This window comes from Rana temporaria, chromosome 2 (genome assembly GCF_905171775.1).
Source record: "Rana temporaria chromosome 2, aRanTem1.1, whole genome shotgun sequence".
NCBI classification, from domain to species: domain Eukaryota; kingdom Metazoa; phylum Chordata; class Amphibia; order Anura; family Ranidae; genus Rana; species Rana temporaria.
In genome coordinates this window covers 199537990-199682168 of record NC_053490.1, presented here as the reverse complement: position 1 = coordinate 199682168, position 144179 = coordinate 199537990, and positions in this window count along the sequence as shown.

Sequence of the window (144179 nt, the reverse complement as noted above, 5' to 3'; positions counted from 1 at the left end):
AAGAGGGCCTAGAAGCTTCAACAGGAGGCAATTTGTAAGTGGCACGCACCATCTCTGCATAATATTCCACCTGCATCTTTAGCGACTGAGAAGTCGCAGGGATCCTCTCATCTTCTGAGTCCTCAGACTGCACATGATCCTTATCTCCAGAGAGGTATTTTTCACCCTCAGAAGGCTCATGTGAAAAGAGAGCCAAACAGATGAAGACATACGTCATACAGTAAGAGATGGTTTCCCATCCCCAGAAACCTTGGGAGTAGTACGTGGCTGGGAGGAGGCAGTTCCAGATACTGTAATCCTCACTGACCCCAAGAAGTCTGCTTCTCAAGCAAACCCAATTAGAATTGAGTTCCTCCCTTATATAACCCCTCCCAAATGGAGAGTATCTCAGTTTTTTCACCAGTGTGGTTGGTCACGTTTAACATGTGCTAAGAAGAAAAATTATCTTTTGATGGTCTGGCTGTGGAGACCTAGGAGCTATAACCTGTTCCATTCCTCAGGCTGATATCAAAGGCCTAAGATGGTTGGTACCTGGGCCTTGTGTAAAGAAGAAACAAGGTTTGCCTGTCATTGGTTCTTAAAACTGCCAGAATCCTCCTCCTCCTTCTATATCTCCTCTTGTGTGTTCTGTGGCATAGGAACAATGAAATGCATAAAGTGGTCCTTGAGAGGAAAGGAAGTCCTTGAGTGCCCTGTCAATAATGCCATGCAGTGTCTGCTCCAGCAGGAACACAACAGGGATTGTGACACTGATGCATGCATTGTCACGGATCAGCATCCTTGTAGCCTCCTCAAATGATGACAGTACAGTGCATGCATCATTTATGAGCAGCTATTGGCATGGGGAAAAAACCTGAGCCTGTTGTTGTGCCATACTCACACAGGTACTCGTTGACGGCCCCTTTAAGGATAGGATTAAAAGGAGCTGGCAGGAACCAATTAGAAGCTGGGGAATTTTCTGGAAATTTGTTAGGAGGCTATATAAGGGCAGCTGGAAAGAGGATTGCCCTTTTTTCCGAGTGGAATCACAGAAGGAAGAAGAAAGCTCTTCCTACCATTGCAGCATGAAATCTCTTGTCAGGCAGCTCTTTGAAAAGGCTGACAGTAAGGGAGGGGAAGCATGGCTGTGCTGCTGCCTGGCAATAGCAGGAGAAGGAGAGAAATAGCTGGAAAGTAGCGGGGGAACTGCTATGGTGGTGAAAGGTGCATGGGCACAGCGGGGAAGTGCCGAACTGTGGGAGGAGGAGCCCACACAGAGAGAGCATCTGAGAAGAAGCATTTCTTTTGGAGAGGCACTGACGAGTCACGGAAGAAGCCAAAGAAGTTCGTGCACTGCCAGGAAGAGCAGAGGAAGATGGCGGCAGTATGGCAACTCATGGCCGCCGGGTCAGCAAGAAGAGGCACACTTATTCGTCGTCACCAGCTGGCAGAGGAGGTCCCTGGGGCCAAGTTTAGCAGGCCTCTAGGATGGAAGCAAGAGGGCGGCTGCCCCCCGCACAACAGGCTCACAGGCTCCAAGAAACAGTGCTTACTCAGCAAGGCACTGGGTATGCGGAGGTGCCTCAGGTGTTCCGGTTGGGCAGGTACCACAAGTCCCAGACCTCAAGCAGCTGGTGCGTTGATGCAACTGAGTATCTTGTCTGGTCTTGTGGGCTCACTGGCCCCTCTGGTTAAGTCATTATCTAATGTGTCACATCCTGCTATCACTGTTTTTCCAGCTCCTGTTTCTTCAGCTACCCCTTTTATTGATTCTGTTAATCTTCACGCTGTTAATTTGGTTACTGGTCTAAATAATGCAGGGAATCAAATGCATGTTTTAGGTCCTGAGCCACTACTCACTGCTGCTCCTGTCAGGTCCAATGCTCCGGAATCATGCATGAAGGATGTCATACCCTGTAAGATGTCTTCCCTAGGGTACTATTTAAACTTATCAGTAAAGGAAAAGATATGGAAAGGGTAGTTTATAGATTTGCTTTCCCTTCTGCCATTTCTTAAAGATTTTATGGTTAGAGCGGAGAGGAGAGGGGAGCAGAGGAGCAATGATGATAGGTGCAGACCGATCCCCAGGTCATTTAATAATTGGTTCCAGGCTTATTGCATTTATTTGGGAATAATGGCAGAGAAGCATCCCAAATTGTGCTTTTGTGCCATTTTTCAGCACTTAATCCGTGTACACACGACCATTTTTAATGTCCTAGAAAAAACAACGTTTTTTTCGACGTAATTCTTGCCTGCCTTGCATACACATGATCGTGAAAAAAAAATGCTTGAGCAAAGCGGGGTGACGTACAACTTGTACGACGGCACTATAAAGGGGAAGTTTCATTCAGATTGCGCCACCCTTTGGGCTGCTTTTGCTGATTTCGTGTTAGTAAAAGTTTGGTGAGAGACGCTTCGTGCTTTTCAGTCTGTTACAGCGTGACGAATGTGCTATCTCCATTACAAACGCTAGTTTTACCAGAACGAGTGCTCCCGTCTCATAACTTGCTTCTGAGCATGTGCGTTTTTTTCACGTCGTTAAAGCCTACACACGACCGTTTTTCACAACGTGAAAAACGTCAATGTGAAAAACAACGTGAAAATTTAGAGCATGTTCTAAATTTTAAATACCCATTTTTCACGTCGAGAAAAATGCTGTGGAGCCTACTCTCGATTGTTTTTAATGACCATTTGAAAAAATTGCATTTTGACGTCATGAAAACCGGTTGTGTGTACGCGGCATTAGGCAACATTCTGGAAGCCTACAATATTTTTGGAGGGCTGGGATGGTTTTACTATGATGAGTCATTCAGACAAAAAATTGCCATTTACCCGTCACTCAAATGGGGTATGAAGGTCTGTGGCTAAATTTGATCCTGCCACAGAAACAAGTCACGCCTAATCAAGTTGCATTTAACAAAAGTCAATGCTACTGAACTGCCTCTTGCAAATACAGGCACCAATGTAACTATTGCTCTGGAGCACGCCCGGTGTTGAAGGGCTTTAAGAGGAATGCAAATGTGGGGGCTAGCCAAACACAGAGGGATATTTTTCCCAAAAGCCTGCACTCCAGGGAGGCTGGAAAAAATGCACCCATGGCTGGACAGTTACCCAAACAAGGAGAAAGCATATGACACAAGTGGGAAGGACAAAGGGATTTTAACATTGCTTACAAATAATAATGAGAACCAAAGATTTACAAAAAATAAAATTAAAAACGTAGCAGCAACAATTTGCTCACTGATATACAGCAGTTCATCAGAAAAATGGTTCCCAATGGGATGTTCATTGTCGTGTTCATATTTTGAGGCGTTCCACTTTCCTTCATTGGGTACTTTATTTTCATTCAGGTGCAGATAGTGTCTAGATGATTTTTTTTATCTGTCTGCCAGAATCTACTTTTTGTTTGGGTTTTTTGCAAAACATTTTGTGACATGGCCAGGTATTTTGGTATTCCACTAGCTGAAGGAAAGACCTGTTTACCTACCATGGTGCTAGAATTCCTAGGCATTCAAATAGACACTGGCAGAATGGATTTTAGTTTGGCTGAGGCAAAGCTAAAGAAATTAAAGTCTTTGCTGGCACAATTGTTAGGAAAGAAGAAGATTCAGCAAAAACAAATGCAGTCTCTTTTGCTTGTAGGATTATGCTGGTTGGTCGGATTTTTTCATGGCAACTTTATCTTTCTATTTCTGGTCTGAAATCGCCTTTTGCCCACATTAGGCTGACCAGCTCCCTTAAGGAGGATATGTTTGTTTGGACCAATTTTATTGCTGTTTAGTATGGGCGGTCGTTTTTTCAGGCAGATTTAATTTTTGCCCCAGATTTCTGCTTGTTTACTTATGCGGCGGGTTCAAAAGATTTTGGTGCTATCTAGAAAATGCACTGCAGCTTGGCCAGAATCTTGGGATCACAGTCAAGCCACAAATAATGTGGTTCTTTTGGAATTGTTCCCAGTTTTAGTGACTTTAGGACTTTGGGGAACAGAATTTGCAGACAGGCGCATTATGGTGGAAACAGATAACAGAGGAGTGTTGTATGCAGTAAATTGCCTTTCTAGTTCTTTGTTGGTGATTAAGGTGATTAAGGTGTTAGGACAGGTGGCTTTTTTATGTTTAAAGTTTACTATTTGGCTTAAGGCTAAACATACTTCCGGGATTCTGAATAATTTTGCCAACTTTTGGCAATTGCTCCCAGAGGCAGACGAGGAAGGCATCCCATGTCTGGAACATCTGTGGGGAGTGATTTGATGCTGTCAGAAGCAATTATGGGCTTGGTAGCACCCAAGACTTGGTCTAGTTATGCAGCTGCTTGGAGGAATTGGATGCAATTTACAGGCAATGGGGGATTTTGTTTCAGTAACCCATCTGAGGAAGCCATTTTGGCTTTCTTATCTTTTTGATGCAGCAGCATCTGTTGAGTAGTTATGTAATGAAAAAGCTGGCTGCATTCTATTTTTTCTTAAGGTTAAGGGGACTCCCGCCTTGTATGTCTTTTTTTCAGTTAGGCAGGTGCTAAAGGGTAACAAGAGGATGACCTTTGTTTCAGATAATAGAGGCCAATATCTCTTGACTAGGGATGAGCTTTATGTTCAGGTCGAACATGAGTTTGACTCGAACATTGGCTGTTCGCCCGTTCATCGAATAGCGAACAATCTGGGATGTTTGCGGCAAATTCGAAAGCCGTGGAACACCCTTTAACCACTTAACCCCCGGACCATATTGCTGGTCAAAGATCAGAGCACTTTTTGCATTTCGGCACTGTGTCGCTTTAACTGACAATTGTGCGGTCATGCCACGTGGCTCCCAAACAAAATTAGCGTCCTTTTTTTCCCCCACAAATAGAGCTTTCTTTTGGTGGTATTTGATCACCTCTGCGGTTTTTAGTTTTTGCGCTATAAACAAAAATAGAGCGACAATTTTGAAAAAAATTATATTTTTAACTTTTTGCTATAATAAATATACCCCAAAAATATATAAAAAAATAGATACATTTCCTCAGTTTAGGCCGATACGTATTCTTCTACATATTTTTTGTAAAAAAAAAACGCATTAAGCGTTTATTGATTGGTTTGTGCAAAGGTTATAGTGTTTACAAAATAGGGGGTAGTTTTACAGCATTTTTATTAATATTTTTTTTTACTAGTAATGGTGGCGATCAGCGATTTTTTTCGGTACTGTGACATTATGGCGGACGCTATGGACACTTTTGACACATTTTTGGGACCATTGGCATTTTTATAGCGATCAGTGCTATAAAAATGCATTGGGTTACTATAAAAATGCCACTGGCAGGGAAGGGGTTAACACTAGGGGGCGGGGAAGGAGTTAAGTATGTTCCCTGGGTGTGTTCTAACTGTAGGGGGGGTGGACTCACTAGGGGAAATGACTGATCACTGTTCATACATTGTATGAACAGACGGTCAGGCATTTCTCCCCTGACAGGACCGGGAGCTGTGTGTTTACACACACAGCTCCCGGTCCCCGCTCTGTAACGAGTGATCGCGGGTGCCTGGCGGTGATCACCCCCGCTGGGCACGTGCACGGGAGTCGGGGGCCAGCGGGGGGTGCGCGTGCGTGCCTCCAGCAGCGCGCATGTGCCCCTATTGGCTGCTGGGCAAGGTGACGTATAGCTACGTGCTCTTGTCCAGCAGAGCCGTCCTGCCGCCGTATAACTGTGGCGGCTGGTCGGCAAGCAGTTAAAAGTCTATGGGAGAAATCCAAAGTGCTAATTTTAAAGGTTAATATGCTTTTATTGTCATAAAAAAGTGTTTGGGGTCCCAGGTCCTGCCCCAGGGGACATGTATCAATACAAAGAAGAGTTTTAAAAACACCTGTTTTTTCGAGAGCAGTGATTTTAATAATGCTTAAAGTGAAACAATAAAAGTGAAATATTCCTTTAAATTTCATACCTGGGGGTGTCTATAGTATGCCTATAAAGTTGCGCATGTTTAGAACAGTCTCTGCACAAAATGACATTTCTAAAGGAAAAAAATAATTTAAAACTACTCACGGCTATAATAAATTGTTGGAGGCTATATAAGGGCAGCTGAAAAGGGGCTTGCCCTATTTTCCCGGCAGAATCACAGAAGGAAGCTCCCGCCCTTCGGCCCCAGTTGCGCACACTATTATGTGGTAGGGTACCCTGGATTTATAGGTGGACAGATATTTGTATGTAAATGTGTGGTATTGCTGCTTGAGTTCGGAAAACTCAGCAAGAAAATCTGCTGTTTCTTTGAATTTATGCTGTTATGTGTTAATAACAAAAGAGTTATAAAGGATGTTGTTATTTAACCACTTAAGGACCAGCCCATGTACATATACGTCCACAATATGGCACGTACAGGCACATGGGCGTATGGGTACGTCCTCGCCTATTAGCGGGTGGGGGGTCCGATCGGGACCCCCCCCCGCTACATGCGGAGGTCGGGTCCGCTCGGGGAGCGATCCGGGACCACGGCGCGGCTATTTGTTTATAGCCGCTCCGTCGCGATCGCTCCCCGGAGCTGAAGAACGAGGAGAGCCGTGTGTAAACACGGCTTCCCCGTCCTTCACTATGGCGGCGCATCGATCGCGTCATTCCCTTTATAGGGAAGACACGATCGATGACGTCATTCCTACAGCCACACCCCCAAACAGTTGTAAACACATACTAGGTGCACCCTAACTCCTACAGCGCCACCTGTGGTTAACTCCCAAACTGCAACTGTCATTTTCACAATAAAGAATGCAATTTAAATGCATTTTTTGCTGTGAAAATGACAATGGTCCCAAAAATGTGTCAAAATTGTCCGAAGTGTCCGCCATAATGTCGCAGTCACGAAAAAAATTGCTGATCGCCGCCATTAGTAGTAAAAAAAAAATAAAAAATAAAAATGCAATAAAACTATCCCCTATTTTGTAAACACTATAAATTTTGCGCAAACCAATCGATAAACGCTTATTGCGATTTTTTTTACTAAAAATAGGTAGAAGAATACGTATCGGCCTAAACTGAGGAAAAAAAATGTTTTTATATATGTTTTTGGGGGATATTTATTACAGCAAAAAGTAAAAAATATTGCTTTTTTTTCAAAATTGTCGCTCTATTTTTGTTTATAGCGCAAAAACTAAAAACCGCAGATGTGATCAAATACCACCAAAAGAAAGCTCTATTTGTGGGGAAAAAAGGACGCCAATTTTGTTTGGGAGCCACGTCGCACGACCGCGCAATTGTCTGTTAAAGCGACGCAGTCCCGAACTGTAAAAACACCTTGGGTCTTTAGGCTGCATATTGGTCCGGGGCTTAAGTGGTTAAACTAATAAAAGTTCTGCGGCCAATCTTTAGCCAAGCTATTGGTTGATGTTTTATTGAATTTACTTATATCCGGGAAGGTTTTCTTGGTAGGGTGGGTGTGGCCTGCAATCTCATATTTCTTTCACCATGCTTTTGGTAAACTGGAGGCGTACCTAAAACATTATATTGTAGATCACTTATGATCAATGATTCTTGGTATATGATCTAATTCCCTATGGCCACCCTTACATCACTATACATGTTTTGCTTATTGATAAAATAACTGTGTATTTGTTTGATATAGTAAAGTCGAGCAACCATGAACACAATAATAATAAACTTGATGGATTTTTGTGAAGGGTGTATAATTATTAAAACAACTCTTGGCATGCACTTTAAATTAGTATTTAATGCTGTAGCTAAAAAATACTACAGCAGAGATACAATTAAATGCACAGTTGAAACTCCTTCTAGTGTCCACCAGTAGACAAAAGACTGACTATTGTTTTCCATAAAAGAACACTGTTAATAACATATGAAAGAAAGCAAAATATAATGACAGTTCTAGCTGTTATATGAAGCATGCCAATATTTTGTTGCAATAGACAATGATAAACAGTGCAGATTGCTTAATATATTAATGATTAAATACTGGCTTGCTTCGCCTTTACTGATCCAGAAATAAATATTCATAAAGACAAATCACTGGATGAAGAATATGGACCTTAGCCAATCAAGATTGCTTCCCTTGCAACAGTCTGTGCTAGCCAAATAAAAATGAAACTGGAATTTTGAATATTGAACCAAAAGACTGGATGATTTTATACAGTTCAGCATTTATCATAACAAACAGTGCATATTTGTAATTACTTTTCTTTAAAAAAATCAATAAAAAAAAATCTGTTTATCTATCTGTCTAAATATCTACAGAAACAACATGATGTAATGATTTCATTTTTAAAATTGTACATCTGTTTAGGGTCTCCTGTCAATCAGTAATACAAATTAACCAGTGATGGTATTATATAGTCAGTTCACATTTTAAAATGTTGTCAATTTTAATGCTTTGTATAGTACATTATGTTTGTATGCTTCAAGACGATGCAGGCATGCTTCAAGGTTTTTAACAGGCCAGTCAGAAAAAAGAGACCTTGTACAGGTCTATAAATTTGAAGCAAAGCTTATTAATTAGATATTGCTCAACTACATTCAGTATTGTTCAATGCATTCAGTAAAATAAAAAATAAAAAGTTTTTGATAGGAAAAAAAAAGCTATACAAGGAACTTTTAAACATGCTAGACAAATCCTTTAACCAGCCTATACTGAAGTTCCACTAAACTCAAATATCATTAAATACCAGTACTATAAGTTAATTTTAGCAGCCACTCACTAGATGAGTCTATTACTACCAGTTTCTTTAGCCAGATAAATTGTTATCGAGCATGTTGCGGTTTATTTCCCCTTCAGGTAAGCATACAGACGAGTGGTTTTCTCATCAGGAAACACTCTGCCGGGAACCCCAACGGGAAAATAGAGAGCAGGTTCTCTATTTTTTTCCCCGGCAGTTTTCCACACGGCTGGGATTCCCGGCCAAAAGCTCTCCTGGCAGTTTTCCTGCTGGGAAAACTGGTCGTGTGTACGAGGCTTTAGTATTAAACCCCTACCCTGCCAGTGACATTTACACAGTAATCAGTGGCTATTTTTAGTTCTGATTGCTGTATCACTGGTCCCAAAAGAGTGTCAAAAGTGTCCGATCTGTCACAGTTACAATAAAAATCGCAGATCACCGCCATTACTAGTAAAAAATGTATAACAATCAAAATGTCATAAAAATGCCATACATATATTACCTATAATTTTTACGCAAACCAATCAATATACGCTTATTGCAATTTTTTTTTACCAAACTGGTCATGCTGAATGATGTTACTGGCAGCATAAAGTTCTCTGCGGCTTCTCCAGACCCTTTCACATCTGTCACATAAGCTCAGGGTGAACCTGCTCTCATCTGTAAAAAGCATGGGGTACCAGTGGCAGACCTGCCAATTCTGATGTTCAATGGGAAAAATGGCAATTGAGCTCCACAGTGTCCGGCAGTGAGCTCAAAGCACACTAGAGGAAGCCGGGCCCTCAGGCCACCTCAATGAATTCTGTTTCTGATTGTTTGGTCAGAGACATTCACACCAGTGGTCTACTGGAGGTCATTTTGTAGGGCTCTGGCAGTGCAGTGGTGCAATCTGACTCCTCATGTGTTGCCGTCATAGATGCTTTAAAAATTGGGCTGTAATCAGCTCATGTTATCACTATTAATTCATGCTAATATATATACTAGTCACGGATTTCATTACAGCTGTGAATGCAGAAAAAACCCTATTATAATGTATTACTAACTCTTAGTAATACATTATAATAGGGTTTTTTCTGCATTCACAGCTGTAATGAAATCCGTGACTAGTATATATATTATATATATTAGTATATATGATAACATGAGCTGATCACAGCATTATTTTTACTTTCAAAGATTTTTATTGTTTGTTTTAGATAAACAAAATTACAAACAAAGGAAGTGAAAATCACATCAGCATTTTACACATATTCGAAATAGCCAATGGAAACAAAGGTCATTATTAACACATATTCAGATCTCAGGAACTGAAGCTATATACCACTAAAAAGAATATGCCAAATTATATAAAAAAATAAAAACATAGAAATATATGGAGAAAAATCCATATCCGAAAAACAGAACACAGAGATAATCTAAGGATGGAATCTCGACCAAAAGCCCTAGCACCCCTAATGGGTACTAACTGTGCCAGGGCAAACCGTACAAGACCTCCAATAATGACAACACATCAAAAATTATTCCAATAGCAGATCAACTTGTGCGAACGCAATCAAACTAAATATCTGACTTATTTAGGAAAAAATACTTCTAGTGGAAGAGCTTCCCTAAACCGATAATTTTGTGGTAAAGGCTACTTCAAAAAGTATATATCCTATCATAAATCCTCTGTTAAAAGAGAATGACCATAACCTTAAAATAAAAGGAGTAAATCAGAAAATAGAAAAGAGCAAGTAAGAAAGAATATAGAAAGAGAGAGAGAGCAAGAAGAGAGGAGCCAGCCCGCGGAGATCCGACCTAGTAAGCAACCAATGAAGGTAAGTGAAATTAAAATATAGACATGTATTGTGAATTTTAAGCCGGAATGCCCGGACGCATAGAAATGCCTACATGGTGGGCCCAGGGTTCCCAAATACAGTCAAACCGATCCTTATGCCGCGTACACACCATCGTTTTCTGCGATGGAAAAATGCGACGCTTTATGTGCTTTAAAAAAACGTCATTTTTCAAACTTCAATTTGAACAACGACGTAGCATACACACCATCGCTTTTTCACAACGCTCTAGCACAGCGCAGTTCCGTCAATCACGCACGACGTCACTATAAAGGGTCGTTTCCATGCGGAAGACGGCCTCTTTTGCTGATATCGTGTTGCTGCGTGTTAGTAAAAGTTTGGTGAGATACGATTCGTGATTTTCAGTGACTGTGCTTTAAATTTCGTTTTCTGTCGTACAGTTTGTCTATTTGTTGTCGGATCTGTGATACAGTGCTTGTACTAAGGACGTATTTGTTTAGGCATTACGCTTGGTGTGCACGGTGCTGTTTAGCAGGTCGTTCTTCAAAGGCCATTCTTTACTTCAGGGCGTAATTTTTAGTCTGATCTGATTTGACGACCGTTTTCTAGCCATGTTGCGGGTACGAACTCGTCGCCGAGATCGTGCTGTGCTTGTTGTTAGGATGTGTGCTGCATCCCAGCGACGGTCCATGAACAGGGTGAGGAGGAGGTTGTGGACCAAGAACTGGTTGCTACGCAGGGACCAGTTCTCTCATATGCCTCTGCTGCGGGAGATCCGAGAAAATAACCCTGATGATTTCAGGAATTTTCTTAGGATGTCTGACCCCGTATTTCAGCAGCTTTTGGCTTTGGTGTCGCCATATATCACCAGGCAGGACACCGTTATGCGGGAAGCCATCACTGCTGAGCAGAGGCTAGTTGCTACGTTGCGCTACCTTGCAACAGGGAGAAGTCTGCAGGACTTGAAGTTCTCGACGGGCATCTCCCCCCAGGCTCTGGGCCTCATAATCCCTGAGACCTGTTCGGCCATCATTCAGGTTCTTCAGGAGGACTATGTTAAGGTAAGTGGTGTTCTTTCAATGGTCAAACTAATTCCCAAAAAAAAAAAAAAAAAAATACTTTTCTAATATGCTCAGAATGCTCACTTTGTCTCTATGTATGCTGTTCTACACAATTAGTAAAGCCCTACATGTTTATTTAATTTAGCCAACCTGTCCATCATTCTATGTTGTGGGCAAACCCACCTAGCATAGTCCCTATATTCCCGTTTATTTGTGGCCTCCATTGTAGTGCTGCATTTTGTGTGTCCCTATATCCCCGTTTATTTGTGGCCTCCATTGTCCAAACCCCCCCCCCCTAGATTTTTGAAATACATACTAATAATTATTTTTCTTATGTAGATATTTTTTGGGGGGTTGTTTCTCATCTCATCTTGAGCCCCACTCCCCCTAAATATATTTTTTCAACATCAGAGGGGGGTGATTAATATGCTTAATTGTTCACATGTTATTTTTTAATACTAACCTTTTTTGTTGAATTGTTGGTGGGATCCCTTGTAATTTTAGCTATATTCTGTTTAAAATCTTTGTTCTAATGTTTTTTATTTTTTCTTTCTATCCAGTTCCCCACCACGCCACAGGAATGGCAGACTGTGGCAGCGGACTTCTCCCAGCGTTGGAACTTTCCGAACTGTGGAGGAGCCATTGATGGCAAGCACATCCGCATTGTGCCCCCACCCCATAGTGGATCCCATTTCTTCAATTACAAGGGGTTCCACAGCGTTGTTTTGATGGCGGTGGTCTCTGCAAATTACGAGTTTTTGTACGTGGATGTTGGGAAAAATGGCCGGATGTCGGACGGCGGTGTCTTTGCGGAGACGGAGTTCGCACAACGGCTTCGGTTGGAGGACCTAGGATTGCCACCTGCGGAGGAGAACGAAGAGGGTCTGCCCTTCGTGTTTGTAGCAGATGAGGCTTTTGGTTTGGGTCCCCACCTCATGAGGCCATTTCCCGTACGCACCCTCACCCATGAGAGGAGGGTTTTTAATTATCGGCTGGCCAGAGCAAGACGTGTGGTAGAGAATGCCTTTGGAATCATGGCCAGCCGATTCAGATTGTTTTTAACAGCAATAAACATGGCGGAATACAAGTGGAATTATATCATACTATCTTGTTGCATTTTGCACAATTTTTTGAAAAGAAATTCTCAAACGTACCTGACGGTATTGCCTGATGAGGCTGATCTTGTGGCTCCGGAGCCGGGACATCAGGCTAGCCATAGAGGCTTGGCCCCCCAAACCGCACGTGCAGTGCGTCAATCCTATGTGGACTATTTTATGGGGAGGGGGGCCATTGCAATGCCTGATCTTGTTTAAAAAAATAAATTTACTTTTTGTTTGATGAAACAGTGTTTATTTGTTTGATTTTAGTTATTTGTAAGTTTTGGGGGGTAATGTTTCTTTTTCGTAGGTTCTCATCCAGCCATGTGTTTGGGATGTAATAAATTCCCATGAGTGTTAAATCTTAATAACTCTACAAATATGCCTGAGTAATTGAATGAGTCTGCATTGATACCAATAACTACACACAAATTGTTTGGAGTCCAAAATGTTATTTATTTGTTACTTTTTTAGTTTTGATTAGTACAACAAATCAATATTTTTATTTTTTTGGTCTTTTTTGATTATTACAAAATATAATTTTTTTTTTTTTTTTTGGTCTTTTTTGATTATTACAAAATATAATATTTTTTTTATGTTTTTTTGGTCTTTTTTGATTATTAGAAAATATAATATATTTTTTTTCTTTTTTTGGTCTTTTTTGATTATTACAAAATATAATTTTTTTTTTTTTTTTTTTTTTTTTTAAATTCAAGGAAAAAAGAAAATACACCAAAAATTAAACCCTCCCCAAAACATTAATAAAATTTTTAAGCTGCCGTTCCAGCGTCTTTGCTTTGTGACGTATTTCACGGCAGGCCAGACGTATGTCCTCAACTTGGGCCCTGCAGGTGAGAACCTCGCCGATGAGGAGCTGGGCACTATACGTGTCCAGTCCCTGACCAGCCCGATTTCCTCCTGAAATGTGGAACCAAAACATGTGTTAAAAGATTGTATGCCTATATCTATATTCACAGAAAATGTGGTAGATGTTACTTTACCGGATGTTGAGGCAGGTTCCTCTTCCTCTACATCCCTCGGGGGTGTGGCTTGATTGGCTTGTGCCTCCTGCCTTTGTGCTTCATTGTGCCCTACAAGATTGAAGAAAGGGAAAACATGAGGTTCAACCATTACGAGCGGCCTGAAATGACACCCAAAAAATAAGAAATGCTAAACAAAAGGTCACTATTGTTGATTTTTAAACAATTATCAATAAAATAGACCAATATTTAATCCATTCACAAAGTAATGTCAAATCAGTTAACACAATTTTTAAGTTTAGATATGTAAGCTAAACAAGTCTCCCCTGGATCTGCTCACCCCTGTGTGTGACCCAACATAGGTTGTGATTGTGACAAACAATTGTGCTACTGAGTACACATGTTCAATAAAAAAAGGAGTAGCAAACGCTCCTTTTTGTGAATCTCAAGGTATTTACGTTTCTTCTAAAATAAGCTGAAACACATTTCCATCTATTCCAGAATTGAATACACCTTTTTTTTAAGCCCCAAAAATGTCACAACTTTCATATTTGTGTCGACTAATTGGTCATAGGAGTCGTCGTTCATTCGCCCACAATTCCTCAATTTACGATTTTTGTTCAGATACAGTGCTTCAACTCCCCTTTGCACATGCCAACTAGGCATGATGCCATTTCTCGTTAATATGGTATTGGATTATTGAAAGTCACCGAATGAACGACGACTACGACGACTGCATCATGCGTCCACATTCATAATATTCATTTTATGGTCAACCTGGCACAAAAAAAAAAATGGCACAAAGAACACACCAAAATAATTAAATACACATGGAAAAAACTTACTTCTTCTTCGAATCACCTTATTAATTCGGAAAAGTTGGTGGGGTTCCCTTTTTTTCAAATCCGACCACCTTTTGCGCAGGTGCTCTCTGCTCCTGGTTTTCCCAAACTTCCGCTGGAGCCTACGGATGACCTTCTCCATAATTTGTGCTTTTACTTTATTGGGATGCATGTAGGGGCCATGCTTGGCATCATAGTCCTCCCTCCTCAATATGGTGACCATCTCCACCATTTCATTAAAGCTCATGTTGGAGGCTCTGCAGCGGAATCTGCGGCGTGTTTGGGCCTGGCCTGCCTCCTGGCTAGAGCTAGAATACACCTCCATGTTGTCCATCTTTTCTCACTCACCAAACAACAGAGAAGGGGCGTGGAAAGGACGATACCGAACGTCAGGGGCGGGGTGTCGTGCGGAGCGTCACGCGTGCGTAGTGTAAAAGGGATGGGACGTGTTTGGAAACGGCCTGCATAGTCTGTGGAAGAAGTCGTAATTCCCGATCTTTCCTAACGACGAGACGTAAGTTTTTAATTCCGACTTTATTATAGTGAATAGGGAATGAGTTTGTGGGCTAGTTAGGGGAAGTAAGCTAGTGCCTTTAATTACATTATGTTTTGGCTTCTGTTTCATGTGCAGAAAGAATGGATGCCTTCAAGGATGCGGACTTCCTCACAGACTTCATCCAAAAATGGAAGGAACATCCAGTTCTGTGGCAAACCAAAAGCACACTAAATAAAAACAAAGATGCCAGGGAGAAAGCTAGACAGAGCATGCTTGTTTTTGTGAAAACAAGGGTCCCCAACGCCACAACAGCCACTGTGAAAAATAAAATCAATTCCATCAGGGGCACCTACAGGGCCCAACGGGTCCAAGTCCTGGCCTCAATGAGGTCTGGGGCTGCAGCTGACTCCATATACAAACCAACCCTGTGGTACTATAGTCAGCTGCAGTTCCTGGACGACCACATTGAGACCAGGACATCCATGTCTACCCTTCCCCCAAGAGGTAGCTCCCAGCTTCCCAGCAGCCAATCCTCCAGTGTTCCCTGCAGACAAGAGCAGACAAGCTCGGAGGAAGAGGAAGAGTTCCTGGAGGACCCCAATTGTGAGCCGTGGAGAATGGTATGTGTTTTTTGTTTGAATTTAGTTAGTATATGACAAGTATAGTAATAATGGTAAATGTATGTTACTATTGTTCTAAATTCTATGTGAATCTCGTAAGTTTAGGGATAGGATCAATAGTCAGTAGTGGGAAAACATGATGGGGTCAAAATGGGCAAATTAATAATGTTGATGAAGGAGTGGGTGGCATTTTCAGATAGGCCAGTAGGGGGGGGAGTAACGCAATACACCTGCAAGGGGTCCCAGATGGAAGACACCCTTTTTGAGTACTATCTAGTTGACACTAAATTGATTAAATTAATTTTTGGGGAAAAGGCCACTTATTTACTAAATTAGGCATGCAACAACCCACATAATTCCAGGGGGACCATGTCTGAAGGTGTTTAAGGGGCCACATAATTAAGGATGGCGACCCTGTGTGTAATATATATTGACATTCAATTTGCATCACTCATGATTGTAAAAATGTGTGTGATTAATGACAAACACAAATAACATATGTTCCTTTTTTTCATACACAGGCAGACCCAAGCCAGGAACAGCCAGGGCCCACAGGGAGCCAGGAAGAGACAGGGCCCACAGGGAGCCAGGAGGAGCCAGGGCCAACTGCAAGGCAGGAGGTGGCAGAGCCCACTGGGAGCCAGGAGGTGGCAGGCCCCAGTGGGACCCAGGAGGCACGCCGGCGGGATACCATCTCCCGGATCCCTCCATTCCGCAATCCCAATAAACGGCTCAGGAGTATGCGACAGATGGAGGAGGAGACCCAGGGCCTGCTTCGCCAAGCTACTGCAGCCATCCGAGAGCCACCCAGTGAAGTTGAGGGGTTCGCAGCGCTCATTGCAGCCAAGATGTACAATCTGGAGCAGAGCCAGCGTGTGCGCTGCGAACTCCTCATGTTCGAAGCCATAACCATGGCATCCCTGGGGCAGCTCGATGACGACACCCACATTGTGCGGATTGCTCCTCCTGTCCTTGCTGCTCCTCCTGCTCCTGCTCCTGCTCCTGCTCCTGCTCCTGCTCCTGCACCTGCTCCTGCTCCTCCACCTGCTCCTGCTTCTCCACCTCATGAGGCTGCTATGGCTCCTGCCACCTCATCTCCTCCAGGAACCCAGCCCCCAAGGACTCGGGCTACCGGGAAGGCTGCAGGGAAGACTGCAGGGAAGGCTGCTGGGAAGAAAAGGGCGAAGAAATAATACGGTGCCCCTGATGGAATTTTTATGTGGACTCACAGGCTGTATTTGTGGCTTCGGGGACCCTTGTTTTCAGAAAATAACAAGCATGCTCTAAAGTGCTGCCTACCCTGGCATCTTTGTTTTTATTATGTTGTGTTTTTGGGTTGCCACTTTTTTTTTTTCAAAATTTTTATGAAGACTAAAATAAAAATTAATTTTTCAGCCAAATTTCAACATGTTTCTTTATTGTAGATTTGAGAGATCAGTATTGAGTGGGCAGACCCATTACAAAATAAATAATGCAAACATTAACAAGGTAAAAAAACATGCTTGTGGGTGAGTAAACTAAAAAATTAGGTTGTTGCAGACACTTCACACACTCCTAAATAAAAACAAAATAGAGATTACTAATCAAATTGGTGACAAAAATTTTAAAAAAAAAATAAAAGGTGGACCAATATATATATTTAAAATGTTTAAGATGGAAGATACAACTAAATAACAGAACACAAACATAAACATTATCAAACAAGAAAGAAACTAATTAAAAGCTTGTCATAACTATGCAACAAGATCAGCCGCAACAAACGTCCATTTCTGGGTAGCAGTTAAAAGCAGGGGTTAAAGAAGCGCTTTCTTTTCTTGTCTATAAGCTGAAAAACACCTTAACGAATGTGCTGATTCCATTCTGAACAGTCGTTTTACATGAATGAGCGCTGCCGTCTCCTAACTTGCTTCTGAGCATGCGCGGGCTTAAATCGACGTTTTTACGTACACACGGTCAATGTTTAGAACACAGAAAACGACGTCGGCCAAAAACGACACATAAAATTGAAGCATGCTTCAATTTTTTTCTGTCGTTTTTTAGAAGACATAAAACGGCGTTTTTGCCCACACACGGTCAATTAAATTGACGTTTTTGAAAATGACGTTTTTTTCCATCGCAGAAAACGATGGTGTGTACGCGGCATTAGAGTCAAGCAAGATGCTAGATAGCTTTTCTTGGGTCATTTACGTTTAGCGACCAGGAAAGAAACCTTGGGTTGTTTCCAGGCTTTAGCTAGCGTGGATTTGGCTCCTAATAGGATAAAGTGAATTAAGATTCGAGTGAGTTTTGGAATTTTGGGAATGTAGGCGTTAAGAAGAGCCACTTCTGGGGACCTAGGAACTTGTAAGCCTGTAACCTTATAGATTAAATGAAACACTTTTTTTTCCAGAACAGCCTAATTCTGGGGCATTCTCACCAAATGTGGGCCATAGAACCAACCAATTCACATCCTCTAAAGCAGGTTGGGTTTGTAGAAGGATACATGAGTGATAATTTGGCAGGGTGAGATACCATCTCGTTATCACTTTGAGATTGGCTTCTATTAGGGAGATATTCTGGATTCCTTTGTAAGCTCGCCAGGAGGCAGAGGACCAGGATTCTAGATCCCAATCGAACTTGAAATCATTTTCCCAGGCCGACATAAAGGAGGCCTTGTAATCTTGGTGAGCTAGGCATTGATATATGATAGAGATTCCACCCCTCTGCTCCTCCACCCTTCCGCACCACAACTCATAAGCCGTGAAGCGCGGAGGCAAAGGCTTCTCCTTCCAAACCTTATGGAGAAAATGTTGAATCTGACCAAACCTGAAGAGTTCTGAATTCGGGAGCTTAAGTTGTCGCTTACAATGATTGAGAGTCAAAGGTCCTGAGGCAACAAAAAAGTGTCCAATCCGGTACAGCCCCTTGTCCAACCACCACATAAAAGAATTGAAATCCCGACCCGGGATGACGTCTGGATTGTTGAATATGTGGGCAAGGGGCCTACAACCTGAGGTCAGCATAGAACTAGATTTTAACCTATCCCAGAGCGAGAGAGATTGCGATAAGATAGGGGAGAGAATGGAGGGTCTATCTTTAGAGGGAATCCAAAGTAAAAAATCCAAAGTGTATGACGGGACCGCTTGTCTTTCTATCTGAATCCAGTCTGGTTTCTCAAATTTGGAATATACCGCTGATAGCTGGGCCAACCGCGGGGAAGCCTATGCCCTGACCCATCCCAAACTAACTGGATAATTTTCTTCTGTAGGGACTGGAGGTGATCCTTCCTGATATTAATTGGAATGGCTCTAAATAGATACAATAGACGGGGAAGGAGAGTCATCTTAATAGAATGAATTCTACCTAGCCAGGATAAACCACCTTTTGCCCAATTTTTCAGATCAAGTTCAAGTTTTTTGTAAGTGGGGGGAAAGTTCACTATGTATAATTGCTCTATTTTAGAAGGGAGATTAATCTCAAGGTATTCCAAGTAATTGTCTTTCCATTTAAAATCAAAGGAGGCCTTTAGAGATTCCACCGTGTTTGGATGTAAAGATACATTGAGGGCGAAAGATTTCTTATAATTTACCTGGAGGCCAGAAGCTTTAGAAAAATCTTTGAGTGTTTTACATAAATTAGGAAGGGAGGTGACGGGGGAGGTAATAAATAGCAGCATATCGTCTGCAAACAGACCACATTTATGGGTCTGGGTTCCGCACGAGACACCTGAAACGTTGGGATTAGAGCGGATAGCAATTGCCAGTGTTTCAATGGCTATAGCAAAAACTAAGGGCGATAGGGGACAACCCTGTCTGGTCCCCCTCGAAATTTTAAAAGACGACGAATAATGTCCCAGGAGGCGGATCATTGCTCTTGGTGTGCAGTAAAGGGAGTTAAGTGCTCCTAGGAATTCATGACCAAACCCCCAACGTTTCATATGAAAAAATAAGTAGGGCCATTCAATAGAATCGAATGCTTTATGCAAATCGAGAGATAGCAGCATTCCTCTTTGTTTGGGGCCTCCGTCCCAATTTGATTGTAAAATAGAGACCACGTCAACAGCCCTTCTTATTTGATCAGGTCCCTGACGGCCTGGAATGAACCCCACCTGGTCTTTATGAATGTATTTACTTATAAAGGAGGAAAGACGAGTGGCTAAAATTTTTGTTAAGATCTTTAAATCGTTATTTATGAGTGATATAGGCCTATAGTTCTCCACCTCCTCCAAGTTTTTATTAGGTTTGGGGATTACTGTAATATAGGCGGTGTTGAGATGGGGGTCTAGAGGAGTCCCTTTGGTTTTTGTGTTAAAAAATTTAGCCATATAAGGTGTTAAAGTATCTGAAAAAGCTTTATAATATGGTGCTGAAAGACCATCTGGACCAGGAGCTGACCCAGTCTTTAGGTTTTTAATGACCTCTGTTATCTCCTCAACCGAGAAGTCAGCCTCCAAGACATCTTTATGACTGGAAGTGAGTACTGGAATGGCTAGGTCACGAAGAAAATTAGATATCCCTAGGTCTCCATCCACCTGTGACGAGCTATAGAGTTTGGAATAGAACCCTTGGAAGGCCTTGAGAATTTTATTGGGGTTAGCTGAGAGAGTTTGGTCCTCAACCCTAATTTTAGGGAAGGCAAAAGATCGAATTAGAGGGGATAACTTGGATGCCAACATGGAACCTATTTTGTTCCTTCTTTTTTTTTTCTCTTTTTTTTTTCACATCAGTCTCAAACCAGGGAGCGGGACATCGAGACATGTTCACGGTAACTCGGCCCTTCACGTCTCCTCTATGGTCTCACATCACGTGTGGTTTATCCATTTTATTTATCTCTTTTTTCTTTTATATTTTCTTTTTATTTGTTGTTTTTTGTTTTGTATATATATTTTTTTTCCTTCAACTATTTATCAAGAAAATCTCTTTTAAATAAACATTATCAATTCTAACCCACGATACATAGAAAGAATCCTGTCCCTGAGTTACTACTCTTCTTTCATCTTTTGTCCCCCCCCCTAAAGCCCAACCCCCCCTCCCCTCTCCCCTCGGTTCTGTCTGTCGCTATTTAGATTTGAATTCTCTATTTCTATCTGAGTCTCACCTATCTATTTCTATCATTGCCTGTGTGAATTTTTCTGATGTTTTAAAAGCTTTCCATTTCTCCCAGAGTGGTCTGCTTCTAGTCTCACCTCCCGTTTCTCCACGTCCCAGATATTCCATTTCTGATATATAATCAACTCGGTGTATCCATTCTTTTATGGAAGGCCTCTGTGGGTGTAGCCAGTTTTTTGGGATTAAACCCTTTGCTGCATTCAGCAACACCGGAACCAAAGTCGATCCGTACTGTTTTTTTGACCTTTCCGTTCCATGGAACAAACAGGTCAAAGGATTTTGTGGGATCTTTTCACCTGTAATTTCTTCTATATATTCTAGGATTTCTTTCCAGTACTCTTGTATTCTCGGGCAGTCCCACCAAACGTATACAGTGGTTCCTACTTGATTACATTCCCTCCAATACAGCGCAGAGTTATTTGGGTGAATTTTATTCATTCTCTCCGGGGTCAGATGCCAGCGAAACATACGTTTATAATTTATCTCGATTGTGGTTATGTCAGTAGCATAGTTGAACACTGCACCTATCATTTGTGAGTCCTCTAGGTTTTTCCCTATGTCTTGTCCCCACTTTTCTACACATGTCAATGTTCCCTTCATCTCTAAATCTGTTAATATCCCATATAGTACCGCAATTCCGTGTTTTAATGGTTTTCTGATGGAACATGATTTTTCTATTGGGTTTAATGTTGTATCATCTCTTATCGGCTGTGGTAAGGTGTTCACAAAGTGTTTTAATTGAAAGTATTCCCAATCACTAAAATGTTGAACCCCTTCCTGTGTTTGAAGATCATTTCTTGACCTTATTTTTCCTTCTGTAACCACTTCCCCTAATTTTTTAGTGCCCAAGTGCTTTCCCATTCGTGTCTTGTTACCTGGTGGAAAAAAAAATTGTGCCTGCTAATGGGATTAATGGGGAGTTATATTCCCACTTTTCCCGCCTATATAGTGTATCCCATACTTTAAATACATTCTTCGTTATGCTGTGTGTGTCCGTGTCTATTTTTAGAAATTCAGGTGGAATCCAAACATTCTTATTTAATTGTGTTAAACTCTTTGTGTCTTCTATCTGTGCCCACTTCTTTTCAGTGTATATATTTGTCCATTCAGCCAACCTAGCCAACACCACGGCCTGATAATATCTTTTTATATCTGGGAGCGCCAACCCCCCAGTTTTTTTTTACGACTTAGAATACTATAGTTTACTCTGGTCTTTTTACCCTGCCAAATATATTTCAAGATTATAGTTTTTATTATCTTGAAAAAGCTTTGTGGAATTCTTATGGGGAGCATTTGGAACTTGTAAATTATTTTAGGTAAAATCATCATTTTAAATGCATTGATCCTGCCTACCCAGGAAATCGGTCTCTTTGCTAGATTTTTCAGATCCTGTTTTATTTCATTGACTAATGGCCACATATAGTTTTTCTACTCTAGGTGTAATCTTTATTTCTAAGTATGTTAATGTTTTTTTTCCCAGATAAATGGAAATTCTTGCTGCAGGTCTTTTTCTTCTTTTACGTCTATTCCCAAATTCAGGATTACCGTTTTTATAGGGTTGATTTTAAAATTCGAAAGTTCCCCATATTTTTTTTATTTCTGTCATTACGTTGGGGAGAGAGAGTCTAGGCTTGGTCACATATAGGAATATGTCGTCTGCGTACGGCGCAACCTTGTGCTCCTCCTCTCCCACTCCCACCCCCCCTATACCCTGATTGCTCCGTATCCTGGCCAGTAATGGTTCCAACGATATCACATACAGGAGGGGCGAGAGCGGGCAGCCCTGTCTGGTTCTGTTCATCATTTCAAACTCAGACGACACACTCCCGTTGACCTTCACCCTTGCCGTCGGGTGATTATATAGGTTTTCCACCCATTTCATGTATCTAGGTCCCAATCCTATAGTTCGCAGGGTTTCCATCATAAACCCCCAGTCGACTCTGTCAAAAGCTTTTTCAGCATCTATTGACATGAGTACGACTGGGGGCCTCTTCTTTCCATCCTCCTGTAAAAGCAGTAGAGTTCTTAGACTATTATCCCTACCTTCTCTCCCTGTTACGAATCCCGTCTGATCTGCATTTATTAATTCCGGCATTAATGCCTTTATCCTCGTTGCCAATATTTTAGCATAAACCTTAATGTCAGCATTTAATAATGCTATTGGACGATAATTAGAACAAAGAGTACCATCTTTCCCCATTTTAGGAATAATTGAAATATTGGCAAGGAGCGATTCTTTCCTTATTTCTTCCTTTTCTCCCAGTCTATTGAGATAATTGCATAGCTCTGGGACCAAGAGTTCTTTAAATTTTTTGTAGTACTTAATCGGTAACCCATCCGGGCCTGGACTCTTACCTCCAGATGTTTCTTGAATGGCTTTATAAATTTCCTCCTGCGTTATTGGGTTATCTAGGAATTCTGTGTTGTCTTGCGATAGCTTTGGTAAGTTAGCTTCCTCTAAGTATTCCTTAATTTTTATTTTCCTTGTTTCTTTCTGCTCCTGAGTTTCTCCCTTTCTAATGGAATATAGTGCGCTATAAAAGGTCTGAAAGGCCTCTGCAATTTCAGAGGTCTTATATTTAATCTGCCCTGCTTGATTTTTTATTTTTTCAATATAGTTTGTGTTTTTTTTTTTCCCTTAGATAATCTGGCAAGGTATTTCCCCGGTTTATTTCTCCATTTGTATCTTTCTTTTACGTTCTTAAATATGTTTCTGGTTTCGAGTTCCATGAAGTCTCTAAGTTGGGCCTTTTTTATAACTATTTTCTGATATGTTTCACTTTCTCCTTGGTTTTTATGTTTTTGTTCAAGGTCTTGTAACTCCCTTATTATATTTTTTCTATTTACTTCTCTTGCCTTTTTTTCCCATGCCCCTATAGAGATTAACTTACCCCTAATGCATGCCTTATGGGCTTCCCATATTGTTGCAGAACTGACGTCCGGTGTATTGTTTGTCAAAAAATATTGCTCAATCTCTTTTTTCACTATGTCGCTTACTTCTATATCATCTATCAGATCTTCATTTAAATTCCACATCCCTTTTCTTTGTTCCATATCATTAAAACGTATTCCAACTATTACCGGGGCGTGGTCAGAGATTGAGATTATACCTATTGAAGTTTTATTTACATATTCCAATACACCGTGGTCGACCATTAAATAATCGAATCTTGAGTACGTGTCGTGCACTGATGAATGATGTGTATAGTCCCTTTTATTGGGGTATGCAATTCTCCACGGGTCTATTAATTGATGGTTGAACAATTTTTTGCAGTTGCTTAGAGTCTTGCATCTGTGCACCAGATGTACTATCAAGTTGATGTTCCAATGTAAAATTAAAGTCGCCTGCTAGGATTACATAACCTTGTGTTCCAATGTAAAATTAAAGTCGCCTGCTAGGATTACATAACCTTGTTTAAAGTCCATTAGTGCATTTAGAATCCCCCTAAGATATTTTTGGGGATGTTTATTTGGGCAATATATGTTTGCTAACGTATATTTTTTCCCTTGTAGGGCCCCTCTTAGAAACAGATAACCACCCTTTGGGTCAACTCTTCTTTCTTCCACCTTAAAACTAATATTTTTCCCTATCCCTATGGCGACCCCCCTAGATCGTTTCTGTGGGGAGTCTCCATAGTACCATGTTGGGACTGCCTGAGAATAGAGTTTGAGAATCTACTGTTATGTGTGTTTCTTGTAAAAAGACTATTTCTGCAGAATATCTTTCAATTTCTTTTAGGACCATGTGTCTTTTTTTCTGGGGAACAGAGGCCTCTTAAATTATATGTAATAAAATTTACATTAGACATGTTTTTTTTTTTCCTTTCTCTCCTTCCTCCCTCTTTCAGACAGGTTACCGAACCTAAACTCCTACCCCCCCTCTTCTCACCCCCTTCACCCATTCCCCCACCCTTACATCCCCCCCAGTTCCTCCCGCCCTCCCCTCCCCCCCTTCCCATGGTGGAACCTAGACCCTATGGTCTTGTTATGGAGCTTCTCCTCTTGCTCCCCCTTTGGCGCTCTTATGCTCCTCTCTGTAGGTGGAGAACTATTTGCCGCGGTCTCCTATCCCCTATTTCTAAGGGATTGGCACCGGGGCATTTTCCGGGATTCCCGGTCCCCAGGTCTCTTTCTTTATCTTAACTATCCCCACTGTGCTCCCCCCACCCCGCCCCCACCCCATCTCCTCTCACTCCCCACGCCCCCCCATCCCCCAACTGTGTTTTCATTTCGTTAACTGGTGGGTATTGGAATGTCTAATTTTTGACAAAATTCCGGTATTTCTTCAATGAATCTTAGTCTTGCCGTAACCCCGTTTTTCCTGCCGATCAGGCATGCTGGGAATCCCCAATTATACTGTATTCCTAACTCTTGCAGGACCCTTAGTAATGGTCTTAAATGTCTTCTTCTTCTAAGCGTCTCCTGTGATAGATCCTGATATATTTGAATATTATGTTCATCAAATTTTATTGGGGACTTTCCTCTCAGATTTCTCCAGAGTTGGTTTTTCTCTTCCCAGCTTTCAAATCTTATGATGATATCTCTAGGGCTCTCCTGTGGTATTTCTTTTGTCCTTCTGATAAAAGAATTTAGCTCCGCTCCAGCGTATGTCCTTTTCCGCCTTTGCAGTCAGCAAAAGATTGAGCTCCAACCTTGTGGCATCTATTTGATTTGCCAATTCCTTGGAGGGGGACTTTTTATGTTGAGATTTCAAAGCCACAAATTGCTTTTCTAGTTTTTTAATATCTATTAGCCTCTCCTTTTTAAGACGCAAAGCTAGGCTGATTATCTTACCCCTGATTGCCACTTTATGGGCTGCCCAGAGAACTTCTGGAGAAATATCGTCCACATTGTTAAGAAGGAAATATTCCTTTAGGGAGTTCTCTATGTCCTTAGAAACAGAGGGGTCACTTAAGAGGGATTCATTGAGACGCCAATGAGCCCCTGAAGGCTTAGTAAGAGAGTTCATCATTGATAGGCAGACGATAGAGTGGTCAGACCAAGTGGTGTCAGCTATAGTTGCTTTGGTAGCAGAGGGAATAAGATTTGGAGGAACCAGAATATGATCAATCCTGGCGTAAAATTGGTGAGGGGTGGAGTAATGGGTATAATCCTTTTTTGTTGAATTTAGCTCTCTCCAGATGTCGACCAATCCCTGCTTGTGGAGAGTACAGGCTATATTTAAACTGGCTCTAGTAGGACGTGTTAATTGTGATTTAAGAGGTCTAGATCTGTCTAGGCCCTGATCAAAGGCGACATTTGAGTCACCTCCAAATACAGCCCTGCCCTCAATAAGAGGAAGCAGGGTCTTAAGGAGAGTTTGGAAGAAAGCAGGTGGGCCCTTGTTGCGAGCATAGTATAAAACAAAGGAGTATAAGTTGCCCTCTATTAAGCCCTTGACAAGAATATATATTGCCTCTGGGTCTCTGTGCGTGGCGGTGTGATGAAATTCGCAATTTTTGGAGATAAAAACAGCCACCCCCTTTGTCTTATTTTCCGCATTTGCTAAAAAGAAGGTTGGATAGTATGAATGGAGAAATTTGGGACTGTACCGGGCTGGAAAATGAGTCTCCTGGAGCATGACTACATCAAATTTGGAAGAGCGGTAATGATCAAACGCTATTCTCCTTTTCCTGGGGGAGTTTAGTCCCTGCGTATTATGGGTGGCAATCCTAAGCTCCCCACTCAAATGGTTTGGTTCAGACATTAAAGCAGGGGGGTGAAGATCTACTATAACATATAACACTTACCCTTCGGTGTCTTCTCCTTACAGAAACCAGAGGCAAGGGTTGGGAAATTGTAGACCAGGCTCGGCTTCTTAGGTTGAGGATGAACCGCAGGCTGGCTCGAGAAAAAGAAAAGGGTGAGAAAAGGATAAAAGGAGAGAGAAAAATCAACAACAAAATAAATCAGAACAGTAAGTATATTCTTCTGGGAAGAATCAAAGTTTCTGGTGAGGAAAATTCCAGCCAGGAACCTGAAGAACAACAGTCGTAGTCATCTAAAAGAGGACCGACTACCCATCCCCCAGAAGCGGATACCCGCCTGTGTGGGATGGGTGGAGGTGCATGGGTGTCACCCCATCCCCAAAAAAGAAAAAAAATGAGAAAAAGGGCACGCAAAAAAGCATCCTGTGAAGAAAAACTAGGTAAAGTGTAATAGAACACAATAATTCAGTGAGGTTACAATGTGAATTAGAACAAAGGTGTGACCTGGTAAAGCATACAATCAAAGTTTCTAAAAAAAAAAAAAAAAATTTAAGGGAAGAAAGGGACAATAAGAAGTTGCTTGTCAGGATCGACATTAATGCCCTAAAATGACAGATGTAGTTCCTAGAGGGCAATAGGAGGTCTGTTGTAAGCGCCTTTAAATGACATCTCTGAAACCGTTCCAACATGGAGCAGGCTTAAACAGATATCAGCATAAAAAAAAAGAAAAAGAAAAAGGAAAACAAACAAACAAAATAAAAAATAAAAAAAGACTACTTATGTCCCTTTACGTGAAAAACCAGGAGAGCCTCTGGGATAAGCGAACACTGTATTCCAGGCCAACCAGTCTACGAAGTACCACCCTCTTTGGATTTCTTGGATTTTCCGACATTCCACATTGGAGATATTGGGCTTGTGGGGGAAGGGCGTTTGGAAGAATTTGTTGAAGTAGCTGAAACATCCATGGGAGCTTCCTGGGATATTAATTTGAGACAAAGCAACAGTCTCTCACCTTCCGATAGGCTGGAGAAGGCATAAGCTTTGCCCTGGAATGAAAATTTAACTGCAAAGGGAAAGTTCCAACGATACTTGATTTCCCGTTTGGAGAGAATACTGAGAAGTGGTTTAAGAGCTCGCCTCTTTTGGATTGTAGTAGGAGACAGGTCCGCAAAAATTTGAATCTGATGACCACGGCAGGAGAGCTGTTGTTGAAGTCTGGATTGTTTCATGACTTAAGTCTGGATTGTTTCATGACTTCCTCTTTGGTGGCATAAAAGTGCGGCTTAACAACGACATCCCTCGGGAGACCATCTTTCCTGGGTGGGCCCAGAGTTCTGTGAGCTCTGTCCATTTCCAAACGATGGGGCTGTATAGATGGGATAAGCTCTTTAACAAGGTCCTGCACTGCCTCTGTAACGTCAGTGATGGTCTCTGGGAGGCCCCTGACCCTAAAATTATACCTCCTTGACCTATTCTCGAGTTCATCGATTCTAGAAAGAGCAATTTCTAGCCGATCCTGGAGGGTTTGCATATGAGCTGCGTTTTGGTTGGTGCAAGACACTGTAATGTCCAATTTGTTCTCTATTGCTTCCATTCTAGAGCCTAGATTAGCAAAGTCAGATTTCATATCTCTTGTAATCTGAGCAGCTGTGTTGGCTAGGCCTCTTTCAAGTAGGGCAGAAAGCTTAATGAAAAGATCTCCCTGTGGAGAGTACTGATCTTTATCATGCAGGCATGGTGAGGGTGTTGCTAGCTGGGGAGGGAAATCAAGCCCTGCTGGAGATAGGGCGAACTGCTCCATGGTGTGGCCTATAAGCGATTCCATGGAAGCTGGAGAGGGGGCTTGGGGGAGATGTTGAATGCCCTGGGTCGCTTGGGAATATGTGAGGATGGCCGGGGCTATCACTTGCCTGTGTTCCGGCTTCCTCTCTCCCGCTGACGCGTGTGAATGAGTGGAGGCTGGAGTCGCGGCCATCTTGGAACTCCCGTCCCCGCTAGATTTGTTAAATTCAGGCCCGAGATCATGTCGGGCGGCCGGATTAGACATCCACAGAGGTGCCCCGTAGGTTCCCATTCCGGGTGACTGTGAAGCTGGGTCCCTAGCTACAGCACTGTGCCCGCTTGTTCGATCGAGGGGCTGGGGTAATGCGGAGCTCCCAGCTTAGGCTGCCATCACGGAGCTCCCGCGCATGCGCTCTCACAGCATTATTTTTAAAGCATCTATGACGGCGGCACATGAGTAGTTAGATTGCACCATAAATACGGGCTGCGGATGTAATTTTTACCAAATATTTAATTCTTAATGAATATGATCTTGCGGGCACAGATTGCAGTGTCCACCCACTGGGATTAAAAGTGTCACTTTCACCAAGCACGCATCTATAAATATCCAGCACGAGGGAAATTCTTTTCAGATTTGGTCTTTTTCATAGCCGTTTGATATTTGTTCATATGCACTTCAATATGTTTGCACCAGCTCTTTTGTATTGATTGCAGCAGATTATTATTAGTATTCCTGATTTGCACAGGTTTATTGAACTTATTGATTGCACAGTTTAATCAGCACAGGTGCACTAATTTTATACTCATTGCACACCTTGTTATATTGCACACTTGTATCAGTTGCACCTAGCACGCATGCACTTTTGGACTATTTATATTTTTCATTTTATATTTATTTAGTATGATGTTTTTACGTATTTTTTAACTATTTGTGACATCACATAGAACAGCGCCACATCTACTATCTCTTCTTTTCCAATCATTTTACTTCACCTATGGTAATAGTAACAACTAGAGGTTGCAGTTCTATTTAATTTAAAATTCATTTCACACTTTTATAAATTTTCACAACCTCTGCCAGTTTTTAAAAACCTTAGCGCAGATTCACACACACCTACACATACCCAGATGGTTTCACTCCGTGTTTTTATAGGGCATTTAAGGAATTGTTGATCCCTATTATTAATAAGACATTAAATTTGGTTTCTGACGATCGACCATTTGCCCCACAAGGGATGGAAGCTCATACCTTCAGCTATGATAAGTGACACCTGGAGCAAATGATGGTGTCTTGACAAATTTCATTGCCCCCTATATTAAGGGGTAGATTTAACAATAACAGCAGAGGAATAAGCTGTTTAGAGATCTCCACAATGTTGAAAGTGTTCTTTTAAATAGATATACTGGGGCAGATCCACAAAGATCTGCCCCGGCGCAGCGTATTAGAGATACGCTACGCCGCCGTAACTTACTTGTGTTATCTTTGAATCCTTAAAGATTTTGCGCCGTAAGTTATGGCGGCGTAGTCTATCTCTGGCGGCGGAATTCAAATTGGCGATTATTATTATTATTATTAAATGAAGCGCGTCCCCGAGACGAATGAACTGCGCATGCGCCGTCCCTAAATTTCCCGCCGTGCATTGCGCTAAATGACGTCGCTAGCATGTTTTTTTAACATAGACGTGAATTATGTCCATCCCGATTCACGGCCGACTTACGCAAAAAAAAAAAAAAATCAAATTAAACGCGGGAACAACGACCATACTTAACATGGCAAGTCTAACTATAGGCCACAAAACACCAGCTTTAACTATACGCCGGAAAAAGCTGACAAGAGACGACGTAAAAGAATGCGACGGCCGCGCGTACGTTCGTGGATCATCGGAAATAGCTAATTTGCATACCCGACGCGGAAAACGACGCAAACTCCACCCAGCGGACGCCAAAGTATTGCATCTAAGATCCAAAGGCGTACGAAGCCGTACGCCCTTCGGATCTAACCCAGATGCCGTCGTATCTTGGTTTGAGGATTCAAACTAAAGATACGATGCGGGAAATTTGAAAGTACGCCGGCATATCAGTAGATACGCCTGCGTACTCTCTCTGTGGATCTGCCCCACTGTGTGTGTGTATATATATATATATATATATATATATATATAAATATATATATATATTTACTGCATGCATTCTATACATACCCAACTCAGCATACCAGGCATGTTAATACCAGCCTACATGCATTTCAGCATTGGAGGGGTGCTTTGAGAATGGTTCAAAAGAATAAAAAAAATATATATATAACCTTCCCAATGCCCCAGTGCCTGATGCTCACTCATTGAAAACCTAACTATTTCACTGTGTAAGTATGAAGTATGTAAATATAAAAAAATATGAAATAATGTGCTTGCAATCACTGCTTTCACAGAGAACTCTGTGGAGACACCTCCCTAGATTTCTCTGCACATTTAAAATCATCCTGTGCCAGGATTCCACTTACTTCTCAACCAGTGTTTAAGACGTGAGCTGGAAGAAAGCTGTGCTTTTTTTATTCAGGTTCTGGTGCTGAGAATACCTAACAGGCATAGCTTTAGACAATGCTGAAACTTATAAAAAAAATGGGAAATAACAATAAAACCTTTTTACATTTTTCTCTGCATGTTTAATTATTTTTAAACACTCAAAGGACCCCGAAAGCCAGCCAGTTGAATAGTGGTGAAACCTTAACATCTACTTGTTCCCCAATACAGGGGGCACATAGGTTTCCCTCTTCCAGTGAACCCATTGTCTATCAGAATTATTACTAATTACCCTTTTTGGGGGAACCCCTCTTAAAGCACCCTCGTATGCAGGCTGTTATGCTTGCTTCCCCCTTAGCACTGAGAAAAAATGACGAAGAAAAAATTACGAAGAAAAAAAAAACTCCAGAAGATTTGTCCCTTTTCATGACCAGGGCATTTTTTGCTATTCAGCACTGTGTCTCTTTAGTTGGCAAATGCTCGGTCATGCAACACTGTACCCAACTAACATGTATATATTTTTTTACACAATAAGAGATTCCTTTTGGTGGTATTTAATAATTACTGGGAATTATTTTTCTGCTATATAAATGAAAAAATACAGCTTTTCTTAATTTCTGTTCTAGTGAGCTTGGGTAAAGTTTCTTTAGTTTGTTATCAGAGTATTTTAGTGTCACCACCGTTGCAGGGAGCGCCTATGTGTGCCCCAGGGGAGGACATACAGCTATGTCAAGGTGCTTGGGGGAGTCGGCAAGTGGTTAAAAGGTGTTTTCCAGTTTTCCTGAATATAGTGCTTTGTTGCAGTATTTTTCACAACTGGAGAGACTTTCCATGACTCCTTGTCCTGACATTAGGAGATATCTTACCAATGGGGTCACACATTACAGTAAAAATGTAACTGGTTCTTTTATGTGTATTATTTTTTTTCCAATAAAACAACAAAATATAGGAGAGTTATATGAATTTAAAAATGTAAAAGTTATACAGAATAGTATAGTAATTAAGGTAAGCATTGCGAAAACAACTTAAAATATTTATTATCTCAAAATTTACTATATATTTTTTTAAGAAAATGAAACAATAATGCTTGTTTTGTAGGAACTGCCTACAGAGCTCACATTGCATACCTACAGATGTAGCAAACAATCATGTAGATAGTATATAGCATGTAAAATACCCTTCTAAATAGTATGTAGAAAAGATGGTGCTTGCACTTTTTATAGCATTTCTCGAAGACAAATATTGCGAACAAGATGAATTTTCTGTGAAATGATTTAGACATATTTTGGTCAGCATAGAATTCATACATTACCAATTTACTTCACGTACCACAGCAGCAGCCAGATGTTCACAAGATATATGATTGGTTACTGACCAAGTGTATGTTATTATATGTTATGTAATTATGTAATTTTATAGTACTATATCATCTAATCTTGTAATTACCTTGAATGCTGTTTGTCTCATTGTGACTTTACACCCACTATATGCTACAAATACAGTATCTACTAGACAATGATGTGGACATGTATTTAAGCCATGTAGGTCTACAAATTAAAGTGCACGTCTGGGCAAAATAAAAAAAACGGAGTACACCATTGCAATACATGCACATTTCCCAACTTTGTATCCCTTTAAAATCCTGCATATACAGAAAAACACATGTTGATCCATCAGAAATCCAGTATGCTCCTAACCTCTTGTTTAAGCTAACAACACAGACTGCGCCATTGAAATCCCAGGCAGTTTTGCTGCCCAGTTTTCCCCTGCTGAATTACAGGACACATTCCATTCTCCTCTTCTATATGACCTCTCCTTAGTTACATTTTAGGAAGTACTAACTGCCCACTGTTCGCCCCTTCTGCTTCTAATAACTGGTATGAAGTAGTTCATGGAGTAAAAAACTTTTTTTTTTTTTTTTTACACAAGTAGGTTATTCTTCAAGTAGCAGAAGGGACAAACAGTAGGCAGCTTGTTGAAGAATAAGGAAATAACAAAATGTAAACAAGGAGGGATCTGGAGATAAGGAAAGGGGAAGAGGCGAGGAAAGAAAAATAAGTTAAGGGAGGCAGTGTTCTTTGGTCTAGTAGGGGATACATGGACTGGGCTGACTAGACTTTCACATAAAATACAAGTCATCATTTGCAAACGTATACATTTTTAAAGACTATTAAGATATTATTTTTTGGGTGCCAGAGCTATGCTGATCACAAATCCATGTTAGTTTTGACAAAAATTTAAAGAACTGATTAATGGATTCACAATGCACTATAACAATCAGTTTCTATGTACATATTTTTGTTATATTAGAAAAAAACAATGTTTGCACCTGTGAATACAGTAAATGGCTCTCTCTGTGACTGTTGGGGAATATTTTTTATATTATACCCATTCAATGGGGACAGAATGGATTACAGCAAACAACTAATGATGGCCCTACTCTATTCAAATCAAAATGTGTAGTGCTGTCAAACCATGACCTTAAGTATCAAAGTGCAAAAAAATCTAATATTATGCAATAAAGATGAAAAATTTGAAAAAATTACAATTATTATTAATAGTCCAATTGTCCCAATTCCAAATCCATAAAGTGAACTCAAAACGTGTGCTGATCCAATGTTCAATTTGTGAAGACACCCAGTGCTCCCCACAGGATAGACAGGGTAAGTATATCTGCTTACCAGATTTTAAGACCATCTAGAGTCTATCTGCACATTAGTGAGCTTTCACCCCTCACTACAGGCTCAACCGCATCCACTGCCTAGCCTGCTTAATTGGATTCCACAGGTGTATATTCCACAGTTATCATAAGTTAAGGAAACTTCAGAGTCCAGTCACACATTCATCATATGAAAGAGGAAGATAAACTCATTGCGCAACATTCTTTTAAAAGCACACAGGAGTTTATTAAAAGTTGTACTTACAACAAAAATTATAAAATTAGGCTCAAAATGGAAACATTTGTTTGTCTAGCACCCTCCATGAATGTTCAGACGTCACCTCTGCTCCGTGCCTAGCCTGACATACGTTTCGTCCAATGGGACTTCTTTTGTGAGGCAGCAAGGGTCTACCCTAATCAACCTGATTGTATAATCTCCTTTACATCTACTATCAACATAGTAGAGCAAAGGGCCTGCTTGATTAGGTGCAAATTGAATAGATTGTTTAGGTATGTCCTAAGGAGATTGTACAATCATATTGTATATTGTATGTACAGCTTTAAGCTCTTCATCTGTACACCCCTTGTTTTTTTTTATTTCTGTTTTAGGCCTGTTAATTCGACTTTGACAAAGTAATATATGCAGTATACTGTATACTGTATGAAAATATAAATATATATATATATATATATATATATATATATATACCGTATTTATCGCGGTATAACGCGCTCTGGCGTATACCGCGCACCCCCAATTTGGCCCCCAATCCTGTGGGAAAAAAAGATTTTTAGTTTTTTTGTACTTACAGTTTTGATGTCTTGCGCGGCGTCCATCTGCGGCCTCGTCGGGTCCGGCGTCCTTCTGCGGCTTCGGGTGTCCTCTTCGGCGGGTCCGGCGTCTGTCTTCGGCGGGTCGGGTGTCCATCTTCGGCGGGTCCGGTGTCCATCTTCGGCGGGTCCGGCGTCCATCTTCGGCGGGTCCGGCGTCCATCTTCGGCGGGTCCGGCGTCCATCTTCGGCGGCGTCCTCTCGCTCGTTTCCCGCCACGACTTTGAATACTGCGCCCGCATATAGCGAGCGCAGTACACTCGTGAATCTTCGGGCAGGCTCGGGCGCCTCTCGCACTGACGTCCTGTACGCTCAGGACGTCAGGACGTCAGTACGAGAGGCGCCGAGACTGGCCGAAGATTCACGAGTGTACTGCGCTCGCTATATGCGGGCGCAGTATTCAAACTCATGGCGGGAAAGCGGGTATCGGCGTATATCGCGCACCCACGATTTTGCCCTGATTTTCAGGGCAAAATAGTGCGCGGTATACGCCGATAAATACGGTATATATATATATACAATGCTGTAAAAAACTATTTGCCCCCTTTCTGATTTTTTACTTTGTTTTGCATATTTATCACACTTAATTGACTCAGATCATCAAAACAAATTTATTATTACACAAAGATAACCTGAGTTAATATAAAATGCAGTTTTTAAATGATGGTTTAATTTATTAAGGCAAAAAAAGCTGTCCAAATCTGCCTGGCTTTATGTGAAAAAGTAATTGCCCCTTTAACCTAATAACTGGTTGTGCCACCCATTTGAGATAACTGGCAATGAGTCTATAACATTGCCATGGAGCAATTTTTACCCACTCTTCTTTGCAGAATTGTTTTAAGTCAGCCACATTAGAGGGTTTTCCAGCATGAACGGCCTGTGTAAGGTAATGATACAGCATCTCAATTACCTCTCAACTAGGCCACTCCAAAACCTACATTTTGCTTTGTTCGAACCATTTGGAGGTGGACTTGCTGTTGTGTTTCGGATCATTGTCCTGCTGCATAACCCAAGTGCACTTGAACTTGAGGTCACAAACTGATGGCTGGACATTCTCCTTCAGGATTTTCTGGTAGAGCTCAGAATTCATGGTTCCATCACTTATGGTAAGTCGTCCAGGTCCTGAATCTTCAAAGCAGCCCCATACCATCATGCTACCACCACCATGTCTGACTGTTGGTATGATGTCCTTGTTATAAAATGCTGTATTTGTTTTATACCAGATGTAATGGTACACACACCTTCCAAAAATTTTAAATTGTTGTCTCATCAGTCCACAGAATTTTTGCCTAAAAGTGGGCATAATGAATAATCAAGATGTTTTTGGTAAATGTGAGCTGGGCCTTTTGTGTTCTTTTTGGTCAACATTGGCTTTGGCCTGCCATGGATGCAATTTTTACCCAGTCCCTTCTTATTGTTAAATCATGAACACTGATTTTACCTGAGGCAGGTGAGGCCTGCAGTTCTTTAGATGTTGTTATGGGTTCTTTTATGACCTCCTGGATGAGTCGTCGCTGTGCTCTTGGAGTAATTTTGGTTGGCCGACCACTCCTGGTAAGGTTCACCACTGTTCAAAGTTTTCTCCATTTGTGGATAATGGCTCTCACCAAGGTTCGCTGATGTCCCAAAGCCTTAGAAATGGCTTTGTAATCCTTTCCAGACTGACACATGTCAATGACTTTGTTTCTCATCTGTTTTAGAATTCCTATAGATCATGGCATGATGTGTTGCTTTTTTAGAACTTTTAGCATGCTTCACTTTGTCAGACAGCTTCTACATAAGTGATTTTTTTATTCAACAGGTCTGGCAGTAATCAGGACTGGGTGTAGCAAGTGAAATTTAACTCGGCTTTCCAAAAAATTATGGTTAATCACAGTTCATTCATGATTCAGCATGGGAGGGGGCAATTACTTTTTCACATAGGGCCAGTCAGGTTTTTCCCCTTAATAAATGAAATAATAATTTAAAAACTGCATCTTGGATTTACTTGGGTTATCTTTGTGTAATACTAAACATTTTTGATGATTTAAAGTGTGAAAAATATGAAAAAAAAAATCAGGAAGGGGCAAATACTTTTCACAGCACTGTATATATATATATATATATATATATATATATATATATATAGATCTCTCTATATATATATATATATATATATATATATATATATATATATATATATATATATTTATATATTTATATATATACTGAGCGAAATTATGAACGCAACAATTTTGTGTTTGCCCCTTTTTATCACAAGCTGAACTTAAAGATCTACGATTTTTTCTCTGTACACAAAAGGCCTATTTCTCTCAAATATTGTTCACATATCTGTGTTAATGAGCACTTCAAGTTTGAAAAGGGAATAACTCCACCCCACAGGTATGGCATATCAAGTTGCTGATTAGACAGCATGATTATTGCACTGGTGTGCATCATGCTGGACACAATAAAAGGTCACTCTAAAATGTGCAGTTTTACTGTATATGGGGTGGGTCGGGGAAGGGGGGTCAGAAAACCAGTCAGTATCTGGTGGGACCACCATTTGCCTCATGCAGTGCAGCACATCTCCTTCGCATAGAGTTGATCAAGTTGTTGATTGTGGCCTGTGGAATGTTGGTCCATTCCTCTTCAATGGCTGTGCAAAGTTCTTGGATGGCAGGAACTGGAACACACTGACGTATGCGCCGATCCAGAGCATTCCAAACACGCTCAGTGGGTGACATGTCTGGTGAGTATGCTGGTCATGCAAGAACTGGGATGTTTTCAGCTTCCAGGAATTGTGTACAAGTCCTTGCAACATGGAGCCATGCATTATCATGATGCAACATGAGGTAATGGTCGTGGAAAAATTGCAAAACAATGGGCCTCAGGATCTTGTCACGGTATCTGTGTGCATTCAAAATGGCATCAATAAAATGCTCCTATGTTCGTTGTTCATAGCATAAACCTGCCCATGCCATAAACCCACCGCCACCATGTGCCTCTCGATCCACAACGTTGACATTAGCAAACCGCTCACCCACACGACACCATACACACTGTCTGTCATCTGCCCTGTACAGTGAAAGCCAGAATTTATCCGTGAAGAGAACACTTCTCCAAAGTGCCAAACACCATTGAATGTGAGCATTTGCACACTCAAGTCCGTTCCGACAACGAACTGCAGTCAGGTGGAGACCACGATGAGGACTACAAGCATGCAGATGAGCTTCCCTGAGACAGTTTGTGCAGCAATTCTTTGGTTATGCAAACCGATTGCAAACCGAGCCATATGGACAGCAGCAGCTGTCCATATGGCTGGTCTCAGATGATCTTGGAGGTGAAGATAGTGGATGGTGCACATTTTAGAGTGGCCTTTTATAGTGACCTGCCTATGGCACACCTGTGCAATAACCATGCAGCATCTTGATATGCCACACCTGTGAAGTGGATAGATGTATTATCTTGGCAATGGAGAAGTGCTCACTGACACAGATTTAGACAGATTAATGAACAATAGTTGAGAGAAATAGGCCTTTTGTGTACATAGAAAAAGTCATAGATTGCTCAGTGTATATATAATATATATTTTTATGCCATACAGAACTGACATACGGTATGTATTCAAACCTATACATATTTGGGGTCATTGTACTCTGGATAAATAGGACAAAATAATTTAGTGAAAATTATACAAAATTCATTATGCATGTATCAAACTAAAATTGCATTTTTCAAATTTTTGTCTATTTGTTAGTTAATAATAAAAAATCTGGGTATTTATTAAAAGTGTGTTCCCATTAAAAGCTTGATATGTTCCCCAAAATGTTTTAAATTATTTTGGTAGGCAAAATAGTTACAGAGATATTGTGGGGTTAAACTGTATTTACTGAAACTGGTAAATTGAGGATAGACATCCAGACATAACCTTCCAAGCCAAGTATCTAGCTTTCACCTAGCTGTTTCCTGTTTCACATACCGGTAATTGATTTCTGCATCTTTTAGGCCTAATGCACACTGGGCGTTTTTACAGCTGCTGTCTTCGGTGTCAGGCGTTATCCTATGTTTCCATACACACACAGGCTTTTACCAGCGTTTTTTGGCAGGGGCGTTTTCAGGCTAAGAAAAAAAACTGTTTTTCAGCCGTAAAAACACTCTAATGCTGAAAAATGATGCTAAGAAATGCAAATGCGGCAAAACGCTAATGCAAAAACACTGCAAACATGACTAAACTTGTGTTTTTAATTCTACAGCTAATGTGTTTTCATAATGACCAGTGTGCATGATGCCTTATGCCGCGTACACACCATCACTTTATGTGATGAAAAAAAATGACGTTTTTAAAAACGTCACTTTAATTGACTGTGTGTGGGGGAAAACGTCGTTTTATGTCTTGTAAAAAACGACCAAAAAAAATTGAAGCATGCTTCAATTTTATGTGTCGTTTTTCAAAAGTGCACTTTTTACTTCACAGAAATTGACCGTGTGTAGCAAAAAACGTCGTTTTCTAAGACGTTTTTTCATCCACGCATTCCCAGAAGCTAGTTATGAAGCAAGCTTCAATGGTAAAACGTGGTGGAACGTAACCTCACTTTGCAAGATCATTGTGAGAAAACGATGGTGTGTAGGCAACTTCGTCTTTGAAAATTGAAGTTTCAAAAACTTTGTTTTTTACTTCACAGGAAGTGTCGTTTTTTTTCATCACATAAAGTGATGGTGTGTACGCGGCATTACTCTTAGGTTTCTCTTAGATTTCTTTTTCTAAAGTTATTTTTCATATTTTTAACCATTGATTTCTTTTTCCATGTGTGTGTGTTTGTGTTCATGTACATGCAAACAATGCCCAATCATGGTCTAGGAAAATTGAAAATTCACTTTGCAGATCAAACACCTTTTGCTTACAAAATGAGGTGAAGTTATGCTGACTTCACTCATCCAATCCAATATATGAGCTAAAATCCTGTTTTAATTTTTTTTTGTATGCGATTGGGTATTCTTTGAAAACTAGATTTTCACTTGGATTTACCCCATTCCCTAAGATAAGTGAAAATTCACTCAATTTATTTATCTTTGGGTTGGTACAAAATAGTATATGGTACTAGGGTCTTTACAATTTGGAGCGAGTCTGTGAATTTTTTCTTCTATTTGTATGCCTTAAAGTGGTTGTTAAGCCACTACTATGAAAAACCTCCCATCCCCTCTGTAACATAACAATATGTGTCCCTGTGTATGTGTTATATGCCAATCTTGACCTACTGTATATGCAGAAATACTATTGGGCTTCACATCTAGCAAGGATTGTGGACTGGTTAGTCCACACTACCTGCAACGTAGGTACTGAATCTGACATGGGTGAGGTCATGCTACTAGAAGACTTTGATTTCTGACCATCCGTTGATAGAGGCAACTGCTTAATTTCCCAGCCCCAATAACCTAACATTTTCCCCTTGGCTCATCACGTTTTTCATAGAGGAGTCTTTTTGAAAGATCATTTTTACTGAATTGGTTCGAGGAGGCACTCATCCCTTTCTGGCCGTATTTTCAGGTAAGGTACTTTCTACTGTCTCCAACTCAGAAGGCATGCAGCAGACCATTTTAGCTCTTTGAGACTATTTGTCCCAGACAGGCCCCTCAAAAACATGTTATTTCAGTTTTCTATACAATTCTTTATCCTAAACATTCCCATGGTGAGGAACCAGCCTGCCAGGCATGCAAAACACATCTGGATTGTTCACTGGAGGAAGAAGCCTGGCAACGAGTATACTTGTTGATTCACAAAAGCGTGATGGTACAAGGTCTCCCAGCCTGACCCCAGACCGTGACATACAGATTCATTCAAACAGGTCATGTCTTAGTTCTGAAAAGCATTGTGGAGGCTGTAACTACTTTGTTAGTCTATAATAGAGGTTAATAGGTGTGGCTGGACTGGGTGGGTGGGATATCGGGCTCACAGAGGGATGGCAAAAGACCTTTGGTTCTTGTGCACGGTTAAAGGGGTTGTAAATATACAATTCTTTTTTCCTAATTAGCTTCCTTTACCTTAGTGCAGTCCTCCTTCACTTACCTCTTCCTTCAATTTTGCTTTTAAATGTCCTTATTTCTTCTGAGAAATCCTCACTTCCTGTTCTTCTGTCTGTAACTCCACACAGTAATGCAAGGCTTTCTCCCTCGTGTGGAGTGTCGTGCTCGCCCCCTCCCTTGGATTACAGGAGAGTCAGGAAGCCTACTAACACACAGCTCCTTTCTCTATATGCAACATAGAGAGCGTCCTGACTCCCCTGTAGTCCAAGGGAGGGGACGAGCACGACACTCCACACCAGGGAGAAAGCCTTGCATTACTGTGTGGAATTACAGACAGAAGAACAGGAAGTGAGGATTTCTCAGAAGAAATAAGGACATTTAAAAGCAAAATCGAAGGATGAGGTAAGTGAAGGAGGACTGCACTACGTTAAAGGAAGCTATTTAGGAAAAAAAATTGTACCTTTACAACCCCTTTAAGCAAGATTGGATAATGGAAATCACGGGACCTTCCACTCTTTCTCCAAAGTGAATGAAGCTGAGATGATGGTTGTAACTCCAGCAGTAACACTTATGTTAGTAGATATACACATTTACCGTATTTCTTTGATGGAAAACTTAATGGAATTGTTGCCTCACATTTAGAAAATACTTATTACTTGAGACAGAGACTAATTTTTAATATAGTGTCTTAAAGTAAAGAGATGAAAGAATTCAGAAACACTTAAAATAACCACATGTGGCTCACTGACACCATTCACTAGGTGCTCATGTTATTTAATGAATGCGTGATTTCTGTTTGGTCTGACAACACGCTGTCACCATTCTCATCAAAGATCATTCAGTTTTCATTTTGAGTGGGAGCAGTTTGCAAAGGTCATCATGTCTATTAAAAATACCAGTACCTTATGAAGAATGAGAGTGTACATGTGTAAAACGGAGTGCTATGTGCCAAGACTTGTATATACATGCTACTGTGTTGGTGTATTGTAACTAAGGTATGCAGATAGAAAGGAACAGAATTACATTTCTTTATAAAAAAATACCTATCCTGTGAAGAATAAGTGTAAGGATGAAGGAAAACACTGAGCTCTTAACTAGTGTAAAAGCTATATGTGTGGGTTTCTGTTTACACAAAAAAGGGGAACAGAACAGATCACTGAACTGTACAACATGAGTGAGTGAGAAACTTGTAAAGCGCAACACATGCAAACTGAATCGCCTCTGGGCGCTGTATCCATTCCATGGGTAAGGAACCCCTTGACCTCAGAAGAGATGGGTTTTAATCTTGACATGATTTCCGGAGTTATTTAGCACACCTGATTAAAGTTTTAAATCAATTCCTATCAACACTACAAAAATTAAACTGAAGTAAAATTGCTCATATCATCACACAATTAGACTTTTTTCCCCTGATCTTTAAATAATTTTTTATTACCATATTGGGATATAATTTACAGACCCCTCCTTCCTTTTTGTCTCTGAGGTAATGTTAATGTACTGTAAGGCCTCGTACACATGACTGAGAATCTCGTCGTAAAAGAAACGTTGTTTTCCTCGACGAGGTTCTTGTCAAGCTTGACGAGAATCTTGTCAAGCTTTCCTTGCATACACACTGTCAAGACAAAATCTTGTCGTTCTCAAACGCGGTGACGTGCAACACGTACAACGCCACTATAAAGGGGAAGTTCGATTCCACTGGCGCCACCCTTGGGGCTGCTTTTGCTAATCTCATGTTACTGCATGTTAAGTAAAAGTTTGGTGAGAGACGATTCGTGCTTTTCAGTCTGTTACAGCGTGACGAATGTGCTATCTCCATTACGAACGCTACTTTTACCGAAGGTGCGCTCCCGTCTCATACCTTATTCTGAGCATACGTAAGCATACACACGAACGTGCTTCTTATCGTAAACCAGCCCGACGAGAGACACGATGAGGAAAATTATGACTCCAGACGAGAAAAAAGAGAACATGTTCTCTTTTTTTCTCGTCGAGATCCACAACAGTTTTCTCGATGAAAAACATACACACAGCAGTTTTTCTCTGCAAAAATGCTCTGCCAGCATTTTTCTTTATGGATTTTGCCGAGGAAAACGGTCGTGTATACAGGGCTTAATAATATAGTCCATTGTAAAGCTCAATATTTACTTACAACGTTGTGCATTATTTCCTACTCTAGTGCTGTACTTTGAAGCTATAGACTGAGAAAGGGAAACAGAGAGAATAATGGACACTAAAATAATGCATGCTTGGAAGTAAGGATAAGGACTGCTTTTATTCTCTATGACCTTTATTTCTTCTCATGCAAGCACTGGACTGCAGATCAAAACTCTAACAATAACAAGAAAAAACTTACTGCACTAATATTATGGAGTTAACTTTTTTAAAGACTAATAGACTGGTCACTTTGCAAGGAAAGTTGCACTTTACAAAGGAAGCTTCCTCAGAGGTTAACGAATACGGTGAAGCAAACAAAAATGCTTTTTTTTTCCTTGGATGGTTTTGAGTATTGTTTGCAGAGTATAGCTTCCCCACCTTTACTAATCTGTGGAAAAAGTTACTCTGCAAAGTGCAATTACAGTAAGTGCAATTTATTACAAGAGGGTTTAGAGGGTCCAATTCCTAAGTCCTTACAATCTAAAGGGAATTCAAGTGAAATGGAAAACTAATAAGGATGAACTGATGGAGAAATTAAAGCCTCGTACACACGATCAGTCCATCTGATGAGACCGTTGTCGTTGGTTAACCGATGAAGCTGACTGATGGTCCGTCGCGCCCACACACCATCGGTTAAATAACCGATCGTGTCAGAACACGGACACGTAAACCACGTATGACGGCACTATAAAGGGGAAGGCCAAAGCCTTTGGCGCCACCCTTGGGCCTGCTTTTGCTGAATCCGTGTTACCGCGTGTTAGTGAAAGTTTAGTTAGAGCTGATTTGCGCTTTTCAGTCGCCGTGCTTTTCAGATCGTATTCTCGGGTTCAGTTTGTTCTTGTGGGTTTGTATTTGGCATTCAGTGCTTGCAGTCAGGTCATTTCTGTTTTGCAGTGCCTTCCTGTCCGCTCGTATCTGTTTTTTCAAGTGCATTCTTTACAGGTCTTTCTGTCTTTGGGGTCATTTCTGTTTCAAGTGCGTTCTGACCAGCCGACCGGTTTGAAGCCATGTTGGAGGCGCGTTCTCATGCTCGAGTTTGTGCTGCGTATGGGCTGACTTCTGCAGATCATAATCTTTCAAGGTCTGTGGCCGTGAACAGGGCGAGGAGGAGTTCATCGGCCAAGAATCGGTTGTGCCAGCGTGACCAATTCTCTCATATGCCTCTGCTTAGGGAAATCCAGGAGAATAATCCTGAGGACTTCAGGAACTTTCTCCGTATGACGGACCCCGTTTTCCACCATCTATTGGATATTCTGTCCCCCTTTATAACAAGGCAGGACACTGTGATGCGCCAAGCCATCACGGCCGAGCAGAGGCTTATTGCCACGTTGCGGTACCTGGCGACTGGGAGGAGCCTGCAGGACCTCAAGTTCTCGACAGGTATCTCCCCCCAGGCGCTTGGGATCATCATACCGGAGACGTGTTCTGCCATCATACAAGTGATGCAGGAGGAGTATATTAAGGTAAGTTTCCTCCTTTAACATCACAATCTATGTTTTTAATGTATAATAATGTCTTGTATTTCTTGCATCATTCCCTAATTACCATGATTGTAATATGCTGTGAATGTCCCCTTTGTCCCCATCCATGTTGTAAGCTTTGAATGGTCATTTTTTGGCCTACATGCATCTTTCCCTTCACTAACCTGTCCAGCATGCTATCCTAGGCCCAAACACACCTAGCCTAGTCTGTTTCCAATCTGATTTTTGTCTGCTCCATTGTAGTTCTGTCCCCCCCCCTTAAAATGTGTTCCAATGGATTTTTTCTCATTCAATTTAGGCAGAGTGCTTCATTTTTATTCTGGGCCTAAACTCAGCTAGAACCCCCCCTCTAAAAAGGTTTAATGGCCCATCAGAGGGGTAAGGAGTCTGATAAGTGGGCCTTTTGTTTTTGCCATGAAATACTCACTCCAATAATAAATGTTATACTGATGTTGTACAAGGATGTCTTTTGTATTGTGATTGCAATGTTTATGTGCCAAAGTACTATTTTTTTTGTTTGACCCCACAATTTCCCTCCATGCCACAGGAATGGCGGACTGTGGCTTCCCAATTTGCCCAGCGGTGGGACTTCCCGAACTGCGGAGGGGCAATAGACGGGAAACACGTCCGCATAGTGCCGCCACCCCGTTCGTGGTCGTACTATTACAACTATAAAGGTTTTAATAGTATAGTGTTGATGGCGGTGGTGTCGACACAATACGATTTTTTGTATGTGGACGTGGGGAAGAATGGCCGGCTGTCTGATGGGGGAGTGTTCGCGCAGACGGAGTTTGCCCATCATCTACAGACTGGTGGTCTTGCACTGCCACGGGATGAAGACAATTTGGATGGTCTCCCGTTTGTTATTTTCAGATACCTTTGTTGGCCTGGACACTGGTCGAACTGGCTTGGCCCCCCAATCTGCTCGTGATGCACGCAACAAATATGTTGAGTACTTTGTGGGTAGGGGGGCCATTGCTATGCCAGACCATATTTCTTTCTAATTCGGCCAAAAAAAGAAATAAATAAATAATAAATAATTTGACCATAATTTGTTTGTAATTCTTGCTTGGGTTTCTTTTTTCTGTCTCCCTGTTTATCCAACTAGTCCACTTGTAGTGCCAAATGTATTTCTCTTCTCTGTTTTAGTAAATAAACACAATTGTCACAGTAATCACTCACTTTTTTAAATGTGCAAACTGGTATTGAGCATAGAAAGAAGCCACACAAATGTTTTTTTTTTTGGTTGGGGTTTTACTCTGTGCACAACTTGTGCGTTTTTGTAATTTTCAGGTATCCCATATATATTTTTTTTTTTATGCACAACTTGTGCGTTTTTAAAATTTTCATGTTAAAAAATAATTTTTTTTTGTATGAAAACTAGGCTTTTTTCAAACAAGAAAATATCTACAAACAATGGAACTTACAAAGTTCAACCTTATTTGAAACACATGTGATGGGGTGATGTCAAAATTTGAAGATGCACACATTTTGAGCGGCAAAATGGGGATTTCTATCCTGATCCCATGCCAAATGTCAACATGTGCTATCTGCCATCATGGGTGATCAATGCATGTGTTTACTTGAGTAGCGAGGAAGGGGTTGCACCCACAAAGCACAGACAATTGATATCCTGTGATGGCAGATAGCACATGTTGACACACTGTGTGCATCTTCAAATTGTGGCTTGTGGATTATCCAATGAAAATTGGTGGGCAAAACATAACATCGAAAATTGTTTGGGGGGGGGGGTTAATCTACTATACGGCCCATCATGTCAAGGATGTTCTTATATTTTTGCTCAATGACATTCATCCTATTCCTCATAATGTCCATTTCAGTACTGCATTCCATTATTTCTTGTATAATGATTTTGGCACTAGCACTGGAGAAAGGTGTCCTAGCAGATGCTGTGATACCACCATGTTCATCCCCTAAAAAAATACAAAAGGGTTTATTAGAAATGTGCAGGCCTACCTACATCTCTGTATCCCTGTGAAGCTGGGGTGACAGACACTGACCTGTTGTGCTAATAATCTCCACCTCCCCCTCCACCTCCTCCACTCCATAGGGCAAGGGAGGGCATTTGTCCCCCCACCCCCATAAATCAGTGCCATGATTCTCGGGGAGGAAAACAGCAGGAAGGAAGCAAGGCGGCGGCACGACAAATTCAATTAGAGTCTTGCTCTCTCTCTCTTCTAGCTTTAACTGACAGAGAGGGGGAGGGGGCGATCGGGGAGAGATATACAGTACACACAGCCCGCGGCTCTCCTCTCCCTGTCACAGTGCCGCTGCTCCATTTACCAGAGAACTCGGCAGTGGCACTGTAAGAGGGAGAGGAGAGCCACGGGCTGTCTGTATTGTATATCTCCCCCCGATCGCCCCCTTCCCCTCTCTGTCAGCTGGAGCTGGAAAAAAGAGAGTGGCTCTAATTGGATTTGCCGTGCTGCCGCCTTGCTTCCTGCTTTCCTCGTCATGATTGGCCACAGCAGAGGGCCAATCAGAAGACTCATGGGACTGGGGGCATCATGGGAAATGTAGTCCCTTAAGAGTGGCGGCCCAGGGGGTCCACAGACACCATGCTAAAGCCCCCAGCATGCAAGCACTCTGCTGGAGGGGGGGAGGGGTTACAAAGGGAAAAAAGAGAATACCGTGCTCATGCTGGGGGAATCCAGAGAGAGTCACGCTGTGCCTGCACCACCAGAGAGCCACGCTGTACCCGCAACAACCAGAGAGCCACGCTGTACCCGCGCCAACCAAAGAGCCACGCTGTACCCGCGCCAACCAGAGAGCCACGCTGTACCCGCACCAACCAGAGAGCCACGCTGTACCCGCACCAACCAGAGAGCCACGCTGTTCCCGCACCAACCAGAGAGCCAAACTGTACCCGCACCAACCAGAGAGCCATGCTGTACCCGCACCAACCAGAGAGCCACGCTGTACCCACACCAACCAGAGAGCCACGATGTACCCGCACCAACCAGAGAGGGAGTCACGCTGTACCCGCACTAACCAGAGAGAGAGCCCCGCTGTACCCGCACGACCAGAGTGGGAGCCCCGCTGTACCCACACGACCAGAGAGGGAGCCCCGCTGTACCCGCACGAGAGGCATGCTGCACTACTGACTAGAGTCACCCCAGGCCACCCAGAGTGAGTGAACGTCCAGCCAGAGGGATCACTGTTACGGTTTCACCAGGTTTGGCCATTATCCATTACTTATTCTAGGGACTGAGCCATTAGGAAGTGTCTAATCTGATATCCTCCCATCTATGCTGGGGGAAATTATTGCAAAAAATGACACCAAATGCTGGGAGTTTTGAGTAAGGAAACTGACACTAGTGCTGAGGGTCATTATTATGTACACTGGTACAGATGCTGAAGTTTTTATTATATAAATCTGTACTGATGTGGGGGGTTGTTATTTCCTTGGGGGGGACTCCATTTTTTATGATATTGTTATTCAAAGTTCCTAGTTGCTTGATAGTTGCATCGGGTTTCTCAAACCTTTGCATGACTGCGCTTTATGTGATAATGACTAAGCCCCTCCCCTTCATGACATTATCAAAAAGGGACCGAGCATGGATGACCTTAAAATGATGCCCCCCCTGAAAAAAGTTCAACGGGCGCCCATGCCTCCCCATCTTCCACCTCTCTTTCTTCCACCTCTCTTTCTTCCACATCTCTTTCTTCCACCTCTCTTTCTTCCACCTCTCTTTCTTCCCCACCTCCTTCTTCCACCTCTCTTTCTTCCACACCTCCTTCTTCCACATCCACCTCCTCCACATGCTGAGGTTGGTGGGGTTTTTCCTGTCTGTGCCTCCTTGTCTCCTCCGAATGGTGTTCTCTTCTTTCCCCTAATAAAATGAAACAAAAGGTATACTCAGCACACAGATATTGGAGGGCAGAAATAGAAAACATTGCTTGGAAGTGGGGTACAATTGTCTGTTTGGGATCATTTTTAAAAACATCACTTTTGTTTTTCTGAGTTACCCCAAGCTGGAATACTGACGCTTTTTGGCAAAGTGACACACACGGAGGCACCCCAAAATTATCATTTGTGGGAGACCCCAATAAAAAGGTTAGTTATGGGGGACACACAGGTGCTCATGAGTCCAGAGGTGTAAACAGCTGCTTATTATCACTGTGTGAATGAATCCGATTTGCCTGTCACATTCTAGTAAGCTGGAACAAACACATCATCTTGACAACAATGTTTAGAAACGTTGTTTTACGCCAAATAGGCATGACCACGTGTGCTTTTTCAAGATCTGCGGGAAACATCGGATTTTTGAGGAAGGATGTTTACTATGAACGGAAAATACTACACTTTGCCAACTTATAACCTGAAACTAGCCATGTTCAAAAGTACAACCAGGCCAAACAAGCACATGGAGAAAAACATGCCAAAAAAATTAAAGATAATTGCAACAAACACATGAAAAATGCCTACTTTTGTCAATAATTTTCTTGATATTCCTATATTGCTCTGGCTCCTGCAATTTCAAGTCAAACCACCTTTTATGGAGCTGCTCCTTGGACTTCCTGACCCCAAAATTCTCATAAAGTCTCCTCGCCACTTTGTCCATTATTTGTGCCTTCCTCCGATTAGGGGTGTGGTATAAGCCATGATCGCCATCATAATCTTTCCTCCGCAGTATGTCCACCATCTCCACCATCTCTTCAAGTGACATATTTGTCGCTTTGTAGCGTCTGGGTCTGGATCATGATGTTCCCGCCTCCGGGCTTTCCTCATCGGGACGGGGTATACCACGCACCTGTGACAACGCCATATTGTAATTTCTCAATGATTAGGGGCGTGGAATAGAGGAAAAGGTCCGTCATGGGCCGGCGAAGAGGGCGGCGTTTCACGCATGCGCAGGGTATATAAAGAGGATGACGTGACTACGTTGGTTATGAGGAGTCTTGACGAGCGGAAGTGACGACTGTCAGAAACAAAGGTAAAACTGAAAATGGGGCCAGCAGAGGCCTATATAGGCTTGAGTCATGGGATGGGGGGTTTATCTGTTGATTGGACCCTTGAGCAATTTAATCTTGGGGCCCCCCATGCAATTTTGCTCTCCATCTGCTTGGAGACATCTCCAATATATATATGTGAGACTGCAAAACCTCTTTATTTTACTGTGTATCAGATCAGGCAATGATTGTGATTGTTGGACAGAGGTAATTAAGCAGTGTATCATCTCATCAATGCTGAGGGGCATGATATCTACACATGAATGGTGCCTTGATGAATGCTCTCATTACTTTTGCATATTTTTATGCCACTTATTTATTTAAATGTAAACACAGGGTCTGCAGTTAATTCATCATTACACAACAATGGGGCAGAGCTGGGCAGCATTTTAGTGGCAGCAGGAGACACTGGCCCAGATTCACAAAGGAGATACGACGGCGTATCTCCAGATACGCTGTCGTATCTCTGAGTCTGAGCCGTCGTATCTATGCGCCTGATTCATAGAATCAGTTACGCATAGATTTCTATTAGATCCGACCGGTGTAAGTCTCTTACGCCGTCGGATCTTAACTGCATATTTACGCTGGCCGCTAGGGGCGTGTACGCTGATTTATGCCTAGAATATGTAAATCAGCTAGATACGCAAATTCATAAACGTACGCCCGGCCAGCGCAGTATTGTTACGCCGTTTACGTTAGGCTTTTCCCGGCGTAAAGTTACCCCTGCTATATGGTGGCGTACCAATGTTAAGTATGGACGTCGTTCCCGCGTCTAATTTTGAAAAATTTACGTTGTTTGCGTAAGTCGTCCGTGAATGGGGCTGGACATCATTTACGTTCACGTCGAAACCAATACGTCCTTGCGGCGTACTTTGGAACAATGCACACTGGGAAATTCCACGGACGGCGCATGCGCCCTTCGTGAAAAACGGCAATCACATCGGGTCATGGTTAATTTACATAACACACACCCACCTCTTCACAATTTGAATTAGGCGGGCTTACGCCGGCCTATTTACGCTACGTTATGCTACACCGCCGCCGCCGAATACGGCACTTGCCCGTAAAAGTTGCAGAGGCGTAACGTAAATAGAATACGTTACGCCTGCACAAAGATACGCCATTCTACGTGAATCTACCCCCCTGTGTTTAAAGGTCAAAAGATTGTGCTAAGATTCTGTCAATGTAAAAGCTGACCCTAGTGTTTATATGTTTTTGGTTTTCTCTTCTAGAAATATATTGAAGATGGATAAACTTAATGACCCAGACAACCTGATGCTCTTCATTGATAAGGAAAGGGAGCTCGAGTGCCTATGGAACATCTGAAGCCCAAGTTATCCCAAGCTGTGGTACTATAAACACCTCAGTTTTTTGAAGGATCAGATCGAGGCCCGGGAATCACTATCCATTCTTCCTTCCACCCTTCCTTCCAGCGTTCCCTCCAGCAGTCCTTCCACTGTTCCCCCCACCCCTGCAGAGTGTGCCGAGGAGCTGGCTGACATTGAGGAGCCAGATCTGTACATCTTCAGTCAGGTATAGTAGTTTACAACATATTTCTTGGTCGCAAATTATTGTTGGTTTAACGAGATTTTTGAATCAAAATGAAAGCTTGGAAACACAAAAAAAAATCGTGGGCAGAAATAATTGTGTCAGGGATGCCAACTGCAGGGGTCAGAATGAGAGTCTGTTCAATTTTCCAGAAAAATAAAAACAAAAAAACAGTCAAGAGCTTGAAAATGTGTGTGATTGATGAAGCCAAAAATAAAACCATGTCCCTTTTTTCTACACAGGAAGAGATCAGTCAGGAGGAGGAGGAGGCTCTGGAATGTGTCAGCCAGAAGGAGGAAGGGGTGAGTGGCAGCCAGGAGGAGGCTGGTCCGAGTGGCAGTCAGCAGGTGCCCAGGCCCAGGGCCAGCACTGTATCACAGGTGCCTCCCCTCCAGATGCGCCCACCAAAAAAAATGAGGCACATGACCCAGCTGGAGGAGGAGTCACTGCGGGTCATTAGGGAGGCAGCAGAAATCATGCGGGCCCCCCTTAACCCTGTTGAGAGCTTCGGGCATACATTTCTCACGAACTGCAAGAAATGCAGCAGCAACAACGGGGCCTGGCCCAGGATCTGATTGCATCTGTGCTACAGAGGGGAAGAAGGGGCCTGCTGACAGAGACCACACAATTCAGTGACCCGGCCCAGTCTCCTCCTCCTGCTGCCACATTTTGCCCATCTACAAGGGGCCATGGAGGGAGCCGTGGAAGGAACGCTGCAGGGAGCCGTGGAAGGAAGGCTGTAAGGAAGACCAAAAAGTGATTCCCTGGCTTCAAGATGATTTGCCAGAAAACTGAGGTTGTTGTAGTACCACAGCTTGGGGTCATGTATGACATCTGCTGCTGCTTCTGATTTCTGGGATTTGGGGAGCACATTGTGACCCAAATTAGAGGGACTCCTGATGTTATTGATTTTGTTGTTGATCATGGTGGAATGTGCCTTTGGTGTCCAAAGTCGGCATATATTTGGCTGATTGGGCATTTGTTGCCCTTCATGTTGCTTTTTTTTTATCCAGAATAAATGGAGATTTAATTTAAGTTAAATACTTGTCTATTGTGTTTTCCGGGTGAATAGCCATACAAAAAATTCCAAAATACAATGTGTAATTAACAAAGGACACAGCCTCCTTGAGGGATGGGGGGTGAAAACAAAACATTGTTGTGATAACTTGAGAAAACAAAAAAAATGACATTTTGGAGTACAAAAAAATATTTTGGAGATCTGGCTTTCTAAAGAAAAAAAAAACATGAGATCACAAGCAAAAAATAAAAGAAGTCAGTATGGGAGAACTCTGTCTAAATAGCATCAGCAAAACAACATGTTTATTCTAGCAATAGAACGAAGAAAAAAATGCGCTGCAATAAACGAGGCACTAATTTTAAAAATGTAGAATGTGCCATCTCCAAAACGAACGCAAGTTTTACAAGAATGAGCGCTCCCGTCCCATAATTTAGTCTGAGCATGCATGAATTTTTAACCAATGGTTCGTGCCTACTAACGATCGGTTTTGACCTATCGGTTAGGAATCCATCGGTTAAATTTAAAGCAAGTTGGCTTTTTTTAACCGATGGTTAAATAACCTATGGGGCGCATCGGTCCATTCTCATCGGATGGACAGATCGTATGTACGAGGCTTAAGAGTACAGTTTATAAGATGGAGGTGGGATAGGCCTCCCTGAGAAAATAAGTTTCCAGGGACACCTATCCTGCCTTATTGTCATGTCACTGTCTCATTGGAAGGCCTTGCCAGACAAGCTGCCCATCAGTATTTTTTTTCTGCTGGTAGATGTCATCAGTGATCCAGGTTTAATGACAGTCAGCGTCGTGCAACCCATTTCTTGTAAGGCCAAGCTGTCATGAATAGACCGTTGGGCCCCACATAACCCTGGAAGTGCAGGTGAAAGAATTTGTGTTTGCCGGCAAACAATTTTATCCAGGCTTTACTGCTTTTTATCCATTGTCGGTAGCTTTTTGGCTTTATTTAATAAACACTATATAAATATATATATATTTAGTATTACACAATTGGAGCTGTCTCTTTGTATGATCTACCTTCTTGTTCCTGCTGGTTTGGATATCCCACTGTAAGTTTGACCACACCAGAGGACCCATCCTACCACCAGAGTGTCCCAGAGGCTTCCTGGTTTACTATATTCTGCAGAGGTTGTTCTGCCTGTCTGTCTGACCATTCTAGAAATAGATGGTCCCTACCATCCAGTAAGTGTCCCTGGTCACAGGGTGTGGGGTGCCACAGAAGGCTCTACATTATCTTTTGGTGCTGCAATCCCTGTCCAATCAGCTTTGTTTGGATTTCTACATATTTATCATGCAATTTAATTTTCTGCAACATTTTTGAACTGTCTTCTCTTTTTTCATCATTTGAACGATATAAGGACATTTTTTTATGCATAGAGTGTATCATGTCACATTAGGATTTTATGTTTCTCTTTTTTTCAATTTGAGATTAGCTCTTTGTTTAATGTATGAATCTACCATTCTGACTGCTATTCAGTGCAATAGTAAGCATTGCCCACCTCTTTTGCAGGAGGAGATGAGAAAGCACCTATGACATCACCGAGGCCAGAACATCTCTAAGGAAAAATACTTCCTCTTTAAATACATTTATTTCAAGCTTGGTGAATAAAGGTAGTCTCTGCTTGCGTATTATTATTTAATGATTTCATTATTATCATTTGCATAGTTTGAAGTGTTCAGGTTTGTGGCAGATTTTCTTAAAAATCATCTAAAATTGATTGGCAAATAATTGAATTGAAAGGGACAATCTTTCTCTGTAGAATTTCCTCTAGTATTGTTTAAAACTTTAAAAAATGTATTTGATTATATCCTAACCAATAATAAAGTCTGTATTTTTTTGTAACAAATGATTGTTGCATTACTTTATATTTACTTTACATTGAATTACAAAAGAACATAGTATTTATATGTTTGTTGCCACCAACTGCATTGTAAATAACATTAGTTTTTATATTTTACACATTTACAATACATTTTGATACAATACTTCTAATTGTTTACTATATTTTACTGCTTTTGGGCATACTTATTGTTTTACAAATATAATAGTTATTGGCTAGGAACTACTTGTAATTTAATGAATTATACTATACTTTCAATGCAAGAAAAAACAAAAAATCTAATATTGGCAACAATTTACAATCTGTAGATTTCTCAATAAACAGTATGGCTCAAATACATTCTTCCATAATACAAATGCATTTCCTGTTTGGCAGATGCTATTGATGCCACAGTCTCACAAGCGATACAGTGAATCAATTTATTTAATCTTTGCTTCAATACAATGATACTTTTTAAACAATAAAATGGCTAAAAATCTGCAAACAGGATCACAATCAGATCTTTCTTTTTTACATAGAAAAGGTTTTTAATGGCACAGGGGAGCGGATACGACAGTGAGCTTGACAACATAATTAGAAGATTGTTACACTGGAAGGAAAAGAATGCTTTGTACAGCTTTCCTTTTTTCAGTAAGATTATTCTTCCTGAATAGTTAATCAGCTTTCATAGCTCCCTGAATCCATAGGCTTAAAGCCACTCACCAGGTCTTCTTACTTAATACTAAACGGCAAACAGTGACACTTTCAAAGAGGAAAGCTAAAGTGTTAACAAATGTGAGCAAACAGCTTGATGGTTGTAGATAAAAAAGAACTTTGACATATTACGAGTCATTTAAGAACATCACACTGTTACACCTCCAATGACATGAACTGACAAGGTTTGTTGGTCTATGCACCCATGTTTAATTTGTATGTCAGTTTTGAAGAGATTAGATAAATTTGCGGCTATTCAATGGAAGAATGGCTTTTGAACAAATGTTTACAGGGATGACTTAAAGGTACAACAATGAAAATAAGAGGATTACATGTGGAATATTTTCCTTAAATCATTATCATTCAGCTACACCAATTTAAACTGTGTAATATGAATGATTAACATTAGACAACCACCTTTAAGACTCTGCCCTCAAAGCACAGAGAGCTCTCAGATGGATCACTCTTTTATCTTTGTCTCTAACATCAAGCAATCCATGGCAATGCCCTCTCATTTCCTTTGAAAAAGTATTCATACCCCTTGAAATTTTCCACATTTTGTTATGTTACAACCAAAAATGTAAATGTGTTTTGTTGGGATTTTATGCGATAGACCAACACAAAGTGGCACATAATTGTGAAGTGAAAGGAAAATGATAAATGTTTTTCAATTTTTTTTTTCAAGTAAATGTCTGAAAAGTGTGGCATGCATTTGTATTCAGCCCTCTTTACTCTGATACCCCTAACTAAAATCTAGTTGAACTGATTTCCTTCAGCAGTCACCTAATTAGTAAATAGAGTCCACCTGTGTGTAATTTAATCTCAGTATAAATACAGCTGTTCTGTGAAGCCCCTAGAGTTTTGTTAGAGAGCCTTAGGGAACAAGCAGCATCATGAAGGCCAAGAAACACGCCAGACAGGTCAGGGATAAAGTTGTGGAGAAGTTTAAAGCAAAATTAGGTTATAAACAAATATCCCAAGCTTTAAACCTCTCACGGAGCACTGTTCAATCCATCATCCGAAAATGGCACTACTGCAAACCTACCAAGACATGGCCTTCCACCTAAACTGACAGGCCGGGCAAGGAGAGCATTAATCAGAGAATCAGCCAAAAGGCCCATGGAGGAGCTGCAAAGATCCACAGCTCAGGTGGGAGAATCTGTCCACATGACAACTAATGGTCGTGCACAAATCGGGCCCTAATGCAAGAGTGGCAAGAAGAAAGAAATTTTTGAAATAAATAAGTAATCCTATTTGTAGTTTGAAAGAAGCCATATGGTGGACACAGAAAACATGTGGAAGAAGGTGCTCTGGTCAGATGAGACCAAAATTAAACTTTTTGGCCTAAAAGCAAAGTGCTATGTGTGGTGGAAAACTAACACTGCACATCACCCTGAACACACCATCCTCACCATGAAACATGGAGGTCAGCATCATGTTGTGGAGATACTTTTCTTCAGCAGGGACAGGGAAGCTGGTCAGAGTTGATGGGAAGATGGATGGAGCCAAATACAGGGCAATCTTAGAAAAAAATCTGTTCGAGTCTGCAAAAGACTTGAGACTGGGGGGAGGGTTCACCTTCCATCAGAATAACGATCCTAAACATATAGCCAGAGCTACAATGGAATGGTTTAGATCAAATAATATTCATGTGTTAGAATGGCCCAGTCAAAGATAAGACCTAAATCCAATTGCAAATCTGTGGCAAGACTTGAAAATTGCTTTTCACGGATGCTCTCCATCCAATCTGGCAGAGCTTGAGCTATATTGCATAGAAAAATGGGCAAAAAAATCACTCTCAAGATGTGCAAAGCTGGTAGAGACATACCCAAAAAGACTTGCAACTGTAATTGCAGCGAAAAGGTGGTTCTACAAAGTATTGGCTGAATACAAATGCACGCCACAATTTTCATATATTTACTTGTAAAAAATGTTAAGAACTAGTTATCATTTTCCTTTTACTCCACAATTATGTGCCACTTTGTGTTGGTCTATCACACAAAATCCCAATAAAATACATTTACGTTTTGGTTGTAACAAGACCAAATGTGGAAAATTTCAAGGAATATTAATACTTTTTAAAGGTACTGTATGTGAATGCGGAGGAGTCTGATTGGTTCTTAGTACTACCGCTAAGGCCCCGTACACACGACCAGTTTCCTCGGCAGAATTCAGCTTCCGACCGAGTTTCTGGCTGAATTCTGCCGAGGAAACTGGTCGTGTGTACACTTTCGGCCGAGGAAGCCGACGAGGAGCTCGGCGAGGAAATAGAGAACATGTTCTCTATTTCCTCGTTGTTCTATGGGAGCTCTCTCCCCGCCGAGCTCCTCGGCGGCTTCAGTGCTGAACTGGCCGAGGAACTCGATGTGTTTGGCACGTCGAGTTCCTCGGCCGTGTGTACGAGGCTTAACAGTTTGTGTCCTGCTGTGCAAGTTATGACAGGAGGCAGAAATCAAAGGTTGATATAAAGACAGATTGTCAGGAAGGCTCTGTCAGAAGACAGTATAATAGCAGCAGACAAATTCCTGTTCCCCAAATCTGTGGAAGAAGAGGAGTGAACCAATATGCGCCGAAATGCAGACTAATATGTGCATGTGCGCACAAATGTGCTTGGTGCATACTGTAACAGATAAGGGTGCCATATGGGCTAATTATGCTGGATTAGCACCCAGGATCAGTTCTGTCTCCTCTACAGAGTTCTGTGATTGTCCTATTCCCTGTTCCCTGCATTTGCTCTTATTCTTGAAATACTGACCTGGCTTGCTCCTTACTAATCCTGCTCTCCACCTGCATCGACCCCAGCTTGTCCATTGTCCATTCTCCTGTCTCCACATCTGTAACTGATCTTTTTGTTTTGTGTATGACCCTGCTTGTCTGACTTTGCTTATGTTCCAGTCCCTTTGGAGCTACCAAGTTGCCTGCACCTGCCCATCTGCCACTAGGACCTGCTCTTCGGATAACTATGTCCAAATACCAGCCAGTTCCTTCCCCATCCACTGGCATCTGGCATACTACTCATCCAGCTGCCCAGCAACTTCCATGTCTACTGGCACTCGTGGGACTCTGCATAATCCAGCCTCTACCCACAAGGTACATGACACAGATACAGGTCCTAAAATTTGTTTTATATTAAAATGCATTAGAATATGTGTAATTAAATAAAAAGCTGCATTAAACCTATTTTTATATATGCCTTGAGTTACATTTTTCAAAGCTTACTTACCTTTCTTATTCAGTCACCATCATTGATGTTTTTTTCAGCAGCAAGGATTTTGAGTTAAAAACAGAATATTTTTTCTCACCGCTTTCTGTCGTGAGACAGTGCTGGTCCTGCTACTGTGTAAGTATACACAAGGTTTGCACTAATGCAGAGTGCGGGTCTCCAGAGTAGTGGAGAAAACTGGGTATTTAGTTTTCTTCTGGGTTTTGTAATCCTAAATCAGGGTCTGGAGCTTGAAGGCTTCAATGTGTTTGTGCTGAGATGAAGAAGTTTAAATCTTCATCTGTCCAGGTCCTAATAGAGACCTGCAGGCTGTGTGAGTGTGCAGGTGTGCATACTCTTTATAAGCGAGGGTTGGGTAAATCTCAGGACTCAGGACTCCAGACAGGAGGGAGATGTGCTCTCGTTTGAAGACAAGTGTGTCATTTATTCTGAAAACAGAGGTGCTCCACTTAAAAGACAGCACTACATGTTGGAGAGATTCTATGTCCACAGGACTGAGATAGTTAAGGTGGCTACGCAAGTCTGGGAGACTGAGAGAGAGAGAGAGTCTGGGGAATTGAGAAACTAAGGACAAATAGGCGAGTTCAAGGCACTGTGTAAATCTGTAAATCTCAGAGGAGTGAGAGAGTCAAGAATGTCAGGAGAACCCCTATAGAGAGGTCAGTAGTGGCCCCATATAGCAGGAGCTGTCACTAAAGGCTGAGTGAGCCAGTAGAGAGTTCAGAGAGCCAAGAGAGTTAGTGAGGTGGTTTGATGGATGAGTGAATTAATGCAGGGTTGCTGCTGAAGAGGGAGCTGCTTACCTGTGTTTGCTGTGTGAAACTGAAACCCCTGCGTGGGCAAGTCTTTTGTGAACTTTGTGTTTGCAGTTAAAAGTTGGCTGGCAAGCCCTAAAATGAAGTTTGGACTGTCATGATCTTACTCACAAAATGCTACTACTACTGTGCTAAACATCCCCATATCAAAAGTGGAGCTTGGGTGCGGTCTAAGCAAGTAGTGAAATCATCTGGATCCTTGCGCAGAAGTGAGCACCTGTCAGGATGCACCTACAAAAGGAGAGAGGAAAGCTCAGTGTGTGACTGAGAATCAGCTTTAAAATCTTTACCTGTGAGAGACCTTGCTGATGCCCTATAACTACATTGTGTTTCTGTGCTCAGTTTTGCCATTGTGTATGACCTGTGACAAACCTTCCTTAGCAGCAGAGTTTGGCTGTTTCGCACCCAGTTTTGAGCCTTCACAGTGTAGTGGATATGATAAAAATGGTCAACGTAAGATAATGAAATGCCTATTTCAATGCGCAAACACATGATATATATATATATATATATATATATATATATATATATATATATATATATATATATATCCCATATATCTTATAGGCATATATGTTATTGATTGCTATAGGAATAATTATACATAATCATAATTACTATACAAACCCCTTGCTCATATATGTGCTATCAGATGTGTAACATGTTCTGAAAAAAACGGGAAATCGGTCTGCAACCGAGCTGGAATTAGATCGAAGAAAAGTCCCTTCAGGAAACCACAAAGAAGCCAGACAGACTGTCAGCACAGTACCAACAAGTCACATCTGCCAATTGTCTGGAAGAAGATAATATTGCTTGAATCAGATGAACTAGATGTATAAATAACTGATTGTTGCTTCACCCCTCGCACCATCCTGACATGAAATAGTTAAAAGCTTACAAATCAGAAAGTCACAAGATTAATATTACATATTCATGATCATGTTTGAATATTCATTTTCACAACCATATATAAATCAAGAGCATGAAATAAAAAGGGGAAGTAATTTCACACTGAAGTTTCTGTCAGTGAGTTTGTACTTTGTAGTTTGTACTTTGAATGTGTGCGCACACAACCAACTCCTTATCAGATTTGGCCAGGAAGCAGATATCAAAAGTCGGGCCAATTTGGTCCAGTCCAGAACAACAGCTGTTTCTGTTTCAATTAATTACTTTTTCAACCTACATTGGTTATTCATACACCTGACTGTAATCCTACAAACTCCCTGACTTTGTGCAAGTGTACAAAGTGTGCAAGTGTAAAAATTGAAGCTGGTTTGAAGCCAAAGGGTTGTTGCACAAAATATTAATTTGATTGAAATCTTTTTCTCACTTTGGATTTTGTAAATTGACAATAATAAACAATATATATATATATATATATATATATATATATATATATATATATATATATATATATATATATATATATATTTAAACCACTTAACAACCAGGCAAATTATGACACTTCTCTACTACAGGTAAAAATCATATTTTTTTTGCTAGAAAATTACATAAAACCCCCAAACATTATATACCGTATATACTCGAGTATAAGCCTGGTTTTCCAGCCCTTTTTTTGGGCTAAAAATTAACCCTATACTCGAGTCAGCGTGTCAGAGTTCATTGCCTCCTGACCTCACCGCAACCATTGCAGAATCTAATCTGTGTACCCGGGTCCGTGACATATACAGACGGTGGCCGTACAGTTTTAAAAACTTGCGCTCCTCCTTGTGCTGTTCTGTGATAGGCGGAACACTTGGTTTCCCAGCAAACACTGTGTTCAGTGTTCTGCCTATCACGATCGCCCTCTCGTCCTCTCGTGTATCACGAATGAGAGGACAATCGTGATAGGCGGAACACTGAACACAGGCGGAATACTCGGTTTCCCAGCAAACACTGTGTTCAGTGTTTTGCCTATCAGGATCGCCCTCTTGTTTGTGGAAAACCGAGTGTTCCGCCTATCACGGACCAGCACAAGGAGGAGAGCGAGTTTTTAAAACTGCACGGCCGCCGTCTGAATATGTCACAGACTCGGGTACACAGATCAGATTCTGCAATTGGCATAGTGAGGTCAGGCTGCAAAGGTAACGGGACCTGCCGGGGGAACCAACTGGATCCTGCCATGGTCAAGTTGAAGAGCTGCAATGGGCATAGTGAGATCAGACTGCAATGGGCACAGTGAGGTCAGGCTGCAAATGGGCACAATGAGGTCAGGCTGCAAATGGTTACAGTGAAGCTGCAAATGGGCATTGTTGACCCTCTTTTGCGCTTACAGTAGCTGCTGCATTCTCACCCACGGCTTATACACGAGTCAATACGTTTTCCCATTTTTTTGTGGTAAAATTAGGTGCCTCGGCTTATACTCGGGTCGGCTTATACCCGAGTATATACGGTATGTCTTTTAAAAAAAAAAAAAACACTTTCATGCTTAAAAAAAAAAAAACAGTAAAGTTAGCCCAATTTTTTTGCATAATGTGAAATATAAAGTTACGCTGAGTAAATAGATACCTAACATGTCACGCTTCAAAATTGCACACGCTCGTGGAATGGCGCCCAAACTTTGGTACTTAAAAATCCCCATAGGCGATACTTTCTTTGTTTTTTACTAGTTACATGTTTTAAGTTACAAAGGAGGTCTAGGGCTAGAATTATTGCTCTCGCTCTAACGTTTGCAGCAACACCTCACATGCTTTGAACACCGTTTTCATATGTGGGTGGGACTTACGTATGCGTACGCTTCTTCATATGAGCACACAGGGACAGGGACAAAAAAAAATTATTGTTAATTTTACTTTAAAAAAATTTAGTTTGACACTTTAAAAAAAAAAAAAAAATATATATATATATATATATATATATATATATATATATATATATATATATATTTTGATTACTTTTATTCCTATTGCAAGAAATGTAAACATCCCTTGTAACAGGAATATGGCATGAATATGGCATGACAGGACCTTTTTACAGTGAGATATGGGGTCAATAAGACCTCACATCTCACCTATAGGCTGGGAAGCCTAAAGATCACTGCTTCGCAGCCGAAGCGCCACAGTTTTTTTAATGCAGAGGCAAATTTCTTGGCCAAGGAAAAATTACAATAACAGACTGGCACCACAATGCCTCATAAGTATACATGTGATATAATATTGGTATATTATAGACTAGACAAGCAGTGCTGCTGAAATGATTGAAAATCACATGTGTATTCTGCAAAGTAGTGAAAAATTTGTAATCTTCTAGCAGACTGAAAGCCTATATGTGTCCTGTTACAGTGCACTTGATTCCTGTGCAAGGGCTTAATGCATATATAGAGTTCCAAATAGGACCATCATTTCCGAGATGAATGATATGAATGTCCACCAGCAACAGATATGGTATCTCATATGAGTGTAGTATATGAAAAGTGGAGTGCAAGTACAGGTAAGCAGGTGTAACTGAAAGAAAATTTCAACCCTTAGCATTAGCTGATCACAGGTCCAGGGTGAGTGAGCTTAAGTTCCAGGTTAACAGACTAGTAACTCCATCCCAGGCAGTCCAAGCATAACTACAGATGAATTAAAAATTCTCCACACAGAATGATTCTGTGATTTATAGCCCAGGAGCAAATTAGACAGCCCTCACCAATGTATACATGCCCTAGTGCACAAAAGGAAAGTATAAAGTATACTAATACATCCGTGGGGCTATTGTTGGCACAGCAAAAAAATGACCTGACCGGTTTCGCTAGCACACTTTAGCTGCATCAAAGACCTTTACAACTTTTTTGCAGATTACACATGTGATTTTGAATAATTTCAGCAGGACTGCTTATCTAGCCTATAATATAGAAATAGTATATCACATGTACTACTTATGAGGCATTGTAGGGCCAGTCTGTTATTGCAATTTTTCCTTAAACAAGGATTTTTCATATGCTAAATTTTCAATGTATATTAATCAATATGTGATTTTAAGTTATCTTATTCAGACGTGTCACATAACATTTGGTGAACTTGAAGGATAGTAGTCAAAGTCTGGTGGTTTTTATTGATAGTGCTTAATATATTTTTTAAAGCATTCTTACTTTACTGCATTACTTCGCACCTGTCAAAAACATTAACATAAGGAAGCACAGGGCACATACACATAGTATGCCTTCTTTCTCAGTCACTAATAATGTAAATAGGAAAACACCTGTATGAAAGAGAGAGCGATAACACCAAATTTAACACACCTTCTCCCCACTTACACCTAAGACCTTTTAACACTAATGAGTCACATGACACAGGGGAGGAAAAATGGCTAATTGGACCCAATTTGGACAATTTCACTTAGGGGTGTACTCACTTTTGTTGCCAGTGGTTTTGACATTAATGGCTGTGTGTTGAGTTATTTTGAAGGGACAGCAAATTTGTACAAGCTGTAGACTACATTATAACAACATTATATTATAGCAAAGTGTAATTTCTTCAGTATTGTCACATGAAAAGATATAATAATATGTGTACAAAAATTTGAGGGGTGTACTCACTTTTGTGAGATACTGTATATATACTGTATAAATATGGAGAGAGAGAGAACGATCTGAGATAGGACAGTTAAACATTTTAAAAGTGCATGAGTTCCAAGAAGGCTCTGTATCCATTACTGTGAGTTGAGCGACTTGACACATGTAAATTGAAGTCACAGATATTGCATTCTCCATTTTTAAATTTATAGCTCTTAGATAAAATGCCAAAAGCGCATTCGACAACTCGTCTTGCCCTTGTTAAGTGGTTGAATATTCTCTTCTATTCACTCAGAGATCAATTGGAAAAAGGCCTTAGTAGATGGTGACTGAGAGCAAAGGCCTCATCCCCAACATAGACAAATGGCAGTGGATGTCCATTTGTCCCTGGCAGCGGACAGTCCTGTGGCAGGTCCAGTCCATTTTCCCTCAACATTCTTCCAAAAGATGATAGTGCAAAAATACTCAAGTCTGAGCTGCTGCGATACAATCCTATGTCTACATAGTTAACACAATAATTGCCATTAGGAATGAACCCGATGTTTGAGTCGAACGTAAGTTCGACTGGAACATCGGGTGTTCGCCTGTTTGCCGAATGACAAACAATTTGGGGTGTTCGTGGCAAATTCGAAAGCTGCGGAACACCCTTTAAAAGTCTATGAGAGAAATCAAAAGTGCTAATTGTATAGTCTGATATACATGGTATTATCATAAAAAGTGTTTGGGGACCTGGGTCCTGCCCCAGGGGACATGTATCAATGCAAAAAAAGTTTTAAAAACAGACGTTTTTTTCGGGAGCAGTGATTTTAATAATGCTTAAAGTAAAACAATAAAAGTGAAATATTCCTTAAAATTTAATACCTGGGGGGTGTTTATAGTATGCCTGTAAAGTGGCATATTTTTCCTGTGTTTAGTGTCACGCACAAAACATTTCTAAAGGAAAAAAAGTCATTTTAAAACTACTTGCGGCTATAATGAATTGTCGGGTCCTGGCAATACAGATAAAAGTCATTGAAAAAACCCCAAACCAAAATGTAAAAAGAAATTGCGTGGGGGTCCCCCCAAATTCCATACCAGACCCTTCAGATCCCCAGGAACCCTGTGCCAAAATGTAAAAAAATATGGCATGGGGTTCCCCCCAAAAATCCGTACCAGACCCTTATCTGAGCACGCAACTTGGCAGGCCACAGCAAAAGAGAGAGCACCCCCACTGAACCATTCCAGGCCACATGCCCTCAACATGGGTTGCTTGGTTGTGGGGCTCTGCAGGCAGGGGGATTATCAGAATCTTTAACAAAGAGGACCCCAGATCCCAGGCCCCCCATGTGAATTGGTAACGGGGTACATTTTACCCCTACCATTTCACAAAAAGTGTCAAAAATGTAAAAAAACACAGTAGACAGCTTGGGACAAGTCCTTTATTAAAAAAATCCCATTTCTTCAGAGGGGGGCGATGTCACCCGTATATGTCACTGGGTAACCCCACGGCATTTCCCGTTGCATCAGAGGGGGGCGGGGTCACCCACACAAGTGGCGGGTGGCCCCTCCCTCAGCTATTTAAGAGCTGTCACGGCGGGTGTAGCGTCATTCGGCGGATGGTGGCGGCTTTTGTTTCTCCATATCCTCCATTTTTTTTTTAGTAAAGGACTTGTCCCAAGCTGTCGACTGTGTTTTTTAACACTTTTTTGTGAAATGGTAGGGGTACAATACCCGTTACCAATTCACATGGGGGGGCCGGGATCTGGGGGTCCCCTTTGTTAAAGGGGGCTTCCAGATTCCGATGACATTTTTATAGTTGAAGTATTTAGTTTCACTGCCAATGGGCATCCCTATTCTTTTTTTTTAATCAGATACTTTTTTATTGAAATTTTGACATACAAAATACATACTTTTTTTTTTTTTAAATACATTCCAAATTATTACATAATATATTGCCCCACAGGTTTCACATATCTTCAGAACCACATACATGTCCATACAGCACCTCTGTATTCTTCAGCACTATATTGGGTGTAGCCTGTTCATTCTACGTCGGCCTAGTAGCAGCTTCAGCTCTGTCTCCAGAGATTATACCTTGCGTCAGGCATCCCTATTCTTAGATGTTTTCCATCAATTGCCCCAAAAGAATTCGGAAAATTGCATCGGCCCCAGAAAACTTCCGCTATTTTGCACCAATCTTCAGTAGTGGGTTTCTTCATGACCAAATCCCTAAGAATATTCCAGATGTTTCTGAAAGTATCATGTACAATATTGATGGCAGTAGTTTTGACAACCAAGAACTCAAAATGCAAATTGCAAAAGAATGTCCAGTTGCCAGGTACCGAAAATGGCAGAGTAAATACAGTTTATTAGAATGATGCATATTAACAATAAGCTACTTCTATATTAGAAATAAAAACAAGCTTGGAATGAGATGCCTGAGGAAGTGAAAGAAGAAGAGGAGAAAGACACTGGGGATGTACAGGGACAATTAATATGGTAAACACAATCACACCCACAATTACGTGCTAGAATAAATTATTTCACTTAAAATAATGATATGGATCTCCAAATGCCACACATTAGGTAAGAAGAAAAAAAAGTAGGTATGAAAACTTACCTCAATATTATAATAAAGTCTTTCAACGGCCAGAATACTCCTACGGAAACTGGCGTTTTGTCACTCTAGATGGCTAGAGAGCAAAGCCAACAATTCATCAAAACTATAAAGAGGAAATATATGGCTATTAGCTACATTGACCATGTAAAAATTTACAATTTTATACTCTATTTCCATTGTTTTTTTATTGGCTCAGGTTTTTTTGAACACTTCTAGCTAATCTATGCTAAAAACTAGAAATAGAGTCATGGTGACCATGCATATACACGTTTTTCAAAAAATATCTTGTACTGTAGCATTTGCAAGTTGACAAATGTTTTTACTTTCTAATTGACATCCATGTGTAGTTGAAGAATTTGTCTTCATCAGCACGGAGGTTGTTATAAAGGACCCAAAACTGGCCTCTCTCCTCCCTTTAGGCAATGATGAGATGGAGCCAAAACCTATGTCTGCTCCTTCTCTGGTTAGCCTCTTCTTCTTCATCTATTAACGCTGCTACAGCAGCAATAATGACTGCTGACCCAGCATATTGCATAGCCAACATGTTTGCTAAGCACTATACAACACCCGACAACGAAAGAGGAAGGGGAAATGACTGAGCAGGAAAAGGAATGATGTCACTATAACAAAATCGCATAACATCAAAATCTCACAAATTTGTTTGTAAAGTCGCATGAAATCGCATCAAAAATCGCATTGCACAGTCGCACTGTAAATCAAGCTACTTTGAGGTGGCAAAAGTAGAAACCTAGCTTAAACAAGAAACCATTGAAGGCATGGTGAGCTTATTACAGAATGTTAATATTATTGGTGAACTTGTCATTTATATGTGTTGCTTACATTAAAAAACCTGGTACTCTTAAATTTTCCTTTGATAATTTTTGTAGATTTAAAAATGTTAATGAAGAAGTCTGTTGGTTACTTAGTTCACATTTAAAAAATGATCAGTCATTTTTTCTCACTTAACAAAAAAAGCAGAACATTTCCTTTTGGTTTCTTTTTTGTTAGCATACACATTTTGGATTGTAGTCAAGAAGAATTACTCATTGTTTAGAGACTTGCTAGACTGACAGAAAGCTGGCACTGGTAGAATGCACTGGAAGTTAAAAAAATAACAATTTTCAGAATGAGAGTACACTTTCTAATTTGCTTAGAGTGACTGCCACAGATTCTGCCAACATAAAACGGCTAAAGTAATGTAATTGTATAGCAAACTAGATTGGTTGGATGAATCATAAAGTACAAGCTACTTATATCCTTTAATATACATTTAGTTGACACTTGCTTTTTTTTCCATATAAAATTCTAATGTATTCAGGATTTTGCAAATGACCATGGTTTGTCAGCTTTAGCATAATGTAACATTTTGTAATTTGTCTCATTATTTTTTGGCTAGCTGCCTAAACCTAGACAATCAAAATAGAACAAGAAAATAGAACCCTATAGTTAAGTAGTATATACCTCAAATATGTGGTAGCTGTGGGTAAAAATTAGCATAATGGGTGAAAAATCTGAACAGATGTAATGGTGAGCAGAACTGCTTTAAAAAATGTAAAATAGCTCCCACTAAAAAAATCATTGCACTCACAGAACCTAAGATGACTGCAGGAGGAATAAGTCAGTTCATTGGAGAAAAGCAATTTCTAATTACAAACATCTTATGCTCATGTCCGAGCAAACAAATGTATTGTGACTAGAGAAAATCTTGTACAAAACAAGACTTGCATTCATGGAATGTGTCCACTCACTTAGTGGTCTGAGGACCAATTGTGGCTCTATGCAACTCGGAGCAGTTGATATTTACAGTCCCTTATTCCTTTATGACCAGAGCACGTAACAATTCCTAAAACAATTTTTTTGCTATTTCAGTTTTAATTAGTTAACTAATAACTATTTGACCTATTAGCTATCTAAAATATTGCTTTGTAAGGCTTTTAAGACTTTCATTCTGTATATGTTGTATACGTAAAGCAGAGTTCCAACCTTTTTTCCATTTATTAAAAGTCAGCAGCTACAAAAGATTAAGCTGCTGACTTTTAGCAAACAGACACTCACCTGTCCCATGGCCCAGCGATGAGGCTGCCTCGTTCCTCTCCCCCTTCTCTCTGCAGAGCGATCATAGCAATTGTAGGCACCAGGCTGACAGCTTACGGCTTCATGGCCGGGCGCACACTGCTTTTGCCCAGGCAATATTCTGGGACCTATGATGTGTCCCTGAAGATTGCAGGGAGGGAGAGGCCACCTAGGGGGAGAGGAGACATCTAGTCAGCCGAGAAGCGGAAGGAGGAAGTGGGACAGGAAGTTCCTCTAAAAAGAAGGAACCCACTCCCCCCAATAAAATAATTACATGCCAAATGTGGCATGTAAGGAGCGAGGAGTGCTTAAAGTGGAAGTTCCACTTTTGGGTGGAACTTCACTTTAATAACTATCCTTTATGTTTTATTGTATGCTGATTGATTGGCAAAATTGTAAAACACATTTTTATTACTGTGCACATAACAGTTTTGAATAAAACTTTTAAATGTTATTTAGATATTTATTTATTCACTTTATACATAGTAAACATTGTTTCCTATCTGCAAATGGCACTGTGCCTTTTCCTCAAAGTGCAAAAAAAATGTACAGTGCCTTCTACAGGCTGGAGAAGTTTGTTTGAAAATAAACTTCAAATGATCCAGTTAGCTATCAATCAGCATAGTTCGTGATCATAAAGCTTGGTACACACAGACCGAATGTCAGGAGAAAACGGCTGGTTAAAAAGAAAAGTCTGACAAAATGTGGTTCTCATCATTCCTGGAAAATCGATCCCAGACAGTGAATCTGGGACCCTTCACCTCTGAAACACGTACTCTGCCATGTGGAGTCCCTCAAGATTCTCCCCTGTCGCCCGTGCTATTCAATATCTATCTTCGTCCACTCCTCAAAATTATCAGTAACCAGGATCTACTCTACCACTCCTATGCTGATGACACTCAGCTCTACTTTCGTATAAACAACAAAAAGAACCAACACCTCGGACTAGAAAAACGCCTCACTTTGATAAACAACTGGATGACGGAGAGTCACCTTAAACTCAATGGATCAAAAACAGAACTCCTTCTGCTCCACGCAAACAGAAAGAGACTTGCTAGGGCGACAAGGATGCCCCCGCCCATATTAGGACAGACCATTACCCCCAACACCAAAGTCAAAAGTCTCTGAGTCATTTTTGACTCCGACATGACAATGGATGCACAAATTGGGTTTCCGTAGTCAGCAGATCCCACCATCTTCTGCGTCTGCTGCGAAGACTCATTCCCTTCATCCCGGAAAAAGACACCGCAGTAGTGGTAGGTACAATAATCAACTCCAGGCTCGACTATGCCAACTCCCTTTACGTCAGTCTCCCAAAATACCAGATTGCCCGTCTGCAAGTCACATTTAAGGCCCTCTGCCTGATGCACAAATGTGTACAAGGAATTGCCCCCCAATATCTAGGCGATAAAATAAAATACCACAACACCAATCGCGTTCTTCGGTCCACTAACCAAAATCTACTGCAAATCCCCAAGGCCTGCTACAAGAGCAAAGGAGAACGAAGATTTGCAGTCCAAGGACCTCGACTGTGGAACGCATTACCAACTAATATCCGAGCGGAAGTGAATCACCTGGCCTTTAGGAAAAAACTCAAGACCCATCTTTTCTGAAGGCTAAATAGAAGGAAATGCATACCAGGCGCCTTGAGGTGATTCAGTTCGCATTTGTAGCGCTATATAAGTTATTCACTCACTCACTCACTCACATCCAGCCCGTGTGTATGTTGGCCGGCTTCTGTTGGACGTGCATGCTAGAAAACCAGCATCCGACTGACTCTCAGCCAATGGCAGCTCAGTGGGGCAGATTGCTGCACTAAGATTGCATGGTTGGTACATCAGCTCTGACAGGAGCTGACAGTTTTTATTTCATTCTGTGGGGTTGAACAAACAAAAAACTAAAATTGTTTTGTGTACCTAACTTAAGTCTGAGGGAGAGAAATGCAGTTTTAGAACTATTCTTATGCAATTGTGAACACAGAATATGGGTTCCTTAATCTACAGGTTGCAGATGACATTCAATTAACAAAGCCACTAATGTAGTTTGTCATAATGCAGATAAGATCATCAAGGTTTTACATTTTAAAGATTTTGAGATAATTAATTGTCACCTAACACTGGGTATTCTATTCCATATAGGATTGTTTTATACTGTATACAGTATGAATATATACATTTTTTCACTTTTATTATTTGTAAAAAGATATGTGACACTGTCATAGAAAATACAAAGTCTCACAAGGGAGAAACCTGAATCCTCAAAGCTTTATCAATTGGAACCAACTTTAGCTTTAGGAAGACCCCCTAGGGTGGTATTATGACTCAGAAATGGAGATGACATTTGGTTCAATGCTAACATGGGTTCACAGCAAATACCATGAACTTGGGAACTAATGTGGGAATTCAGCACAGTAACCATAATTTACTGCCTGGCCTTTGTATTTAAGTCAGGTGGCTTAGAATGGTCAATAATGAGGCTTTTGGGTAAGCCACCTCCCTTAGTAAATATACTACTCAAAATATATTCCAACCTGGTTTGAGAAACCCTCGGCAGCTAGCTGGATTGCCCTCAAAGCACTGGGGAAGCAGAACCAGCCATACCTCTTACATTTGTAGTATTAGTGGCAGCTGCCTGAACAGAGACCGGAGCAGCAGCAGAAGGGATGGCTTTCAACACTGGTTATACCGCAGCAGCTGGAGTAGGAGGATCCAGATGAGCAATTTGAATCCAGAGTATTTTTAACACTATACCAAACTGACCCATGCAATGATCTTGCTTGTCAAATCTAGAGAAAATATTACAACTAGGTGGATTACCTGCAGGAACGTAGTCAAAAACTGATGCCAGGGTTTGGAAGCCAGAGCAGGTAATCAGAGGAGCCAGGGTCAGGAAGTCAGAACTCAGCATAGTAAGGAACAAAAACAGGAACAGGTATCAGAAGAGAAATCAGCCAGGCCAAATCCTACACAGGTACACACTGGAGATCAAAGACCACGCAAGTGCACGGAGGACATGAGCAAAGTTATTTAAATAGACAAAAGGGGCTGGCTGTAGGCAGGTAATGGTAACCAAGTGAGTCACTGTAGAAAAAAGGAGGGGCTAGTAATTAACAGACAGCTGAGCAGCCTCTAGCACTGAATGAAAAGAGCTGCTCATAAATAACAGGAGCCCAGCCCTGAAAGCACCCTATGACTAAGCCCCTCTGTCATATGTACTGTGATGCCAAACCTGAAAGTACTTATTTCTTAGCATAGGAATATGGCCTGAGCAAAAATTAGTCTCCTGGAAAAAAGCCATCCTGACCTCATTTTTGTGAAGACATATACATACAAATAAAACATATTGGCGTGGGTCCCCCCAAAAATCCATACCATACAAGACCCATACAAGCATTACAGGCCACATGCCACAGACCACATGTCCGCAACATGGGAGCATGTTTTGGGGTGCCCCCAAAGCACCTTGTCCCCATGTTGATGGAGGCAAGGGCCTCTTTCCCACCATCCTGGCCGTGGTCTGCAGGCAAAGGCAACAAGGGGCCCCCCAGAAAATAGGTGAATGGCAATTAGCCACAGCAGCATATGCTGAAAATAGGCATATATATAGTATATAGTAAGTATTCAATAATATGATAGTGTCGATTTCCAAACCCCACACACTAGCATGTTCAACGCTAATAGAGCAATTTTTAATTTGCATGTTCGCCTAGTTGAACTCTTAATTGCCTGAAATGGACGCTATTACATGTAGACCACCCAGTACTTCCTGAAAATCTTAGTAAATTAGCCCCATAATGTCTTAAAGCTAGCCAATTCCAACCAAATACAAACCTCAAGTCTATATTTTGTATAGTTTGGTAACAATTTGGATAAATAGATGGGCAGGGGTTCAGAGACTGTAGGATTGTGGTTTTGAAGCGTGTTTGTGCACTCTGCTTTGAATTTTTTTTAACTTTCAATGTGGAAAAAGAAGCTCAAAAATACTATATATATTTTTTAAATATATTTTATTTCAGAAATTCAAGTAAAAGTACAATGCAGGGAGAAATCCAAGTAAGACACAATTTTCAATTAGTACTGATGTACAGAGTACATTTCAATCAACACTATTATAAATACAGAAAAGGACAAAGATCATAGAACAAGAACAATTTAGGTATTATCAGGTAGAGGAAACGTCAAAAATTAAAAACTTGTCTTATTACACCTCATCACCTCTATTGGGAGCATACTGTGACGAGGAAGGCTAAACTTCTATTGTAGGCCATATACACACTAATACTACATGAGAAAGAAAACTAAGGAGGGAAAACAACACCAGTACATTAGTCTGAACATACCAGATCGCAGAATATAGCAGCAACCACTTCTGGGAACTACAACTCGAATAGTTAATCAAATAGGTTACAATTGGAGGCCAGGGGAGACATTGGGTGAAGTAAACATAAATTCCAAGATTTTAATAACAAGGAGGATTTGAGATTTATAAAAGAGAGATTTTTTTATATTGACACTGTACATTCACACAAGTTACCATTTTTTTCTGTTTTGGGCAGTGATGGGGAACTTGAGCTCTTTTGTGGCTGCAACTTCCACCATTCACTATAAATTTTAATCTTTTATCTCTGGAAAAAAAACATGTTTCACAGCCAAGGACTCCTAAAAAAATGTTTTCAAGTTTAAATGAATTAGATAGGACACTGCTGTTGCTTTAGGGTAAGTTAAATGTAAACTTTAATAAATCAATCACACATTCAAAATATGTATATTGTGAATATGGTATTGCTGATGTTATGCATGAAATGTGCACTATTCTCTCTAAAAAAATATATCTCTTACAGCCTACCAATCCTTAAATTGTGGCTGCATTAGTTTCCAGATTTTTACTTCACTACCACTTTAAAGGATTTGTGTTTTATCCATGTTGCCAACAAATTCATATTAAAAGGGTTTTGGTTACAGAGACTGTAGGTCCTATCAGTGGGTGATTGAGTATCTCTCTGAAAGACACAGGGGGTATGACTGCCCATAGTAAGCCCTCGATAGGAAAGACAAGGAGGTATTTTTCAAGGGTAAGCCATGGTTTATTGTATTTTTGGGTGCAATAATCTAATAACCAAGCCATATGGACAGCTGCAAGTTATTTGTCCGGGTTTGGGAACATTGGGCCAAATCCTCAAAAGAGATACGCAGGCGGATCTGCTGTTCCGCCTGCGTATCCCTGTGCCTATCTTTGGAACTGATCCACAAAAGCAGTTTTCCAAAGATAGGCAGAAGATCCGACATCTGTAAGAGACTTACACTGTCGGATCTTAGGATGCAGTACCGCATCCGCCGCTGGGGGCATTTTGTGTCGAAATGCCGCCTAGCGTATGCAAATTAGGACTTACGGCGATCCACAAAGCTTTTCAGCTTCGTTTTTTCGCCGTAAGTTTTAGTTTGCATGTGTAAAATTAGGGCTGCTTTTACAAGGTGTAAACTGTTTACACCTTGTAAAATAGACCCTTCTTCCTCGAGACGCGTTTTTTTTTTTTATTTTGAATTTTTTATTTTTCCCGCCGTATCTTTTTTTTTTCCCGACGCAACTTTTTTACCCGGCGCGATCCTCAAAACTCGGCGTATCGTAAAAACACGCGATGCACGTCGGGAAAAATGACGTCACGGGCATGCGCAGTACGTCCGGCGCGGTAGCGCGCCTAATTTAAATGGGAATCGCCCATTTGTATTAGGAACGCCTTGCGCCGGTCGGAGTTAAGTTGCACTGACGAAAATTTCCAGGTAAGTGCTTTGAGGATCGGCACCTAACTTGGGAGATTTGCGGCAGTGTAACTTAACTCGGAAAAGTTAAGTTAAGCACGTTTTTTGAGGATTTGGCCCATTATTTCTCCCTTCTGTTTTGGTAAGGTGAGATTCAGCCTGGTAATTCTGGCCTTCTTCCCTTTTCACAAATAAGAGAGAAATCTGTCTCTTAGGTCTTTTTGAAAGCTAGCTGGGAGTTAATTTGGGACCAATCTTGGGCTGGGATGTCCAAACCAGATAAATGCTTCTTCATCCCATTTCTGAAGGTCTGAGATTGAAATTGAGTTCAAATACAGTGCCTTGCAAAAGTATTCACCCCCCTTGGCTTTTTATCTATTTTGTTACATTACAGTTACATTACATTTTTTTGGTTCGGGGTTTCCCTTAATATTCATACCAGACCCAAAGGGCCTGGTAATGGACTGGGGGGGGGACCCATGTCATTTTTTTTAATTACTTTTATCTGTATTGCCGGGACTCAACAATTCATATAGCCGCGAGTAGTTTTAAATTACTTTTTTTTCCTTTAGAAATTTCATTTTGTGCAGGGACTGTTATAAACACGGGAAACATGGGCTACTTTACAGGCATACTATAGACACCTCCCAGGCACGAAATTTAAAGGAATATTTCACTTTTATTGTTTTATTAAAATCATTGCTCCCGAAAAAACTGCCATTTTTAAAACTTTTTTTGCATTGATACATGTCCCCTGGTGCAGGACCCAGGTCCCCAAAAACTTTTTATGACAATAACTTGCATATTAGCCTTTAAAATTAGCACTTTTGATTTTTCATGTTCATGTCCCATAGACTTTAACGGTGTTCACGTATTCAAAAAATGTTTTGCCTGTTCTTATGTTCTGCTGCAAACCGAATCGGGGTGGCGTTCGGCTCATCCCTACTCATAAAGAAGTGAACATTGTTAATGAAACGCATAGAGAGTAGCTACACCTTTAGTAAAAAATTATGCTATATATTCAGTTGGAACATGTTATCATTATGTAAAACAGGAAGTAGACAATAAATTATGTCTAAGACATTTTTGTGATGAATATCACCAGTCTTATATTGTGTCCATATGTTTTTATGGGGTATGATTTTTGCTGAAGATAAACAATAGTTTACTGATTTTACAAGATTGGAATATGTGTACCTTTAAAGTCTCAATTGTTTGTCCAAATGTATATTTGTTAAGTAGCAGGGTTGACAGGAAAAGACGTGCAAGAGACTTGAGCATGGACACCATTTATTATATCTAGGTTTTTGTGGAGATTTCCTTTCACATTCTGCTGCAAGACAGGAAGTGAAGTGAGATCTACATAACAGGACACAGTCCCTATTCCCCATTCTCCTCAAAATTTATTTCTCCCGGTTTGAAATCCTTAGATAACATCTAAACAAGCAATTTCTTATTGATACTAATTTATTAAACCAGGTGTGCTCAACATGTGGCCTGCTAAGCCCTCTAATGTGGCCTGCAACCTCAAACCAGGTAAGTACAAGCCCATGCTCTGGGATGGTGGATTGACAAGCCCAGATCATGATCAATGGGTTGCCAACCCGCAATCCCAGAGAATATTGAGCTGGCACTGGCAGTGGAGGAATCAGGTGGCTGTGGAGGGAGCAGGAGCCAAATAAACCGATGCTTCTACTGTAGTGCCGACTCCTGTCCCAGGTGGAATGACATCAAATGACCTTTGCCTGGGACCTTTCTAGCAGCCTGGAAAACATTTCCAGCAAAAGCTGGAAAGAAGGTCAGTGTATTAAACAACACATACAGTGCACTTTAGCAATGGGCATATTAGTACCTATAAAAAGGTTAACAACTATTAGGCTGCTTTCACACTGATTTGCAGGTACAGCACAGTGCATTTTCAACATTCCTGTGGGTTAGCTGCACTAAGCCGCAGACTTCTATGTTATCATGTGGATTTGATGCACTTTCTGAAAGCACAAACAAAATTCCTGAATGCAGGCGTTTTCCTGGGTTAAAGTAAACCTAGATGTCCATTTATACATACACTTTTTTTTTTTTAAATACATATTGGCCCAGATTCAGGTAGTTTTGCCCATTACTTACACATGAGCTGCTCAGCTGAATTTCTCTGCGCTGGGGCAATTTAGCCAAATTGCCACCTGATTCAGGAATCGTTTGTTCAGTTAATTTGCTCCTGTTTAAGGTAAAGCTGAGGGCGCAAGGCCACGCAAGTGAAAGTGGGTGTGCCCCTATGTAAATGAGCATTTTTCGGCTCAGCAGAGGTTTGCGCCGGGCGCGCGCATGCGCAGTTATGTCGCTTCCGTCTGCGCATGCGTCAAACTGCGCCTATCATACTTTCAGGGCAAATCCTGCTCAGCTGCTTGCACTGAGCAAATAAATAGGAGCAGACTTGTGCAGGTTGTTTGCTGAATTACATCCTGCTTTTTCCAACCCCCCCTGAGCAAGGTAATTTAGCCCATTTTGAAGAGATGGCACCTCCCAAAGGAACGAAAAAAAGAAAGGCCAACTTCGTGGCTGCGGAGATGGACATCCTAATTGCTGCACTCCTGCGCCATAAAGAAGTCCTATATGGTGCCCAGCGGGCAAACACCACCATTGCCCAAAGGAGGGCTATCTATGAAGCCATAACCCTGGACATCAATGCCCTGGGTAATCAAGAGCGTTCCTGGGATGACATCCAGAAAAAACTAAATGACATGAGGCGCAGGGTCCGGGAGAAACTGGCTCTTATCCGCAAACATACCAGTGGCACGGGAGGTGGACCACAATGTAAGATACGACTAAATCAGGAGGAGGAGATTATTGCCCAAAGTCTAGTGCAGGAGCAGGTGGAGGGACTTGCAGGGTACGACTCCACTGTTGGGAACTTGGGGACTGGTAAGTTTTTTTTTTTCATATCTGCTGTGCATCATGGGAGGGGGTAGAAGTGAACATATTTGGGGGTAGAAGTGAACATGGAACTATTTTTTTTTTTCATATCTGCTGTGCATCATGGGAGGGGGTAGAAGTGAACATATTTGGGGGTAGAAGTGAACATGGAACTATTATTTTTGTTTCATATCTGCTGTGCATCATGGGAGGGGGTAGAAGTGAACATGTGAGAAGTGTGTTGCACCAGCAACATTTTTTTTTTTGGTGTCATCCACAGGTGGTGATGAGGATGATGAAGCTGGGCCGTCTTCGGCTGCGGGGCGACCCACGCCATCCATACCTGAGCCAGGGGTCCAGTCAGGCCCCATGGACATTATGGCAATGCTGGTACAGGAGGAGATCCTACCGGGGACAAGTATGGTGGAGGAAGTGGTTTTGGAGGAGGAGTCCTTTTTCATCATCCAGGAGGACTCTGGCTCCCTCCAGGAGGATACCACCATCCCTGATCAACCCACCACCCCCCCGGCCAGCACGTCATCCCCCTCCAGGGCAAGCCCTTCCAGGGCAAGCCCCTCCATTGTGGACCCCTCCCCTTCTCCCTCTGTCCATGCCCGAGCCTCTCCTCCCAGGAAGGCTCTGTTCAAAACCAGGGATATACCCTCCAGCCTCCGTCAGGGTCTGCTGGAGGAGCAGGCCCTGCAGAGCCGCCATATAGGGGCCATGGTGGGAGATGTAAAACGTATGGCGGACAGCATGGCATCCACCTCAACCTCTGTGCAGCATGCCCTCACCCTGCATGCAGACCGGGACAAACATGTCTCACGGAGCCTGGATGAACTAAGTGGCAACTCCAAGGCCATAGTCACCTGCTTGGTGGCTCAGCAGAACGCCCCCGCTTTATTAACCGCTGAGGTCAGCAGGATGGCAGCTGCGGTGGAGGCCAACACCGCTGCTGTGCAGGCCAACACCGCTGCAGTGCGGGAGGAGGGGAGAGTTACCCGCCGTCATCAGTGGAACACCACCACCCGCCAAATGCGGATGTTGGGCCAGACCAACACCATCCTCGCCCGCCTGGCCAACGCCATGGAGGGCATGCAGCCACCACCTGCGAGGAGTCTGGAAGTAGGGGTTGATGCTCCTCCCCCCCTCCATCCCCACCCCATGCCTCCTCCGCACCATGGAGATTGAGGAGCTGGAGCCGGGGCACCCTTGGCCCAAAGAAGAAAAAAAAATTAATATAATTTGAAAAATTATTATATGCTCAGAATATGAGCTATTTTTTTTTTATTATATGCTCAGAATATGAGCTATTTTTTTTTATTATATGCTCAGAATATGAGCTATTTTTTTATTATATGCTCAGAATATGAGCTTTTATATTTATTTGTAGTCCCTACACACGGTGAGGAGTGTATACTACAGTGTGACTGGTGTGTGAATGGGGGGGGGGTGGCACTCCTGCTGGAAAAGGGGTGTCACCCTCTGCCATGTGAAAGGTGTATGAATGGACAGCAACATAATTGGAGCCTTGACGCGGCGTTGCTGCTCCCTAATACCATGTGGTATTGTTGGGTCTAATCCAATTTGGGGTGCATGTGTCGTGTGTGTGCTAGGGACCACAGTGGTGTGCATACATGCATTATACTTGTGACAAGATCAGGGTGTGTTTAATGTGCATAGAGACGTTCCACAAGACCATTCCGGATTGCTCTTCCCTCAGAAGATCCGGTAGTGTTTATTGGGTGGGGGGATTGCGTGGTTCAGGGGTAAGGTCATTGCGTAGCTCAATGTGCATGCCCCTTCTCTCAGCAAAATTGTGGAGAATACAACATGCCCCGATGATTTGGCACACAAAGTTGGGTGAATACAACAGGGTCCCCCCTGATTTATCCAGACATCTGAATCGAGATTTAAGGATGCCAAATGTGCGCTCCACCACCGCACGGGTACGTGCATGGGCTTCGTTAAATCTTTCCTCTCCTGGTGTTTGAGGGTTACGAAATGGGGTCATCATGTGAGGTCCCAGGGCATATGCTGCGTCACCTGGAAGGTAAAAGACAGGAGGATGTTAGTCGTGCATGTGCCCCTTGTGATGTCTGCATCATGGGGGGGGGGCAGTCATACCTGACACCCATGTCACTCACCAATCAGCCAGCTGTCTCCATACATGTTCTGGTCAAACTCGGTTGGGATGGGGCTGTGTCGGTAAATAAAACTGTCATGGCTTGACCCAGGGTGTTTGGCACGGACATGCCATATGAGGCCATGTGCATCCACAATCACCTGCACATTTATCGAATGCCAATGCTTCCTGTTGCAGTAGATATGCTCGAGGTGCCGGGGGGGCGTAGTACCACATGGGTACAATCTATTGCACCCACAGTGCGTGGGAATCTGGCTATTTCATAAAAATCACTGATTGCCTTCTGCCGCAGGTCAGCCGTGGTTGGTTTGATAAATTGTGTGCCCATGCGTCTGAGTATTGCAGGGATCACTTGGTGCACACACTTGCTCATGCTGGATTGGGACATCCCCGCCACCATTCCACCTGTGCGCTGAAATGAGCCACTTGCCAAAAAATTAAGGGTTGCCACTACCTTCACCAGTGGCTGCAATGCCTGTCCCCGATGGGTCGGGCTGCTGATGTCATCCTGCAGGATTGTTAACAACTCAAGGATGACTTCAGGGCTGAAGCGAAACATGCGATACACCTCATTATCACTCATATGAAAAAGGTTGTAGCGCCCTCTGTAAATCCTCTCCCGTGCCCTCCTACGAGTCGGCTCAGTCAATAGAATATCAAGAACCATAGCTGCCCCTGGCATGTTGGTGCACAGATGTGAGGTCCCGAAAATGTGGGTGCTCTGCTTGTTCAGCTCGTCTGTCTAGGTGCTGCTGAAGTTGCGCGCTCCTGCAGCTGACATGTGGCCATCTGTTGCTAACTTGCCCCTGCTTTTAGAAGGAGCAAGTTTGCCCGGGGAAAAAAGCTTGCGCGCTTCCAGCGCAAGATGCGCCTCACACGCGCATGTTTCAGAATCATCGGCAGTACCTAATTTGCATATTAGCTGAGGGAATAACATGATTGCGCAAGTTACACCCCGCGCAAAATTGCGCAAGAACTGCGCCGGAGCAGCGAGGCTGCGTGCGTGGGAAAAAGGCAGAATTTCAGGCTTAGCTGGTTTACAGAATCAGCCGCAAATTTGCCTGGGAGCAAATCAGTACTTGCGCGGCGCAAATCACACTTGCTCCCGCGCAAGTGCTTCTTGAATCTGGGCCATTGTGAATTGATGTCTTGTTAGGACATTCAAATCTATGCAGTGGTTCAGAGTGGGGTTTTACTGGGGTATGTGTACACATGATATTTAATTATTGTATGTTAACAAAAGTTTTCATTAGAGTACAGCTTGCAGTTTTATTTTTTTTTTTAGTTTTTATTGAGACATATGTTTAAAAGTTTATACGATGTCCACAGAAGTATTTTAAGCAGGTTAGTTTCTTTGGATGTGAATACAGTCAGTCCACGGGTTACAAACCAAATAGGTGCTGTAGGTTTGTTCTTAAGTTTAATTTGTGTGTAAGTTGGAATGGGTAAATTTTTTGTTAGCATAACACCAGCCCAAAAAAATATTTTTAAGTTTTTTGGGATAGCATAGGTTACGGTTAACACCCCTGTGACATTTGTTTTGCTGTCTGTGCCCCTGTTCAGAAGATTTCACCTCACTTTCTGTCCCTGTGACAATTGGATTTTGAAAAAGCTTCAGTGGAAACACCTTTTTCCCATGATAACTTCTACTAGAGTGAATTTCCTTTTCATGGGGCAGATTTACTCTCACTTCCTGTTGTCTCCGTCCATTTGTATGTATAAATCATATGTAAGTCGGATGTTTGTAACTCTGGGACTGCCTGTATTCAATGTATTCTGACATTATCTAGTGAAGAGTCAAAAACCAAATGTCTTTTTTAATACTTCTTAGTAGTTTTGTCCTTGGTTTATGTAAATTAACTAAAAAGTATGCCAAATCTGATTGATAAAAGTTCACAGTCCCCACAGTACTGAGCAGAGCTTGCAATGCAATTGAAAAAGTATTGTGAAAAATGTAGTGACTCAAGGCAACCAATCAGGTTCCACTTTTTGCTGCCAAATCAGCAAAATATGAATTCTGATTAGATGCTATACATTTTTGCATCGTGTTCCTTGTTTGATTGACTAACCATACAAAAGGTACTTATATCACACATGTTAACACCCAGGCAAGGCAATGCTAACCTATAAGAAGGGTTATTATGGATAAGTGGTATAGAGCCCCCAACTGGTTTACTAATTGATAAAACAGAATTGTCAATTAAAATAAAGTATTAATTACCTTCTTTATCCACATTTTTTTAAAAGTACAGTAACAACAGAATCTTAGATGTATCTCATTAACATAATACATATATAACAACTTTATCAACAATAAATTGCAACACTAAGGGTAATATAAAAACATGTTTTACAAGTAGACTGTGCACTGACATAGAAAAAAGTCAATAATTACCAACTGTGAGTCTCTTGCTTTATAGATTTGTAATGCAATTGCAAATGCTTTCTTGAAATATTGCAGTAATTTACTGGATAATGATGGATTAAACAACTCCACTGTGCATTACTTGTCATAATGGGCATTCAGCATAATCTTTACATCAATATTATCTATTTTGTGTACTTTTTTTGCAGCCACTGCTTAAGGCAGGCAAATAATGTATTTTTTAACCTCTCTTAACCTGTAAAAAACAATAGTCAGGGTTATGAATGTAGCAGAAAATAAAATAGTTCAGTAGCAAGATGGACTACATTCATATTCAAAATGGTGCAAACAGAGTTAAAGAAAAGATGGACAAACTGTTTACTGAAAAATGAAAACAAAATGTAATTTATGAGTTTATGAAAAAGTTAACACAATATATGGGTCTTCTGCCTGCATTGGACATGCTCTGGGCTTTCAATGAAAAAATAAATGGGTTTAAATTTGGCAAGCATAGCCTTTTCTCTACCATGGTGCTTTCTCCTCTAGTTTGACATATAACATTTTTACAATCCAGCTCCCATGCTATCATCTAGTTAAAGTTATTGGCTCATACGCTTATTTAGAACATTACGGTTACTTAATGGAGCTTTTTAATGTATGTGTGAAGCAACACTAAACCAGGTTGATGGTACGGAGGTCTGTGGTGGCTTGATTAATGGAGGGCATGTGGAGTGTGTCTCTTTATGCATGTAAAGATTGTGGATGTAGGTGAGGAGCATGGTGCATGAAAAGAACATTTTGGAAACCTATTGGGAGACAAATGCTCATATCTATATAGCCAACATGTTTCAAGGACTTTTCCCTTTTTTAGGGCTTTGGTAGAGGGTGTGTGTGTGTTGGGGGGAAGGGGGGTTAATCTGTTGGTCAAATGGTTTAAGCTTCATTCTTACAGTATATGTATATTTGTTACAAAGGAATCTGCTAGTCACTTGTCAGAACTTACCCCATCAACATACACTTCACTCTCTATTAGTATTTGTCCAACATTGAATCCATGAATCCAATCTTATTGTTTTATACCTTGCATTCTTCTTTACCACCTAATTTATATACTATTTCTGTAATCCCTGTAAAGCTTTTCCCTAGAATAACAGGCTCTATCCATTTAGGTGCAACTTGTCTTTAGCATAAAAGTTGCATCCCAGTGAAAGTACTGTAAAGGCAATGTTGTAGGGTCCCAAATCAATTCCTCATATATATGCATTTGGGTCCTGCTGCTATTACCTCAAATGTGCACAGCACAGGATGCATTTGTATACCCTATATACACACTTTTCTATGGTTCTTATAACTCTAATATAATACACAAAAAGTGTAGAATAGTAAAATACATGTAGTATAGTATAATACATAAAAAATTACTTTGCATTTTTTTTAACCACATACATGAATAAGATAAGATAAAAAAAAAACACTTCAAAAGACTGCATATGATTAGTTACACTCTTATACTGAGTCATTTACACGGTCTTCAAAATTAAAATCTATAATTAATGATTTTTTTCTGAAGTCTGCTTAGATTCTACTAAGCCATTTATATACACCATTTACCAGCCCTACCACCCCATGTAGATATACATTTTCAAGTACATTAGGACAATAGATTTATGCATAGGGTGCCTACATTATACATTTGTGCCAGGCTAGATATCAGTAAGCACTTTTATTAGAGAAAAACTGAATTGTTAGGCTTAAAGGGCCATTAAGGAAATTGCCAGTATTCATGGAAAGATAACATATAAAAAAATCTATGTGGGCTATGGTCTAAAATGAATATGCCAACTTCAAATTTTATGAGAATGTTTTGGAAGCAAGTATGCTCAAAAAAATGTTATTTATCTGTAGACGTATGTATGCTAGCAATTGCATGCAAATGCATTTCAATACTTGCCATTGATTTAATTTTTTTTTTAGACTTTTGTAAAGCTCAACAAATAGAATCACTGTTTGCAGTGGCATCATTGTTTAAAGGGGTTGTAAAGGTTTTTTTTTTTTTTTTTAAATAGGTTCCTTTAAGCTAGTGCATTGTTGGTTCACTTACCTTTTCCTTCGATTTCCCTTCTAAAGGTTTTATTTTTGTTTTTGTTTTCTTTGTCTGAATTCCTCACGTCCTGTTCCTCCACAGTAAGCTGTTCAGTAAGCTGTTCTGGCTGACTAATCACCACTCAGATGATGGTGGCAAGTTTACTGAGGAAAAACAGGAAGTGAGAAATTCAGACAAAGAAAAAAACATTTAGAAGGGAAATCGAAGGAAAAGGTAAGTGAACCAACAATGCACTAGCTTAAAGGAGCCTATTTAGAAAATAAAAAACGAACCTTTACAACCCCTTTAAGTAAGTCAGGTGATATACACTACTTTATGTGGAGACAAAAAGGTGGAATGCTTTTTAAATTTCCTTCTAAATGCGTTTTACTCAACTGTCACAGTTTAAAAAAAAAAATCAACATTAGCAGGTAGAAAACATGATATCAATCTTGATAGTCAAATTGTGAACTTGAGCTACAGTAGAAACTGTGTGCCAGATCCACAAAGCAGATGCGCCGACTTAACTCGAGATACGCGGCGTAATTGAAATTTACACCGCACATATTTTTGCGCCTGATCCTCAAAACGAGATACGCCTTAAAACCAGTTTTTTTCGTCCTACCGAAAATAATTACACCGGCGCTTCTTCGCACGCAAAATACGCTAGACACGCCGCTGTTTTGATAGGCAAAGATGCAAATGAGGGAAATAAGGCGATCCACAAAATTAAGTGTGTGCAGCGTAGATTACGCCCTGTGCGCTTCTGTTAGTTTCATGGTGTAAAATTACACTTTATAAAAGCAGCCCTAATTTTACACCTGCCGTGTAAATGTCAGCTAAAGCAACACCAATAAGGAAGAGCTGAGCACACACACTTGCAGGACAACAATCTGTCTGCCAACATGCCAGGGGCATCCATGCGCATAGCTAGACTAGTGACTTTAGTAACCAAGGGTACCCCCTCTTCTGAGGGAACAGCAGTCAGGATACGCCTTGCAGAAGGCATCTTTGCACAGTAAACACACACATTAATTATGTCACAATGAGAATGCATGAATGCACACCACTGTGGTCCCTAGCACAGACACATCACATGCACATCTAATTGGATTAGATCCAAGTACCCCCCCAATGGTACTTGGGAGCAGTAACGCCACGCCATGGCTCCAATTATGTCACTGTGCATTCATACACCATTCATGGACCTGGGATCACTTCTCCCTGGTCCTGGGGATCCCTACTCAACCAAAACTGAGGGTGACACCCTTATTTAATCAGGAATGCCACCCCCACATTCACACATCATTCACACACATTAAACAAATCATAAGTACAGTATACAAAACAAAATCATAAAAAAAAGTACCCTGCAAAATTAATGGCGGTGGCGATTGCTACGCCTGGGCGCCCACGGGCATGGCCACGGCCAACCAGAGGAGCCTCCTGGGGGGGGGTGTGAGCAGGGGAAGGAGGATCATCCTGGGGGGGTGGGTGAGCACGGGAAGGAGGAGCCTCCCCTGGTGACTGTCCTCCTGCTGGCCTGCCCTCCAAGGCCACTGCTATCCTGGTCAGACAGTTTGTGAGGGCAGCCGTATTGGCCTGGCCAGCCCGGGTATTGTCCTGGACAGCCTGGGTCAGGGCAGTCACCTCCTGGGCCACGCCTGTTGTGGCGGTCTGCAGGTCACACAAGCATGTGATGACCGCCAAGGAGTTTGTGGCCCCATCAGTGATTGCCTCCTTCATTGCACCCAGGCTTGTCTCCATCTGGCTCAGAGTCTCTTTTATCTGAGCCAGATTGCGGGTCTGCCGGGCATTGTCCCTCTGCAGACTGGTCGGCAGACGCTCGGCCACCCCCCTGGTCTCCTGGGTCGCCATCCTGCCTGCAGCTGAGGCTTGTGGCCCTGGAGGAGGGGAGAGAGAGACCCTTGTGGATTGAGGCCTGTTGGGGGAGGAGTGGGAGGGGCTACCCCTGATGGTGGCCTGACTGCTGCCAGCCTCAGGGGTAGCCTCAGAGGTAAACAAATCCGAGGCCAAAAGGACTTTCCTGCCAATCTGCATATCTTCTTCCTCAGCCTCTACCCCCTCATCCTCCTCCCCCTCAACCTCCTCATGAGGGGAGGTGTGGCCACTCCCCTCCCCTGGGGAATCCTGCCCTTCTTGGGACTCTTCTGCAGCCTCTTGTCCAGGGGATGGTGCAGCAGCCGGGCCTGATGGCCCAGCAACCTCCTGGTCATCTGTGGAGGACACAAAACAATCACAGGTTGGAGGATCCACACACTTGGCACATCTTCCCTTCCCCCACCCACACATGCTAATCACCAGATAGAAAAAACAAAAATGTACCTGTCCTCACAGGAACATCTGATTGATAGCCACGCAGGCCCACCACCTGCTGTGGGTGGAAACACCGGGCCACTGCCCATTCCTCCTCAGTCAGCCTGATGGGGCAGGGTCCACCTCCTCCAGTGATCCTGGCCATCTTGTCACGGACCAGGCTCTTAAGATCATTGATCTTCTTTTGTATGCCACTGGTGGTCCTCGTCTCCCCCCCCCCGCCGCATTGATCTGATCGGTGATTTTTTTAATCATCTCCTTCCTCTGGGCCGGGGAGGTGTTTCCGGCTCTCAGGGCCATGTAAATAACGCCCATATTGGACGATGCCCCGAGCAAGTATTTGCTTCTCAATGGTAGAAAAATTAAGCTTCCTACGCTTCGGTGCCATCACACCCACCACTCAGCACCCACATAAAACAAACACAACAAACAAACAAAAATACTCACACAACAAACAAACAAAAATACTCACAGAAGAAACACACACAAAAATCAAAACACACAAGCAGACAGCTACTACAAATTCAAAAACAAACACGCAAAAAACAAACAGAAAATTCACTCAGAAAAAAACAAACAGAAAATACACTCAGAAAAAAAACAATCAGAAAATACACTTAGTAAAAAAAAAAAAACAACTACACTCTACTACTCCTCCAAAACTTTTATCTCACACACAACTCACCAACACACACCAACAAACGACAGAGCAGAAGCAACTTGCTCTAGGAAGGGTAACACAGGGATATACTTTTGCAAGGGAAGTGTGTTTGTCTGGGGCTTTTTATACACAGGGCGATCCTCAAACTAAGTACGCTTGACCTTTTACCTATCTCACTGATTGCGCCGAGCCAAGTTCTGCACATGCCCAGTGAGCAGCAGATTCGTGCACGCATGCGCAGTACGGCCGGCCCTTCATTTGCATGGGGTCATGGCTCATTACAATGAAGCACTCCCACTTCCTTCCCACTTGCAATAACCCCGCCTTACGTCTTGGAATTTAAGTTACACTTGCGCAATTTTGGACGCAAATGCGCTGTGGATACGGCACTTACGACACAAAATTAGGGCGCCGTAACTTAAATGACATAAGTTTTGAGTAACTTAATTTGCGCCGCTGTTTGTGGATCTGGCCCTGTGTAACTTTTCTTGGTTTTGCTATCGTGACCTATATTTGAAGGGTATAGAAACAGGAGTCGGTCACCCATTGTTTTTTTTCCAGATATATATATATATATATATATATATATATATATATATGTCCGGATTCACAAAGCACTTACGCCGACGTATCTCGAGATATGCAATGTAAGTGTAACTATGCGCCGTCGTATCTGTGCGCCATGCCCACAATCTGAGATACGCCTAAAAATAGGCTTCCTACGACCGACGTAACTTGCCTACGCCATCGTCTCGTGGGCGCATATTTACGTTGGGCACATTTGCCACTCCCATTGATTTTCGATGCACATATGCAAATGAGGGAGGTACGCCGATTCACAAACGTATTTGCGCCCGGCGCATAATATACGTGGTTTGCGTAAGTCGTACGTCCGGCGGAAAGTTATTCCCCATATATGAGGCGCAACTCATGCTAAGGTATGGACCAGGGAACACAGCCGTCGTATTTTACTTTGTTTACGTAGTATGTGAATAGGGCTGGGCGTAGGTTACGTTCACGTCGTAGGCAGTGATCCGTCGTATCCTAGGGAGTAGTTCCGACGTGATTCTGAGCATGCGCATAGGGATGCGGCCACGGGCCGTTCATTTTAAGTACTTCTATGGCGCTTGCCCCATCATTTGCATGGGGTCACGCCTCATTAGCATGGCTCACGCCCACTTCCACCTATGCTGGCTTACAGCGAGAAAACCCAGCGTATCTTTAAGAGCGAGTAGGAGCAAGTGCTTTGTGAATCCAGTGCTTGCCTCTGTGCGCTGCGTCGGTGTAGCGTATATTAGATACGCTACGCCCGCATAAATATGCGCCGATGTATGTGAATCCGGGCCATATATTTAATTTTTTTTTTTCACATATACAGACCAGTCTATTAAAATATATTTATTTCCCAACTCATGTGTAGTGCTGATCCTATAAGGATATTATCTATATGATCATCATCTTATTTTAGCTAGCTTTAGCACTAGCACTTGTTATTCCACCTCACTAACAAATATCTGATTAGCTACAATATGTGATAGGCCCTATTGCATTTTCTTTGTTCTTGGCTAGATCCACTACAGGTATTTTTTTAAAAAAAAAACAGTAAAGAAAAACAACTACATTTTTCTAAAAAAGGAAAAGTGAGGAAAGTGCATCATGCAATGCCTTTGAGTAAAGTACATATTATTCTCGTTGTTATAATGCTTACAACTGTCCTGTACTGATACAAATGCACAAACAGGTTACATGTAGACAACTGTGGCTGAAAGGTTTCTTGTACAATGCATTTTAGGTAATAATGCTTAAACAATACATGTATAATAATGGGTAATGGTGCTAAAAGTTAGGTATAATTATTCACCGCTTATCTCACCTTTAATGAAGTAGAAATCTACTGCTGCAAATGTAGGCACTACTGTGTGTTATACATTGTGTGATACTGACTGCAGATGAATACGAATGACAGAATAAGAGTGACAGCAATACAGGTCCTGTCACTTTATATGATGAGTGATTTACTAGCACATTATATATGTTACAGTGGGGGAAAAAACATGCAGCTTGTACACAGCTGTAATCATCAGGTTTTTTTTATTGCTGTCATAACATTGACCTCCCCGGACAATGTACAGAAATGTCACAGACCATTACACCAGCCAGTAGATTTTTTTTTAAGCAATACACAACATTTATTTACAATGCATTATGATTCAACTGACATACATTTATATGGCCCTGCACACTAATAATCATTTTTCTTAAAAAAGAGGTTGTCAAGCACTAGTTATACAGGGGATTTCGTTTATAGCAAAAGGAAAACTAAGCATGTGATATTGAGTGGCAGGGTACAGATTTGCAAAAAAAATACTGTAATTTAGCATATAATGATATGTATCACAGTCAGTGTCAGCAGTTCTTGAAATGTAAAATGGTTATCTGAGAACTTTTTTTTCTTGTTCCAAAGCCAGGTAGTTCTGTGGTGAGTTTCTTTTTATGTGTTAACTGTATGTTATGGGCAAATTAGGCACATTCCGATACTAGAATAGGTCAGAAAAAATTTAAAACAGGTTCTATTTTTTTTCACCAATGGGAAAAAAAACGATGGGGCCCACACACGATCGGTTCGTCCGATGAAAATGGTCCATTGGTCCGTTTTCATCAGACGAATCGATCGTGTGGGCATTAGTGTTATATCTTTCACTTGGATGTTATAAGTTGCACTGAGTATACAGCTGGATAAAACAAAAACTGTTTCAGGCTGCAATGCAACAACATTTTATTATTTTAACCACTTGAATACAGGGCACTTTCACCCTGTATTGTGCTATAAATTAAAAAAGTGCGACAATTTAAAAAAAACTTTTTGCTATAATAAATATCCCAAAAAATAAATAAAAACATGTCTTCATCAGTTTAGGCCAATATGTATTATTCTACTTAATATTGGATCCCAATAAGCGTATATTGATTGGTTTGCGCAAAAGTTATAGCGTCTACAAAATGATGGCACTTTTATTATACATTTATTATACATTATTTTTTTACTAGTGATGTCGGTGATCAGTGATTTTTAGCGGGACTGTGACATTGCGACAGATAGGACACTTTTGACACTTTTTGGGACCATTGACATTTATACAGCGATCAGTGCTAAAAATAACCACTGATTACTGTATAAATGTTACTGGCAGGAAAGGGGTTAACACTAGAAGGCGATCAAGGGGTTAAGTCAGAAACTTAATGGAGGTGTTTCTAGCTGTGGGGGCAGTGTACTAACTAGAGGAGGAGAGAGATCACTGTTCCCGATTATTAGAAACGGCAGATCTCCCTCTACTCCCCTGTCTGTCAGAACAGGGATCTATCTGTTTACATTGACAGATCCCCGTTCTGGCTCTCTAAAGAACGATCATGGATTGCTTGCGGCCACACAGCTACGGTGACTCACCCAGGGGAGTTAACCAGTTGCTTACTGGGCACTTAAACCCCCCTCCTGCCCAGACCAGTTTTCAGCTTTCAGCACTGATGCACTTTGAATGACAATTGCGCGGTCATACAACACTGTACACAAATGACATTTTTATCACAAATAGAGTTTCCTTTTGGTGGTATTTGATCACCTCTGCGGTTTTTATTTTTTGTAATTAAAAAAAATATATATATATACATTTTTAGATTTTTGAAAAAAAAAATTCTCCTTCATTGGTGTACGCTGATGATGCACCGATAGGCTGCATTGATGGGCACCGATGGGCTGCATTGATGGGCACTGATAGGCGGCACTGATAAGTGGCATTGGTGGGCACTGAGAGATGACACTGAGAGGTGGCACTGATGAGTGGCACTGAAGGGCATTGATAGGTGGCACTGGTGGGCACTGAGAAGTTGCACTAATATGTGTCACTGATAGGTGGCACTGATAGCTGTCAGTGATGGGCACTGATAGGTGGCAGTGATGGACACTGATGGGTGGCAATGATGGACACTGATCAGCACTGCTAGATGGCACTGAGGCACTAATTGGCACCACTGATGGGCATTTATAGGTGGCACTCATGTGTATTGATAGGTGGCACTGGTGAGCACTGTGGGCACTAGCAGGTGGCACTTGCAGGTGGTACTGGTGGGCAAAGATGAGGCAGATGTGCCTCTTTCTCTTCGGGACTGATGTCCCTTGCACAAAAGCCATGATCACTGAGCTTTTGTTTACATCACGTGATCAGCTGTCATTGGCTGACAGCTGATTACGTGGTAAGGGGCTGGGATCAGCCCCCCTCAATGACTCAGTGATCACAGCACGATAGACATCCTCCCTATTGCACACCTGCAGGGCGCACGCGGGGAGTGTGCAATAGGGAGGATGTCTATTGATGGCCTCCCGGCAAAGAAGATCTGCTCTGTAGCCGTCATTTGGCTATAGCCCGGATCTGGAGTGGTAAGTTATCAACCATGTGAGTTACTTATTGTTGTACCTTCATTAAATGTAACCATATTGCTACACTTAGAGGCGCCTCTCTTCTCTTTTATACTCTAATCCCCTTGTGGAGGCTTCCATTTGTGGAAGGACATTTTATGGTTACACAATCTATCACATTGTTATAATCTTTTTATATGGACTATAAACTGAAGGATTTATGAATAAATATTTGTGGAAAGAATCACACGTTTCCATTATTTCTTATGGGGAAATTTGCTTTATATATGAGTGCTATGGATTACAAGCATGTTTCCAGAACAAATTATGCTCACAATCCAAGGTTTTTAGGACTTGTCGACTAAGGTTTTTTTTTTTGCAAATGAAAGTAAAAGTTCAAGAGAAAACTTGAATTATATACTCAAATTAATTTAAAACTAGCAAAAAGCCTCTCACTCTTTTCTCACGTTTACATTTCCCACTCTACTGATTTCTTCCTCCCTCCTGTCCTCTTCTCTCCTTCAGAAATGTCAGGATTGCCATATTATTTAAAATATTTATGTTCATAATTCCAACTTTGTGTACCCTTTTGGCTTCACAGCTATTTTTTAAATGCACAAGATTTTCAATAGAAACACTAAAACTGGCAAAAAGCATAAAGGTGCACATGGACAGGACACTATTCATAACAATACAAAGGGGTCCCCAGTACAATTTCAAGCTAGCCAGCGAAAAAAATAAACAAACTGTCTTAGTTAAATAACTACAGTGCGCAATAAAATCTATGTAGTGTCTCAAATTATTTACAAAATAAAACATGATTGCCAACGTATTTATAAGTCATATTAGTAGTTGAATGGAGCCTACATCCCCGAACTTAAAGTGGAGCAGTGTGCTTCCCCATTATAACTCCCCATCCAAGATATCCAGGAAGTAAGTGCTTGTGGGCTTCACAATGCCCACAAGCAAAATGACAATGGTGTGGACATAGTTTTATAAACTATATTTTTTGAATAACTATGCGGAGCGGCGGCGGATTGTAAAATAGTAAGTGACCGGATTTATATTATAATAACGCTTGATGAAAGGACATACATTTAAAAAAATGCTAATTGTGATTGGAACCCCACTTTAAGGTGTTATATGGTCTTGAGATAAATACATTGGTTACTGGAAGGCCCCATAATGAGAAGATACAGTATATTAGCAGTAGAGATGGGCAGAAGATCTCCCTGTTCAGAACACAGAGACAGTTTTTGACAATTCCTTTATTAAAACATAAAAAAATTATGTCCCTCAGATGTAAATCCATCAATCGCGCTGCCCACCGCACCGGAAAAAGAAAAAAACGCTCCCGTTTGACAGTTCTTATATAGGTAAGAGCGGGGCCACCTGGAGACATCACCTGGTGGCACCGCCCCCCATGGTACGTCACTAACTGGTGCATGCTGGGTCGGCCATGTCACAAGTGGGGTGGTGCCACCAGGTAATGTTGCCAGGTGGCTCCATGAACACCCACCAAACATCCTGCAACTTTGAGTGTTGGACAAACGGGCCAAACAGCCAATGTTCAGCCCAAACTCATGCTCGAGCTAAACCGATCTCCCAACACTAATGAGCAGCAGCAGGGTGAAGACAAATGAGTTTCCCAAATAAGTCACATACATATACACATAAATATTTGGAGCAGAACTTCTCTTGTCTGATCAGACCAACATTTTTAGGTTTAGCTATTATTACTATGTGTGATGGAAATCCCACCCTGAGAACACTATCCCCTTAGTAAAGTAGGGTTGAAACGTGGTGGGTGCCTACCCACGTGCACCCACCACGTGGGTACCTACCGGAGCATGATGGGACGGTGATGCCTATATAAATGTGATGCAAGGCGCGCTTCCATCATTACAGCGACAACAGGCGACGAGGCAACATCGGAAGAACAGAAGACCAGAAGACCCTGACGCCACAGAAGACCGCGCTGGCTGCCTGTTTGAAATCGAGCTAACACACAAACATAGCAGGCAGCCAGCGCTGAAGAAGAAGGCACCGGAGAGCTGCAGAAGAACCGGGGTTCGCCGAGTCAAGAGCGGAAGAGGGGAGAAGATGGAAGAAGCCCCCCGGAGTCCGGAGAAGCCCCCCCCGGAGAGCGGAAGAAGAAACCCCCCCCGGAGAGCGGAGAAGACCCCCGGAGAGTGGAAGAAGAAGCCCCCCCTGGTAAAAGAGCTAATAACGAAGACAGGGGGGGCGTCCGGAGCAGAATAATAAAATATTTTAAAAAGCCTTGTGTTGTGTGTTTATTAACTTTTACTTTTTGCCTCCAGGTGAATGGATAGGGGTACGATGTACCCCATATCCATTCACTTAGGGTGGGGGGCCGGTATCTGGGGGCCCCCTTATTAAAGGGGACTCCCAGATTCCGATAAGCCTCCGCCCGCAGACCCCGACAACCAATGGCAAGGGTTGTCGGGAAGAGGTCCTGTCCTCATCAACATGGGGACAGGGTGCTCTGGGGTGGGGGGGCCCGCAGTGCGCCCCCCTGCCCCAGAGCACCCAACCCCCCCATGTTGAGGGCACGCGGCCTGGCACGGCTCAGGAGGGGGGGGGGCGCTCGCTCGTCCCCACTCCCTTCCTGGCCGGCCGGGTAGCGTGCTTTGGATACGGGTCTGGTATGGATTGTAGGGGGACCCCCTACGTCAATTTTTCGGCATGGGGGGGTCTCCTTACAACCCATGCCAGACCTAAGGGCCTGGTATGCTCCTGGGGGGGGAACCCATGCCGGTTTTTTCTTTGAAAATTGGCATGGAGTTCTCCCTCAGGAATGCATGCCGCTGTCATTTTTTTTTTCCCCGACGCAACTTTAAGCCGTCGCGATCCTCAAAACTCGGCGTAACGTAACTTCGCGCATGCGCAGTACGGCCGGCGCGGGAGCGCGCCTCATTTAAATGGGACTCGCCCCATTTGAATAGGAACGCCTTGCGCCGGCGGAATTTTAGTTACACAGCCTGAAATTTCTAGATAAGTGCTTTGTGGATCAGGCACTTAGGTAGAAACTTTAAGGCAGTGTAACTTAAATTGGATTTTTTAAGTTACGTCAGGTTTTTGTGGATCTGGCCCATTGTCTGTAGATTTAAACAAGATGACATTTAATACTTAAAAATGTCTAGAGTCAATGTAAAATTTGAATTTGCTGGCCAGTCTGTTAACACCATTTGCTTCTTTAAATGAACTCATGGTATTTGTGTGTATGCATCTGTAAAATTCACAAGACTGATATTAAGCAGATGTTAGACTGCATTTGTCAATCTTGTTGAAGCATGCAGGTGCTAATGTGTTATAATTATCCCTTCAGGCATTTGTTATTTGGAATTATGGTTCTCACCTAGTCAATCATAGATGTAATTGTTAAGCTACTACATCAAGTAATCACCAGATCAAGATTTAATATTTAACTTTTATCAATATCATAAATAATTTTTTTCTGAAGCATAAAATTTTCAGTTTTCTAAAGGCATGTCATTGGACAGGATTAGCAGGAAAAATTATAAGCATTATATTAAAGGTATTTAAAAAGGATTGGTATGTGGCCACTGTTGGACTTCATCCAGTCTTTGAAACCTAGGAATTTTCTTTCATGTCCGCTTAGGCAATTTGAATCTATATGTGAAAGAACCAATCATGCCCTTTTGGTTTTACATGCCTTTTTTTGAAGAGAAGGCCTGCCTGTGAAAACTCCTTATATGGAGTGGAAGAAGGATTTAGGCATTCTCAAAGTCGCCAACCTACAACATAAGGGTTCACATCTAGTAGAGTTGCAGTAAAGTACATCCGTTTTGGCAAAAAAGGTTTTCTGGTACAATATTTTTTATTAAAATATATATGTAAAAAAGAGTAAAAACAAACAAGTTCCCACGCAGGGGATATGGACATAAAACACAAGCACTCACAAAAGCACATAACAGAATATATGCAATCAAAGGAACTAATTACAAATTACCACCACTGTCTCCCCGGCCGGGACCAGGGGGCAGTGCGTTATGCCTGAGCCAGAAGACCCAGGGGCTAAGGCAGGTAAAAGGGGGGGGCGGAGTTATCCGCAAAACGGGGGAGAAAAAAAAATATATATATATGTATAAATCTTAGAATAAAATAAACCAATGAAGATAGTGAAAGAAGAAGAAGAGAGAGAGAGAAGAGAAAGAAAGCAAAAAAAAAACACAACAAAAAAACAAAAACACGCACAACAGAGGGAGAAAGAAGGGATAAATAGAGCAGAGCAGCGAGCAAAAGCTCAGAAACAAAGAAAGAGAAAGGAAGAAACAACCCTCAGGCTGGAAATACGGACAGATTAAATCTAGAGCCCCAGACTAGACGGGTGCAGACTAGGGAGCGTATAGGACCACCACAGGGCCCATACCTTAAGAAATTTTGCGTGAGAGTCATGGAGGACGCTAGACATCTTTTCATGGATCATAAGAGTTGTCAGGATATTCTTGACCTCTGGGAATGGCACAGAAGGTTTTTTCCAGGCCCTCGCTATTGTCCGCTTGGCAGTGATAAATAGGTATGTGGCTAATTTCTGCTGATGTGAGAAGAGGCCCGGGATTGGGCAATGGAGTAATGCAAATTTGGCATCCTTACGGAGGGGACATGAAATAGGGACGATAATAGGCCAAAGATCCTTGACCAAAATCCGGCAAAAAAGGTTTTCAATGCCTACTGCTGAATGCAATCTACACAGGTGAAAATGTCTCCTCTCCTTTTGTTGTCTCCGCTGCCCAGTGTGAACAAGTGCATTAAAGCTGATAACCTGAGATTTTGTTTTGTCATGCCCTAAACAACCATTTCCAGAATTCGAACATTCACAGAAACTCTGTTACCACGTCAGCTACTATTATTATTAGGTAAAAAAAAAACACAAGCAATAGTGGGCGCACAAGCCTAGTGCCAATTCCCATATATAATTTATTAAAAATATTCAATAAAATATACTGAAACAAATGGTTTATCAGGCTCCACATCCATAGCATGGTAGTTCATCAGACTCAGCATACTCCAGAGCTCAGGAGAACTCCACCAGGATCCTTGCTGGCTTACATGTTTCGAGGGTTATACCCTCTTCTTCAGAGCCAAACCTGAGATGAACAACCATGCTATGGATGTGTAGCTTGATATGCTGACATGGTTTTTGAGTATATTTTATTGCGGATTATTAATTAAAGGTATATGGGATAATGCACTAATCTGGTGCGCCCTCTCTTGCTTGTGTTGTTATAGTTGATTACAAGGACTTTCCCAGTCCACAGAGGGAAGCAAGGCTTGGAGTATTCCTGTTCTACGTTGGGAAGCAAATGCATATGAAGTATTGTTACCTGACTATCAAACTCCTGCGCAGGAGGTGTTGTGTTCTATACAACTATTATTGTTAATCATTTGGAGAACCTATTTGCAGATGACAATGGTTGTAGAAACTCTTTTTGGTTAGTGTTGTTGGGATGGATACTGTTCTGTTTGTCAGTATTCCTTTAGTTAATATTAGACCGTTAGAGACTGTTTTGGCAATGGTACTTAAGATCCTTTCATTGTCACGTACCTGGTAGGAGACTGAAATGATGAAGTCAGCCTCTTTCTATCTCCAGCCCAGTTCCCACTGAAAGTGGAACAGATGGTGCCAAGGAACAGGAGGTACACAAGTGCCTGTAGGTGTTGATTGCAGAGCTTGCAGCAGGAGTTGTGGACTCAGTGATTCAGGCAGCACATCAGGTCCGGAACTGTGATGATGCTGGGTAGATCAGCCAAAGTTAAAGGGGCACTCCACCAGGCTTGCAGGTTTAGGATATGTGGCTTGCCTGTTTCCCACAGTCTGGAGACAAGAGCACACTGTGCCCACTGGAGCTGGGATAAGGGGCAGCCAGCAAAGGCACCCTGAGGTAACGTGGAGCCAAACAGAAGACAGAAGCATGGTCAGCAAGATAGCTGGAGTCAGCAGCGAGCGGGCAGCAGAGTACCAGGGCATGAGACATGAGCAATGTCAGAAGTAACCTGAAGTCAGGAACTGATCATCAAGAGCATAAAAATAATTCAAGGTCAGGTCAGTGTTAAGCCAGGTCAGCAATGGATATCAAGCAGGATTCAAGCAGGGCACAAGGCAACAGCTGAAAATCAGTTAGCACTGAGCAGGAGTCAGAGCACCCTTTAAATAGGCCGTCTGGCACCAATGAGGACTGTGGACGTGCTCCTGTGAGTGCACACAGTCTATACGCATTCATATTGCACATATGCAAATCTGTGTTTGCCTGTGCACAATTCTATTAGCCATAGTACGCACGTGCGTGTGCCTGACATGTCACAGCAGTTCTCTTACCATCATCCTCTGTGCACTTAATCCTTTAGCTTACCTGTTTCTATGCTCCTTATCAGGTTTACATGGTGGTATGGATCTTCCTGTCAAATCTTCTCTTCCCCTCCTTCCCCCTCTCTTTTATTTTGCTTGTAATGTTATTCAGATCAAGTCTTTAGATTGTACTTGTGCTTATTATCCATGGCTTATTAATGAACATGCAAAGACCTACTTTGTATTATTCTATTTAATTGTATTTGTGATGGTATATGTAATTTATAAAACCAAATAAACATATATTTAACTAAAAATATCTCCAGTTTTAATCAAGGTATAATTAAAAATTAAAATAGTTATGGGAGAAAACGTGAAAAATATATTATTCTTTCTTAGATGTATATATCCTTTTTTTATGACCAAAGTACTAAAATAAATATTTTGTTTTTAGAAATATTGCTGTGACTTAGACCTGTGGTCGCCAACCTTTCAGACCTCACGGATCACTAATCTCACAGTTTTGAATCCCACAGATCACTAACATGAATTTTACATGCCTCATACACACAATGCTTTGGCTCTCTGCCCCCCTGCCCCTGAATCACACTTCTGCTTTATACACACAATACTCCGGCTCTCAGAATATTGCATTACTTACTTCCTAACAGCAGACTTAATGGAATGTTCTCTTGCTCCAAATGGTTTTGGTTGGATTGGATAATGATCTCATGTCAAGAAACCCTGGTCATTCTCTGACAGAAGCTGGTCTGTGAAAAGCACTTACTACTATTTTACCCAAATACTTGCTGTAATCTTTTTATATGGACTATAAACTGAAATACCTATGAATAAATGGTTGTGGAAAGAATCATCTGAGTTTGCATTATTCATTATGGGGAAATTTGCTTTGATATACAAGTGCTTTGGATTACAAACATGTTTCTGGAACTAATTATGCTCGCAATCCAAGGTTTTACTGTATCTCTATTACTATACAAAAGTTTTAGAAAGTTGTAAACAAGTGCCGTACAATAAGAATGTTTTTAGAAATAGAAATGTAAACAAAATTTCAAGTAAATGAACAGATGAGAAATCCAAAAAAAAACAATATTTGATGTGACCACCCTTTGTCACTTCTGGTCCGGAAGTAATGGTGGAAACCTGTATACTACCTTGTATGTGCATATACCAAGCGTTTATCACCAAACTGAATGTGATGCCTTGTACACACGATCAGTTTTCCCGGCGGTCAAAAGCCTGCCGGAAAAACCAAGGGGAAAACCGAGAACCTGCTCGGTTGCCTTCCCCGTGTACATACAGCTGTTTTTTTCCGACAGGAAAACTGCCATGACAGCTTTGGTCAGGAAAACCGTGAAAAGTCGTGTGTATGCTCCACTGCAGTGTTTCTCATAGGAAAACTGCCGAGCAAAAAAACGCAGAGAATCGCAGCGGGAAAAAAGAACTATTTTTTTGCTGGCAGTTTTCCTGCCGGGAAAACTGCTATGGAGCATACACTTGACTTGTTTTCCTGACCAAAAGCAAACATGGCAGTTTTACCGTCGGGAAAACTAACCGTGTGTACGAGGCATAAGAGTTACTATTTTTTAATAAATACTGTGGGCCAAATCCTCAGCCAGGCGGCGTAACTTAACTTTCAGCAGTTAAGTTACACTGACTTAAAGTTTTTACCTAAGTGCCTGATCCACAAAGCACTTACGTAAAAATTTCAAGCCGTGTAAGTTAAGTGCCGCCGTCGTAAGGCGTTCCTCCTCTCCGGGGGGCGTTTACAATTTAAATGAGGCGCGCTCCCGCGCCGGCCGTACTGCGCATGCGTGTGACGTCATTTTCCCGACGTGCATCGCGCGAACGTAATTGACGCCGGGCGGCTTTGTGGATTGCGACGGGACACTAAAGTTGCGACGGGTGAAAAAAAAGACGCGCCGGGAAAACAAATAATTTTTAAAAAAAAATGACAGCGTCGCTCAGCATGCATTCCTGAGAGGGAGAACTCCATGCCACTTTTCAAAGAAAAAACCGGCATGGGTTCCCCCCCCCCAGGAGCATACCAGGCCCGTAGGTCTGTTATGGGTTGTAAGGAGACCCCCCCTCCGCCGAAAAATCGACGTAGGGGGTCCCCCTACAATCCATACCAGACCCGTATCCAAAGCACGCTACCCGGCCGGTCAGGAAGGGAGTGGGGACGAGCGAGCGCCCCCCCCCCCCTCCTGAGCCGTGCCAGGCCGCATGCCCTCAACATGGGGGGGTTGGGTGCTCTGGGGCAGGGGGGCGCACTGCGGGCCCCCCACCCCAGAGCACCCTGTCCCCATGTTGATGAGGACAGGACCTCTTCCCGACAACCCTTGCCGTTGGTTGTCGGGGTATGCGGGCGGGGACTTATCGGAATCTGGGAGTCCCCTTTAATAAGTAATAAATACATCGTACCCCTATCCATTCACCTGTAGGCAAAAAGTTAAAGTTAATAAACACACAACACAAGGCTTTTTAAAATAATTTATTATTCTGCTCCGGATGCCCCCCCTGTCTTCGTTATTAGCTCAATTACCAGGGGGGGCTTCTTCTTCCACTCTCCGGGGGTCTTCTTCCACTCTCCGGGGGTCTTCTCCGCTCTCCGGGGGGTTTTCTTCTTCCGCTCTCCGGGGGGGGCTTCTCCGGACTCCGGGGGGCTTCTTCCATCTTCTCCCCTCTTCCGCTGTTGACTCGGCGAACCCCGGTTCTTCTGCAGATGTCCGGTGCCTTCTTCTTCAGTGCTGGCTGCCTGCTATGTTTGTGTGTTAGCTCAATTAGTAACAGGCAGCCGGCGCGGTCTTCTGTGACGTCAGGGTCTTCTCTTCCTTTCTTCCGATGTTGCCTCGTCGCCTGTTGTCGCTGTAATGATGGAAGCGCGCCTTGCATCCCATTTATATAGGCATCACCGTCCCATCATGCTCCGGTAGGTACCCACGTGGTGGGTGCACGTGGGTAGGCACCCACCACGTGGGTACCTGCCGGAGCATGATGGGACGGTGATGCCTATATAAATGGGATGCAAGGCGCGCTTCCATCATTACAGCGACAACAGGCGACGAGGCAACATCGGAAGAGGGGAGAAGAACAGAAGACCCTGACGTCACAGAAGACCGCGCCGGCTGCCTGCTACTAATTGAGCTAACACACACAGATAGCAGGCAGCCAGCGCTGAAGAAGAAGGCACCGGAGAGCTGCAGAAGAACCGGGGTTCGCCGAGTCAACAGCGGAAGAGGGGAGAAGATGGAAGAAGCCCCCCGGAGTCCGGAGAAGCCCCCCCCGGAGAGCGGAAGAAGAAACCCCCCCCGGAGAGCGGAGAAGACCCCCGGAGAGTGGAAGAAGAAGCCCCCCCTGGTAATTGAGCTAATAACGAAGACAGGGGGGGCATCCGGAGCAGAATAATAAATTATTTTAAAAAGCCTTGTGTTGTGTGTTTATTAACTTTAACTTTTTGCCTACAGGTGAATGGATAGGGGTACGATGTACCCCATATCCATTCACTTAGGGTGGGGGGGCCGGTATCTGGGGGCCCCCTTATTAAAGGGGACTCCCAGATTCCGATAAGTCCCCGCCCGCATACCCCGACAACCAACGGCCAGGGTTGTCGGGAAGAGGTCCTGTCCTCATCAACATGGGGACAGGGTGCTCTGGGGTGGGGGGGCCCGCAGTGCGCCCCCCTGCCCCAGAGCACCCAACCCCCCCATGTTGAGGGCATGCGGCCTGGCACGGCTCAGGAGGGGGGGGGCGCTCGCTCGTCCCCACTCCCTTCCTGACCGGCCGGGTAGCGTGCTTTGGATACGGGTCTGGTATGGATTGTAGGGGGACCCCCTACGTCGATTTTTCGGCGGAGGGGGGGTCTCCTTACAACCCATAACAGACCTACGGGCCTGGTATGCTCCTGGGGGGGAACCCATGCCGGTTTGGATTTTACAAATTGCCGTGGAGTTCTCCCTCGGGAATGCATACCAAATGCCGTCGCTTGAATGGGCCTTTACAAGGTGTGACTAACTTTACACTTTGTAAAAGCAGCCCTAGTTTTACACCAGGCAAACTAACACTTACGGCGAAAAAACTAAGCACAAAAGCTTTGAGGATCGCCCTAAGTGCTAATTTGCATACTAGAAGAGGCATTTCGACTCGAAATGCCCCCAGTGGCGGATGCGGTACTGCATCCTAAGATCCGGCAGTGTAAGTCCCTTACAGATGTCGGATCTTCTGCCTAACTTAGGAAAACTGCTTCTGAGGATCAGTTCCAAAGTTAGAACCAGAGATACGACGGCTTACGCCGGAGTATCTCTTTTGTGGATATGGCCCTGTGATTTTAAATACTACACCATGGGAGGTCACTTTGCTTTACCTTAATATATGAATGCTGCATGGTGGACGGAGCCTTAAAGGGTCCATTAACAGGGAATATCCCAATACATCCAAACACATCGGAAATATCTGGAACCAGGCTAGGACTGGTGGAATAGCACCCTAAGCACCCATGAGAGTGGCAGTAGCGGCCCGCCCAGATACTGTCCCATTGGCTGGTGTAAAATAGCTGCTGGGTCCCGCCCACCCCGGGCCAGGGCCCGCCCACCCCCGACATTGAGCGGACAGCTCCTCTCTCTCTCCTTTCTGTTACTGTCAGTTTCACACACTCAGCGAGGCGCTTGATGCTACCAGAGCCGCTGAGTGTGGAGAAGGGAGGAGGAGCGGTGGTCAGTGTAAAATATCGGCCTAATTTTGATAATAATCGGCCAATGCCAATTTATCAAAAATGACCAAATATCGGCCGATATATCGGCCGGCTGATATATCGCTCGACCTCTAGTAAATAAGTCCACTGTGCAGTAACTGTATTGATCCATGAACATTTAGGAAGGGATGCCTTTGCTCATTATTCTCTGATTTGTGTAGATACAGTACTAAGGAAAAAAACATATTTTTGCACAAAATATATGTTTTTCTGTGATATAGTTTGTACATTACAAATATAAAGGCTATACATTTTTGCAGCAATTGTACTCCAACTTATGACTGCTTCTTTTCCTGCTGATACTCAGATAACAAACAGTGATGTGTAGTGATTGGATAAACATTTAAGCATTGAGCATTGCAGCAGGGGCGGACTGACAACTCATGGGGCCCCCAGGAAATAGGAGATTATGGGGCCCCCGGGCAATAGGAGATTATGGGGCCCCCGGGAAATAGGAGATTATAGGGCCCCAGGCAATAGATTATGGGGCCACACAGTATACACACACAGTATATACACACACACACACACACACTAAAAAGGTACTGGAGAGGCGGGGCAGCTATAATCTTGGGATTTTTTTTAAAAACACAGATTTTTACATACTGTCCCTGGTTTTACTTGAGGCTGGCAACCCTATTGGCATGGGGCCCTCGGGCAGTGCCCGAGTGCCCGAATGGTAAGTCTGCCCCTGCATTGCAGACATGTGTACAGTAACTATATTTTCTGCACAAAAGGGAGAAAAAGTAGGAACAAGCAAATCATTTGACAGCCATCCAACCTCAGTCCAAAAACATGTGTGTGAAACACAATTTTCTCACCATATACAGTATCTCACAAAAGTAAGTACACCCCTCACATTGTAAATATCTTTTCATGTGACAACACTGAAGAAATTACACTTTTCTATAACATAAATTAGTGAGTGTACACCTTGTATAACAGTGTAAATTTGCTGTCCCCTCAAAATAACTCAACACACAGCCATTAATGTCTAAACAGCTGGCAATCACTAAGCACGCCCCTAAGTGAAAATGTCCAAATTGGATCCATTTAGCCATTTTTCCTTCCCAGTGTCATGTGACTCTTTAGTGTTACAAGGTCTCAGATGTAAAAGGGGAGCAGGTGTGTTAAATTTGGTGTTATCGCTCTCACTTTTTCATAGTGGTCACTGGAAGTTCAACATGGCACCTCATGGCAAAGAACTCTCTGAGGATCTTAAAAAAAGAATTGTTGCTCTACATAAAGATGACCTAGGCTAAAAGAAGATTGCGAAGACCCTGAAAATTAGCTGCAGCACAGTGGTTTAACGAGACAGATTCCTCTCAGAACAGGCCTCGCTATGATCGACCAAATAAATTGAGCGCACATGCTCAGAGTCATATCTGTTAATGCTCAGACCATACACTGCACACTGCATCAAATTGGTCTGCATGGCTGTTGTCCCAGAAGGAAGCCTCTTCTAAAGATGATGCATAAGAAAGCCAGCAGACAGTTTGCTAAAGACAAGCAGACTAAGGACATGGATTACTGGAGACCAAGATCAACTTATTTGGTTCAGATGGTGTCAAGCATGTGTGGGAGCAACCAGGTGTGGAGTACAAAGACAAGTGTGTCTTGCCTACAGTCAAGCATGGTGGTGGGAGTGTCATAGTCTGGGGCTGCATGAGTGCTGCCGGATCTGGGGAGCTACAGTTCATTGAGGGAACCATGAATGCCAACATGTACTGTGACATACTGAAGCAGAGCCAAACACACCTCAAAGATGACCACTGCCTTGCTAAAGAAGCTGAGAGTAAATGGGATGGACTGGATAAGCATGTCTCCAGACCTAAACCATTTTGAGCATCTGTGGGCATCCTCAAACGGAAGGTGGAGGAGCACAAGGTCTCTAACATCCACCAGCTCCATCATGTCATTATGGAGGAGTGGAAGAGGACTCCAGTGACAGCCTGTGAAGCTCCATGCCCAAGAGGGTTAAGGCAGTGCTGGGAAATAATGGTGGCCACACAAAATATTGAGACTTTGGGTCCAATTTGGACATTTTCACTTAGGGGTTTACTCACTTTTGTTGCCAGTTGTTTAAACATTAGGCCGTGTTCACACTAGCATGGTCTCAGAGATCGCATGTGATTTGCACCCGCACTGCAGGTGCCGATCACATACGATCTCTAAACAATGCAAGTTCAGCCGTACAGTTGTATGACTGAATACGCATTGGATTCGCACAGAAAATAGTGCAGGGACTTGTTTTACCCCACACTAGAATTAGATCACATGGGTGTTCTCACCTATGCGATCTGATTCCTGTGCGAGTTCACAGTTTGCACTGCGATCTTTGATAATGACACCTGCAGCGGTTCGCAAATGGCAGTGTGAACTGCCTTCAGGAGAGGAGGGATGCAGGAACCAGCGCTCTAATCGCACTGGTTCCCAAATCGTATGAAGCCCCATACACACTATCAGTTTTCCTGTCAGTTTTCTCTTCAGGTTTACCAAAACCATGTAGTGCAAGGGCCTGCCTGATTGCATACAAATTGAAACTCTTGAGGTTTGACCTTATATTAGATGGTTTTGGTAAACCTGAAGAGAAAACTGTCAGGAAAACTGATAGTGTGTATGGGGCTTCAGTGTGAATCCAGAGTAAGGCATGTGTGTTGAGTTATTTTGAAGGGACAATTTCTTGTAATTTCTTCAGTGTTGTCACATGAAAAGATAGAATAAAACATTTACAAAAATGTGAGGTGTGTACTCACTTTTCTGAGCTACTGTAGATATTCATTTATGCTTTTGATAATGCCAGTACCTTATTATAGACACAGCAGCCCACATGATTTCCAGACTTCCAGTCCTGCTTCATAGTGTTCCCTAAAACAATCACATATAAAAGGACCACATATTAATATCACATCAAATAGAAAAAGTTACCGTATTTATCGGCGTATATCGCGCACTATTTTCCCCTTAAAATAAGGGGAAAATCGTGGGTGCGCGATGTACGCCGATAGCCGCTTCCCGCGCTCAGTTTGAAATCCTGCGCCGACATATACCGAGTGCAGTACACTCGGGTACATTCGGCTAGTCTCGGCTTCGCTCGTGCTCACGCATAAACGTCACAGAGCGTGAGCGACGCCGAGCCTTGCCGAATGTACCCGAGTGTACTGCACTCGGTATATGTCGGCGGAGGCGTTCGAACTGAGCGCGGGAAGCGGGGACTCAACTTGAGGCGCGCGCTGGAGAAGCCGGGAGGACACCATCGAGGCCGGAGACGGACGCCGGACCGAACGATGGACGCTGGGAAGACACCAAAACTGTAAGTAATAAAATCATATAACTTTTTTTTTACAGGAATTTCGGGGGCAATTTTAGGGGTGCGCGGTATACGCGGGAGCGCGCTATACCCCAGCTTATTGTGACCCAGTTAATGTACTGCATAGGTAGTTATCAGTTTCAGATGATGTGTGATTACTAATATCAAAGAGTATAGAAGGAAAGTGTTTGGTACCTAATACGTTTAATATTTATTTAAAAGCAATAGCATATAAACTAGGGATAACATACTTTATTTATAAATAATATTTTCATTTCAGTATATATTCTAATCGTTTTATATCACAATCTTGATAGTGTTACAATATAGGTGCTTTTCAAATTACACATTTGATATATTTGTATTTTTCATTTCAATTTATTTAAAATTACTGGCTAAATATTACATAGCCATAGATAAGAACATCAAAGAGAACAAATTATTAAAAAAAATTTTTTTTTTTACTGTAGTCATCTATCTGGTTGCAGAATGTTATTTGATGTGGAAGTGCCCTTTCAAGACACTTGTAACATCAAATGAAATGCTATTAGCACACACAGATAAACTTGCTAAGCTGTTTTTTGCCTGGGGCGATTCCTCATGACATGTAGCAGGTATGAAATACACTTTATCAGCCAACCTAGCAAACAAGATTTTTTTTAGCACTAGCTATAAATGATAAAAACACTTTATAACATGTGCTTCTTGTTTCAAAGGATTTTTTTTGGATAAATGCGATTATTGCCAAAGTCCCTCTAAAGGTGGAAAAAAAAAACCTTGCACATAAACAAACGACTGCGATAGTGGCATTAATGTTTCAACAAAATAACATTTGATTTAAAGCATATATTCACTTACTTTTTTAACTTAATTTCATTTAGCTTCCCCCTTTTCTGCTAATAGCACCCACAAATATTTTTTTCAGGAGGGCAGTTTTTAATAGATGACAGCAGGACAGCACTGGACGGGGGAATAATGGGCCAGATTCTGAAAGGACTTACGATGGCGCAGCGCCATGTACGCCGTCGTAAGTCCGAATCCGACCCGTCGTATCTATGCGCCTGATTCTTAGAATCAGTTACGCATAGATATCCATTAGATCCGACAGGCGTAAGTCTCTTACGCCGTCGGATCTTAACTGCATTTTTTTTTGACCGCTAGGTGGCGCTTCCGTCGAATTCCGCATCGAGTATGCAAATTAGCTAGATACGCGAATTCCCTAACGTACGCGCGGCCGACGCAGTAAAGTTACGACGTTTACGTTAGGCTTTTCCCGGCGTATAGTTGCCCCTGCTATATGAGGCATAAGTGCGGCGTAACAATGTTAAGTATGGCCGTCGTTCCCGCGTCGAAATTTGAAAAAGTTACGTCGTTTGCGTAAGTCGTCCGTGAATGGGGCTGGACGTCATTTACGTTCAAGTTGAAACCAATGACGTCCTTGCGGCGTACTTTGGAGCAATGCACACTGGGAAATTCCACGGATGGCGCATGCGCCGTTCCGCAAAAACGTCAATCACGTCGGGTCACAGTAGTTTTACATAAAACACGCCCCCCTGATCCAAATTTGAATTAAGCGGGCTTACGCCGGCCGATTTACGCTACGCTGCCGCAACTTACGGAGCAAGTGCTTTGAGAATACAGCACTTGCCCGTGTAAGTTGCGGAGGCGTAACATAAATCAGATACGTTACGCCCGCACAATTTTACGTGGCTGTACGTGAATCCGGCCCATGGTGTTTAAGCTCAGCCAAGTATACCAGGTAAGAAGGAGTTAATATGAAAATTAACCCTGTCCCTGAGAAAGCTACTACTTATTTTTATTTTTTATTTTTTTGTTTCAATGATTGATACAAAGATAAGTTGACAAGCAAAAGTGGCTGTAGAATTTCTCTGGTATATAACATTTTGTATGGTCTCTTATAGAATATTACTTTTTTTTCAAAGCCATTGCTTCCAGACCCATATCCTCATATCGGCCCAGCCACAGTTGCTGCACTTAAAAAACATCTCTCTAGAGCAGGGGTGTCAAACTCAATTTGATTGTGGGCTGCATCAGCATTATGATTGCCCTCAAAAGGGCCGGTTGTATCTGTAAGATTAGATGTCCAGCGCATCCCCTCCCTTTACATTAGATGTCAAGAGCCACCCCACCATCAGAAGTTGAGCCCCCACTCTCCCTTAAATCACAGTGCACCTCCTTTCCTTATGCTGCTGCTGGGAAGAAGCTGGATGCATTGCTTAAAAGCAGAAAGTAAGGGTGTGGAGTAGGACCAGAGGAGGGCTGGAGAGAGGTGCGAGGGCCACATGAAATGGACTGGAAGGCCGTATTCGGCCCGTGGGCCTTGTGTTTGACACCTGTGCTCTAGAGTATTACATTCCTTGAATTCTTTCAGAGATCATAAGTACGGTGGCTTTCTGAATAGCCATTTTATATATTTAAGTTGTTGTTCTCCATTTAGACACTATGGCCCGGATTCACGTAGCACTTATGCCGACGTATCTACAGATATGCCGTGTAAGTGTCAATGTGCGCTGTCGTATCTATGCGCCGTGAACTAGAAACGCCTGAAAATAGGCTTCCTCCGACCGACGTAACTTTCCTACGCCGGCATATCTTGGGCGCATATTTACGATGGCCGCCTCATTGCAAATATGCAAATGAGGGAGATACGCCGATTCACGAACGTACTTGTGCCCGTCGCCAAAATATACGCCGTTTACGTAAGGCGTACGTCCGGAGTAAAGTTATTCCACCTAAAGGAGGCGCATCCCATGCAAAGGTATGGACCACGGAACAGCGGCCGTATTTTACGTTGTTTACGTAGGACTACGTGAATAGGGCTGGGCGTAGGTTACATTCAGTGATTCGACGTATCTTAGGCATTCGTTCCGACGTGATTCTGAGCATGCGCAGTGGGAAGCGTCTATGGGACAGTGCATGCGCCGTTCGTTCGGCCCATCATTTGCATGGGGTCACGGTTCATTTAAATGGATCACGCCCACCGTCCACCTACTTTGAATTAGGGGGGCTTACGCCGAATAATTTACGTTACGCTGGCGCAATGTAGGGAGCAAGTGCTTTGTGAATACTCTGCTTGCCTCTCTGTGTTACGTCGGCGTAGCGCATATGAGATGCGCTACCCTGGCAGAAAGATGCGCCGATCTACCTGAATCCGGGCCTTTGGGTTTGATTTACTAAAACTGGAGAGCACAGAATCTGGTGCAGCTCTGTATAGAAACCAATCAGCTTCCAGGTTTTCTAATGTCAAAGCTCAATTGAACAAACTGAAGTTAGAAGCCGATTGGCTACCATGCAGAACTCCACCAGACTTCGTACTTTACAGTTTTAGTAAATCAACCCCTGTAGTCAAAGTAGTCATTACTATGTGATCAGCCAGCCTGCCAGAGAATTATGAGCCAGATTCACATACATTTGCGGCGGCGTAACGTATGTCATTTACGTTACACCGCCGCAAGTTTTCAGTGCAAGTGCTTGCTTCACAAAGCACTTGCCTGTAAACTTGCGGTGGCGTAGCGTAAAGCCCGCCTAATTCAAATGGGGCGTGTATAATTTAAATTAGGCGCGTTTCCGCGCCGAACGTACTGCGCATGCTCCGTTTTGAAATTTCCCGCCGTGCTTTGCGCGAAATGACGTCGCACCAACGTAATTTTTTGAACAGCGACGTGCGTTACGTCCTTTCCTATTCCCGGACGTCTTACGCAAGAAAAAAAAAAATTATTCGCCACGGGAACGACGGCCATACTTTAACATGGCCTGTCTATTTTTACACCACCTAAATAGCAGTCGCAACTTTACGACGGAAAAAGCCGACTAGCGACGAAGCAAGAGAATGCGACGACCGCGCGTACCTTCGTGGATCGCCGTAAACAGCTAATTAGCATACCCGACGCGGAAAAACGATGCAAACTCCACCCAGCGGGCGCCAAAGTATTTCATCCTAAGATCCGAAGGCGTACAAAGCCGTACGCCTGTCGGATCTTAGCCAAATGCCGTCGTATCTTTGTTTGAGAATTCAAAATAAAGATACGACGTGGCAAATTTGAAAGTACGCCGGAGTATCAGCAGATACTCCGGCGCACTTTTTCTGTGAATCTGGCCCTATGGTCTTTGTCCAGAATACAGAAACCTGTCTTCATATCTACTAAATATGGGCTAAATTCTGGAAATTCTCTAAAACAAGTTGCTGAGAGATATTGATTTGGTACATCCTTGCAATGCTTCTAGCAGTTTTATAAGCAGTGTAATAGTATATATGTGTATCTTCTATGCCAGCCCTCAAAATTTACACTCGCCTGCTCGCATTTTGCAAGTACATTTTGAGGTCTGACGAGTGTAGGCTGCCTGGGAGATGGACGGGTGATCAGTCTATGAAAGTTTCCTGGACAAGGGGGAGGGGCTGTATATGGCACCTCCGTGGCAGGGAACACAACTATTGAATTGAAAGCTGTTATGTTCCCCGCTCTTTGAACAACCAGGCGGCGGCGGCTCAAGCTCCTCTCCCTTACCCAGCACAGGTAGGCTGCAATGTGGGGGGACTCCTGGCTGCAATGTGGGGGGACTCCTGGCTGCAATGTGGGGGGACATCTGGCTGCAATGTGGGGGGACATCTGGCTGCAATGTGGGGGGACTCTGGCTGTAAGGTGGGGGAACTCCTGGCTGCAATGTGGGGGACTCTGGCTGCAATGTGGGGGGCACGTGGCTGCACTGGGGACACATGGCTGCACAGGGGACACATGTTGCATTGGTAGACATGGGCAGGCTGCATTTTTGGGCACGGATAAAGTTTTTGGTAATATTTATTTTTATAACTTAATTCTGCATAAAACATTTAAGTGTCATTTCATGAGATTTATGAGGGCGGGATTAGGGGGCGGGACATGGTAGGGTTTGGGCAGGGTAACTGGTGGCGAGTACGCCTTGAGGCCTGGCTAGTAGCTCAGGACTTTAAATTGTGAGCCCTGTTCTATGCCACTGCTCTCCAAACCCCAGCTTGTTTGTATGTTTTCTCTGCCTTGCAGCTCACAGACATTGCAGACACTGCAGACACAGCACGGCTGGTCTGCTTGCTTTTCTAAACCCCCAATATTCTCAGCAGCAAGTACTGGCAAACAGCAGACAAAGCTGCTTCCCCCACCCCCTTCCACTCTGCCACCCCATGCTGTGGATTGGTTGCTAGGACCACTGCCATCCTAGCAACCAATGATGTTATAAATGCAGAACCTCCCGGCTCCCACCTGCTGTTTATATCAGCGAACCTTCTGCATTCAGCCCGCTGGTGTAGCAGCAGGCGGGAGCTGAGAGGTGCAGGAGACCTGTACAGTGCCTTTATTATAACAGCAATGCAAGAGGCCAATGGGGGCAATGTGTTGCACATAAATATGCAAACAGGCTCTGATGAAGACACAGATGTGCAAAAAGGCTCAGATGGGGACACAGATGTCTGTGAAGATCTGATGGTAACTCAAATGTGCAGAAAGGCTCTAAAGGAGATACAGATGTGCAGAAAGGCTCTGATGGGTACACAGATGTGTGTAAAGCTCTTATGGGGACACAGATGTGTGTACAGCGCTAATGGGGACATATATGTTCAGAAAGGCTCTGATAGGAACACAGATATGCAGAAAGGCTCTGATGGGGACACAGATGTGCAGAAAGGCTCTGATAGGGACACATATGTACAGAAAGGCTCTGATGGGTACACAGATGTGTGTAAAGCTCTGATGGGGACACAGATGTGTGTAAAGAGCTAATGGAGACACAGATGTGCAGACAGGCACTGATGGGGACACAGATGTGCAGAAAGGCTCCAATGGGGACACATATGTGCAGAAAGGCTCTGATGGGGACACGGATGTGTAGAAAGGCTCTGAAGGGGACACAGATATACAAGAAGACTCTGATGGTAACATAGATGTGCAGAAAAGCTTTAATGATGACACATATATGTGTAAAGCTCTGATGTGGACACATATGTGCAGAAAGGCTCTTATGAGACACAGATGTGCAGAAAGACTCTAATGGGGACACAGATGTGCAGAAAGGCTCTGATGGGGACACATATGTACAGAAAGGCTCTGAATGGGGACACAGATGTGCAAGAAGACTCAGATGGTAACACAGATGTGCAGAAAGGCTTTGATGGGAACACATATATGTGTAAAGCTCTGAGTTTAGAGACAGATGTGCAGAAAGGCTCTAATGGGGACACAGATGTGCAGAAAGGCTGTGATTGGACACAGATGTGCAGAAAGTCTCTAATGGGGACACAGATGTGCAGAAAGACTGTGATGGGACACAAATGTGCATAAAGGCTCTGAAGGGGACACAGGTCGCAGAAGCGATTCAGTTCGCATGCGCCTCGCTTTATACGTTTTTCATTCATTCATTCATTCAGGTGTGCAAGGAGACTCTGATGGGGACACAGATGTGTGGAAGGCTCTGATGGCAACACAGATGTGCAAGAAGACTCTGATGGGGACACATATATGTGTAAGCTCTTATGGAGACACATGTGTGCAGAAAGGCTCTTAAGGGGACACAGATGTCCAAAAAGGCTCAGATGGGGACACAGATGTGTAGAACGGCTCCAAATGGGCACACAGTCATGCAGAAAGGCTCTGGTGGGGACACAGATGTGCATAAAGGCTCTGAAGGGGACACAGATGTGAAAGGAGACTCTGATGGGAACACATATGTGCAGAAGACTCTGATAGGGACACAGATGTGCAGAAAGGCTCTGTCGGGGACATGGATGTGCAGAAAGGCTGTGATGGGGACACAGATGTGCATAAAGGCTCTGAAGGGGACATAGGTGTGCAAGGAGACTCTGATTGGGACACAGATGTGTGGAAGGCTCTGATAGCGACACATATATGTGTAAAGCGCTGATGAGGACATGTATGTGCAGAAAGTCTCTGATGGGCACACAGATGTGCAGAAAGGCTCTGATGGGGACACAGATGTTCAAGGAAACTATGATAGGGGCATACTCGTATGGGGACACAGATGTTCAGGAAGGCTCTGATGGAAAATAGATGTACGAGGAAGCACAATCATTCATTTATAAATAACAGATTTTTTTTAGCCCGTGAATATATGTAAAACTTGCAAGGCGGTCCTCCTACCAAAAAGTTTAAAGACCCCTGTTCTATTTATTTTCCATTGTTTATTGTTATGTTTCCACCCAGTGGTCATCTCCACTGATTTATCTGTATATGCATCTGTTTTGTGATGTACGTTCCATCTTCCTCAGTATTTGTTCTTGTGTTATTTTCAGTATTCTCCAAACATTTCAGTCTACCATATTATGTATGTTTCTGACTGAACCTGCATACAATAACTGATATTCATGCTAGTGTTCCAGTGGGTTCCTCCAACCAGAGCCCCCTTTGCTTGCCTGATAGCTTATGCGACCTTATCATTTATGAACTGATAAATATACATTTTTTTGAGATTGCAGAGTAGGGCTGTTGATGGATTAAATCATGCCTTTATTACTTGCCTACATGAAAGGCTATACACAGAATAACTGTATGATATATCTGTGCACCTTACATTGATATTTCAACATTTTGCAATATCTCGGAAGAATATTGATGCTATTTTTGGACAACTTTATTTCTCCTTTAACTGCAGCCCATGTATGGGTGGTGAAGGAATGCTGTGCTTATCTGTCTTTGAGGGGGCCTAACTGTAAGCTGACCATGCTATATATTGCAATGTAATCATTGTCTGTATGAGTTTTTTGATATGCACAATTTATATGGCACATGATTCTTCTGCTTAGCGATAAACAGTCTCTGTGGTTAATAGTGGCTCTTGCACATATACAGAATGTAAAGCATTGGATATGCTGAAGAAGATGGAGTCTGTGTGAAGCCACTATCATTGGTTGTAAGCATTGTGTGATCATGTTCCTTGGCACAATTTTACATATGAGTGCTGTTTAGCACCAGGCAGCCATACAGTGCAATGTTTTTCATATATTAAGCACCCAATGCAAACTCTATCTTATACTGTGGGACTATGCACATTTTTAATATTAAACAAGCTACTATTGTTCTGCTGGGGGTTTCATCCAAAATGAATTCCCTATTGGAGGGTCTAACACACTGAAAGAATATATATAGTGTACAGGCAAGCTTGATTTCAGGAATGCGTTGGTTGCTTTGTTGCTTTTAATAAAACACTTTGGCCAAAGATTTTTTTTAATTGTATGTTTTCTAATTAATTAATATTTTTTTCTAGTATTTTTGTTACATTTCAGGATTACCATTTGGCATATAGAACTACATATTGTTGACTTTTGTATTTTGGTACGCAAGATTTTTGGTGGTATTAAGTCTCAGCCAGGTCTTTTATCCAAAATTATTTTTTGAGTGAAACTTTGTGGCACCGGTTACTCCTCCACATTTTTTGATATGCACAGTCATATATGGATTAGGACTTAGGGAATTTTATACTTTTGTGCAGCTATTAAAATAATATGTTTGTTTGTATAGCATTGTCACAAATAATTAAAATTACCTGATAAGTTTACTTTGGAACATTTAGGGTGGAAAATGTAATGCGTTCTAGCCCCTGCCACTTATCAGCATCCTGATAGTTCACTGAGAGTTCTTGCATCTGGATAACTGTCTGCCTCTGCAGGAGCCTGACATTGCACCCTAGATTAGTGGTTCTGCAGGCTCAATTGTAAAAAAAAAAAAAATTACCTGCAAAAATATGTGCATGTACTATTATTATTTTTTTTTTAAGGTCAACTTATCCTTTAAGCTTTTTATGAAAACACTTGACTGAAACACACAAACCCAAGTTTCAGTAAAAAAAATTAAATTATAGACTTATCAAGGCCAATCAGATTAGATTCATACTGCCCACTGATGTTTCAAAACCTATATGTAACATAAAATGTTATTGTTCTTTTTTCAATACTACAATATTTCTTTTGATAGTCACCTAAGAAAGAAGTCAGGCTTACGTTATCAAAGATTTATATATTTCTTTACAACAAGCAATTGTTCTATTAAATAAATTAGAAAAAACACCATAAACCTATCTAATACAGAATTATTATTTTTTGTATGTAATAATATAAAGACATTATTGGGACTTACACACTGGTGATAATGATTGGATTTGATTCAAGAACACCTCCAAAAATCCACAAATTGTGATCTTTAATAATAACGCAAATGAAAGAGCACAATAGGTATTAGCGAATAGATCTACCACCACATCTTGACTTCCAACAACAAACTATGGGGTTGATTTACTAAAACTGGGGCACGCAAAATCTGGCGCGGCTGTGCATGGTAGCCAATCAGCTTCTAACTTCAGCTTGTTCAATTAAGATTTTACATAAAAACCTGGAAGGCATGATTTAATCCATCAACAGCCCTACTCTGCAATCTCAAAAAAACTATTTTATTAACCCTCCTAGCGGTATTCCCGAGTCTGGCTCGGGGTGAGATTTTTATACCAAAAACGGTAACCCCGAGTCAGACTCGGGCTTGCCTCGCTGCAGCCACAGACAAAGTTACTTACCTTGTCCCTGGATCCAGCGATGCCACCGCGCTGTGTGAGCGAGCGGGACCTCGCTCAATTCACACAGTGTCCTCCTGTGCCGCCGATCTCCGTTCCCTGCGAAGTTACGACGCACGGGAGCGGAGAACGGCGCCAAATTCAAAAACATAAACAAACACATTACATACAGTATACTGTAATCTTATAGATTACAGTACTATATGTAAAAAATACACACCCCCTTGTCCCTAGTGGTCTTCCCAGTGTCCTACATGTACTTTTATATAATAAAAACTGTTCTTTCTGCCTGCAAACTGTAGATTGTCCATAGCAACCAAAAGTGTCCCTTTATGTCAAAAATGGTTTTAGAGCAGCTAGAAAACAGCGATAATAAATTATAATCACTTGCAGAATTGTGCGATAGCGATTTGTGGGGAAATTCGTCATAACAAAAATATGACGCTGTAAAAATATGTGCTGTAATGACAGCGACAATTCTGCAACTGAGCAAATTTCAGTGATTTTGAGTTGATTACATTATTGAATAATTTTTATTATAATTATATTATTACTTGTTATAATTATTTATAATTATTTATTATATTATAATTTATAATTTAGTTTTTTTTAAAAATGTCATACCCGGGATGCCTACTAGTCTCTTGTTTGGTCAGATTTAAGTGAGTTATTCCTAAGAATTACAGGCCTACAGTATAAAACGCCAAATTTCCTTGCAAATAATGGTACCTCTTTCAGCACCTTTTTTCTGAAATAATCATACCGCCAGGGAGGTTAAGTATCAATCCCTTTATGTCCATAAGAAAATGAGACTTTACATGTGTGTATCTCTTAAAACCAATTTTATATACAAGCACATTTAAAATCACATGTCTTATTGTTTCAAACAACATACAGTAATCCCATCTTACAACCATTCCTAAAAATCACCCCCTAATAGCCCATCCATTACTCAAAAATCTATGCCCAAAGGGTTTAGTATGCTATTACCATCTAAAACATTAGGTGTCACACTTTGTGTAGATATAAGTTGCATACAAGTTGAAAAGTTAGTTACAGTATGTGCTTCTTTGGGAGTGGGTTACTGTAAGGCAAATAATCACAATATATATATAAGTAAATGTAAAAACTATATAAAAGTTGTTAGGCAGCAGACAGTTAGCATATAGCGAACATACTTGCCCCAAAGTAAAATGAGAGCACCAGTACCAGTGGGACACCATCACAAGCTCAACCCAGAATAAAACCTTTCAAAAGGTATGATAAGTAATAGATATATTGTATTTCTCTAATGAAAATGAAAATGTATATTCCCATATGTTTTCATTAATGGCAACATAAGGATAAGGGTCTGGTATTGCATTTGAGGAGACTCCATTTTTTTTAATCCATACTAGAACCTCATCAAGGCAGCAGAGAATGCTAACTGATTATCTTTATTAGTCTTTGGTGTGGATTTTAAGCAGGAACCCCATCCAAAAAATAACTGCATGAGGTCCCTTACTAAATAAATACCAGACCTGATGCGGGTACCCCATGTAAAATCTGTACCAGACCCTTATCTGAACCTGCAGCCTGGCTGGCCTGGAAAAGAGAAAGTGAGCATGTGGCTACACTCCAGAATTATACCAGGCCAGATATTCCCAACATGTGAAATGTACCTTGACAGAAGGCCCCCCTGGCAAAGCACATTGTCCTGATGTTGTTGAGGACAAAGGACTCTTCCCGCACATACCTGGCCTGGGGACACAAACACAGACCTTTAAAAGAGTCCTTTGTTAAGAAAAATCTATCATTTCATCTAGCAATGCTGATCCACTGTCCCTCTTGATAAACAACACCTATTGACCTTTTTAAAGAAACAAATGTTGACTGCATATTACGATGTTCTTCTGACTGACTCTGCCCTGTGAATGACAGCTACCAGCCATGTAGCTAAATGTACGTAACAATGCCAAAAGCTTGCTGACATCATTGACCAAATATGGACATAACCCTATTTGGTTATTACATAACCTGGCATGCTTTCTGACTTGTTTACAATTTACAACAAGCCATTAGGCAGTGGGATAGTGGTTGCTTGGATGTCAGCAGCTTCCTGCCTCCTAACAATTTATGATGCTGTGCAACCGCTAAAGTCATGGCAAGCAATGATGCTAGTACTGTAGCTTACAAAGTGGGACGTTGGCAATTATTGGTGGGAGTAATACTGCTTCAGCAGGAGATTCCCATGTGCTAGTAGCCCCAATAATTCACATGGTCCTCCTAAACCACAACAGGCTGGTTTTAGAGTGAATACTTACATGCATACAGGTCACCTTGCACATTCTCACTGCTTGCACTAGTTTACTTAATAAGCTTGTATAATTATTTTCGACATTCCCTGAAAAGCTTATTTGATATTTTTACCTTCAAAAATACATTGTTTTAAATACAAATTGTCATTCATTATGCTATGAGAAATTTAAGATTAAATAGCAAAAGAAAAATGTTTGCATTACATTAGCATAAACATAAAAACAAACAAATAAACATTATTTTTTCAAATATAAGCCAAATAGGTAACAGAAAATAAAATGACATTTTATAGACCCCAAATCCCCTCTGTTTAAGCAGGGTGATTAATATCAGCTGCAGTAGGAAATTAAATTCAGGGAAGAGGAGTAATATGCAGATATGCATATTTCCAGGCGGAATGGCGAGCCCTGGGTAACATAGTCAGGTTGATTAATCTGCTTCAACAGAATACAAAATGAAGCATAAGGCTCTCTGGGGCTCATGTAGAAAATGACTGCAAATTTCTTTTTATTTGCGTATGACTAAAGTAAATCTAACTCCACTTGGACATGTAGCCAGGTCTTTAAATCTGTAAAAAGCAAGTTATGCCCAATTATTATGTCCTTTTTTAATAATTTATAAATAAAAAAATTGTAATTCATTAAAAAATAGTTGCCTAAAGATTAAATTATACATTTATAAAGCTGAAGCAGCTAAACTGTATTTTCAGACTGTTAGGTTACAAATTTTTAAAAGTCTGTAACATTACAAGTATTCATTGCGTTTTCTAATCTCCAAACAGTTCTGAAGTAAGGTGAAAAATACAATACTGCATACAGTATCCAGTTCCAAACATTTGAAAAAAGGTGATGCCCTGGCAAAGCACCTTGTTCTAATGTTGGTGAGGACAAGGGCCCTGGCACAGTGGTATTGGGAGTCTGCAGGTGACAGGCATTGGCTGAATGAGGACATGACCATATTTGGTCAGTGATGCAACAAGGTATCCTTGCCATATTTGGTCAATGACAGCACCTGGGTGACCCTGCTCCTTTATTTACATTCTACTGCCGGAACTGTGAGATATCATTCACAACAAGTGAGCAATAGGATCGGATGTGTAATTTTTCTTTCTGCAGGTTGGTGGGCATTGTTTTTTTGCGATGAATCGCTGGATGACTTAATTGACAATGGATCTACATCATAGAACATATATAACATATATACCCTGAATATATATTTCATTTCTTTAACCTCTTCCTGCCCGCACGGCGGGTTTTACGGCCACATTGTGGCTCTGATTTGTCGGGAGGCCGTCTTTATATGGCCTCCAGGCCACTGGGGGGCACGCGAGCAGCGCCGGCGGTGTGCGCGCACGCCCGTCACGTCAGTTAGGTGCCGATGCGCGTGCCTGGTGGCCGCGATGTCCGCCAGGCACCCGCGATCAGCAGTCACAGAGACAGGGACGTGGAGCTCTGTGTGTAATATTGGATATTTATTATAGCAAAAAATAGATTTTTTTTTCAAAATTGTCGCTCTATTTTTGTTAATAGCGCAAAAAATAAAAACCACAGAGCTGAGCAAATACCACCAAAAGAAAGCTCTATTTGTGGGAAAAAAAGGACGCCAATTTTGTTTGGGAGCCACGTCGTACGGCGTGCAATTGTCATTCAAAGCGTGACAGTGCTGAAAGCTGAAATTTAACCTGGGCAGGAAGGGAGTATATGTGCCCAGTAAGCAAGTGGTTAAAATAAAGAACTATCCAAAAAATGTTTATTTACTACCTGAATATTTTTATGAGTAGAATTACTATGTACCCCTTACTCATCCATGTGTGGGGGGGGGGGGGCAGTATCTGGAGGCTCCATAATTTTAAAGGGGGCTTCCAAATTCCAAGAGGCACCCTGCCAGCAGACCCCCACAACCACCAGGCCGGGGTTGTGATGAAAAGACTCCTGTTCTCCTAAACATGAGGACAAAATACTTTGCCGGGCAAGTACCCCTGAAAAGAACTCTGCCCCCACCCTCTTTCCTACCAGGCTGCATGTTTAGATATGGATCTGGTATGGATTTTCTTTTATTTTTGAGTGGGGTTACCACTGGAAATCCATGAACATCTATATCAGTCTCTCATTTAGGATAAGGGTCTAATATTGATGAATGGAACCCCGGCTTTCTGTTTACAAATTAAATGAAGCACCTTTAATTTACTGGCAATTTAAATGGTTATTTGTTTCTTTTTAAATGTCAGCTTTGCTGCTTTAGGTTGAATACATCATACAGATGTGCTACTTCCCAGGCAGGTTAATTGCATCCCCCAGGCATCTTATTTAAAGAAATTGTGCAATCCTACTTCCTGTCAAAAGGAATTTAAAATAAAAACTTGCATATGTACATGTTCCACAGGGCAGTGGTCAGCACCCCATGTCATTCCTTGCCTGCTAACTTAAAAAGGCACATTACTAATAAGTTTCAGCTCCTATTGATTTCAATGTGGTTTGGAATTGGCATTTAAACTTCACTAATGTTCAATGAACTCACCCCTAACACAGACACAGTGGGGTTTATTTACTAAAACTGGAGAGTGAAAAATCAGATTTACTTCTGCTGACCAATCAGCTATCAGGTTTTATTGCCAATGTTTAATTGAACAATCTGAGGTTAGAAGCTGATTGGTTTCTCTGCAGAAGTGAGCCTGATTTTTCACCCTCCAGATTTAGTAAATAGACTCCTCTATACAGTAAAACCTTGGTTTGAGAGTAACTTGGTTTAAGAGCATTTTGCAAGACAAGCAAAATGTTTTTACAAATTTTGCCTTGATATACAAGTGATGTCTTGATATAAGAGTAGCGTCATGTCACAACTGAGTGTAAAAAAGAAGAGAGGAGCCTCTAAGTGTAGCAATATGGTTACATTTAATGAAGGTACAACATTTAGCAACTTATTTCTACACTGAGAGGTGCCTCTCTTCTCTTTTATACCCTGTAAAAAAATGCTTTGATTTACAAGTGCTTCTGGAGCAAATTATGCTCACAAAACCAAAGTTTTACTGTGGAATAAAACTATTTTATTAAATATGATGAAATGCAACAAATAATGACCAAAGATGCAATGTAGAGAGTGAAAACTATAATGCATACTTTCATTGGTAGACAGTGCCATGCCCCACCCCACCCTTTAGGGGGATGACAAGTGTACCATCCCCTATTCATCAGTGGACAGTGTGGTGCTCTTTATTACATTAATTGGATGAGTGACGCTGCTTGATATTATTATTATTACATTATTATATTTACAGGATTTATATAGCGCTAACAGTTTGCACAACGCCTTGCAACATGAGGGCAGACAATACAGTTACAATACTATTCAATTCAGGAGGCTTCAGAGAGCCCTGCTCATTAGAGCTTACAATCTAAATCAGTGATCAGTGTAGTACCTCATTATATTGTGCTGCAAGTTAAAATTTTTGTTGATTTTCTCCTGTTTAAAAAATGTTGTTAAACTACACCAATTCTTTAAATAGAGCATGCAATAACAGCTTATGGATGAGTTTTATATTCTCATTATACTGTTACCAATCAACCATTCTTTTTTGTGTTTTATTATAAGCCAAACTGAAGTATTGGAAAAATGAGACCAAGTGAGTATAGGGAGCAAGTTGCTTGAAGCCTATTACCCATCAATACTCACAGGTCAAAGAGGTGTTGGCTAGGATTTTAGAGGCACTAATAACAAAACCATAGAATAGGTAAAAAATATTTATTAACATAAAACAAGTTTAAAAACATTAGGGACAGGCCCCACATATCAGAACGGTAATGTGATTAGACAAAGCCATCAGTAGTCTAATGGGTGGAGCCAGCCAGTAACCTCGACTGGTTTCATGGTAGTACCGCTTCTTCAGGAGGGTCTATAGAATACATAAAAATTGCACAATAGAAACAAGCATGTTAAATACAGCATATCAAAATAGAATAGCAAAAAAGCAGTATATTGTCAAGGGGAGTTGCATCTGCTCACCTACACTGGTTCAATGATCAGGCATGGGCTCAAATACCCCCCGTGGCGCACGAGGGGGAATAGTGTAACAGGCCCTGATAAAAATAAATAAATAAAACACACTTAGCACTCCACTCCTTCACATGGTGGCCCTTCCCCTTGCCACTCATTAATTAGACAACTGTAAGAAACCTATACTGTATGGTAGGCCTTCTTACAGCCTTACTGACCACCCAAATGATAATTTTTGCACCTGTGACAATGACAAAAGTGTGTGTGGGGGGGGGGGGGGGGTTGCAGAGATGAAGAGAAGAATATGAATTCAGATTACAACTGGTGCTACTGTGAAGTGGCATAGAGGAAAATCAACCTGCGCAAATGTTTGAAAAAAAAAGACTGTTAACCTCCCTGGCGGTATGATTATTTCAGATTGTAGGTGCTGAAAGCGTTACCATTATTTTGCATGGAAATTTGGCATTTTATATTGTAGGCCTGCAATTCTTAGGAATAGCTCACTTAAATCTGTCCAAACAAGAGTCTAGTAGACATCCCGGGTATAATAAAATTTGAAACACAAAATCATAAATTATAATATAATAAATACATATAAATTATTATAACAAATAATATAATAATAATAAAAATTATTACTTTAAATTTTTTGATGACAAATTTTCCGACAAATCACTATCGCTCAATTCTGCAAGTGATTCTAATTGATTTATTATTTATTATTTATTTATTATTGCTGTTTTTTAGCTGGTCTAAAACCGCTTTTGACATAAAGGGACACGTTTTGGTTGCTATGGACAATCTCCAGTTTCCAGGCAGAAAGAACAGTTTTTATTATATAAAAGTGCATGTAGGACACTGGGCAGACCACTAGGGACAAAGGGGGGTGTGTATTTTTTTCATACAGTACTGTAATCTATAATCTGTATTGTGCTTATTTACTTTTTTCAATTTGGCACCGATCTCCGCCCCCTTGCGTCGTGATGTCGCAGGGAACAGAGCTCGGCGGCACTCGGCACTGTGATATGAGCGAGGAGGACACTGCTTGATCACACAGCGGGGGGCATCGCAGGATCCAGGGACAAGGTAAGTAACTTGTGCCTGTGGACACTGCGAGGCGGTCCCGAGTCTGGCTCGGGGTTACCGCTTTTGGTCCTGAAATTCCACCCCGAGCCAGACTCGGGATTACCGCTCATGGGGTTAAAGGGGTGTTTGGTGCTGGGCCAAATGGGTTGGATTTAACCTGATCAGTGCAAATTTAGGAAACCAAGCTCACATATGACCATATAACCATGCCTTTATAGCTTTTACCTGGTTTGGAATGGGGCAGTAGGGTCATTCTAGTACTAAAACAACAAACAAAAGCCACCCACAACTCTGCCTCAAGCTATATCACCAACCTTGTCTCAAAACACACCCAAACTATCTTCTTTGCTCCTCCCTATAACTTGTGCACCCTCTCTTCCTCGCCACATCCTCTCATACTCACCTTCAGGAATTCTCCAGAGCCTCTCCTCTTGAACTCTTTACCTCAGTCTGTTTGGTTGTTTTCTTCTCTGTCAACCTGAAAACTCATCCCATCAGACAAGCCTATCCAGACACTACTCAACAACTGAATAATCCTAGTAATCCTAATTTCCTCAGCAGCTCATTCTCACACAGTTATTACTTTTTGTATCACTTGTCCCTTCTTTTTAAATTGCAATCTCTTACATGCAGGGTCCTCCCAATTTTCTTGTCCTAAATAATTTTTTAATTGTGTTGTCTCCTTTTATATTGTAGAATGTTGCATTAACTGATGATGCTATATCAACCCTGAATAATAATTGCTGGCAAAGAGGGAATGTATGGTAAAAAGAAAGTTCTGAAGCTTCAGGTCATGACCTTAAACTGGGAGGCAGTGTAAATCATGTGTTTACATTCAAAACTATTGATAAATAAATCAGTGAAAAAAGACCCTGAAGATGGTGGGTTTACAGCATGGTTCTATATCTTCTTGTCAGCTCAATGGTACAAAATAATAATAATAATAATAATAATAATAGATATTTAATTACCTTAACTCAGGGGTCTCAAACTCAAATTACCTGAGGGCCACAAGACAAGTTTTCATATGCCATGGGGGGCCGCATGCAAACTTTCAAACTTCAAAAACAACAGTACTGGTGTCAGCGAGCGCATTATTACCACCAGCACTGGTGTCAGTGAGCACATTATTACCACCAGCACTGGTGTAAGTCAGGGTTTGACAAATTTGCTTGGAATCTAGGAGCCAGCTAAAAAAGTTAGGAGCCAGAAAACGCACCCTTCCCGACGATCTTGCGCGCAGAAGCGAACACATACGTGAGCAGCGCCCGCATATGTAAACGGTGTTCAAACCACACATGTGAGGTATCGCCGCGATTGCTAGAGTGAGAGCAATAATTCTAGCTCCTCTGTAACTTAAAACATGCAACATGTAGATTTTTTTAAACGTCGCCTATGAAGATTTTAAAGGGTAAAAGTTTGTCGGCATTCCACAAGCGGACACAATTTTGAAGCGTGACATGTTGGGTATGAATTTACTCGGCGTAACATTATCTTTCATAATATTAAAAAAAATGGGGATAACTTTACTGTTGTCTTATTTTTTAATTAAAAAAAGTGTAATTTTTTCCCAAAAAAGTGCGCTTGTAAGACCGCTGCGCAAATACGGCGTAACAGAAAGTATTGCAACGATCGCTATTTTATTCTCTAGGGTGTTAGGATAAAAAATATATATAATGTTTGGGGGTTCAAATTAGAGGGAAGAAGATGGCAGTGAAAATAGTGTAAAATGACATTAGAATTGCTGTTTAACTTGTAATGCTTAACTTGTAATACCAACGGCCACCACCAGATGGCGCCAGCTCACATCTGGTGGTAATAACTTGTAATACCAACGGCTCACCACCAGATGGCACCAGCTCAAAAAAAAAAAAAAAAAAATTTTTTTTTTTTTTTTTTTTTGCTCCCCTCACTTCCACCCTGCCTGAGGGCCATTTATAACTGGTCCGCGGGCCGCAAATGGCCCGCGGGCCGGTACTTTGAGACCACTGCCTTAACTCAATGACCTTTGGTTCAATTAAATTCAAATTAGTTGGTGAACTTATTAACCAATCTGAGTATGGTAATAATCAAGTAGTCACATTTCATGCTCTGACATTTTATAGTAAATCCTCTATTCTAGTTCAATAGGCCATTTTTTTAAAGTGTTACTAATTTTTTCTAAATGTTACTAATAATAGCTACAAAAAATAAAAATAAAACTAAGTAAAGTAATTATAAAGGACAATTTGTTGCCTTTTTGAAAACATGAATTTCTTATTTTTTTCCACATTGTAAAACATGGCTTATACATATTTATAATACATTAGAGAGTATTTAATCTCTAACAATACATTTCTTATCTTTTCTACCTTTTGCTCTGGTAAATATACAAATAAAAACATATTTTTATATCTGTTAGATAAGTGTAAAAATTACATTTTGATCCTGCAATTATTCTTGTCAATTTAAAAATTCCTGTACTCTCTGCTAGTGTTGCAAGTACCTTATCAGTTACATTGTCACCAGCTATTTCTGAAAACATAGAGGAATACATATTATATAGTCCTGTTCTAAGGTGATGACACTGCTCTTCCACAGATACAGTGGGATTGATTTAGTAAAATGTTGTAAAGTGATGTGCAAACTGTTAGTGCAATATAAATCCTGAATAGTAAAAGTAATAAAATATAATAAAATAAAATAGGCTATTCACTTTGCATGGGAAGTTTCTAAGGACATTTGCCTCACAAACTAGTGGATGTGGTAAAGTTTCACTTTGCAAAGAATACCAATTTGCATGCAAGAAAAATAATAATAATAATAATAATAATAATAATAATAATAATAATAATAATAATAATAACAGCATTTTTGCTTGCACACAATTGAATTGGATTATATATTTTTTTATTTTTTATACAATTTAAGTTTTAGGCATGGTGGGTCTGATGCATGGGTTTAGTATGTCCTTGCTTTCAATTTATTTTAACGTAATTCCCCACAAGCCAGTAGACAATAGTAGATCAATTTATCAAGCCAATTTTTTGTTTATGTTGGAAATCAGCTTCACCTCATTTACTAAGCTCTGGGGTAAATTTTCTTGAAAAGTGCAACTTCCATTTAAAAGTAAACAGCTTATTTATTTTTAATAAATAAACCCCAGTAAATGAGCTTTGATGTCCTATGACAAAAAAAGTTACTGGCAGGATCAGCGAGTGAAAATAAAGAAAAACTAATTGGAAAATAGAAAACGAATGCAGCCACCACATCTAAAAACTGGCAAACTGCAATATATTACATTTTTGTTCTTGGGTTTAGATATACTTTAAATTCGTTTTTTTTTTGTTAAAGTGTATGTAAATCCTAATGGTAAACGTTTCTTATTCACTCCTTTTTGGCCTGCTAAATGTATCTTTAAAAAGGTTTTGTTTATACCTGCATGTTAAGTGTGAAAAATCTCTGCTGACCGTGCCAGAATTTCTTTGAGCCTATAACTTCCTGTGCTCTTTTCTTGAGCTTTAGGATAGGGTATGGAGATGAGGATGGGTTTGTTTTCAGAAAGAAAGTGGGCAAAGATGACCCTGCATGCTTAGTAATGCAGAGCTGAATTCAGCGTCGTGTTTAAAGGGATAAAATCTGTGAAAATGTTAGAGATGTGCTAAATATGTTTTTTAATTGCTAACATAACTATAATGATTTAAACATAATTCATCAACGTTTCTGGAGCTATATATAGTCTTTAATTATTATTTTTAAGATATGTTATTTATTTAAAGAATTTAAAGCATTCAAATGTAGGCACATACCAAAAAAATAACAACATACCAAAATATATCAGTAAGCAGTTTATAATTACAGAAGAAACAAAAAACTTTACATTAACTTTAACTTTTCAAAAACATTAAAATATTATATTTGATTGCAATAGCAAAATATCTACAAATTCATACATTTATATTTTTACAGTATCATCCTTTCATGTCAGCATTAAAATATAGTATACATTTCAAAATCCAAAATTGCCCACAGACCTAATACACCGATGGTTTGCGCCTTTGATATACACAATAATAAATCATAAAAAATGCAGAGTGAAGTATAGTAACACTCCATACTTCAATCAAAGAACAATTCAATATGGTATGACAAAAAATCACTAGGGAGTATCATTGTGTTTTGGTCAATGCAGCATCCTTTAAGAATTCATTGAACGGGAAGTTGTGAAACTTCACTTGCAAGTTTCAGCTCTGACAAAAAATTTGAAAACATGAGTCCCAGTTAGACTGAGCACTGAATAGCCTGCTCATTAGTCCATTATTAGGCATGCAATAAGATGTGGAGTTTAGCTTTTGGAAAAAAAATCCTAATTTGGGTGACTGAAGCTACAGGCAAGAGCAAAAAAAAAAAAATATCTTTTTCCTTAGCCCATTTTATTCACTGTGTTTTGTTCACTTGAGCCTAGTACTGTGTTAGACTTTGAATAATCACAGTGGTGCAGGTAGCTCCAGCAGAGTGAATGAGAGGCTTTTTTCAAGGGCTCTGCTCCCTGCAGAAATGATTTGCACCTCTGGCTGATTGTCACTAACAGAAAATGAGAAATAGGAACATTCAATGCAAAGTAATGTGTTCTGTACAATTACTGGATTAATAATTTTATTCCATTACTGTGCAGGGAGAGAGGACATCAGGTTGAAGATCTGCAATTCTAGTATATTTCTAAGCGTCCTGTTAAGAGAGCGAGCAAGGGTCAGGAAACTTAATTATGCCATAACTAGATAGAAATTGCCAAGTGATAAAAAGAAACATCCAGCCAGATTCAGCAGGAAATTACAGCTTTAATAATATAGCATAATGCCTACTTCTATACAATTATTGGAGAGACCCTGAATGATTTTAAATAACAGGCTTAGGTTTCTAGTACGGAATAGTAGAGAAAAGCCACAAAATGACATTTTACATTTTTGCGGTAAATATTTTTCTCCTCGCTCAAAATAAATAACCCCATTAAATAATCAGAAATCACATACATTCTGAAAGAAAGATAATGTGCCTATGTTAACAATATGAAGCCCTATGATGCCTAAAGTGAAGGGTTAGGTTGTGACTACTCTTGGTCTCATTTACATATGCCAAAGTTAACTACATAATCACACTGTGTATCTTCCAGGGATGTCTTTTGTTTAAACAAAAAGAATAACAGCCCATCACATAGTGCTGCACAGAAGAAAAAAAATGTGTGTGTTGCTCCTACTTTGCAGGAAGCTCTGGCCTCTTTACAACAGATCAATTTGTAAAACTATGTACCATTTACAGCCATCTCTTTTCTGTACATTGAAAATCAAATCTTGTTAACTCATTCCTTTTCTATTGGAAATAAGTACCCCTTTAGTAAGCCTGCATTTATTAATTTGCAGCTGAGATATCCAGTAATTGATGTGAGGAAAGACGGGATGGACAGCCGTACTCCGAAAAAAAACATAAGGTTGTCTTTATTGTAAAACATGGATAAAAAATGCACTACAAAACAAGCAGAACACAGGGAAAACAGCCTACGCGTTTCACACTCCGATTAGTGCTTAGTCATGGCCATCCCATCTTTTCTCACATCAATTTCTTCGTGCATTGCCAGCACTCTTGATTTCCTGTACCATTGCTGATTTTCCCAACATACCCACCTGGAGCTGTTACTCCCTTTCCTTCGTTTGAGATATCCAGTAGTTGGGCTCTGCTGCAGGATCAGGTTGCTTCTATCAGTTGGTGGTACTTCAAAAAAGATCAGGAAGCAATTTGTGTGGTTCATGATTACCTGGTAAAAATGATGAGTCAAAAAGTGAAAGCTTAATTTAGTTTAAAGTAACCTGCACTCAAAAGTTTCCCTAATTGCCCTAAAAAAAGGCTCATGCAATAGGCTCTAGCGATACAGCACTTCTGACACATTTCACAAGAAAAAACATGGTTTGAATTGGTAAGAACCAGTAGAACATAATATTGGTAACAATCTTGAGATGTAAAGAAAGGGGCATCTAATAGCTCAACGCATTTCGTGACTAACTTCCACTCTTCAGGAGCAGATGCAGGATCGGTGTCTATAAAAATGTTAAAAATTAAATATTCAATTGGGTATGTCTATAAGAGGAGGAGGGAAAGCAATATGCAAAGGTGGACCCCCCACTCATACTAACAGACCAACTATGAGTCTTTTTCGGTTGGTTTTTCATCAGAGCCATGGGGGTCAGCGCCTCAGCTTTCCATGCCTGTGCCCAGACTCATAGTTTGTCTGTAAGTATGAGTGGGGGATCCACGTTTGCATCTTATTTTCTCTCCTCTTATAGACATACCCAATTGAATATTTGATTTGTAAAATTTGTATAGACACCTATCCTGCATCTGTTCCTGAAGAGTGGAAGTTAGCCACAAAAAACATCAAGCTAATAGATGCCCCTTTCTTTACATCTCAAGATTGTTACCAATATTATATTCTACTGGATATTACCAATTAAAATCATGTTTTTTTATTGTGGAGACACGTAATAATGAGTTTGGTGTTTTAGATGATGATATCATTGTGAACTTATATGTTGCTATGAGACAAACGAAAGAAAGTAATCCAAAGAAATTCTTCAAAGAGGAACAACCGGTTGGGAATACATATGTTTATTAAATATCCGCATTTAAAACCTAATAAAGAGTTAGATAGATACACCCACCTCCACCACACCCACCTCCACCACATGTAGTGTGTGCCAGTTTGTGTAAAGCTAAACACACACAAACCGGCACACTATACATTCCTGCCAGTGTAAAATAATACCCTACTACAATGAATGGTATAGATTTGCCCCTTACCTGAATGAGTGCCTGTCCCAACATACATGGACCAAAGCTCGAAGGGAGGTGACTGTCTGAACAAGACGTCAAACGATGAGCTGTATTTACCCCCATCAGTATTGAGGGGATGTATACCTCTGTCTAGCTGCTTGTTTCCTGAAACTGTCACTACGGCATCTAACTGTTCTGGGACAATCCACAAGACTAGCCAGTGTGTGTCTCATTGGGTTAAATTGTGCTAGCAGTGTGCAACACTGTGTCTCTCCCCTCTTCTTCAGGTACACTTTAGCACCTGAACTGTGTTTTACCAGAGCCCCAGTACAAATCTAGTGACCATCCTTATCCATCTATCTACTGAGGAAGTTTTCCATCTATATAATTATACAGGTTGAGACTGAAATGAGAAAAGTACTCCTGCAGGAGGGATATGTGATGTGTATGGCTGTTGTGGTGGCCACCTGTGTCCTAATTTAGACTAGTGTCTAATTTTATTGAATGTGGTGGAGGTGGGTGTATCTATCTAACTCTTTATTAGGTTTTATATGCGGATATTTAATAAACATATGTAGTCCCAACCGGTTGTTCCTCTTTGAAGAATTTCTTTGAATTACCTGCTTTTGTTTGTCTTATATGCCTCAATTAATTCAGAGGAACACACCCAGGGGCTAATTGGCCAGGCACCCCTCTGGTGACAGTGTGATCTACACATGGAATGAGGATTTTGTACTATTTACTAGTCCATACCCCGCCTGTGTTTGATTACAGTGGATGAACCTGCTATACCTACTTTTGTGTTTTTTTGTCAATATGTTGCTATGCCCTTATACTACCATGTTATTATGTATTATGTATGGAATAAATTTTACCTAGTTTACATTTTTTCGATGTATTATGTTACTATGCAATATATATGGTCACAGCTTATAAATACCCACCAGACACATTCATACCGTGATGCCTCCCTGGCTGCATGTTTCATATAAAGTCCCAAACCCCTCTCCCATGTATATCAGCAATTAGGGATGGAGAGGCATGCATTGTGCCTCATATAGCCAAATAACCAAGCCTGGTGCTCATTCATGAGTTTCCAGGGATATGCATCCAATGCTCAGTACTGTATGTCCTACCACCCACAGGACAGAAAGGGAAGGGCAATGTAATAAGCAGCTTAAAAAGTAAGCATTTATTTCAAATTAAAAACAGCATTGCCTGTTAATTATTGGGGACGCTATAATGCAAAGGCATGTTTTTGGCAAAAGTCATTAAAGGTGATGGACTACTTCCTGATGATGGCTTCTATGTTAGCTAAAACGTCGAGGTAATATCGCATCATCGCGCTACTTCCGCCCAACCAAAATACCCCTGGGAATCGTGCACCAGGACGCCAACTAGGGGCTCATTCGTTCAGGGCTGATTACCCTTTATATAATCGCCTGCTACATACACCGGGTGCCAGGACTATCAGGCACTTAGCAATGTAAGTGTAACTTTTTAAACTTTTGTGGAGCCAATAAATTTTAATATGGCATTGCACAATGAGGCTCTCTTTTTGCTCTTATCGTCCCCATTTATCCTTATCAGGCACATCTCTACTCCCAAGAAGTCATCCTAACCATTCGGGGTATCCCCACACAGGGGCCCCAGCTGCCCAGGGGCCCCTGCACTTTCCTGTCCCCTAGTAACCATGTACTACTACTCCTTCTTGCTTAGGGGGTGAATTTATATATTTTTCTGGGCCCCATCAGTTCAATAGCAGGGCCCAGAAGAAGGGAGCTGAGGGACTATTTTTTTCATTTTCGGGTGGATGTACACTAGACAGTGCACAGCTGCATGCTCTAGAGTTCCTAGCTGCAGGGCTATTGGAGCTTCAGCTTCAAGCCCCTCCCTCAATATAGGTCCATGGCAGTGGCTGGCTTGTCTGTGTGCCGTCCTGTAGCCTGGAGGAAGAGAAGAGGAGCCCTCCATGCACATGGAGGAGACGTGGCAGCTGAGTCCCATCTCAGCCTATGGCTGTCTCCTCTCACAGGATCTGCTCCCCTCACACAGATCCTCGGTGTCTGAGAGCTGCAGGCAGATGTCTGGGGGAGGGGGGCTGATGTCATCCTATCCTGCAGGAGCCTGGGAGGAAGGACATCTGCCATGCTGTTGGAAATACATGAGGTTAGTAAACTTATGGAGGGAGGATTGTGTAGAAACTGAGCTGGGTGGGTGTAATGATTGTGCTAGGGGAGAGACTGCTGCCCAACCCCCCCTCCATGTTATGAGCTCTCTTGTGCCCACTGTCATGTGCTGTGCCCACTATTGTGCAGTTCCTACCATGTAATGTGCATTGCCCACAATGCCATGTGCTTTGCCCACCATGAAATGTGCTATGCCATGCAGTGCCCACCATGTAATTTGCTGTGTTGCGCCCACCATGTCATGTGCTGCACCATTCAGTGTCTACCATGTAATGTGTTGTACACACCATGTCATGTGCCATGCAGTTCGTGCCCACCATGTAATGTGCTGTGTCGTGCCCACCATGTAATGTGCCATCATGTGCTGTGCCCACTATTGTGCAGTTCCTACCATGTAATGTGCTTTGCCCACAATGCCATGTGCTTTGCCCACCATGTAACGTTCTATGCCATGCAGTGCCCACCATGTCGTGCAGTGCCCACCATGTAAATTGCTGTGCAGTGCCCACCATGTAATTTGCTGTGTTGCGCCCACCATGTCATGTGCTGCGCCATGTAGTGCCTACCATGTAATGTGCTGTGTCGTGCCCACCATGTAATGTGCTGTCATGCAGTGCCCACCATGTCATGTGCAGTGCCCACCATGTCATGTGCAGTGCCCACCAGGTAATGTGCTGTGCTCACTGTGTGCATGTGCTGTGTTGTGCCCACCATGTAATGTGCTGTGTTGTGCCGTACCAACCATGTCATATGCTGTGCCCACCACGTAATGTGCTGTATTGTGCAATGCCAACCATGCAATGTGCTATTCTGTGCTCACCGTTGAATGTGTTGTGCCCGCCTTGTAATGTGATGTGCTTTTTCCACCATGTAATGTGCTTTGCTATTACCCCTCCCCATGTAACATACTATGCTGTGCCCCCCCACAGTCTCCCTCTCTTTCACCCTCTCTCTATTCCCCTCTCTCTCTCTCTCTCTCTCTCTCATTTAAATTTTTCAACAAAAAATAATAATTGTGTTTTCATTTTAGTTATTTTCATAAAAAGGCCCACCAAAATCTTCAGCACCAGGCCCATAATGCTCTTAATCCGACCCTACTGACTTCTATCTTCCTTCCCTGATGTCAGTGTTTGGCGGAGTGATCTGTAAAGTACTGTGGCTGCTCTTTCAGGTGGCGGGACTGAAGTGAGAGAGCTGACAGAGAGGAGCAGTAAAACTAATACGAGCGGAGCGGCGGGTAGCGCGGCAGACACTGAGCAGCACACAGTGAGTAAGGTGTCACACCCATTGTGATATCCTAAAAGAATCACCCAAAGTCCTCACAGTGCCTTCTAATATCTTATAGTTTTAGGATAATCATCCACACAGGCCAGCGGGTGCTCTGCGGCTTTGTCACAGTGTGTCACATGGCTGGTGCTGACTTTGCTGTGGATGTAATGTGGGGTACAATCTGTAACACACAGTACAGCTATAAATGAACAAAGTCAGCACCCAACAGCCATGTGATACAATATGACAAAGTCATAGAGCCCCCGCTGTCCTGCGTGGATGATTATCTTAAAGCTATAAGACCCAATGCACTCAAATATTTACTACCCACATCTGCCACTATAACGCCCTATACTACCCACACCTGCTACTATATTGCCCTATACTACCCAAACCTTCCACTCTACCACCCTATACTACCAAACCTTTTACTATACCACCCTATACTACCTAAACCTTTTACTATACCACCCTATATTACCCAAACCTTCCACTATACCACCCTATACTACCCAAACCTTCCACTATACCACCCATACTACCCAAACCTTTTACTATACCACCCTGTATTACCCAAACCTTCCACTATACCACCCATACTACCCAAACCTTTTACCATACCACCCTATATTACCCAAACCTTCCACTATACCACCCTTTACTACCCAAACCTTCCACTCTACCACCCTATACTACCCACACCTTTTACTATACCACCCTATATTACCCAAACCTTCCACGATACCACCCTTTACTACCCAAACCTTCCACTCTACCACCCTATACTACCCAAACCTTCCACTATACCACCCTATATTACCCAAACCTTCCACTATACCACCCTATACTACCCAAACCTTCCACTATACCACCCATACTACCTAACCCTGCCACTATACCATCCTATACTACACAAACCTTCCATTATACCACCCTATACTACCCAAACCTTCCACTCTACCACACTATACTACCCAAACCTTTTACTATACCACCCTGTACTACCCAAACCTTCCACTATACCACCCAAACTACCCAAACCTGCCACTATACCACCCTATACTACCCAAACCTTCCACGTTACCACCTATACTACCCAAACCTGCCACTATACCACCCTATACTACCCATACCTCCCACTTTACCACCTATACTACCCAAACCTGGCACTCTACCACCCTATACTACCCAAACCTGACACTATACATTACTACACCCTATACTGTATCAGCCTGACCTCGCCTTTACTGTGTCCCCCAACCCCTCTGTACTGTGCCTTCCTGGCCCCCCCCTATACCTTGTAACGTCATACATAAATACAAGCCACTGATAGGCTGAGTCAGTGTATATGGGGTGGGAGGACAATGTGTATAGGGGGTGAATTTAATTTGAGATAATTCACTGTGTGTATTTTTTGTTTCTAATCAGACTCAAAAGCCACACCCAATATGTAGCATTATTTATCCACACTCTCTCCTTGCCACCACGCACATAGTGTGCCGCGGGTCACCATCTCCCTGGTAGGGGCCCTAGTGCATTACTTTGCCCAGGGGCCCATGATGTTATTAAGATGGCCCTGTCCCCACATGCGCATAAGACCATACTAAAGATAGGTGGTCCATATCCAGTGGTGAATGTACATCTATGTGGGGCACCCAGTCCGAGCACCAATCTGTAGGAGACATCTTTTGATCACTGAGCACCATATGGGATTATCTGATGTCATTATTTTAACCACTTCAGCCCCAGACCATTTTGCTGGTCAATGACCAGGCCACTTTTTGTGATTCGGCATTGCATCACTTTAACTGACAATTGCGCAGTCAAGCGACGTGGCTCCCAAACAAAATTGGAGTCCTTTTTTTCCCACAAATAGAGCTTTCTTTTGGTGGTATTTGATCACCTTTGCTGATCCAAACACCCAAATATTTGTAAATGACTATCATGGAAATTGTCAGAGGTTCCTAAACTTTTGCATACAACTGTAGCACTACAGGACAGGTAGGCAGTACACAGTCCACATGGGCTTTTCTGCTTAACTGCAGACAGGAAACCTGAACTTTTATTATCAGAGAAAAGACATAGGGGCAGATCCTCAAAGAAATTACGCTGGCGTATCTGTTGATACGCCGCGTAATTTCAAATTTTGCGCATAGTATCTTTGTTTTGGTATCCAATCTGTGTTAGATCCGACAGGCGTACGCCTTAGTACGCCGCCGGATCTAAGATGCAATTTTCCGGCGACCGCTGGGTGGCATTCACGTCGTAATCCGCGGCGAGTATGCAAATTAGCTATTTCCGGCCGGCGCATTCTTTTTTACGTCGTTTCTGTTCGGCTTTTTCCGCCGTATAGTTAAAGCTGCTATCTGGTGGCGTACTCAATGTTAAGTATGGCCGTCGTTCCCATGTATAATTTTGAAAACATTTCTTTGTTTGCGTAAGTCGTCCGTGAATGAGGCTGGACGCCATTTACGTTCACGCTGAAACCAATGACGTACTTGCGACGTCATTTGGAGCAATGCACCCTGGGAGTTTTGACGGACGTGGCATGCGCAATTAGTTCAGCGCGTGGACGCGCTTCATTTAAATGAAACACGCCCCCTACTCGCCGCATTTGGATTCCGCGCCCTTACGCGGCGAGAGATACACTACACCGCCGTAACTTACGGCGCAAATTCTTTCTGGATTCAAACCAAAGCCAGGTAAGTTACGGCGGCGTAGCGTATCTCAGATACGCTGCGCCGGTGCAGATCTTTGTGAATCTGCCCCATAAAGTTTAACTATAGATGCAGCTACAAATATGTAAATACTGACATCTACTGGCCTATGTAGTTGCACAAAATACATGAACAATGTATTCCAACAACCCCACTCAACAACTACTGCTTATGTTAGTCCCATTTTGGATCTCAGCTCTATAAATCTGTTTCTTGTAAGCGGTTTGTCAAATGCTGTGATGCACTTTTATTTCTCAATTCTCATGAGTTGGAAATCTTTGCATCTCATCCAATGAATCTGGCTCTGGTTTTAATGCTACACAAACAACATAGGATGGACATTTGGCTGGAATGCCTTTTTTGCTTCTGGTGGATTTCATGATTTAAACCTCTTGTGGCCTGGTTTCTTATTTTACAATGGATTATCTGCGTTCATTTCTATTTCTGTGTCACTTTGTTGCTTATCTTCATGTGACACCAGTGTGGAATTTCCCTCAGTTTGAAGTGTTAGGCCTTGTACTCACGGCAGGACATGTCCGATGAAAACGGTCTGCAGACCGTTTCCATCGGACATGTCTGGCCGGGGACTGCCCGGGGACTTCTGTTCGATGGCTATACACACCATCGAACAGAAGCCCGCGCGTAAACATTACGCGGGGCGTGTCCGCGGTGTCGCCGCGTCGATGACGCGGTGTCGCCGCGACAATGACGCGGCGACGTGGGCGGGCCGCCTTAAAAATGCTTCCACGCATGCGTCGAAGTCATTCGACGCATGCGAGGGATGCGGGCGGCAGGACATGTACGGTAGGTCTGTACAGACGACCGTACATGTCCGGGCGGACAGGTTTCCAGCGGACTGTTTTAAAACAAGTCCGGGAAACAGTTGTCCGCTGGAAACCTGTCCGATCCGTCCCAAAATGGTCCGCTCGGGCCAACACACGGCCAAACATGTCTGCTGAAACTGGTCTGCGGACCAGTTTCAGCAGACATGTTTGGTCGTGAGTACGGGGCCTTAGTGTTAGGTCATAATATTTTGAACACACTGAAGTTTCATCTGTAATTTTAGCCTTTGTAAGTAAGATATTCCCTTTTGTGATAGCACAACTGTCATCTTGGAAGGTCACTATATTGACTATTGTTTTAAGAGTTTCTTCACTGACTAAATATTTGTTTCAAGAGCAGGGATATAGAGGACATTTTACACAGGAATTTTTTCTGGTGACACTCTGGTAAACTGGACAGTAAAAAAAAAACAAAAAAAACCTTCTCCTATTCCTTGTGATTTCATTATTTGCCCATTAGCTGTGGTGATATTTTCTGTTTTACTCTGGTCAAAGTGAAAAAAAAATCTTATGTCATGTGATTCATAGCTCCTGAATCAACACACAATGCCTACAAACATAAGGTGCACATTTTGGATTGAAAAACATATTCATTATCTATAGCAAAATAATTTTTTTGCCTTCAAATTTATAGCCTTTTGTAGTTTTGTTCATTTTTGCATTCTATCTTTCAAGACTCTACAATATGCTTTTAAATTACCTTGTTTATTGTTGCATGTCACTGTATTTTTTTGTCTTTAAAGCAGACTCTGCGACAGAAGCACTGTCACTATTATTACTTTCTGTTTTATGCTTATATTTATCCACAAACTTGCCCTTAACATATTCCAATGTCGGTTTATCATATGGGCATGTATCAAGTGCTGTGACAAGCGTTTCATAACTTTCTGGTAAGTCGCTGAGTAATAAGGCTCTGACATGAGCAAATTTATTTATCTTCCTATGCCTCTTAGGCGTTCAACCATTTCCAAGGTGGACCTTATGTAATCCTGTATATCCTGGCCTTTCACCATCTTGGTTTGGTGTAGCTTTCTAATCAAATACAGTTTTTTGATGAGATTGGCTCTTTCATGCACCTTTTGTAATCCTTTCCACATTTCTTTAGCAGTTTCACACTTACGTATATGTATGATTTGATCATCTTCTATGCTAAGAGAGATTGTGCTCTGAGCTTTTTGGTTTTTCTCTATCCATTCATCTGAAGGGTGTTCTGGCCTGAGTTCATTTCATTTGTACTTTCCACATACCTTCTCTTATTAGCAGAATTTTCATCTTGAATCTCCAAGACTGGTAGTTCTGGTTTGTCAGGTTTGCAAATGAAAGCTTTGTTACAACTGTGTTACTGGCCATTTTCTGTTGCAGTCTTCTTTTAGTTGCTGTATCTTGCACTTGTTTGTGGTAGCTGGCTATGACTGGGCTATGATTGGGTTCTCAGCTTTTCCTTGGGTGTCTGGGTGGGTGTCTGGGCTATGCCTGGGCATATAACCTGTTAAAAATACTGTATATAGCCCTACACAACAGACAGGCAGGGCACAGTCCACATGGAGCTTTTCTGCCTAACTGCAGACAGGAAACAGGAACTTTTATTATCAGAGAAAAGACAACGTTTAACCATAGATGCAACTAAAAACTTGTAAAACCAGTCATCCACTGGCTGATGTAGTTGTTGCACAAAATACATGATCAATGTACTCTAACAATTACAAATATGTCAAAATTGGATATTAATGTTACAATAAACAAAGAAGAAGTAGGAGATTTTTACAATATAGAATATCAAACTTCACTGAATATTAAGAACCTCTGTATAAAACAATATATAGAAAATATTTATATGTAACCAAATATGATCCATATACCTCCCTTCTCTGTTGAAGGAGATGTTCACACCAGGAAACCTACTGTAACGTTCCTGTCGTTCTCTGTAACGACTGGTACGTTTCCCCTTGTAAATTGGGTCCTCAGGCTCCGCTCTCTGAATCATCCGCGTCACTTCCGGTGCGCGGACGATTGCGTTCCACGCTGGAACGCGGAAGTGCGCCCTGGCGTTCCCCGGCTTCTTCCCACGCCATCCGGCTATTTAAACCCTCAGACATGGCGGCAAGGTGTTCCACAATTCTCGTTGGACCCCTGCCGCCACCTGAGAAGCTGAACCAACCCCTCATCTCCACAGACTTGGGACCCCTGGACAGCACACTGCTACTCTGCAAGAAAGATTCTTCCTTCTCATCAAACGACTCATTGAACCGCCTGTTGTGCTGCAAACACCTATCACCCTGAAGTTGCAGACAGGAACAAGTCTCTCCTATGCTATCGCTACTCACTGGTGCCATACACTCCATAGCATTCTCCTTCTCAGAAGTCTCCCACCTAACCGCAAGTATCCTGGCATAGTATTAGCATGCTGTAATGTCTACTTCCTATGCAAGTACTTAAAAGGGACTCTTATGCTTTCACTACACACTGGTGCTATACACTCCATAGCATTCACCTCCTCAGAAGTCTCCCAGATAACCGCAAGTATCCTGGCATATTATTAACATGCTGTAATGTGTATTTCCTATGCAAGTACTTAAAGAGGACTTCTTTGCTTCATTGTGCATTGCAGCGCAGGTTTGCAGACCTTCCTGATATACTTTCAGTTTAACGTGTAAGAAGAATTTATTCATACTATTCCTTGCTTCACTACGTACTATTTAATTGCTCCTCCTTCAACAAGTGACTTTGTTATACATATATATGCTTATGAAGTAATAGGCATTCTCAAAACAAATGTTTCTCTCTCTATGAGGTTGTGATGATTTGATCCCAAACTTTCAACATAACATTTGAGAGTGTATACGGGCATCATACCTGAGAAGCCTCTGCAACTGAGATCCAAACATTATTGCATAAACAGACCCTAGGGTCTTAACATAATTGTGGAACCCATTCATTTTCTAAATGGATCCAGCAGAGCTTGCCAACCAATTAGTCGGACTTTCCCAACGGGTGGATACTCGAAACACTTCTATGAATGAACTCCGTCTAGAAAATGACACCCTTCGCAACCAAAATTTTGCGCAACCCAGGGACCGACCCGAGCCTAAAGTGTGTACCCCTGAACCCTTCACAGGTGATAGAAAGTTGTTTCACCAATTTATTAGTTCTTGTCGTCTTATGTTTGAACTTTGCCCACGCACCTACTACTCAGGGTTAGAATTCTCACCCTGATTTCATATCTCAAAGGTGAACCTAGAGTTTGGGCCGACTCATATGTGGAAGAGCATGGGGATCTTCTAGGTGCTTTTAACACCTTTCTTGATGAGATGTCCTTACTCTATGAAGATCCCAACAAATAACTCACCGCAGAAAATACAATCAGGAACCTTAAACAAGGCAAAAGACCGGTAGAGGACTATATATCTGAATATAAATGCTGGTGTCGTGAGACCCAGTGGACTGACATCGCACTTCGCAATCAGTTTAGATTAGGCCTATCAGAGGCAATGAAAGATGAGATTGCTCGTGTAGAGCTTCCCACCTCTCTAGAAGATCTGATGCATCTATCTGTTGCCATTGATCGACGTCTTCGGGAAAGGAAGGCTGAACGCGCCAATCTATACCCACCTTCTCCACTCAGAAGATCTAGATCACCACCCAAAGTGCTTCCAATGGAGCTTGGCACAATTAAAGGGCCCTTGTCCCCTACAGAGAAACAACGACGCAGATTAAATAATCTATGCCTATATTGTTCTGCACCAGACCACAACGTTTTCACTTGTCCGTTACTCAAGAAGAATTCCGAAGGTAACATTTCCAACATTTGTAAGTCCAGTCCTCGAGGATGTACCACTAATTTTTATATATTTGTCACCCTTACTTTACAGTGGGACCAAGAAAGAACCGTTATTGAAGCGATGGTGGACACTGGAGCTTGTGGCAATTTCATAGACTCAGGAATTGTTCATTCAAATAAAATCCCATTTCAGTTTAAGCAAAGACCTTTGTCTGTCACCTTTATTGATGGCTCTAGCTCCTCCTCTGGTCCAGTTTGTTCCCAAACTTCTCCTCTAAAGGTTTCATGTGGGAATGGTCATACTGAAATTCTATCGTTTGACATCATTCCATCCCCCCTTTTTCCAATTGTACTCGGTTTACCCTGGCTACATCTCCATCAACCCAGTTTTGACTGGTCTAGCAGATCCCTATCCTTTGACTCCACACACTGCAAAGTGACCTGTTCCCCTACCTACTCTATTCTATTAGCTAATGCAGATTATCCAAATCTCCCAACTTACTTACATGATTTTGTAGATGTATTTAGTAAATCCAATGCTGAGAAACTACCTCCCCATCGTATCTACGACTGTCCTATAGATCTCATCCCTGGCAGTTCTATCCCTACTGCACGTATCTATCCACTTTCGCAACCAGAATTAGTCCATCTCAAGGACTATCTTGATGACAACCTAAGGAGAGTTTCATTAGACCGTCTACATCTCCTGCAAGTGCTGCTATGTTTTTTGTTAAAAACAAAGATGGTACTCTTCGACCAATAATCGACTACAGATCTCTTAACAATATCACAGTAAAAAAACGATATCCTTTACCCCTTATTCCAGAACTCATAGAAAGACTTCAAACATCTAAAATTTTTACTAAGTTAGACCTTAGGGGTGCTTACAATCTGATTAGGATCCGTCCGGGTGATGAATGGAAAACTGCATTCAAAACCGAACGGACTTTTTGAGTATTTGGTAATGCCATTTGGTCTATGCAATGCACCCCCAACTTTCCAGTGGTTCATTAATGATATTTTTCGTGATTTGCTTGACGTCTGTGTCGTAATTTACCTGGATGATATCTTGATTTATTCTGACACCGTACAAGATCATCACAAACACGTCAGATGGGTTTTGGCCAGGCTTAGAACACATTCCTTATATGCCAAGCTCGAGAAATGTGTTTTTAGTCAGACATCCATCTCCTTTCTTGGTTATCTAATTACCCCTGAAGGCATTCAGATGGATCAATCTAAAGTCAAAAGCATTCTTTCTTGGCCCGTACCTAACTCAAGGAAGGCCTTACAACGTTTTTTAGGATTCTCAAATTACTACCGCAAATTCATAAAAAATTTCTCATCAACTGTGAAACCACTCACTAGCTTGACCAGTATTAAAATACCTTTCTCCTGGTCTAAGGAAGCTCAAAAATCTTTTGATTCACTCAAAGGTTCTTTCACCTCCGCACCCATCCTACAACTACCAAATTCAACGTATCATTTCACATTAGAGGTTGATGCCTCCCATTTTGCTTTAGGAGCAATCCTCTCTCAACGTCCCACTCTATCTGATCCATTACATCCAGTTGCTTTTTATTCCATGACTCTATCATCATCTGAGAAGAACTATCCCATCGGAGAGAAAGAACTTTTAGCTATAAAGGATGCATTGGCAAACTGAAGACATCTTTTAGAGGGTTCCACATACCCTATAACTATTTTAACGGATCACCGTAACCTACAACACCTCAAGGCCTGTAAGACTGTATATGCCCGACAGGTTAGGTGGAGTTTATTTTTTGACAGATTTAATTTTTTCATCTCCTACCAGCCAGGTTCTCAAAATACAAAAGCCGACTCTCTATCCCGCATGTACGAAGACCAGACCACAGACATTCCACCCCTCTCCATCATACCTCCGAACCGCTTCATTGGCGTTACTACTCCTTTCAGGCAGTTGCTCTCTCGTTCCTTTGCAAGTGATCCCTCCTCCTTACCTAAAGACCTCAGTAGACAACCTGATGGAATATATTCCTTTAAAAACAAACTATATGTTCCACCAGAACTACAGCTTTTACTTCTTAAACAACTCCACGATTCTCCACTAGCTGGACATCCTGGTGTTAACAAGACCATTCTTCTTGTCAAGAGAGATTACCGGTGGCCCCATATGGCCAAAACCATCCATGACTATGTCATCTCCTGTGAGATTTGTGCCACCAACAAACACTCTAGAAAACCTCCTTACGGACTTCTAGCTTCCCTTCCTGTACCAAATAGACCATGGGAAGTAGTCTCAATGGACTTCATAGTTGATCTCCCTAGATCACAAGGAGCTAACACTATTATGGTTACAGTAGACCTGTTAACTAAAATGGCACACTTCGTTCCTTTAAAGAAATTACCTACCTCCCTTGAGACAGCTAAGGCCTTCATTAACCACGTTCTGAAGCTCCATGGAATACCTTCTCAAGTCATCTCAGACCGTGGATCACAATTTATTTCTAAATTCTGGAAGGCCTTATGTGATGCTCTGCAAATAGATCACTGCATGTCCTCTGCTTACCATCCTCAAACAAATGGCCAGACTGAACGTGTCAACCAGACACTTGAGCAGTATCTACGATGTTATTGCACTCATCTCCAAGATGATTGGTATCATTTGCTTCCCCATGCTGAGTTTGCCTACAACAATGCCACCAGTTCATCCTCTCGCTTTTCACCATTTTATGCTAACTATGGATTCCATCCTAACAGCCTACCAACCTCCTCTCTTCCAAACAATGTTCCAGCAGTAGAACACTATCTTACTACTATAAAGAACACTGTGAGGGTACTTCGTTCCAACTTACAGGCTGCCCAGCAAAGACAAAAAAGATACTATGATGCTCGCAGAACACCTCCTCCTTTGTATAAAGTAGGCGATTTAGTATGGCTTTCTACCCGAAACTTAAGACTTAAAGTACCTTCAAAGAAACTAGGTCGTCAGTTTACTGGTCCATTACCAATTTCACACGTGATCAATTCTAATGCAGTCAGATTAAAACTACCTCCAGATTGGAAGATACATCCCTCATTCCATGTCTCACTCATCAAACCATTCACTCCCAACCCTTTTCCTAATAGACATCCACAACCCCCTCCTCCAGTCGGGGTCTTAGGAGAAACAGAATACGAAGTCGAAAGGATTCTTGATTCAAGGAGACGGGGTTCATCTCTGCAGTATTTGATACGTTGGCACGGCTATGGTCAACTTGACGATTCATGGGAAGATTCTTCACACATTCATGCCCCCCAATTAATTAAACAATTTCATCGCAGGTACCCTAATCGTCCATCTCCTAGTACTAATACTGTTGGGGCCCCCTTGAGGAGGGGAGTATGTAACGTTCCTGTCGTTCTCTGTAACGACTGGTAAGTTTCCCCTTGTAAATTGGGTCCTCCCACATCAAGATCTGACATTCAGGCTCCGCTCTCTGAATCATCTGCGTCACTTCTGGTGCACGGACGATTGCGTTCCACGCTGGAACGCGGAAGTGCGCCCTGGCGTTCCCCGGCTTCTTCCTACGCCATCCGGCTATTTAAACCCTCAGACATGGCGGCAAGGTGTTCCACAATTCTCGTTGGACCCCTGCCGCCACCTGAGAAGCTGAACCAACCCCTCATCTCCACAGACTTGGGACCCCTGGACAGCACACTGCTACTCTGCAAGAAAGATTCTTCCTTCTCATCAAACGACTCATTGAACCGCCTGTTGTGCTGCAAACACCTATCACCCTGAAGTTGCAGACAGGAACAAGTCTCTCCTATGCTATCGCTACTCACTGGTGCCATACACTCCATAGCATTCTCCTTCTCAGAAGTCTCCCACCTAACCACAAGTATCCTGGCATAGTATTAGCATGCTGTAATGTCTACTTCCTATGCAAGTACTTAAAAGGGACTCTTATGCTTTCACTACACACTGGTGCCATACACTCCATAGCATTCACCTCCTCAGAAGTCTCCCAGATAACCGCAAGTATCCTGGCATAATATTAACATGCTGTAATGTGTATTTCCTATGCAAGTACTTAAAGAGGACTTCTTTGCTTCATTGTGCATTGCAGCGCAGGTTTGCAGACCTTCCTGATATACTTTCAGTTTAACGTGTAAGAAGAATTTATTCATACTATTCCTTGCTTCACTACATACTATTTAATTGCTCCTCCTTCAACAAGTGACTTTGTTATACATATATATGCTTATGAAGTAATAGGCATTCTCAAAATAAATGTTTCTCTCTCTATGAGGTTGTGATGATTTGATCCCAAACTTTCAACATAACATTTGAGAGTGTATACGGGCATCATACCTGAGAAGCCTCTGCAACTGAGATCCAAACATTATTGCATAAACAGACCCTAGGGTCTTAACACCTACTTGCTGTAAACCTCTTTTTGTAACAATGTTAAAAAAGAAGCATTTTCAATGGTAAAAGTGTTTACATTTTGTTGTCTAGTACAGTATGTGTTTATACGAACAAAACTATTTTGCTGTAACTTTTTTGCAATTGTATGTTATAATATTATTTTTTGGTATTTCAACAGAAGATTACTGCCACTCTTTTACCCCTCTTGTGTCCCCTATTCTATTTTCCATTCCAGCTATATTTAACCCTGCCACTGACATAAGGAGTGTATGCATATTTTACAAGCCAATGGGTTGGGTGGAGGGGAGAGAGACTAGAGAATGTCTATAAGCTAATCTCCCCTAGCTGCAAAGAACCCAGGAAGTGAAGTGTATAAAATCACTTCTAGTTTGAGGTGTCACGTTCCCCAAACTACAGTGTCAAGCACTTTTCAGGCAGAATTTCACTTTTCGTAATAAATAGAAGACTTTTGTAATGTCTTTTCTGCCCAAGCTATCCCTATGTGCTTATCTCTCATGTCCATTGTCTATGGAAGCTTTGCATTTTCACCTCTGTTTGAAATTCAAAAATATGCATTCTGATTATATCACTTCCTGTAGATCATAACCCATCATGCTCTACAGAATAGGCCATGTATTACCACTCTGAACCAAACCTCTCTCATTACTATACTACTTATTGATTCATTTCCACCCACTTTCCTACTTCTTCCTTTAAGTTGACCATACACATTACAATCTGATTGTGCAATCTCATTTAGATTTACCATCAGTTATGTAGTTCTGCCTGATTTGATACAAATTTGCATGGCAGACACGCTCCTGCTACCCTGCAGTGTGGATGCCATTAACATTTAATGACCATGCAAGCGCAATGCATGTTTTCTGTGCAGTAGCAGATGTAAATGGAGCCTCGTTGTTCCCGTGTAAACACAGCAATTTTACATTTAGGCCACATTCACTTCTTGCGTAGTGGGAGCACTCCTTTTTTAGCTTGTTGTTCCTGCAACATGCATAAGGCAACCCATTGATTTCAATGGGCTGCCCTGCATGTGACAAAGTAGCTCATGGGACACTTGCAGTTTGCATATTTTTTACTGTACGTTTTGCTGTGCTTGTTGCTCTTTATTTCATGTGGCAAAATGTGTTTGCTTCT